The sequence below is a fragment of the Juglans regia genome, chromosome 6, assembly GCF_001411555.2.
Source record: "Juglans regia cultivar Chandler chromosome 6, Walnut 2.0, whole genome shotgun sequence".
NCBI lineage: Eukaryota > Viridiplantae > Streptophyta > Magnoliopsida > Fagales > Juglandaceae > Juglans > Juglans regia.
This window is the reverse complement of record NC_049906.1, coordinates 38,097,842-38,209,659: the sequence shown is the minus strand read 5'-3', so window position 1 is coordinate 38,209,659 and position 111,818 is coordinate 38,097,842. Positions and strand designations below refer to the sequence as shown.

General features: G+C 35.4%; 13 protein-coding genes and 1 pseudogene across 17 annotated transcripts; 9 read left to right on the top strand and 5 right to left on the bottom strand.

Moving 5' to 3' along the window:
- The first annotated feature begins 10,020 nt into the window (after window positions 1-10,020).
- On the top strand, window positions 10,021-18,755 carry LOC108982137 (ubiquitin-like domain-containing protein CIP73). 2 transcript variants are annotated; one of them, XM_018953434.2, is made up of 16 exons: window positions 10,021-10,170; window positions 11,439-11,582; window positions 12,020-12,137; window positions 13,196-13,276; window positions 14,611-14,726; window positions 14,809-14,880; window positions 15,281-15,406; window positions 15,518-15,587; window positions 15,680-15,864; window positions 15,964-16,128; window positions 16,217-16,288; window positions 16,398-16,527; window positions 16,622-17,011; window positions 17,107-17,522; window positions 18,092-18,169; window positions 18,480-18,755. In XM_018953434.2, the coding sequence occupies exons 2-16, from the start codon at window positions 11,460-11,462 to the stop codon at window positions 18,486-18,488; spliced, it is 2,151 nt and encodes a 716-aa protein (XP_018808979.2). In that variant the 5' UTR covers window positions 10,021-10,170; window positions 11,439-11,459; the 3' UTR covers window positions 18,489-18,755. The 2 variants fall into 2 exon arrangements, with proteins under 2 accessions (XP_018808979.2, XP_018808980.2); XM_018953435.2 differs by having other exon boundaries at window positions 15,686-15,864; window positions 18,480-18,737.
- A 1,504-nt stretch (window positions 18,756-20,259) lies between these two features.
- On the top strand, window positions 20,260-22,882 carry LOC108982129 (40S ribosomal protein S11). Its single transcript, XM_018953423.2, has 6 exons — window positions 20,260-20,358; window positions 20,464-20,504; window positions 20,622-20,722; window positions 22,030-22,174; window positions 22,348-22,437; window positions 22,554-22,882. Exons 1-6 carry the CDS (start codon window positions 20,347-20,349, stop codon window positions 22,642-22,644), a joined length of 480 nt encoding a protein of 159 aa, XP_018808968.1. The 5' UTR covers window positions 20,260-20,346; the 3' UTR covers window positions 22,645-22,882.
- Window positions 22,883-25,752: 2,870 nt separating this feature from the next.
- Window positions 25,753-29,866, top strand: LOC108982116 (probable protein phosphatase 2C 27). The gene is made up of 4 exons (XM_018953407.2): window positions 25,753-26,111; window positions 27,435-27,632; window positions 28,352-28,563; window positions 28,961-29,866. Exons 1-4 carry the CDS (start codon window positions 25,968-25,970, stop codon window positions 29,520-29,522), a joined length of 1,116 nt encoding a protein of 371 aa, XP_018808952.1. The 5' UTR covers window positions 25,753-25,967; the 3' UTR covers window positions 29,523-29,866.
- Window positions 29,867-37,571: 7,705 nt separating this feature from the next.
- On the top strand, window positions 37,572-43,143 carry LOC109019821 (E3 ubiquitin ligase BIG BROTHER-related-like). Its single transcript, XM_019002197.2, has 6 exons — window positions 37,572-37,850; window positions 40,057-41,043; window positions 41,285-41,458; window positions 42,195-42,337; window positions 42,610-42,720; window positions 42,838-43,143. Exons 1-6 carry the CDS (start codon window positions 37,731-37,733, stop codon window positions 42,914-42,916), a joined length of 1,614 nt encoding a protein of 537 aa, XP_018857742.2. The 5' UTR covers window positions 37,572-37,730; the 3' UTR covers window positions 42,917-43,143.
- LOC109019822 lies at window positions 42,880-46,135 on the bottom strand. The gene is made up of 5 exons (XM_019002198.2): window positions 45,573-46,135; window positions 44,473-45,288; window positions 44,283-44,362; window positions 44,087-44,158; window positions 42,880-43,803 (listed from the first exon to the last, which is right to left on the bottom strand). The coding sequence occupies exons 1-5, from the start codon at window positions 45,900-45,902 to the stop codon at window positions 43,512-43,514; spliced, it is 1,590 nt and encodes a 529-aa protein (XP_018857743.2). The 5' UTR covers window positions 45,903-46,135; the 3' UTR covers window positions 42,880-43,511.
- Window positions 46,136-49,291: 3,156 nt separating this feature from the next.
- LOC109019824 (probable E3 ubiquitin-protein ligase RHY1A) lies at window positions 49,292-50,676 on the bottom strand. The gene is made up of 3 exons (XM_019002199.2): window positions 50,092-50,676; window positions 49,872-49,987; window positions 49,292-49,735 (listed from the first exon to the last, which is right to left on the bottom strand). The coding sequence occupies exons 1-3, from the start codon at window positions 50,260-50,262 to the stop codon at window positions 49,447-49,449; spliced, it is 576 nt and encodes a 191-aa protein (XP_018857744.1). The 5' UTR covers window positions 50,263-50,676; the 3' UTR covers window positions 49,292-49,446.
- Window positions 50,677-53,180: 2,504 nt separating this feature from the next.
- On the bottom strand, window positions 53,181-54,324 carry LOC109019825. Of its 2 annotated transcripts, none has more exons than XM_035690966.1 (3): window positions 53,940-54,324; window positions 53,710-53,822; window positions 53,181-53,609 (listed from the first exon to the last, which is right to left on the bottom strand). In XM_035690966.1, the coding sequence occupies exons 1-3, from the start codon at window positions 54,066-54,068 to the stop codon at window positions 53,438-53,440; spliced, it is 414 nt and encodes a 137-aa protein (XP_035546859.1). In that variant the 5' UTR covers window positions 54,069-54,324; the 3' UTR covers window positions 53,181-53,437. The 2 variants fall into 2 exon arrangements, with proteins under 2 accessions (XP_035546859.1, XP_035546858.1); XM_035690965.1 differs by having other exon boundaries at window positions 53,710-53,825; window positions 53,940-54,323.
- A 2,819-nt stretch (window positions 54,325-57,143) lies between these two features.
- Window positions 57,144-58,574, top strand: LOC109005535. 2 transcript variants are annotated; one of them, XM_035690963.1, is made up of 3 exons: window positions 57,144-57,531; window positions 57,648-57,760; window positions 57,861-58,574. In XM_035690963.1, the coding sequence occupies exons 1-3, from the start codon at window positions 57,403-57,405 to the stop codon at window positions 58,030-58,032; spliced, it is 414 nt and encodes a 137-aa protein (XP_035546856.1). In that variant the 5' UTR covers window positions 57,144-57,402; the 3' UTR covers window positions 58,033-58,574. The 2 variants fall into 2 exon arrangements, with proteins under 2 accessions (XP_035546856.1, XP_035546855.1); XM_035690962.1 differs by having other exon boundaries at window positions 57,147-57,531; window positions 57,645-57,760.
- Window positions 58,575-60,675: 2,101 nt separating this feature from the next.
- On the top strand, window positions 60,676-64,775 carry LOC108989309. Its single transcript, XM_035690940.1, has 8 exons — window positions 60,676-61,373; window positions 61,512-61,661; window positions 61,881-62,039; window positions 62,132-62,221; window positions 62,951-63,061; window positions 63,193-63,453; window positions 63,571-63,914; window positions 64,009-64,775. Exons 1-8 carry the CDS (start codon window positions 60,737-60,739, stop codon window positions 64,615-64,617), a joined length of 2,361 nt encoding a protein of 786 aa, XP_035546833.1. The 5' UTR covers window positions 60,676-60,736; the 3' UTR covers window positions 64,618-64,775.
- A 3,325-nt stretch (window positions 64,776-68,100) lies between these two features.
- On the top strand, window positions 68,101-68,568 carry LOC109008192. The gene has a single exon (XM_018988206.1). The coding sequence runs from the start codon at window positions 68,101-68,103 to the stop codon at window positions 68,566-68,568; it is 468 nt and encodes a 155-aa protein (XP_018843751.1).
- A 2,410-nt stretch (window positions 68,569-70,978) lies between these two features.
- LOC109011688 lies at window positions 70,979-74,861 on the bottom strand. The gene is made up of 8 exons (XM_035690942.1): window positions 74,236-74,861; window positions 73,957-74,106; window positions 73,559-73,717; window positions 73,371-73,457; window positions 72,531-72,641; window positions 72,145-72,405; window positions 71,684-72,027; window positions 70,979-71,589 (listed from the first exon to the last, which is right to left on the bottom strand). Exons 1-8 carry the CDS (start codon window positions 74,822-74,824, stop codon window positions 70,981-70,983), a joined length of 2,310 nt encoding a protein of 769 aa, XP_035546835.1. The 5' UTR covers window positions 74,825-74,861; the 3' UTR covers window positions 70,979-70,980.
- Window positions 74,862-84,196: 9,335 nt separating this feature from the next.
- LOC109014949 lies at window positions 84,197-102,796 on the top strand. Its single transcript, XM_035690961.1, has 2 exons — window positions 84,197-84,215; window positions 102,206-102,796. The coding sequence occupies exon 2, from the start codon at window positions 102,233-102,235 to the stop codon at window positions 102,659-102,661; it is 429 nt and encodes a 142-aa protein (XP_035546854.1). The 5' UTR covers window positions 84,197-84,215; window positions 102,206-102,232; the 3' UTR covers window positions 102,662-102,796.
- LOC108989308 lies at window positions 90,504-100,616 on the top strand (annotated as a pseudogene).
- Window positions 102,797-103,875: 1,079 nt separating the features above from the next.
- On the bottom strand, window positions 103,876-108,112 carry LOC109015466 (homeobox protein knotted-1-like 3). 2 transcript variants are annotated; one of them, XM_018997705.2, is made up of 6 exons: window positions 107,422-108,112; window positions 105,317-105,437; window positions 104,941-105,134; window positions 104,723-104,854; window positions 104,468-104,604; window positions 103,876-104,380 (listed from the first exon to the last, which is right to left on the bottom strand). In XM_018997705.2, exons 1-6 carry the CDS (start codon window positions 107,917-107,919, stop codon window positions 104,347-104,349), a joined length of 1,116 nt encoding a protein of 371 aa, XP_018853250.1. In that variant the 5' UTR covers window positions 107,920-108,112; the 3' UTR covers window positions 103,876-104,346. The 2 variants fall into 2 exon arrangements, with proteins under 2 accessions (XP_018853250.1, XP_018853485.1); XM_018997940.2 differs by having other exon boundaries at window positions 103,876-104,372.
- Window positions 108,113-111,818: the final 3,706 nt, after the last annotated feature.

Genomic DNA, 111,818 nt, shown 5'->3' with positions numbered 1-111,818 from the left:
ATGCATGTAATCTTCGAGTGCGCTCGAGTTGTCCAATCCTTACTATCTAGATATGATTTTTCTTTCCATAACAGAGAATGTAAAGAAGGAAGTGAAAAATTCATCACACAAACCAGAACAGCCAATTGCAGTAGTGCGTATCTCAAGGCTGTGGTCTCAAACCGCACCACCAAAGTCCACCAAGGCTGCGGTTCCATTAATCTTGTCTCAACCAAGTAATATGAATCCAGGCCACTTTATTAGTTCTGTTGCTATTCTTTTTTCATATTCGGCTCGCTTTTCTAATGAAAAATATATTAAACCACCACTCTTTTTTTGGTATTTTTCAATGCAATCCTCCTCTGGCGGCATTAGAAACCAGAAAAGATCTGGTAGTATTCAATGAAGTAGCTGTGGTGCATTATGTTACCTGGACCCTTGTGTCTTTCTTTACCAGTTCAATGGACCCCCCAGGGATTTTGGACTTGGCCCACCATGTTTCAAGTATTGATTGCATTATTTGCATGTTTTGAATGCTCACTGTTCATGTGGGTTTTCAATGTTTTCTGTTGGGTCATGTATGTTGTAGCCGAGATTGCGGTCGAACCTCAGAAAGGAGCGCCTCACAGTGTGTGGTGGATTGAGAGAACGAGAATCATAAGCGTAATGGTGTAGAAGGCTACAATTTATACATCCAATGATCCCTACAATTCTTGAATCATTAGTGATCTTCAAGTCTAGTGATATTCCTTCTTTTTGTAAGGAACAGCTGTAGGATTTAATTAATCAAAAGTGTATGATTTACAAGATAAATGGTTCCCTATCCTTTTCAAAGAAATGAAAAGAAACAAAAAAAGCTTCTAGCTAGCCAGTATCTATACGAAAAACTGAACCAAATGAGAGGAATATGATGAGGCAAATGTTGTTTTGGCATTCTGTTCAACAGCTATGGATATTTGGACCAGACCCACTCCAACAGCAAAAGTAAAGTTGACAACTTGCCAACACATGAAGGAGAAGCCTAACCACCACATAATAAGGCCGTTACTTTTAGATGCTGAAATGATTTCAAATGATCTGTAAATAATACTGAAAAAATAATAAATAATAATAAATAATTTATAAATAATAATGAAATAATTCTAGACTTTTTCGCTTACCAAAGATATTAAGGAGATGTTTAGATTCGAAGATGACTTGAGATGACTTGAGATCAGCTGAGATGAGTTGAGATGGATTATGAATAGTAATGAGATGAGTTGTGAATAGTAATGAGATTTGTGAGTTAAAGTTACTGAATAATAATAAATAGTAGTGAGATGAGTTAAGATGAACTACTTACGAATCCAAACAAGCCCTAAAACAGCCCCAGCAATGGTGCTTCAAAGTGTTCAATTTTCAAGACTTTACAAAAAGTCTTGCGGACTGAGTACACGACAAGCTCAAAAGTCAATATGCTGGGCCTCTATTAGGACAATACAAGCAACTCTGTACAACAAAGTTCTGGTCAGGTGCTATTTTGAAATTCCCACTTATATACTGTTGTGTAGCAGCAGTCCTTTCCATCCAATTTGGAGCGTATATACATATATATACACTAGAAAGCAAGTCAAGACGATTGTTAATTGCATCGAAATTAACAAATACTTGAGATGAAGAAACAGCCTACCATCCTGCTCCAGAAAAAATGCATTAGAAAGTTAAAGAAATAATGCAGTACTACTCAGTACTCACCCCAGAAATAAGCGTACAGTGTAGACTCAAGTGGTTGAGAGTACTAGGCTTGACTATGCAGAGGTATCTCATGAAGTATCTCAACATGTAATAATTAAGTCAGAATCCCACGTAGGAAATAAAATGATTGGGAGAAACTGTATCTCATGAAGATCAAATTGATGCAGTAGAGGTATGTTTGTACTAGAACACCACAGAAAAGGAAGCATCCATTTCAGCTTTACCAAACTTTAAGATCGAGGAAAGATAATTAACTACTAAACATTCTATGCCTATATTCAAAAGCTAATATTCCAATGGCAACCAACACTCGCAAGTTAGATTACCTTGTTAGGTTTGTGAAGCCTCTTTTGTTCTTGTGGTTCGATTTAATGATTCAACCCGATAATGATTTGTTACAATTTTTTTTAGTGGAGTTTCAATGAGACTTGGGTCCAAGCTAACTTGAAAAATGCAGATATAAAATTTGCTCAATGTTCACATGATAGGTTGCTCGAGTGAAATTCGGACAAAGAATTCGTTTGACACTCGCTCGACATATCCTTCAAATTAAATGAACATCAAATAAAGAGTTTGATCGAGACTCGTTGGAGTAAATAACCCAAAAATTGAGAAATTAAGATTTTGTCATACAACCTTATAAATATATAAGTAATGAACAATATGACCGGTTTGAAACAGTGTATTTCATCCCAAATTATATTTTATCATTTGTCAAAAAATAAAATTATCTACAATTTTGTAGACATAAACATTACGTTGCCAAGGCAAGTAAATTTTTGTATTGATTGATTTTTTTTTTTTTTTTTGTTCTGCTTTACTTTTCTACGGTCGTTTTTCAAAACAAAGACAGTAGTTGAACTTAGAGCCACAAAAGAAGCCAACTTAATTGTCATTTCAAATACTACGTACCATCCTTGACCCCAATAATTCCAAAACCATATAGGCATGCACGATGACCCGTCAATGAGCTTGACATGCCAATATCTCCAAATTAAGGTCTCGGTTATATAAATGAGATGAGAAATATATGAATAGTAATCAGATCATTTGTAAATAGTATTGAAATGAATTGAGTAAAGATGTTTTATGGAGTTTTGAAAAATGAGAAAAAAAAATAGAATAAAAATATTATAAAATTAAAATATTGTTAGAATATAATTTTTTAATATAATTTTTATTTTGAGATTTAAAAAAATTAATTTTTTTTTTTTTTTGTTTTGTTAAAAGTTTGTAAAAGTTGTAATGATTTGGTAACGATTAGATAAAAAAAAATTTAAAAGTTAAAAATTTAAAATTTAAAAATATTTATGTTTGAATGATATTTGGATGTTGAGATGAAATAACATGGTTTGTGATAAATAGAGCCTAAATTTTAGATATCACAAATATTATATTAGAAAGAACTAGCAAATGATCAAGGTTAGAAGGGAAAAAAATCAACATACATTTTAGTAACAATCAATTAAAGATTCAACTATTGATCCAAAAGTTTTAATTCTATTGAATGCTAATTTAGTTAAATTTTTAATCCTCAAAATCATAATAGAAGGCTAAGAACGTAGGAAAAATGTTCTCATGAGTATGGCTATAAATGAACCAATCTATTCGATAGCACGCTCGATATTTGTCCGATTAAACTCGAATCGAACTCGATTCATGAAAAAAAAACTCGCCCGTGAAAGCAGATACCTGCTCAATTAGTAAATGAAACATACTTGACAAAATTCGACTAGACTAAGGCTCATTAAGGCCCGCTCGTTTATGCTCGAGTCGACTTGTTAGCTCGACTTGATTAAGCTCATTCATATATTGATAAATATATATACACCTATGTATATATACATATATATATATATGTATTAACTAATGATATAAGCATAACATTTTTATAATCAAATATATAATACATAACTTAATTACTTATGTCTATATATTGAATATACTTCATAACTATATTTTATACTTTAAGAAATGATTTTCATGACCTTTGGGATTTTAGTTCCGGTTGGCTTATTTTGTGGACTATAGGAAATAATCTTTATAAGATTTAAGATCTAAAATTTTGAAAGTGTACATAAGCTTAATCGAAAGCCAGGTTTGACGTTATGCAGACATTAGGATATGAAGTTTTGGATTTTGGCGGACTTAGGAAATAATTTCAGATTTGATGTTTAGAAATCTGCGAATGGAAGAGCCGATCCATCTAATATTTGAGGTCTTAGAATCTATATGTATTAAGGATTTTGTTTAATGAAATTTGAGGTTTTAGATTCGGGCGATGTTAAGATTGAAGTCATGACGTTTGAGGTTTAGATTCTAAAGATGTACATAAGTTAAAGCAATGTTAGTTTACGACTATAGATGGTAAGAAGGGCTTTACGAGTTGATTAAGATATGGTTAAGAATGGGTAAAACAAGAAAATCTTGAACTATTTTAAATATTTATCTAGTCTATATATTTTTGTTTATACATATTTTTTGTTTTCTTTCACTAGAACGTTTAACCAAGTTTAAGCTTATAGGATGACACCTCGTCGTCGAGTTCTAAATCCTGAGGATTTGAACGAAACCAACAATGAACGAGATTGCACATTCGAGTAATTTAATAGTACTCATCCTTCCATATTTGATGGAAGAGGTGATTCAAACGCAGTGGAGGATTGGATTCAAGACATAGAAGAGATATTTAGTGTCCTGGAGTGCATAAATCAGCAGAAAGTACTATTAGCAGCCTATAAATTGACTGGAAAAGCTAAGAAGTGGTGGAATTTTAAGAAAGTCATCAGGGAAGCTGAGAGGACATGAGTAGTTAGCTGGCCTCACTTTAAGCAAAATTCTTTCGACCGTTTCTTCCATAAAGCGGACAGTGAAGCTAAAGTTCGAGAGTTCACCAGCTTGGTGCAATGGATTATGACTGTGCACTAGTATGCTGCAAGATTTACAGAATTATCATGCTTTGCATCAAACCTTATTCCTGATGAGGAGAAGAAGACAAGAAAGTTTGAGGAGGGTTTGAATCACAAGATATATGAATAGGTAATGGTCCTACAGATTCAGAGTTTTTCAGAGTTAATGCATAAGGCGATGTTGGTTGAGTAGAATTTAAGAGAGGTGCTGAGTTGCAAAAATAGAGGAAGAGAGGTACTCCACAAGAATCCCTCTAGTATGGATCAAGGGCCATGGAAGAAGAGAAACGAGGGAAACAGCTCAAGTCAGAGACAAATGCAGGGAAATTAACCGAATAACCACTGTAAGTATTGTAATCGCACACGCATTGGAGAGTGCAGAAGGGAAATGTGGGCATGTTTTCGATGTGGTAAGACTAGTCATTTCATCAAAGAGTGTCCATTACTGTTGGAAGACAACAACAAGCTCAACCCACCTCCAGGTCCCCGACATACGACACAAGGAAACAATTAGCGTAGAATGGAACTGGCTCGAGTGTTTGCACTGACACTTGGAGATGCTGAGGACGACAATGATGCAACCACATGTACTCTACTCATTTTCTCCTTGAAAAACAAAAAAACAAAAAGTCGGATTATTATTAGGCTTTAATTGTTAGAGTTCATATTTTCAAACGTGAAATAGGTCTCGAGGTGTATGACGATAACATAAATGTGTAAATGTGTATGCCAAAAGGGTTAGAGATATTCAAGGCACTGGGCGTAGAACATGGGAAAGTAGGATATTGGAATAGAGAAATTCTATTTGCAGTCCCCACTTGGGGACTGCATGTGCGGGCCCTTTATTAAATGAGAAAAAGCATCATTTCAGGAGGGATAGTTTTGTAATTTTTAAAAAAATTAAAGATAAAATTGCCTAGGCTTGCATTGCAGTCCTCAAATGGGGACTGTATCTAGCATTGCTCATTGGAATATTAGGTTCAATATTATGATCGATGATTGGGATAGGCATGGAATGGTGGGGGCGGATAAGTTTTTAGGCCTTGCTTGTGGTATTAGCAAATTTCGAAGATGGAATTTTTTTTTTTTTTGAGGATGTAACACCCAGGCCCAGCACCAAGTCAACCCAAGTCCAGGCCAATATATATATATATATATATATATTAGGTTATTATTTATGGGAAGCCCATTTGATATTTATTGGGTAATTTTTTAATTGGTCACGAGCTCAAAAATATTATTACGACGGGATATAAATTTTATTGGATTTGATAATTAGGTTAAAGCTCATTTACTATTTATGGACCAAGTGAACCCTAAATAATTAAATATTGACCCAATAAATTCTTCTAAAGTCCCCTTCTCATTAAAATTCTCAAATCAACTGATATATATTTTCAGTCCATGCATCGTGGGTGGATCTTATTGTTTTTCAAAATCTAGTTTACTTTCTGGCTAGTTCGCCCATGTTCACCACACATGTACGTTCCTTTCTCCACTATATTCACGGCACCACACAAAATTCTACCTTTTTTTTTTTCTAGGGCTTCAACATAGCTATATATATACACACACACACACACATATAGATACTCACCATGCATGGCTCCATTCCCTAGGGTTTCCAGCGGCTATACTTACTGTGTTGCAAGTCCCTCTACCCCTGCAACCTCCTTCCTCTGCTCAGCCACCCTATACTGCGAACCACTTGGAGCCCTTTTGTCCAGCCATCGCCCATAACTTATAGGCCCAGTTGCACTGCTACCCTCCTCCATTGTAAACAACCACCACCACCAAAGGGTAGCCCCACTGCAAGTTTTTTTTGTTCACGCCGCAACCCCACACGACAAGCCCCTCCCCTACAAGGTAGGACCTCCATGTTGCGGTAAGCCTCCTTTGAACATGTTCTGAATCTATTTTTCAAGATGTGAAATAATTTGAATTTGTTCAATACTCTGTTTTGATGTGTTGTGGCATCTAAAAATCTTGGCATGATTTTTTGCAGCTATATTTTGATTAAAGTTTGATTATGATGTTTATGTTTTGTTTCGATACGGCCTAGCCACGGATGATAATAGTGGCATATGACCTAGTCACGAGTGATAATAGTGGCATATGGTCCAGTCACGAGTGATAATAAAAACATATGACCTAGTTACGAGTGATAATAGTGGCATACGGCAAATCCACGTGTTAAAATTGTGGTTTATAACCCTACCACAAGGTTAAACATTATATACAGTCCAACCACGGTTTGAGCCCTTCCACGAGTTATAATTGTGGTTTATAACCATACCACGGGGGTTAAACATGATATATGTTTCGATGTGATGCTCTGATATGATGAAGATGAGATTTCAGATTTTAATATGCCAAATGATTTTATTTTTTAATATGAAGGTTTATGAAGTTTTCGCTTTGATATTTTTGACAACATGTTTTGATTATGCATTCTAAAGCAAATATTCTGATTCTGCAGTCTGAAAGTAAATGTTTTGTTTTGCATTCTGAAAGTAAATGTTTTGTTCTACATTTTGAATTCTGTAAATACTTATATTTATATACAATTATATGTTCTTTGTTTACTGAGTTGTTGATAATTCACCTCTTATCTCCACAATATTTATCAGATAATTTTAATACCTCAGCTGAAAGTCAAGAGTAAGAAGTGTTTACAATGTTTGATGGTTGTAGATGAATAAGTACTAAAAGATACAAATAATTATTAGAGAGTTTTATTTATTAGATTTATTATTTTATGTTATTTGGTATTACGAGTCATGAATATTTTCAAGTCTTTGTAGAGATTTTAATTTATTTCATTGAAGTATTTCTTTAGTATCATAGTGGGAAACATATATTTTTTAGTTTTAAATAAATAAGTTTATATTTTATGAGAAATTTAGAATATATAAATATGTTACTAGAAATGATTTTAAATTATAAAAGCTAACTTTCTGAACCACCAAAAAAGGGGCGTTACACTAACTTAGGCTAATTATTTCTCAGTAAAGCTATCACATATCCTATAAATGTCATCCTATACACAAAAACCATCAATTGGCACGAGAATCCTCCTGCAAGCTTATCTTAAAGATTTATTATAAAGCACAACCGACAAGTGCAAGATATGATTTTGGGATCCTCGTGGACCTGAAAACAGCAGAGAGAAATATTCTATGACTACATAAAATCAATTTCACAATCAAATATTATTTCATATCATTAAATTATTAAATTGTAAAATTATTTTTATTATAAAATAAATTTAATAAATCAGATCTAATTATAATAATTAATTTGTGATATTATTTTTTTGTGGATGTAACACTCCACTTTTCCATAAAAATGGCTTCAACTCTTCTTCGGGGCTACTTGTTAGTTAATCATATATAGACATATTTTAGTTAATAAACCAAATAATCTACCCAAACCTCCAAGATATTATCACAATGAGAATTGAACCAAAAGCTAGAAAGATTCAAAATTATCTTCATTCATCATCCCTTAAAGATATAAAGTTATATAAAACATTTCTCAGTAGAATAGTAGTAGTGCCCCTTAACTTATAAGTCAAAGTTAAGTGTCTAGATAATAACCCATGCTGCATTTTATGACCAAGGTTTTCCTTTTTCTTTTCTTTTTTCTTTATTATATATGACCAAATTATTTTATGGCTTCATTTTCTCTGTTCTAAGGAAGAATTTTTATTTTTAAAGTTCTAGTTGAGCCTACACAAGTTTTTCCACATAAATGGAACCAAAATTGAAACTTGAAGATACGCTTCAAAATGTAGAAATAAAAGGAAAGCAAGATTAGTGTAGAAAGAGCAAGATTGTGTCGACGACGGACTCAACAACAACCTAAGATGGATCCAGCGTGTCGATGGACTCCCTGATCACTTAAGCGCAGATTACTACAAACCAAATCTTACATCAACATCCAAACAAAAACATTACGTGTTAACAAAAAAATTGTAGCATGGGGCAAAATCCAATGATGCCACCAAAAATAAAAAAGATCATCGAGCACGAAAATATGCGCACTTTACTAATTATAAACAGTAACATTCAATCATCAGTACACTCAATTATCATGCAAATGTTCTTACAAATAAACGTCAAAGAAGCCTATCCTCGAAGGCTTTTTCTACAAAGTTCACAAATTCTTCTTGAGGACCGCTCATGGAGATCTCTATTGCATTACATAACAGTGACAAACTATGGATCAATTCCCATAAATATTTTTTTTGAAGTTTTTTACAGGTTACCTCTATCATGATTAACTTGAAAATTCTCAAGGCCTTCTTGATAAACAAGTCGACCTTAAGAATCACGAGTATCTGTTAGATATTAAATTGATTGTGTTCAACCCTTTGAAAACCTATCACTAATAATAAAGGAATATATACAGCCAAAAGATAAGACGGGGAAGAGATAAGACAATGAATAGATAAACCAAAAGAAGTTGGCTCATACTCTTATAAGAAAAAGATTTCACAAGACAAGTTGGACTCAATCACTTCAAGGAAGAAAATAGATCTCTATAAAATGAGGAGTTCCCTACAAATGAAGGGGACTATCTACAAGCTCTCTACGTACAAACTCTACGGCACAAAGGCTCCATCGGATCTCTCTTAAGGGAGGCACCATCTTCAACCTCCTAAAACCCTATATTTCTCCATTGTATTGAGCGATATGTGAGGTCACGAGAGATTGTAAACTCATCTATCATATTGGATTTTGCTTCCAAACAACTTGTAGATCTAGGCTCTTATGCTGAACCGTAAAATCTCTATTTATTTTTATTTTATTATTTATTATTAGTTTATGGATGAACGTAAAGAATACTCTATCGACATCCAAATCACTATTGTGAGTCAAGTATAATTCATTCCTCCATTCCAACTTGGCATGCAAATTTAAGCATTATCAGTCGTATTTGTTGGATCACAGTATCACTCATGTTTTTCAAATGATTCGGTCGTAAAAGGATCTTATAAAAATAAATTTATAAATTAATGTTTCTTGATGTGATACATGTTAAATTAAATAAATATATCCTATTATATTATAAAATTATATTAATTTATGAATTTATTTTTATAATATTTTTGTATAGCGGTGAGACTTTTCTTCTATGTCTAAATAATAAAATAAAAATAAAAATAGAAATAAATGGATAAAGTTAGAGAAAGGAGTGGTAGTAAAAAGGTAAGAAGACGAGTCGTGGGTGGGACTATGGAGGAGATATATGCAATGTATTTATAAGGATCCAGTAGTGGAAGGAGCACACGTGGCTGCATGTAAATTTCACCGCGAGACAGACACACAGTGAAAACATTTCCGTCTCATTGGGTAAAAATTTATAAAGAGGTGTCCGATGTGTTACACCACCCTTTTCCCTCCCCCCTGAGCAAATCCTCCTTCCTTGTGCCACCGATTTCTCTCACAGAGAGAGAGAGAGAGAGAGAGAGGGATTGAAAGCAGACTATTTTGGCTAAATAGCTTCCCCCACTTCTCTCTCCCTCTCCGGTGAAGCTTCTCGGGTAACTATGAATTTCGGCTTTTTTCCCCTTTTTGTTTTGTTTTAGTTTTAGTTTTTGTAATTCTTTGACCATTTAAGACCCATATGTTCTGTGGGTTCTCTTAATGGTTGTGTTTGCCCTTTGTTTTCTGTGCTATTTCTTATTTTCTTGGGTTTGGGAATTTAAAGGCTTGGCTTTTGTTGTTCATCTCTGATGTCAGAAGCCCTAAAATTCTGGGTAAACAGTTTGGTATTCTCTCTTGTTTGTCTTTTTGATTGGGTTTCTGGTAAATAGTATTAGCTAATGTATGCAATCGTTTCAGTTTAAATTTTGTTGGGTTTTGATTTTACTCTGAAGCTAAAGCTGAAAATATTGTGAATTTGGTTTCTCCAATTTTTCTTGATCGTGAAGTCTTGGTTTACTTCGGATTTGTGTTTGTTTGATTGAGATTGAATTTGGGTATTGGAAGTTTTGACTCTTTGAACTGAGAAGTCTGTTGATAACTGACGGGGGTTGTTCTGCCAGCTGATTTGACATGTGGGCTAGCCGTGATAATGGATCAGATCATGGGTGCTGTTTCAAAATGGAAAATCCTTGTCATTATTTTCTTCTCGGTTCTTGATATGTAATCTTTCTAGCATAGATAATGTTTCTGAAATCATTTATTTTTTGTGCGCGCATAACTCCAGCGTTTTCTTTTTGTGGAAATGTGTGTTTTAGTAGGGTTTTGGTTTCTTTCATGTTTGAAACAGCTATAAACGACCGTGTATTGGCTTTCTCTTTGCTAGTTCATTTAGTAGTGTTGGATTTCTGTAGTTTTTGTATTTTTGGACTGAAATTGAATTTTGGGTTTGGAAACTTCCAATCTTTGTACTTGAAGTTTGTTGATTTTGAGTGGAGGGGTTCTAAACTTAGCAAAGAAGATTTTAATTTTTGCTGTACAGAAATCAATGGAAACTATTTTGCCAGCGAAAGCAAGATTGATGAGTACTTACAAAAGTTTGAGTAATTGATGGATAGCAATCATGTGGCCCTAATGCCTACTTGCTATGATAGGCTTATGATTCATTCTTATAGACTCTTGCCTTTGGTTTGGGAATAAGAAGGATATTGTTGTGGTTTCACTTTGAACTTTGTCTAGTATTCAAGTTTTATATAGTAGGTAAGTTTTTCAGTTCTTTCTGAAAATGAGGCTTCTTTGAACTTCTTAAACTCATGATTATTCAATGCTAGGCCCCTATACATGTGTGAATGGTTTTGGAATGATTCCGAGTATTCTTTTGGTACAGTTGTCAACTAATCTCAGAAGAATGGGAAGTAATGGTGCAGATGCAATTCCTAGGATTGATGAGGCTGGAGGTTCTGAACCTACAATTGAAATAAAAATAAAAACATTGGATTCTCAAACATATACTCTGAGAGTTGATAAACAGGTGATTTCTGTTTTTTTTTTTCATTGCATTATTACCAAGTCACAGCATTAACTATTTCTTGTGGATGATATGTCTGAAGTATGTACTTATTAAAAAAAAAAGATATGTCTGAAGTATATATTGAGAATGCAGTTGTGGGCCTTGTGACTTCAAGTTTCCTTTAATATCTGGCTAAAACTTGAGTAACACTAAGATTCTTTGGGTATAATCCTTCTTTAACTGCATTAGGACTGCCCGAATACAACTTTAGCGTATCTGCATGGTTATGCTTCAGTGTTTGAGATTGTTTTATAACATTAATGCGGCTTAAGGAAAACCTAGAAAACTAGCGTATATGCAAATAGTTTTTAAACATCATCATGTTATGGTGTGTAAGATATTTTCAGATGGACCTCAGGTTTCACCATATTATTTCATGTTTCTCTAATATCCTGCAGGTGCCAGTTCCTGCTTTAAAAGAGCAGATTGCTTCCATCACTGGTGTGTTGTCAGAGCAGCAACGCCTAATATGCCGAGGAAAGGTTCTAAAGGATGATCAACTCCTCTCTGCCTATCGTATCCTTCTTTTTTATCTTTTGCTTGTGGAAGTTTTTTTGGCTTTAAGATCTAGTGGCATTTTTTTTGGTATCTTAAGATGCTCTTATGACTTTCCTTCTGCAGTGCAAAATGCACTGTATATTTGTTCCTATTCTCTGAGCGAAGGATATAAAGTATTAAATAGATTGTGAGTGAATTTATAGTTAGCCTTATCCTTTTTCCAAAAAAGTTTGAAAGTTAATGCTCAATCATTTTAGTTTAGCTTGGTTAACACCTATAACCTATCGCAAATGCATATTTAATATCTCCTTCCTTGCAGCCGCATCTTTTTTTTTTTTTTTTTTTGATAAGTAAGAGATAAATATTATTGATAGGAATGAAGTAGGCATAGCCTGTGTACATAGAAAGTATACTGAAAACACCTAAATACATTCTAAGTGCGATAAATTAAAGGCAAGAAATCATGAACATTGTCCCCATTTAGTACAATAGCAGAAAACCAAAGCAGTAAAGTGTGGAGGAAAAAGTTCTTCAGCTTTGCCATTGTGCATTCCTTATCTTCAAAGCAACGCGCATTCCTTTTCGACCAAATACACCACATGATGCACAACGGGATCATCTTCTACACGGTTGCCACTTGATGACAACCTTGCATCTTCCTCCAACAACCCAACAAGTCCACCACCCTCAAAGGCATAACCCAAGCAATATCAACCTTTTGAAAGATCTCATCCCACAACACCTTTGTTACCTCACAATGCAGTAAGAGGTGATCCATAGATTCTCCATTCTTATTACACATATAACATCAATCCATCACGCATCTACATTTCATGTTTTTTTTTTTGAAGCGTGTTCTATTTAAGTAGTAATGAATTTTGTTAAAATGCGGGTGTTATGTGTATATTGTGGATTCTCCTTTAAATTACACTTTAAAACTCAAAGATCAAGAAAGTGTAAAAAAGAGAAAACATACAAAGATAAATATATATATATATATATGTGGCTACTCACTTGTATCACTACTGTTTCATTTTCACCATTGGAAATGAGTTTTGTACCTTGACACTAATTAGATGTTGAAGATGGTCATACCTTACATCTTGTTGTTCGACAGCCCTTTCCACCATCATCTGAGGGTTTATCCAATCATGCAGGTATGTTTTTCTTGATATAATACAATCTGTTTCTACTTAGTACCTGATCTAGATATTATGATACTTTTCTTTTATATGCCGTATAAGGTAGGCTTCTTTCTTTTGTAAGTAGAGTTTTCTTTAAGTGTGAAGTATTTCTGGTGGTTGCTCCTCTTGACGATCAACGTAGATTTACCAAGAGTATAAATTATACCATGCATTTATGGGTATCTCCTGTCTTCTGATGAAATCTTGGATTTAGTTGTGCAACGAAAAGTGTGCCATCCCCTCAAATAAAAAATTCACAATCTGCTCTCCTTTGCAATTTTCGTCCTTTAAAAACAGCTTGAATCTCATGTGCAAACTCAGAAATGAATGATCAGCTAGTCCTGTGTTCAAAACCCAGTTCTGCCATCTATCTTATGTTTGCTGTCTGTATACCTCCTTTGTACTTGGGCTATGCCTATTTACTACTATCAATAAAATGTTATTTTACCCCACCTTTTTCTCCTGCCAATTATGCTCCAAAACCCTTCAGATGGTGCTGCTTATCAATTTTCTGGTCATAGGGCAAAGAATCCCACCCAACTTACACTGATCTAGTTGCTTTAAACATCTCCCTGGAGTGAATGCATTCAGAAAATTTAGTTGAAAATGTTATAAGCAGACTCTACAAATGCAGTTAGTGATACTGAACAAGCCCATCTCTGTTCCAAAATCCTTAGTTTGTAACTTCTTTTTTATATCTACCCGGAGGATAAAGGTATGCCTAGTTTATTGTGTAGAGGTCAACATATAAAAAAAAAATTGCGTGTAGATCACCTTTTTATATGTAGCTTTTGCTTGAGTTAGGAGTTTCTTCCTACCAGCTAAGCACCTCTAAATCCAAATTGATCATCCAATTTTCTCTTTTGGTTGATCAGTTTTCTAGTTTAGTTTTTCTTTTATCTTTTCTTGGAGAAGCATGTGTTGTGTCACTTTGGTGCTTTTTTTTTTTTGGATGAGTACTTTGGTGCTTTTTCTATGAACTTATCGTTCATAAGAAAATACCCAATGCAAACTGGTTGTGTTTCTCTCAATATAACAATGCTTCCCTTACAAATTGAGTCTCTAATTTTTGGAGAAACAGAAATTTAGTTAATAGATTTGATCATTTGGAAAACATGATAGTTTTGTTGACTAGAGATCTGTTAAATCTTTTGCTGAGGATCTTCTGACATTTCCATAACAGTTTATTTGATCTTTATCTTGTTTCCCATCCTCTCTATTTTCTATGCTTTTTTTAATACATTGATGTGCATATCATTCATTTCTCAAAATTAGATCACTTAGAATTAGTAAAATTACTTTTGCAGCAACTGATCCTGCTTCAACTACAAGCCATGGCCACAGTAATCAGGTACCTCCTGGTTTTGTTATTGAAACTTTCATGCCTGTTCAGGGTGAAGGAGTTCCTCCAGAAATCAATCGGGTGAGTCTACAACTCCAGGATGATTGTAGCACTTTTACGGTATACTATTGGATTATCCTTTCTTATCTTTATTTTTTAGCAGATTATCTCTGCAGTTCTGGGCTCTATTGGATTTTCAAACATTGTAAGTGGCAGTGAAGGGGCTGATGCCAGGGTAAATCTTACTGTCTATTTCTGGAAACTGTTGACTTTGCTTATTTGCTTAATTTCATTATGAAAATATAAACGTAGGCAGGATATAGAATGAAATCTCTCTGTCTCTCTGTGTCTGACAAGTAAGTAAAAGGTATACCCAGATGAAATTTCTAGAGCACGGCTTTAGAGCCTAAACCTTTTTTGATTTAGAAAATTAATAGCTAGGCAACTGTAAGGCTAGATACCTGTGAGGTGTGGTTTGACTAAGATTTATGGCACTTTCTTCAAGGTCTAAGAAAAATGATGTCATTTTCGGCCAAATGTATATTCTTTTTTATCAATCAACCTTTTAATTTATCTCTATCTCGATCTTACGTATATATAAATTATTGATTTGGGGTGGTTGGTGGATGCTGAAGGAGCATGACACACAAAATCCTTCCCAGTTTCAACTCGAAGAGGCTGGCGTGAGGGGTCCATCAGATAGATCTCACAGTGCTTACGGAATTCCATCAGCAGTTTCTTTGGGGCATCTGCAGGCCCCTGTAAGTTTAAAATCCCTTATTTTCTTCATTAATATGGAATTTTCACCATTGATTTAGTTTACTTTCCCATATACCAAATGAACCTAATGCCTATGTTCCTGGTATTTGTAGGTGATTCCCGGTTCTTTGACTACGCTATCCCAAAATCTAAGTCATTTGAGGCATGAATTTGATGCCATTGGTCAGTTAATTTTACATATTTATTTTTTACATTACAGCATATATGTTCCGCCTGCAAAGCTGGTTCATTGAGACAGTGATGCCACATTGTAGTGGCAGGCAGAGGCGGTGGAGACAATGCTCAGGCAACTGCCACCCATGAGATTGGAGAGAGAGGTACTAATTCCACACTGCACACTGGCACTGTACAAGAAGGATTTCCAACACCAGCATCCTTGGCAGAAATCATGCTCTCTACCAGGCAAATGCTCATTGAACATGCAGGAGAATGCCTACTCGTGAGCTTTCAAGTCACTTTATATGACGTATAAAATATTTATGACTTCTCCCAGTCTGATCTTGCTATGCTAATCGCTTAATATCTTGTATGCTGGCAGCAACTTGCTGGGCAACTAGAGGATCAAGTGAATGTGACTGATCCCTCTGTGCGATTAAGCACTCAATCTAGTGCAATGAGAACTGGCATTCTATTTCATAATCTAGGTGCATTTCTACTAGAACTTGGTCGTACAACCATGACACTGCGTCTGGGTGAAACACCGGTAGGATTTTCCCCTTTCATGTTCATGTCATCTTTTCAATGGTAACATAAACTGTGATGTGTTTTGCTTTGATCAATGTCTTATGCAGTCAGAAGCCATTGTTAATGCTGGACCTGCAGTTTTCATAAACCCATCTGGTCCTAATCCTATCATGGTTCAGGTCATTGTGTTCACCATATTAATATTTGTTTTTGCTTTTGAATTATTAAAAAAAATCTGTTTACTTTTGAAAATAGTTATATTTCTCCTGATTAACCTTACTTGCCCAGCCTCTTCCTTTTCAACCGGGGACAAGCATGGGTGCCATTCCTATGGGAGCTGTGCAGCCAGGTTCTGGTTTGGTTAATGGACTTGGTACTGGCTTTGTTCCAAGGCGTATTGATATACAAATACGCAGAGGTACCGTGTTAAATTATGAGTGGCCTATTTACAATCCACGTGTTGTTTCTAGTGAACTATATCCCTTATAGACTAGTGTTCCTTTTACCATAAGGTTCTTCAATAAGCACGCCAAATAGTAATCAAGAGTTGCGTAGTGATACTCAGCAGCCCTCTGGGCACAGAAACTCAGAAACAAGTTCTGGTGTTGAAAACCTTACTACTACGAGGACTTCAAGGGTCTCAGAGGGTTCATCTTTTGCTGGAGAGGCTGGAGTACGGATGGTACCAGTTAGGACCATGGTTGCAGCTGTCCCTGGTCCGTTCAGTCACCTACCTGCAGATTCGTCCGGTAATTCGATAGGTTTGTACTATCCAGTTCTTGGAAGATTTCAACATGTGGCGTCTGGACATGCGAATGGTGAACAAGGATCTCAAGCATCTGGTGAGCGGCCGACTGATTCAGTAGTACAACAGCATAACATAGATGGTCCTGCAAGAGATGGTAATCCAAACATTTCATCTTTCAATGTAATAGATGTCTCTCTGAACATTTGACTCTGTAGTCATGAACTTCTCTGTTGGGGGCATATCTTGCAGGATCATTGCCAACACCCAATCTAAGACAACAGGAGCCATCTAATGCACGCAGTGTAAGTATCAACATTCTGTCAGCTGGTGGAACCCACAACAACCAGGATTCTGATAGACAGCTCCCGAGCAGTGTTATGCAGTTTTTAAGGAACCTCTTTCCTGGTGGGGAAATTCATGTTGAGGAAGCCAGTCCACCGGGAACAATTCGAGATCCTGTCCCAGAGAATGAGGGGACATCTAACGGTGTTGCAACGGCAACTGAAGCAGAACCAAGAGTGAGCGATGAAGGAATATTTTTGTCTAATTTGCTTCATCAGATCATGCCCTTGATATCTCAACAAGCAAGTGTAGAACCAGATACAAGACTTATGGAAGAAGCAAACTCTTCTGAGAGTATAATGCCTTGCGATTCTTTAACTCAGGTGAGCATGCTTCACCAACCTTTTCTGGAGTTGCCATCAGGCAAAATTATGATTTTCCACTAAATGAGAAAACAATTGTAGATTATGGAATGTGTTTAAGCCAAGCTCTGTTTGGACTTTGTGCTTGAAGTTGCTTCAATCATGGCTTGGGTTCAAGAGCTGGTGAGAGAGAGAAATGACAGTCTAAGGGCTTGTTTAGACGCTAGAATATCTCATAATTCTGTGAATAGTAGTAAAATAGTTTGTAAATAGTAGCGAAATTGTTTGAGTTAAGATGTTCTATTGGGTTTTGGAAAGGAGAGAGAAAAAGTTGAATAAAAATATGAGAAATGATTTGTACAAGTCTCAAATAGACAAGTTATGCCCAAGCCTTTGTAAAAAAGTGGACCCCACTTTAAAAAAGTGTAATTGAAAAGTGGTTTGTGTTTGAGTAAGGTTTGGGAAGGAAATTATGAGAAGTTTTGAGAATAGCTCATTATCCAAACAAGCCCCTAAAAAACATGAGGAATTCGTATAATAAAAATTATAAAATGTGTTTAAGAAGGAGGTACATAATGAGGTATTTTCAGGCTAACTCTGGTGTTGGGCCATCTCGGCGACCAAGTGATGATGGTGAAACAAGTCCTCCAGATTCAAAACGCCAAAAGGTAATGCCCTTGAACCTACGAAACATGCTGAATATATAATGATTCCTTGCTGAACTGGATTGTTTTGTTGAGTATAGAAGTAATGTATTTTGTTGAAGGCATAATATCAGAGTGGTCTATGGGGGGTTTTGAAAATCATATTTGAATCTTTGATAAATCAAAAGGTTGGAAGATCGTTGCTGTTGCTAATTTTGCTTACAGTAATAAGTTACAGTAATAAGTTGTGCATAAATGAACCTTACTTTTTATTCCCTAGACATCCTTAATATCGGTCAACTGTTGAAATAATATCATTTGTTTGTTGTTGCAGACACAGTGATTTTTAGTGAGATTGAGGATGCTACCTGTAGTTGTGAGTCCATGATCCATGAGACCAAAAAGAAAAAAGCAGCATCATCATATTGGTCACTGTAGTTTATTGGTTTTATTTTTGATTTTTTTTTCTTGTCAAAATTCATGTTAGTCAAGAGAGAGTTATAGGATAAACTGTTTTTCTTTTGCTGTATTACATTTTAGTGTTGTAAAACTTGCAAATTATAATTTTTATTTCCTATAGTGCTATCGGTCTTGAATTTCCTTTTTTCAATGCCTTGCTTTAGCCTCATTTGAATTCAAAATCCACATCAATTCATCTCATCTCATAATTACAATTTTTTCAAATTGTCACATAAAATATAATAAATAATTTAACTTTTTTAAATTTTAAAACAATAATAATATTAAAAAATAATATTTTAAAAATATTTTATTTTATTATTTACAAATCATTTTAACTCATCTCAATTCAAATGGGGTTTCAATCATACTTGGGAGAGTTTAAGGTTTTATCACACCTTCTTGGCCTTGCTTTGTTATATTTTCTGGGGCAAAAGACTACCAATTCATGTACATGTATGTTCTTCAAGTTCAAGGAATTGCAATTTGGACTGATCTTGTATTTGGTATTTGGGGTTTGCATATAATAAGGCTTCTTTGTGCAGCCGACAACCCATAAAGCTTAATATTTCGAGAATTTAAATGGTACAATGAATTAAATGAATAGTCATAATAGTGTTTAAATAAATGTTGACTTGATAATTTTTTTATGCTCTTAATCAATGATTTAAATCTCGTTTTGATGATTATTCCAGTTTAAGACTAGAATGAAATATTTTGATACTGGTATGTTTTGGTGTACTGATTCGGGAGTGACTATATATTATATATATATATATAATATACGTATATATAAGCTGATATTTATAGAATAAATGTAAGTGTGTATTATGTATGTGTAATGTGTATTAAAAAAAAAGAGATTTTTTAGTATTAAAAGATAATATTAAAAAAATTACAAGACACAAAAAACAAAGAAAACATAAAAGAGTGGAGAAGTTATTAAAAATAATAATATTTAAAAAATGGGAGAATGAGGAGATATATTTTAAGTTACAAAAAATTAAATTTGTATAACTACATTAGAGATTTTAGAATTACATAAAAACCATCTAGGTTTAAAATTTACGAAAATGCTATTCAAATTCAAAAAAATTATAAAACTTCCTGTCGAAGTAGGAACAAAGTAGGGTTCAAAATGCAAATTCCTGCCAGAATGGCAATAATTGATCAGAATGGATTAGAATTTGGAATGAAACCAAACGATGAGATATAATGTAACGAATACTAGACCGAGATGGAAAATTCCTACCAAAATAGTGAAATACCCAAAATGAAATGGAATTCAAAACTATGCTCTTAATTAAAAAACAATGGTTAAGACTTAGAGAAATACATTCAATAAAATATCTCGAGAATGGTTTTGATAAGTAATCGAATATTCTGTTCAAATAACAATTAAAATAAGGTGTAGCATTGTAGTTGAAGTATTCATGATGTAGACCAATTTTCCATACAATGAGATATAATAATGAAAAATCTTAAGAATTTAACCCTAAAGGTATGTTAAAAATTAAAGAGGTAATCTGTTGGGCTTAGGTCATTTAGTTGGGCCGACTACTATAGTCTATTCTTCTTAAAATTGGGCTCAAATAACCCGACTTGGTCCGGCCCAAAAAAACGATATAAATGTCCAATTTTCTCCGCCAAATCCTTCGTCCTGAAACTAGGGTTAGGGTTTTTTTGGCTGCAGATACTCATCGTACTTGACTGGTCATTACAGCTTGAGAGCTCCCCTAATCATGGCTGAGCAGGTCTGTCTAGGATCCATATTCTTTATTAATCCCTATACTCTTTTATTTTTTTTTCGCGACTTGGTTTGGCAATTGTTATGAATATGAACATTGTTTTTGTTGCAGACCGAGAAGGCATTTCTTAAGCAACCGAAAGTGTTTTTATGGTAGGAAAATTTCAGCCTTTTGTTTCCTGGGTTTGACATCTTGTGGTTTCTGAGATTTCCATTTTTTGGTGATTTATTGTCCTGTTTATTCTCTGTTATTTAAAACAAAATTTACAGCTCGAAGAAGTCTGGGAAGGGGAAGAGACCTGGTAAGGGCGGGAACCGTTTCTGGAAGAGCGTTGGTCTCGGTTTCAAGACTCCCAGAGAAGCTATTGAAGGTGTCTCTCTCTCGCTCTGTGTTTATTTTTATTATAACATTTTGGACTGAACTGGGATAATTTTGAGGCTTAGTTGATTCTGGGAATGTTTGTTGCTTTGCATATATTAGTAACTGAATCAAGAACGGGGTACCTTGTTGAATTTTTTAACTGTTTGTGTAATGAACGTGACTATTGCTTATTTTGGCTTGTCTCTGCACATTTTGGTCGATTACCTCAGCATTGTTAGTATGGCACTTCAATTTGCTTTTTTGGTGATTTCCCTTTCGGAACATTAGTTGGTATTTGCACATTAATGCCAAATCTGCTTTCCACCTGGAGTTTTGACCATTGCGATGTTTCCCTATCCTTATGGCAACAGAAAATGTACAAAATACGGGGTTCAATCCTAAAAAGAAAGGCTAAATTCCATCAATAATGTGTGAGGCCTAGCTGATAACGGAGATGTTTCATAAAATATGGATAATCCTTATTGATACCTTGTATTAATGCTTGATATATCGTATGTATATGCATCTGCATGTCATTATGTTGGTAGCCTCCCTTTGATCCTCAGCCCCTACTAATAAACAAAAATGCATATCATTATTTAATGTATCTGAATATCATTACATGCTTGGGTAGGTTTTTTTAATTCTAAAACTTGTCTCTTCCCTGTATGAATTTGACCTTTTTTTGCTTGTTGATCTGACATGTATTTCAAAACTTGAGCATGCATGGGTTGTATAGATGGAGAGCAATGCTATAATGAAAGATTGTAGCTTTGAACCATGATTCAACTTGATTGGTTGATGTGAGCATTTGAAATGTTGGTCAAAGTAATATTGCAATATTTTGTGGAAAGTTAGCTGCAGTCGTTTGTTCAGGTGAAACTAAGATGCTGCACCATCATGCAGTGTATTTTCTGATCCATTCATGATGAACATATTTTGTGCGGAGAATTCTATCAAGATGCAAGTCTTTCGTCATTAGTTTGTTAAGAATGTATACAGGACATTAATAATAATGAAGTTCTTTGTAAGGCCCATTTATAGATCACATCTCGTGCTTCTTTTTGGAAAATGTGGTACTATGTGGTACTATGGAAGGGTCCTGAGTCTGGGGGATGGTATGTTGATCTCGTGAGGAGCTTGCGCCCTAATCTCAATCCCAAATGCTTGGAATTATATTTGCTTAGGCAGACTCATATGTATGCTGCAATTACTCATAGTACTGAATGACATGACGAGGGATGTTTCTCTAGTAATTATTTAGCGCTCAAAAGTACAAGTGTTTGCTGATTAGAGCCCTCTCTCTGCTTGATACAGGAACCTACATTGATAAGAAATGCCCCTTCACTGGCAATGTTTCTATCAGAGGTCGTATCTTAGCTGGCACTTGTCATAGTGCCAAGATGATGAGGACAATTATTGTTCGGAGGAATTATCTTCATTTTGTCAAGAAGTACCAAAGGTATGATCCTTAGTTACTTGTCAAAAAAGTACCAAAGGTATGATCCTTAGTTAGTTCTGATGAAAATCTGTGTTTAAGTGGATCTCAATTTTTTTAACATTTTTCTCACTCTAGAAGTGTAACCTTTCTGCCAATTTTCTTCTGTGCACCCCTTTTCCTCCCTTTGTGAACAGATATGAAAAGAGGCACTCAAACATTGCTGCGCACATATCCCCGTGCTTCCGTGTGAAGGAAGGAGATTATGTCACTATTGGCCAGTGCAGGTAAAGTTATTCTTGATGAAAGAGCCTCTTGTTTTATCATTTGTCTATATGTTGTTTTGATAGATTAGCATCCAATGTTTCTGGTTTTGACTGGCTATTTTTCCCCCATGTTTCAGGCCATTGTCAAAGACAGTGAGATTCAATGTTTTAAAAGTCATTCCAGCTGGATCTTCTGGTGGTGGGAAGAAGGCTTTTACTGGAATTTGATGTTGTTTTCCGTCTTAAATTGCTCATCATGGTTTTGATGGAGCTAGTCATCCACTAGAAGACTTTTGAAGTTTAGAAAAGCATCTTGATGGGGTGAACCTGGACTTCTAAATGCTTTGTGCCTTTTGTTTTTCAACATGATTTTGACCTCTTTTTTAGTACTGTTTTAGTTGTGGTATTCTAAATACACTATGGTTCTTCGAGTGGAATCCACCTTTTAGATCTTAGTTGCCATGTATTTCTTGCATTAGACCATTGATGCCTTGGTCAGACCTTGGTCATACTCATAGACTTGGAATATTGGAAACTTGGACTTGCTTTCCACAAACCCGGATGGTGACCCTTTTAATATGTCCGTCAAGTGATCTAGATCAGAGTCTTAGCCAATGGTAGAAACCTTAATACTCATTGTTCCTCCTCTAATACACTTTAATACAGTCAAAAACCGAAGCACTCAATGCAAAAAAGGAGCATGACTATTGCTATATGAATAATACAGCAATAGCACCAACCTTTAATTGGGTGGCATTTTGACACATCAGGGTCCACTAATTTATGGCTCTTTTGTATATCACATAATCAGGCAACGGGAGAGATTCCTTTGCACTTGCAACATGGAGCTGGACTTTTGTTTTTTGTTTTTTGTTTTTTGGTTTCTTTTTGGTCTTTTGGATCGACTTGACCTTAGAATCTGATATAAGAAAATCAAGGTAGGTTTGATACTCATGTTTTTCAACTCATTTATTTGATGTTTTTTTTAAGCAAATCCTGGACGTTGTATGATTTTATTAGGAGAAAAATAAATACAACATACAGGTCTTAAAACATTTAGTTCTCGAAAATCTTTTAAATGTTTTGGTTATTGCATTTTCTAAATGATTTGGTTGTGAAGCAACTAGGATTGGATGCCAAAATCATACAATTTTTACAAATTTTCATATAAAATACAATAAACAGTTTAATTTTTTCAAATCTCAAAATAATAATAATATTAAAAAAATATATTCTAACAATATTTTATTCAACTTTTATATAAAATAATCTTATCTCATCTCACTATCTAAATCCCACAAATAAATATTGTATTAAATGTTGTAGGATTCATGCGATATTTACAAATGGTAGGAGATGTCATTCAATCTATTATGCAAAGACATAGAGATGGTAATCTTTGTTTTTTCAATATACTTTGGAAATTCATGGGGTCACTTTGAAAGGAATACAATGGAGAATAAAATCAGGAGCACGTTCAGGATGGTGGTGGCTAAATGATAGCAAAACGAAAGGTTTCTTTTTCTTCTTTCTGGCATTTGGACCATCAAGTCAAAAGAAATTTTATTGTCTGTCTTGAGTGGAGATCGCGTAAACAGTCTTATTAATGAACGAGAGTAAAAGGAAAAAAATTATTATTTTAAAAATGATATTATTGTAATTTTAATTTTTTTTAAAATTGTATGAAATTACATGAACAGTCTCTATTATCCAAATGAGGACTGTATGTAGACTAACTCGCAAGACAATATTATTGATGCTATGACATATTTTTCAAAGCGATCAATTCGGTGCCTTTCTTCGCATAAAGCAAAAAGAGAGACATGAAATGTTGCTATCCCACGTAAGGTTCCCCATTGAACAATGCCCTTTCAGTCGGTGTGAACAATGAACATATCAAAATGCCTTAAAAGTCTCTCTTTTAAATCATTTGGCACCATTCTTTGTAGTTGTAACTATAAATAAAATGACCTTCCTCCTACTAGTTGAAAACATCACTTATTGTGACACCATACCAATTTCAGGACTTGATGTTGGAGAGGTGCTGTTGGTTTTGGTAAAAAAAAAAAAAGAATTGGTAATATTTTAAGAACTCTACGGGATTCTCTTAGATAGTGAGATGAGATGAGATGGTTTTAGATAAAATTATTAAAATATTATTTTTTAATATTATTATTATATTGAGATTTAAAAAAATTGATTTATTTATTATATTTTATCTAAAAATTTAAAAAAATTATAATAATAAGATGAGATAAGATGAAATGGTACATTTTCTATATCCAAACATGTTCTAAAGATGTATTGTGTTTAATGAATGCAATCAAAATCAGCTATATAAATTCCTTTCCCAACTTAGAAGAAATGACAACCCTCTTTTTATTGGTTTTTGTTCCAAAAGAAGCCAACTAATAATGCGTAGGCACCCTGAAATAATGCCATCCGTCCAATTATGTACACATCTTGTGACTGATTATGTAGCAATGATTGAGGTCTAGCTTAACACGTTTTCCATCCTCCAAAATGTCTACCTACTTTCTCAAGAGAAACTATATGGTTGCTGTTTGAATGGTAAGATTTTTAAACGGGTTTAAAAGATTTATATAAAAAATAAATAAATAATTTTTTACAATTATAAAATAAGATGTGGTAAAGGATTAGGTAAGTAATTAAATGGTATAATCAAAGATGGGGTGGTTGGGATACTTTGAATTTAAAAAGTATGAGATTTATTGGGGCAGGCCAATCCCCAATTTTACATTGTTTTTTTTTTTAAGAATTTAGGATTAATATTATATAAAATTAATCAAATTTCAACTAAGCATGGTACTTAAAATAAAAATTAAATCTAGGATTTGGATGGATAGATCCAAATGAAACAATTTGAAAACTTTTTTTTTTTCTTTTAAGAATATTATGTCAAGATCTATATAAAGAACGGTTGAAAGAACATATCAAGTTTTGAAGGTCGGTTGTATGAGATCGAGATTTACTCTACATGATTGGATTCATAGGACCCTACTTTGAAGAAGTTCTCCGACATATAAAAAAAAAAAAAAAAAGTTTTGAAGGTCCACTTTAAAGTATTTTTAATCATTAAGAAATCCCAAAAGAAATCTCAAAAAATGTTAAAATCACCGAGGATTTAAAACCATTTGCCCTATAAATATCAGAAAATATTTTCATAACTAAAAAAGCCCCCACTCAAAAAAATAAAATAAAAATAAATAAATAAATCAAAGATGGACATCAAGAGGACGACATTTCCTTCTTGCAAGCCGCATAGAGCTCATGATAATTACTAACAAGTAACAACTAACAGACTGATTTTCAGCCACGCTTTCATAAAAAAAATCTATAATTTGACGGCTCTCCCTCTCTCTCTCTCTCTCTCTCTCTGAGTAAGATCCTCCCAACATATTCCTAAGAATCTTTTCCCACGTAAACATATTTCTCTTATTCCATCTGTGCGGCGTGTTACTTTTTATAAGCGTAGCACTCTTGTTGTAAGAAGCTGAACCACAACCACCGCCACTACCATCTTTATCATCATGTGTGTGAAGGATGCAGAGAAAGTTGACCAGGAGATTGAGAGTCTGGACAACAATAACAAGCGGCCGGGGCCTTTGCATTGTGAAGTGTTGCATACCCAGATGGAGAAGTGGGATAAGGAGTCTTCTGAAAGATCATCTCCTGTAAGAAATCCAATTCCTTTATCGTTTACTTGTTCTGGGTTTCGTCTCAATTTTGTTTTAATGGAAGATCCGTTTAATTGAAATTGGGTTCTGAGCATTTGTTTCTCCATGTGATTAATGATTGATAATGATTTTCCTTTTGCGTCTTTTTTCCCCCTTAATTTTCTCGTTTCCAAATGGGATTTTGTTCATGGGATTATTCCTACTGGATTTTTTTGTCTGGTTATTCGTCGTCTTTGAAAGGTGACTTACTGGACATCTATTTGAAAGTAATTGGGACTGTGCGAGTATAAATTCATGTTTATGGCTCAGCACTATAAAACTTAGCTGGTTTCATTAATTTCAGTTCAATGGATATTATACCACCTAAAATTTTTACAGAATTTTACTGGTTGGTACTCTGCTATTTTTCTAGTTTGGCTTCATTCAATGAATCTGAGTTTGTCAAAGCGCTCTATTTCAGTCAATGATTTGGATAGTCTCATCGACACTGTAGTCGCTTAGAATTTTGATGTTCTGACCAATGAATTCTTTTTATTATGAGAGTGTGGAATTTAAAGAAAGATACCATAAAAGAATTTAGAGAACCTAAATAAAAATTTTGTTAGTAAACCTGTATTTCATTTTTTGTTTAAATATTTTTAATCAGTTAGGGAATACCTACAACAGAACTTATTTTAGTTTATTAACCTGTAGTAAGGATAGTATGACAATTACAAAAGAAAGAAATTATTTTCCTGAGGGAGGTCTCTGCGTGCTTTTGAATTAATTGAGTGTTGATGTATAATTCCACACCAACGAAGGTTAGTATAAAGAACTCTGACACAATGCAATGGAAACTGTTCTGCTTCTTCCAAAGGTTCAATTATCTAAATTTTTTTTCCAAATGGTTATCAGTGCTACGAGTTTAAAAGAGCATATGCTTCACAATTATATGGACCAGATGCTTTTATCTCATTACACATACCTTCTCTGGAAAAGAGTAATACTGATCACTAAAATCTACATTTTTTATAATCAAGATAATTTTTTTGAAGACGAAAATAGGGTATTAACCTCAGTATACAGGAAGTAACAAGAGATCCATGATCCACCTACCTAGCGAAAGGAAAAAGTGCTAGAAATTCTTCGAACTTGGAATCACTAAAATCTACATGGAGACCTTATACAAGAAGTCTCTTTCTTGAGCTCCCAAGAAGTCTCTTTTTTACCTTTGAAAGAAGCAGAACACTTTCCAAGAAGTCTCTTTTTTCCCTTTTTGTTTTATGCTTATTGTTCATCCCATCCTCTTATCTTACTTTCATGTTTATGAGGTTCATTCAGCTGGAAAGCATTTGTGAGGATGCTGTAGCTGTGGACAGAAAACAGAACCTGTTAGACTTTATCCCTGCCCTTCGGTCTGGAGTGTGGTCTCATATAGGGGGTCGCGACCATATGGAGGATACTCACATCTGCATTGGTGATTTAGCTAAGAAATTTGGTTCTAGTTTACTCTCTGATGAAGTTGTCTCCTTCTATGGTGTAAGTTATCTAACCTACTTAATTCTTTGCTGTCTGTATCCAAAAACAATTTACATTTGAATCTTTTGCAAGAATCACATCCTTAAAATAAGGGTGGTTGCGAGAGTTTGAGGAAACATTCAACTGTCCAGGCTCTGTGTGTGTGTGTGTGTGTGTGGATAGAGAGAGAGAGAGCTTCGGTTTTGGTTACTTTGTTAATTTGATGAATAACCTGAGCATTTCTTGAAAATACAGATTATATCGCATTATTGTGAATGATTTCAGTATTATATATATATGAACCTTCTTTTAGCCGTTATTTGCAACTTGAAAAGGCTAACGTACTTCCAGTTGTGAAGAGTGATCTTGTCACAGATTTGTGGGATCACTTTTTGAATTCTAATGTATCCATCATCTACCATCTAAGAAAACTCATAAGCTTGAAAAATTCTCGTGATAAATAACCATAATATGGCCACTTGAATAGAAGTTGGTGACAATTAAATAAATGTTATGCGGGATGGCTATCTTATCCAAGGTCAAATTGGGACTTTTATATTAAATTATATGCAATTGAATATTAGAGGATGCCTTGATGGAACTTTTGGATGTGGATCTAATTGTGGGCACCCTCCTTTTTACGAGTAGTTGTTTATTAAAGTTCTGAGAAACACAGAAAAACAACAAACGATTCAAAATTTCGTTTTTTATTGATGTATAGCAATTGGTTTGAATAATAGGTATTTGATGGGCATGGAGGAAAGGGTGCAGCACAATTTGTTCGCGAACATTTGCCAAGAGTAATTGTCGAGGATGCTCATTTCCCTTTAGAACTCGAGAAGGTGGTTACAAGGTCATTTATAGAAACTGATGCTGCATTTGCAAAGAGATGCTCTCTTGAGTCTTCCCTGTCTTCTGGCACAACTGCTCTGACTGCAATGATATATGGGAGGTGAGTCCCACCTTGATCAGTCATCTTTCCGTGCAGTTTGTTACTTGGGTTCAGTGTGTTGCATAGCCACGATTCTTGCTATTTAATGAGCTGTTGGAACCGAAATGGACCGTAGAAGATGGAGGAAAAGTAAATAAATATAATTAAAATAAAGACTGATACATGGATGCTGTTCAATATGGTTGCTGTATTGGTTATTACTGTATGTCGTACCAATAAAAGAGGCTCACGACAATGATGCTTAAATCTCCCCTTTCAAGGAATTGCTTATGTTGTCTTCTCTGCATCTTTACAAATTCTTATTCACAAATTATGAGATAATGTGCTATGCAAAGAGCATTTTGAATGACATTTTTAGGTGCACTTCCTTCTTAAAATGCAATACCATTTTGGACAGGTCTTTACTTGTGGCCAATGCTGGGGACTGTCGAGCAGTGTTGTCACGGCGTGGAATTGCTATAGAGGTGTCAAGAGATCATAGGCCTTGCTGCACAAAGGAAAGAGCAAGGGTCGAGTCCTTGGGTGGATACATTGATGATGGTTACCTTAATGGTCAGTTGGGTGTGACTCGAGCCTTAGGCAATTGGCACCTCGAAGGAATGAAAGGAACGGGTGAAAGGGTTGGGCCATTAAGTGCTGAACCTGAACTTGAATTGGTAACATTGACCAAGGAAGATGAGTTTTTGATAATTGGTAGTGATGGACTATGGGATGTGTTTTCCAGTCAAAATTCTGTAGATTTTGCTCGGAGACGGCTCCAAGAGCACAATGATGTGAAGTTATGCTGCAGGCAAATGGTAGAGGAAGCATTAAAGCGGGGAGCAATAGACAATCTGACAGCTGTGATGGTAAATTTTCATGTGGAGCCACCTCCACCTGCAGTGGTACAAAGGGCCAGGGTCAGGAGAAGCATATCTGCTGAAGGCCTACAGAGTCTCAAATGCCTGTTAGAAGATTAAGTTCTTTTTTAAATTGAAACATTTTTCCTGGGAGGAAAATATTATAACTAATCTTAAAAAATAATACTTAGTCGATCTCCCCAGTTTTGTATCTGTCTATGTATATATATACACACACATAAAGCATCATCCCAAACATGGGAACTGCCTTTTCCTTGCTCTGATGGATTGATGTCCTGTTTGGTTACTGAGAAGATGGAAGGAAAGATAAGAAGAAAGGGAATCATAATTTGTAATAATATTCTGAAATCGGGGAGGGGATTAATCCCAACTTGTAGACAGATTGATGATTTTAGCACTGTATCATTTTTAATTCAATGTATACAAACCAGTGCATACATTTATTTTGTTTTGGTGAAAGGAAAGACGTAACTTTCACGTTGAAATTTTCACATTCCCATTCGATTGTAGTAGAACCTTTATGTATATGTAACGTATGGTTGGTAGAGAGACTAGCGAGTAATTGAGTAAATATATGAAAGAATCCAAAGCTGTTAACTTTACTTCTTTTCTTCTATTTCTGCCTTTGGATAATAGCGGCCATTTTTAAGAAGAAAAGAGTTTCAATCCCAAAAACAGCTTGGAAGACATATGCATGCTGCTGTATATCAACCAAGTTTTTTCGCGTAATCTGTTCCTTTGTTGAGTGGAGGTTACTTTCAACTTTGCAGTCTCACCATTTTGGTGGTCGTTATTACTGAAAGAGATCACCCTATCAGGCTATTTCAAAGCAATCTTTTCCCAGCTGTGGAAGACTGAATCCGATTCCTCTTTTTCACCTTTTCTAAGCTGATATTTCTCACAACTTGAGTCCTGTATAGGCTAAGATAAAGCCAGATGTGTGGATGGGAGACCTTCCGACACTCATTCCACAAGCTGGTAATGGAAGTTGACCACTCACTTATTCCTAACTAAGATTTGATGGTTCGCATGCAACCCAATGTACAGTTTCAAACAAAATGTTCTGCTTTGAATGCGATTCTAAAACGGTCCATCAATACGACTCCACAACTACACTTTCAAAACTTTTGTTCTGCAAGAGTAATCAAATCTTAGTTACGAATGAGTGTGTAGTGTGGTAGAGGTTGTGTAGCAAAGTTCTTACTAAAATTTTTGGACATAAATTTCACATCCTGCACACCATTTAAAAATATATAATTTTATTTTTTTATTCTCATATTTCATATTGAATTGAAATATGAAATATAAGGATAAAAAAGTAAAATCACATATTTTTAAGTGGTGTGTAAGGGTGTGAGACTTATGTATAGCACAATTTGTAATATTACAGACACAAAAAGATTTTATAAAAATAAAATCACAAATTAAAATAATTTCACGTAATACGTTAGATCTATTTTATAATAAAAATAACTTTACAATCTAATATACCATATTAATTCACGTCAATTTATAAATTTATTTTTATAAAATATCTTTGTAGCTGGAATATTTTTCGCTCTGCAAACTCTTTTCAGAAAAAAATGGCAGATATTTCCTTATACATCTAAAATCTTTCTTTCTTTACCTTTCAAATTGATCCCTTATACTTTCACTTTCATTTACAACAAGAACGTAGTTTTAAGATTGACAAAATTTAGGATACCTCACAACTCTCGTCAAGAATAAAAATGTTTTAATAACAATATGAACGAGTGTTCCTGTTTAATGAGATTAGACCTTCTCATTTCCTCAAGAAAATGTCCATTCTGCAAAGCAAACGGACTTTGGAAAACATAAGAGAGCCAGGTCACATGCAAAACAGAGGATGCATAACACTTCCTCATATGAGAATGAAACCAACCCATTTAACCAATTCGTGCACTACAAAGGATTTGCTATGCATTAGATGAATTTTAGAGACGAAACAACAAGGCTTGTTTGGTTACACAAAATCAAACTATATCATCTCAGATTCTCATCACATCTCATTATTACAACTTTTTCAAATTCTCACACAAAATATAATAAATAATTCAACTTTTTCAAATTTCAAAATAAAAATAATATTAAAAAATAAAATTATATTTTATTAAACTTTTAACAAAACATCTCATCTCATCTGAATTGTATAACCAAACGAAGAGTGATGTGTTAATTAAATTGGGCATAACAAGAATGTAAATGGAAAAATTTCTACTAGGGGTGGGCAGTGGGGCCCCGCACCCCGCTACCTTGTCCCTGTCCACCCCACCCCCGCATGGCGATGCGGCCATCCCCGCTCTGCCCATGTGGGGGCGGGATGCCCGCTTACATTTATATATATTATATATATAAACATAAAAATATATATTTATATTTTACAAATTGTGTATATATAAATATATATTATAATTTGTTAGACTTGTTTATAAAATATGTACTAGTAAATTTAAAAATTAATACACTACAATTTACACAAAATATATACTAAGAAATTTAAAAATTACATAATTTTTAAATTATAATCATATTTACAAAATTTAAATTTATAATTTAGATCTAAAAATGAAGGACGGAGGGCGGGGGTACCCCTAGTTTCTACCTGATCTATCAAGTTAATTATGATATTGATAAGTAGCCTTTTCAAACTATAAAATCGGATGTATTGATTCCATCATATGCTTCACCACGGCGGATTACCAGTAGAATAACTATTTGTTAATTTGTCAGCAATTATTTTTACTCCGATTGTTAATTCTCGAATCTTCTTTTGCTATTACTTGCTCATAAATCAAAATTCATGCCCTTTTCCACAATGGAGGTGATTGTTCTGGTTTAAGGGCCAAAATCACATTCAAAGATTTTACCAATGCTAATATATATATATATATATATATATATATATATATATATGGAAATGAAGAAGCGTATTTGGAGCTTTTGCCTGAAAACCAGCATTTTGGCCGTGGATCTACTTTGTACCCAAAAAGGAGAGTCAGTTGCTGATACAAGGTTCGTGTACAGTGAAAGAAGAAGAAGAAGAAGAAGAAGAAGAAGAGCAGCAATCAACACAGAGGGTACTTGATTTATTGTAATAGATACCACAGCATAGCTAAAAACACCAAAATTACAGTCCAGTTGTTCACTTAATACACATAATTATGAAAAGATTAAGATCTTTATTTAGCCATAGCATCACAAGAACATCCTTGCTAGGTTTGGTAAACTATACTAGTTATTCCCATCATGACTAACAAGCTGAAATAACAAAGCATAGGCATAACATCTGGACTATAATCCTAGTCACACGATTTTACAAGGTTACATATAAACTTCTAGCCTTTTTAATTAGTGGTGGTGGTGATGATCATGAGGAGGGTGTGGTTTGTGCGGGTCATGAGGGCCTGGTGGAGGTGCGTGAGGACCAGGAGGAGGTGGTTCATGACGAGGCGGCCCCGGAGGTGGTGCAGGCTGATGCGGTGGCCCTTGGTGTGGTGGCCCTTGGTGTGGTGGCCCGGGGTGTGGCCCGGGGTGTGGGTGATGAGGGTCATGTGGTGGTGGAGGGTTGTGCATCTTCTTGCTGTCTCTTCTTCTTCTTCTTCTTCCCGGCTAGAATGCTTTTTTCTTGGTGCTCCAAAGTGTGTGAGAACTTGAGAAGGTGAGTGAGCTTATCTAACAAGGGTGCTACCTAACTTATCTTTATTTATTTTTTTTTAAAGGGTGCTACCTAACTGTCGGCACAATCTCTACATAATAGGCTGAGGAGTAATATCAAATTGTGTGGTGCTGAATATCCTATCCATTTGAATACGGTCTTGAAATCCTCAACGGATGCAGATGAAAAGATAAATGAGAGAGTGATGTTTTTGCAGAGTCCCATTCCTCATTGTCTTGGTGGGGAAGCTTTTTTCTCGGCTCTATTATTGCTTCCACGTTCCAAAGTGCTGCAGTCCTTTGGCTCTATACAGCACGCTGCATTACAGAGTTGAGCTCGAAGAAATTTACGAATCTAATTCGTATCATAAAATTAATTTTTTAAGAGAAAATTATTTATTTTTTATAAATATATTTAACATCTTATTAACAGGTAATGTCGAATTATTTTTCAACACCTTCCATCATATACAGGTTAGTATTTTTAATGATTCTTGTCATGAGATAAATAGTGTGGACTCTCATTTATCCTGTAGCAGAGTCTGATACTATAAAAAAATTTATAGAACTAACTCATCTTATAAAACCGATTCTACAAGAGATGATTGCTCATTCTTTATAAACATGTCTAAGATCTTGTTTACAGATAATGTGAGATTATTCTTCAACACCCTCCCTCACTTATAGACTAATATTTTTCTTGATTCTTGTCACGAGATAAGTAGTGTGACCCTCATTTATCTTGTGACAGACTCTGATACTATAAAGAAATTTACGGGCTTAACTTATCTCATTAAACCGATTCTCCAAAAGAGAATTGTTAATTTTTTATAAACATGTCTAAAATTTTATCTATAAATAATGTGAGATTATTTCTCAATAAAACTGTCCAAGAAGATGGAGTAGGATGGAGGAAGATGCTAACAAATTAATGGACCTCTTTTATTTTATCACACTCTGAGCTCAAGCCCAATGAGAAATACTTCTTGATTGCCCCCAAAGGGCCCAAGCTAAAGCTCTAAAGCCACTTTGGGAATACATTCTGATTCAAGTTTTGCCAATTTAAGATGTAAATGCGTTTAGCTTGGTATTTGCAAGTCACTAATGGAGCCATGCATCTAATGTGATGAACATATATATAAACAAGTAAAAACCCTTGCTTTTTTATTTGATCTTAACCACGCACGAAGAGAGAAGGACGCGGAGTCCTACGTAGCAGGATGACTTCCAACTTGAACAGGACTACTTCAACAATTGCAAGTTAGGTATGATACTTTAACAGATGCAGGAGAAGTAACTTGGGACTAAGCTTGCCCCCCCCGCACGAGGCAAATTCAGAGTGAAAGGAAGGACGATAAGTGGCTCGGCGTATAGAAATTAGAACATGAGATCAAGTCTAGTACAGTGATCAAGAATTGAATTGCATGTAGTTTGTGCATGCCTTGCCTTTGCAATCCCCCTTGAATTCTTGACAGCTATTCCTTTGCAAGTAGGATGATTTAAGTCTCATGCTTTCTAACTGGAAACTGGCTCTCATACATAGTCCTGGCCGTGAGTACATATGGATTTACACTCTAAAATGACCATTTAATGATATGATTAGAATAACCTGAAATGATTATAAAGGCCAAAACTTCTTGCTTGGGAATATATGTGATATTCAGTATGGGATATAAAGAGCAAATCAAACATCTGTTAGGAATACATGTAGTACTGTTGATCTTATTTCTCAGCGGTAAAGTTTGCTCTTAGACTTGGAGACTTTAGATTGAAGTAGCAAATAAGCAATAGGCCTCCAAGACTAAGGAACAACTTTTTTTTTTTTTCTTAAGCAAGCAAATTCATGGATAAACTAAGTGGTTACATGATACAAGATTCAATGGGGTGGAAGTCCCCAACAATCATTTCAAAACAAACAAATGCAACACCAGTGGAATAAAAAAAAAAAGAAGGATCTGGAGCCATTTCCCACTAAGAGGAAGCCGCTTGAAGCGGTTTTTGTATAGTCTAATAAATAGACTATTAGACTGCAACTAAAAGTTGCAGTGAAACGATGTGTGTTGCAGCTTGTTTGTTTGGACTGATTGTAGGAGTCTTCCATGACCACTTTATCTTGATCCTCATTAAAGAAAAGCAGGAACATAAGAACGTAGCAACCGGAAGATGCTCAATACACAGGCATATGATCTTCACAGACCAAGGAACAACTTACTGTAAAGTCTATTGATCAACTTTTGAATATAAATACACACATTCACCACAAAAGGTGAGGCACAAGCTTATTGTATAAAGGTACGTACAAAGTGCAAACTAGTAAAAGCCATAACTATAGCTTATACTCCTGGCTAGCTAGCTCGCTCGCTCTTACACCATACAATATCACACATGTATGCTTCCAGTCGACATGATCAAGGGTGATGGTGATGAGGTGGATCATGTGGTTTGTGTGGCTCAGGAGGTCCCGGGGGAGGCGCATGAGGACCTGGAGGAGGAGGATGACCATGTGGAGGAGGAGGTTCAGGATGTGGTGGTCCTGGGGGTGGTGCATCGGGTGGTGGTGGGTGGTGGGGGTGAGGGTCTGGTGGTGGAGGGTTATGCATGATGATCAGCTTATTTTGCTTCCTCTTGTGAAACTTGTAAATGTAAGTGTATCGAGATAGCTTGTGGAATTTATATAAAGTGAAGTGGCTTAATCTCACAACTGCAAGTCAGACCCATGTTTGGTTCTGGTAGGTGTACATCATCTGCCTAGCTACCATAAATCCATGGATTTCTCTAGATGATGCTATCACATTCACTAGAAATAAATTAATTACTGTCAATTCAACTTTTAATTATATATATATTTTTTGTTTTTATGAAAGGTGAATGGCTTGGACAGGTGTATATATATAGTTGATCAGTCTTAATCTGTATTTTAAAAGCGATTTAATAGGTGTATGACTTTTATTTGTCCACATAGTGACCACTAATTGCTTATGTTAAGTAATTTCAATGAGTATATAAATGCTGCAAGGCATTATCTCTGTAGCAACAAAACCGGCCATTATCTTTTTTTTTACAAAGATGTTTTAGGCCTGGTTTGTTACGCAGTTTAAATAAGATGCGATGAAATATTTTGTTAAAAATAAAATAAAATATTATTATAATATAATTATTTAATATTATTTTTATTTTAAAATTTTAAAAAAATTAAATTATTTATTATATTTTATATAGGAATTTAAAAAAATTGTAATGATTATATGAAATGAGATAAGATAGTTTGATTTTGTATAACTAAACCGGCCCTAGTTCTTATTTCATTCACCACAAACAATCATTAAAATGATCACTAGTGATTTTTGGTTTCTTGTATCACCATTTCTTCAAGTTATTTGTGGTGTGAATTGTGAAATCTCTGTTGTAATTGTTATAATGTTGCTGCAATATAAGCTTTAGACTTCGTTTGGAACCAAAAATCCTCTCAACTCATCTCAATTCATCATTACAACTTTTTCAAATTCCAATACAAAATATAATAAACAATTCAACTTTTTCAAATCCCAAAATAATAATAATAATAATAAATAATATTCTAACAATATTTTATTATCTCAACTCAATTCAATTCAACTCATTTCAACATCCAAACACAACCTTAGTCATTGCTTATTAAAAATGAAAAATAGATTGTAAGTGTATCATTACTTTTTACTCAATTTGAATAGAACTAATTTATCAACGAGACTTGATCTCTACTTGAAACATGACATGATAACATCTTATTCATTAAAACATTTTTGCATGAAGACCTACAAAAACAAGATTGATAAATAATGAGAGAGTATATAGAAGGTGAAATTCCAAAAAGCACAACGGATCTGGTCTTAGGATTTGTTATGCTAGTCTTCTATTCTTATGACATAGACTATTGAGTTCATTGTATAATAGAGTAATGATATATACACTTTTAAAATGTGCAAGTCCGGTATACTTTATTTAAAAAAAGTAAAGTTTACTATTAAAAAAAAAATCATGTGAATTTTAGATTTATTCATTTTTATAAAAAAAAAAATGCATGAAACTTACCAATTCTAACACTGTAATATCATTTTTCTATATGATAGACGATGTACATGAAATAGAGAATATTACTATGAGAAAAAATTATTAATTTATAAATTATTTATTGAAACATTAAATATATTATTAAATAAAAATGGGTGGTACGAAAATAATAAAAAAAATTATTTAATTTATTTAATAATTATAATGGAACTCATGATAAATATATAGAATAATTTATGGAGAAAATTCATGATTGACCATAAACCTGATGGAGGCGGTGGTGGTTATGAAACCTTGTATTGTATTGTATGGAAAATAACCAAGAGATGGAGATGAAAAAAAATAAAGAAAACAAAAAACAGGAAAAGTGAAAGGACAAAAAAGGAGGAGTGAGAAGCTTAGAAGACGCTGCCTGAACTCGCAAGTCGTGTCTTTATTTAATTAAAATAATTGAATTGGAATTTGAAAGCGAATCTCTTGTTGTGTCTGTCTGTGACTCTGTGCTTCCTTTTTCCATTATCATCGTCCTCAATCGTCTTCCCCACCTCTCTCTCTCTCTCTCTCTCTCTCTCTCTCTCCCAAATGGGTTCTAGCAGTAGTCGACTGGGCTCACGCCCTTCTCGGGCCCGAGTAAATCGCACCAACCGTTCCAGGGTCTTCTCTCTCATCTGCGGTGGCTCCACTTCTCGCGCTACCCATCAGGTACCATTCACTCATGACTCATCATTTTTAACAAAAGCTTTAATCTTCTACTTCTATTAACCAAACCCATTTCCTATTGATCCTTATTGGCGATCAATTTTGAACCTGAGAATTCAAGTTTATGACTCTTGTATGATTTGGGATTGAGTTCCGTTCCCGTCATCATCAATATCAAGGAAAGGTGTTTTTGTTTCCTGGAAACTGATAGGCATACTACGGTTTTTTCCTCTTTCTCCATTCGAACTGTGAATTTTGCAATCCTAAATGTTGACGTTTGGAGGATTTGGTCTTGACCCGTTGATGCGGAATATCGGTTCCTTTTCCTGTAATTATCGCCCGGGGTTCGGTTTTTTATTATTTCCTTATTAAAATGAAAATGGGGTTATCTTGGAGTTATGTTCTGATCTTTGTTTCTTATGTATTCATAAATGTGTTTTTTATTGGGTATGTGGTGATGGTTGTGATAGATGTGATAGATGTTAAATATGTGATGTTCTGATGATTATTCTTATAGTTGTTAATTATGTGATTTTGGGGTCTTAAGCAAGTGGAAAGTATTGGGTCATTCATTCGATGGCTTCTCTTGCATAAAGTTTGGTTCTTGCAATTTCTTAGTTTCACCATACGGTCATGCTATGTCCATATGAAGAAAAACGATTAAACGAAGGATTTAGGTTCTTGAATACAGAGTTGGTTTTACTGAATTGGACTAGATCACTTACTAAAAACAAGACCCAGCAGTTCAACATCATCGTCTTGGGAATTCAGCATTAGTACATGTTTTTTTTTAAACCACCCCAAAAATTAATCTCAGGATAGTTACTATTGAAAGCTACTTGGAGAAAGGTTGAAGTTTGGATGGTAATTGAGGCATGTAATTATTAGGAAGAAGATTTGTTTCCTTGTAACCCTTCTTCAATATGCTTCTGAAGACTGTTTTCTTATAATTCGGCCTCTTCTTTTTCTTTCTTCTATCGGGGAGGTGATGAAGCTTGTTAGTTGGATGTGGCCTTGAAGTAGTCAAGAGTGAGATGATTTACAGTGCATTAAGAGAGGAAATAAGTAAAAGAAAAAAAATCTCATTCTCTTATATTTGAGTCTTTGACCCAAAAAACCAATATTTTTAGAAGAAGTGAAGTATCATGAGAAAATAATAGGTACAAACCCAAGTTGTTGATTTAATTTTGGATTTGCTTTACCCGTTTTTTTTCTACTTTTTGTTTTGTTAAATTTCCTTATATGGTAACTGATTACAGAAATTTTTCGATGCCCTTGCATAGAAGGAACCTGATAGAGGACTTCTATAAAGTAAATGTGAGAGTCTATTTCTTAAGTAATAAGAAACTTTCTTGCATCAAGTTTCCATTTTTATCCTAATTTTCATTTACCTATTCAAACAAAAAAGCTTCCACTATTATCTATAAGGAGTTCCCTTTATCATCTCCAAATGCTGCTGGGATACGTATTTTCCATTTTATAGCAGAATAGTTTTGTATTTTGGAAGGAAACGTCTGCATGGGTAGAGCTTAAGTGCACCCATGAGGACGTAGTGGGGTGGCAGTGTTTTAGTACTTCAATGCAATATGCCATTTTGTCTAGATCACCCGCAATTTTCAGTATTTTAAACGTCTTCTTTTAGAGGCTCTGGCTGATATATTGTTCTTGGATGTGCTTATCTTGTTGGTAATTTACATGTTTACTTATAAAAAAAATTCTTGTTGGTAATTTTGTGTCCTCTTGCAGATTTATGTCCTGAAAATGTACCCATGGTTTTTTATTGAAGCTTTCCAACAGTTTTGCTTGTAGATGTAGTTTGGGACCATTGTCTCACCCTTTTAATATAAACGTGAAATGGTTTTTGGTCTAGTTAGTGTTGATTAAAGTGTGATTTTCATATTATATTAGTGCAACTGAACCTCACCAGTTTTTATATGTAAGAGAGCCTGAAGAAAAGTGAAAGCAAACAGTTATCCCAGTCTTTGAGTTATCGAGGAAGTGATATGACAAAATTTTATTTAGTCCCTGTCTCACAAGAAGAATCAAGTGATCAAGAATTATTCTAAATTCAAAAAAATATTCGATGTATTATACAATTATTTTAACATTCAAACTACGTTTATTCTATTCAATTTTCTTGTGAATGAGTTTTGCTCTTCAAAAATTAAGATAATGAAGCAACTAATAGACAAGCATTTTTCTACTGCAGATGGAAGATTGCGCAGTTGAATCTCATGTGAATTCTGCAGAACATTCAAATCCAGTCATCAATGTAGTTCAGAACATCATAGAGGAAACCTCTCTTGTTACTGGTGCAGGAAGGCTCTCCTACTCAATTACTGAAACTGGGGCCTTATCTGGAAGCAGCATTGAGAATCCTGCAGTTGAAGATGGTTCAATAAATGTTGAAACAAGTAACCATGGGAAGTGCTTGTCTGAAAGTAAGGAGCTAGTTCCTCCTCATCAGGTAAGTGCTGATCATAGTCATGATGAGTCTTGTAGGTATAGTAGTACTACAGCTAGTACGTCGTTTAAAGAACAACAATCTTCAGATCCAGTTTCTGTTAATGTTTCCACTAACAAGGATGTAGACAGTGGTATTGATAATTCAGTGGACAAGGGAGTACCTCAGATATGTCCCAAGGCTCATCCTAGCAGCTCAAGTCCTCAAGAACTAGGAGATTCAAGTTTCAATGGAGTGTCTGTTGATAATCACATTAGTGAAGTAACTGCCTTTGAAAACTCCGACCCTGATTCTGTTCCTCATGATTCCAATCCACCTATGACATTCGGATCGCTGGGAGATGAATCTTTTCAGGAGGCAATACCTTCAGGTTTAGGATTTCTTGTTTCCAATAGGGAACAAGGCTGGGGAGATGGAGGTGTACTTCAAGTTGATGTGGTGACTATCTCTTCTAGTGTTGTTTCAAGTAGCAATGCTGATGAAAGTAACCGAGAGGTCAGAAGGAATAGTAGAAGACTGTTTTGGGATGCTTTTTCAAGACGTAGTTCTAGAAGACATAGTGATTCTCCTTCTATTCTTCTTTCAACAGATGATTCTCATGATCTAGGATCTCATGATAGATGGCTCCTTGATTTGAGTAGTGACTTTTTTGATGGAGTTGGAGGTGATCGTGGACATCTGGGCAGTAGAATTCACAGCTTGAATGAACAGCGACGGCATTCAAGATCTGAGGTGATTCTCAGAATATCTTGATTATACTATACTTTGGTAACCTTTACATATCAAGCTGTATTTTTTACTTATATAAATAAAATCTCAACCTGCATTTGTGACTTTATTTGTGTCTTATCTCCATATCTTACAAAATCTGGCAAAGCCTTTGTCTATGTAGTGGTTGCATTGGGGTGACTGAAGTGATATATAGTACTTTTAAATTTTACCTTAAGCTCTATGGATAATCTTTATGCTACAGATCTGGGAAAGAGTTCGTGGCAGTCTTGATGACAATGGGAGGCAAAATACAGCTTGTCCATCAGGTCTCCACCCTGATGGTACATGCTCTTGTGAGTCATTTTTGATGAGCGAAGAATCTAGCACCCGTGCAAGTATATCACGCATAGTCATGCTTGCTGAGGCTTTATTTGAGGTAAATTTCTTTTCTGCTGCCATGTTTTGGTAGAGAGGGCTTTGGGATTTCTTGTGGGTGTCTTTCGTTCTTTATTCCAATATATAAACTGGGGAAAGTTAGGGGTTCTATATTTCACAATGCTTCATATAGCTTTGAAAATGCTTAAAAGGTAATGTTTGGAAAAACTTCCATCTTGATCCAATGTTTCTGTTGGGTAATGCTATGGCCATTATGTGGAGACATTGGAAGATCCATCAAGTTAAAGGTGAGGTTTGATTCATTGATGGTCCAACTTAACGTTAGGTTTGATTCTTCCCCATCTTATTAACTTCCTATTAGTTTTTCTATTGTTTTTCATTTGGTCCCATTGTCATTCTGTTTTTTGTTCAATTATGGGTGGCTATGCTCCTGTTTTAACCATAACTTATTTTTTGTTGGAATGCCAACCACAATTAACTTATATCTTGTGATCCACAATTATCTTTTTCTTGTTACATGGCTATTCAATTAAAATTATTTCTATGTACTTGCCAATGATCCATCTGGCCTTGTGCCAAACAGCATCTCTTTTCTCCATAATGGGTGAAGAGTGATGGCATGGGGATCAATCCTGTGTGGTGGGTGTGTGAGTTGTACGTACCCATAAAAAAATTATCTATTCGTTTTGCCATTGGAGCATTGGATGTTGATGACATCTGTAGAACTCTAGCAATTAACTCGGTAACTTAGTTTTATTTTAATTTATGATTTGCAGGTTTTGGATGAAATCCATCGCCAACCTGTGTCACTTTCCCTATCTATGGTCTCACTCCCGGCACCTGAATCAGTCGTCAACTCTTTCCCTCTCAAGAGTCACAAAAAGGTTGAAGCCTCTGGGGCCAGTGAAGATGTAGAACAGTATGTCTCTTATATCAGTTTGGTTAGATATAAATGCTTAAGTAGAGTACTTATCAAAATAACTTAATAAATGCTTATGTAGATAAATTAAATTAACTATCATGTGCATGCACGCGAGTGCTTGTTAGTGTCTTTGTGTGTACATATGTTTGTAATGATTCATATAAAGAGTTTACCCCTATTATAATGGTTTATCATAAGAGTGCTTATTTATTATTATACGTGTTTGTGGTTGATATTTCAGTTATTAATGATACTAATTAAATTGGCAGGTGTTACATTTGCCTTGCTGAGTACGAGGAAGGGGACAAAATCCGAGTTCTTCCCTGTCACCATGAGTATCATATGTCTTGTGTTGATAAATGGCTAAAAGAGATACACGGGTATTGTAATTGTAACCCCCGTCTTATTGTCCTTTATTCGTATAGTAATCTCCTCTCTCTCTCTGTTTTTTTTTCCTGATGCCCTTCTTCCACCCTCTCCTTATTGTTGTTTTGCAGGGTATGTCCACTGTGTAGAGGAGATGTTCGTGAGGTCGCAGAAGCATCTGTATCTCATTCAGAAATCCCTTCCCTTTGATAGAATTGTACATATCTTGTAAATAGTGATGAACACCCCACTCATGAAATATACATTCACTGTCCTCATAAAATTGACGTGTATCAGAATTTCCTGTTATTTTTCCTTTAGCATCTTGTCCTCATGATTTGGTTTCGTAAAACTTTATGATATCGGTTTAGAAATTGGAATTTTGTGGCTTTGCCCTGTTATAAATGTGATCAATGGAATCAATCCATTCTAAATCAGTCCCAAGCGTGATGTAACCAATTGAATGTTATATCTCTAGTTATATTACTTTCATTCCTCTGCCACAAAAGCTCAACAGCTTTGGAAATTGAACTTCATTAGCTAAGACTAGCTAGCTGTGGAGACCCCCACAGCCCACAGGGAAAAAGTGACCAAGTTGGTGACGTAACCGCTTTAAACAATATCCCAAAAGACTTTCGGCACAAAAAGCATTTTAATTTCCTTGAAATACTTTAATGGGGTTCATACACCAACAGATTCTTAGAAGACAAACATGCAAGTAACGACGGAAAAGGGTACAAGTCTCCCTATAGCACGATGGAAACAGTACTCTCAAGAAAGAGAGAACTAATGTAAAGCTTTTCATCTAACCCAGCAAAGAAGAGCCATGCCTTGGAGTCCAGAAGGGATTCTGGTCTTGAAACAAGAGATTGCTTTGGAGGCCCTGGCTACCATTTCTACTACTAGGGAATGAATTATCACGAGGACCAAAGAGATTTGGATGACAGTTCTCATCATCTTCAAATGTTGTCCATCGCATTGAGTTGCCATGTTTCTCTCTGGAGGCGTTTCTCATATTTTCCATCTCTCCAACATGATCTTTGAATTCTTTCTTCACCACATCCAACACTACATCACCGTAACGATCACACCACGGTCTTCAGCACAGACGAAACCATCCAAAACAGAAACAAGAAAGAATTTTAGAGGGTGAGATGGGGAGTATGTAACCCTATGATCTTATGTATGATAATTATCTGAGTTTGATTTAAGTCTTGCAGCTTCCACTTTTTATTAGAATAGGAAAATTAATACACTCTTTGTCCGATTAGTTAACTCTAGAGTTAGCTTTGTAAGCATCTTTGGTTAGCTGTCTTAACAACATGAATAAGAACATTTTTCAGAGTCACATGGATGATGAGAACAGAGAAGTTGACTTACTCAGGAAAGAAACTTTTCAGTTCGGACTTGTCCACAGGAAGCTTGGTCGAAATTGCTTCAATTTGATCATTCCTGATAAAGTCACAAGAGAAGAGAAAGTCAGCATATTTTTAAGACAAACTTTCATAAGTACCAACTTTGAAGTTATGACATGCAAACGCAAGCACACAGAAACGGCCCCAAAAGAAATGCTTACGAGAATTGGAGGTTGGGGTTTGTGGTGCAAAGCTCTGTCTGGATTCTTGTTAGCTCCTTCTTTATCTTGTCTCCTAAAACCTTTACATAACAAAATGAACCAAATACAATGTCCAGAAAAAAAAAAACTGTTAATTTAGTCCAACTACACAACACAAAAATGAATGGATCTTGAAACATTAACCCCTGACCTTATCTATGAAGAAATCAGACGGAGAACCATCCGAATGCAACTTCTGTTTTATCAGCTTGGTGTCCGGACCCTCCCCGATAGGGCTAGCGACAAGCCGGCCAGACTCCAAATAAGCCTCACTGTCTAATCTTCCATTGAGAGACAGAGGAGCTGTCTCTTCCTCTGAGTCACTTTTCTTCCATTTCTTGAACTTTTCAAACCCCCATTGTTTTTTTGCAGATTTTGTAGCTCTCTCCTCATAACCAGCATCATTATGATCACCACCACTCCCATGTCCTTCTCTCTGCTCTCTCTGAAACAGAGTCTTAAAAGGTTTCCTCTTCACGGACTCCACTGGCAAGCTTTCGGGCATTAGAATCGACCTTGTTTCGCTTTCTTTATGCTGAAAATGGCTATCCCAAAATGGGTTTTCTTTGGAATGCCGTATTTCATTCTTAGAAGAGGCAGGGGACGAGAATTTTGAGTCTGCCGAGCCTAAATGTGCTGCTGTCAAGTCAAATACGCTCTTCTCTTCTTTGCTCTTTCCGGTTTTATAAAAGCTGAACACTGAGGCAACTCCTTTGATCTGCTTCACTGTTGACCCGTGCTTCAATTTACTCTTAGAATTCGAATTCTCTTTGTTTAGCAAGCATTTCTCATCCTTTAAGTCAATAACAGACCAATTTTCTTCTGAGCTCTCTTTTGGGTCTGTCGGTCCCGCAGCAATTACATCTCTAGCCTCGATTTCAGCTCCTTGAACTGCCAGTCTCTGCAACAACGGCCTCTTTGAAGCGTGATATTCCTCTGAGGAAATGCACTTCCCATAAAGAAGTTCCTGGAAGAAAAAAAATAAAGGACAAAGAGAAGTTTATATCTTCAATTTACTCTAGGAAACAAAATTTCAAGGCTAAACAACCCCTTTGGTTTCTGGGAAAACCAATGAAAAGAAAAACTGCAACTTTTTGAAATCGTAGGCTGAATAGGAAGCCTGGTAGTTGAGTTAGGCCCAGAAAGAGTATAAATTTAAGCCAACTAAGCTCCTAAAACATGCAATTCGAGGAAAAAAAATATCGTTTTCCATTTATCTCAGTAACCGGAACGGATGGTTAACAAACTTACCTGCAAGAACAGCAGCTTATCTCTTAATACGACCGGCTGCTCATGTTCCACGGGAGAAGCGATGAGGGTCTCGAGCAAGTGCGTCCGAAAAGCGGAAACCTCAGTCTCAGCCAAAATCCCTTCTCTGTGAAGACCCATCAGATTCATCATCTGGTGGAAAGAATCTTGCTGCCATTTAAGATTATCCGACTGCAGCTTGGAGAGCTTGTGATCAGAAGCCGGCAAGCGCTGCAGCCGCTTCTTGAGTCCGAGTGGCAAGATGGTCTTGCACAGAGAGGTGATTGAGTCATGGAGAGTGGAGTAGTACGTCGGCGTGTAGGAGTAAACCATTTTTGTGCGTAAGCTTGTTACTGTGTCAAACAAAGACTGGAGATTTTTAGCTGGGAATTGAATTCCTTGTGATTTTCTTTTTTTCTTTTGGATTTTCTTTTTCCTGTGTGGATTTTGGGGTATTTGTATTTGGAAGGAGATGGAGGATTTTCTTCGTCTCTGTGTTGTTTAGTGTAGTGTGCTTGGGGGGGTTTCGGTTTCAGATTTTGAATTTGGGTTGGTCTTAACGGTCACAAGAAACTAGCCGTTGCGGGGGAGTATGAGCAAGCTGAACATGCTCAAACAAGGTGGGGGTGTGGTCACAATAGTTGCTGCATATGATACGGCGTCGTTTTACGCCCGTCCAATGAAATTGGGATTGCCACCCATATGTGGATTGAGAATTAGCTTCAGACTTTAGGCAAAGCCACTTTTAGCCTAACTTTTTTACACTTGGTTGTAAACATATCACTTTGCTACAGGATCCCTTACAATTATTAGAAGAGTAATACTACATACAGTAATAGAGTGTATAAATGTCATGCAATCGTGTTAAAAAAGAATGAGATCTACTATTAAAAAATTAATTTCTTTTAATGTGAATCTCGTATTTATTCATTTTTTTCAAAGTGATTGCATGGACTGCAACTATTATTTCTCTTATAATAAAGGTTAAAACATAGATAGATTTCACATCAGCGATGTGTTTAGTGTGTAAATAGGTTTTTTCTTTTTAAGATACCTTGGTACTAAACTTGTTTTTGTTACTGTAATTTTGCTGAAATTTTCTTGTACCCATCATGTTTGACAATCATACAATGTTTAATTAATTGTGGATGGTGGTATATATATATATAGACCCCATCCCATTCATGAATATTTCAGTACTCAATCTCCACCTTATATATATATTGATCAGTCCCATTTAACTTATCTACATATTGTTTAATTATATCCTCCCTTGAGAAATAATGGCAAATTATCAAAGATGGGCTTCAAACTTCCACTTCAATACCTACCTGGAGAGGACATTCCGACCGGTTAAGTCTTACATGGGCCTGGGCCCTTACTCGAGCCCGAAGCCTACCTCACTACTAGAACCTAGCTCAGTATCAAGAGGGTCCAGCCCATAGCCAGTACTAACTAGATAACTATCCAACGATGGCATGGAATCCAAACGGTTATCATTCAAATTTTCTAAGAGATGAACTCTAATGATCTCTAGGTTTGAATTTGAATAACATATATGTCTATTATCATTTAACAATAGAACGGTTCAAAAGCTCTATATAAGAGAAGAATCTATATATGTAATAGACATCTGATTTATTGATACTCAAGAACTATCTCAGTCACTGATTTAGGCATCAGAGGCGTTCCCTCGAACCCCCAAGCCATCTTACTCTTTGGTTGCAGGTGATTGTGAGGTGGTGGTGGTGGTGAAACACGCCCATAACACAACCTATACACAAAAGACAAAACAATATGCGTGGAGGTCAAGCAGATAACCAATAATATTATGCCTTTTTTTTCCCTCAACCTCTTATTTTTCTGTGCTTTCAAGGAAAAACACATAGATATTGGTAATCCCAGTTCCACTAATAATCATCTTTCCAATATTTATATAGGGTGGTTGTTCCAAGTTAATTATAAGTGCCAAAAAATGACATTCCACTATCACAAAAGTGATGTAGAATATTAATGCAGGTACTAAAAAAAAAGGGTATGTCTTTGTATCTGCACCAACCTTGCAGTTGGATGACACTATCACCCTCATGCAAATTGATTAATGACAAGTTAATTTCCTTGATTTCAACATGCCACCAGGATAGCTTTCAGAACCATCCTAGAAGTTTTCCTATGCTTATTGGCCCACTTTACAGGCAAAAGTGGTGCATTATTTGAACTGCAGTTTTCAAAGTGGGGGCAAAAGAATAATGGATACTGATAGCGATCTCTGGTTCAATCAGAATCACTTGCTTGCTTTTCTACAAGGAATGAATCAACTAATAATAGCCCTCCACAGCTATATGTTATCTCTTTTTCTCTTCTAATATGCATATATATTAATTGTCAGTTATCCAGCAATATTAATCAATGATACATAGGACAGTATTCATATAGCACTTTGAATTTCACATTATCAAATCTATAATTTATTTATAATAAAGGTAAAATGTTTTGTTGGAGAATGATCTGATCAATTTGATCATGAGTACGGCCACTCCAGGCTTTCATATTTAATGAATTGAGACCTTTATTTTGTCCCGGGATATATAAATAACATGAAGCTGCTGCATGCATGTGATCATGTCATTTTGGAGTCACTGCTTCTCAATTACTTGGCGCTGAATGTATATATATATATATATAGAGATCAATTACTTGGCGCTGAATGTATATATATATATATATATATATATAGAGAGAGAGAGAGAGAGAGAGAGAGAGATGTTACTCATCATCTCAATTCTCATCATTCTCTCATTATCCTATGATGTGGCATTAGATGATAGGTTCAGAAGTGAAATATAATAAATAGTCTTCAATCATCTAATGTCATATCATAGGATGATAAAAGCATGATGAGAAAATGAATGATGAAAAGATTTTTTCATATATATATATATATATATGATCGATGCAGACATATATATCTCGATGATCAGTCACATAAACTTACAAAAAAAGAAAAACAAAGCAAGGCCGTGCAATTTCTTGTGGTTAGCCTAATTCTGGTATTTTTGTTCTTCATTAATCTGCATCCCTGTCTAGTTATTGTTTCTATCACAATCTTAAGAGATAATAATGACAACTTCTGGCTTCCCTTTCCAAGGAAGAACCAAATTTGTATCATGACAAAAACAACTTTGGTTGTTTCGTCCAAATATTTCCAAGACTTTGTCGGTAAACAATTAACAAATTAGAGCCTAAAAAACCAGTAATTCAGGATAGTAGAAGACCTATTGGTTTTCTCATAAAAAAATGCCAAAAGCATGATTGATCTAATCAAACTGGTGCAAGAGAATGATCTTTAGGGATGTTGATGTTGAGGAATAATCTCACATTACCTGTGGACAAGGTTTTAGGCATGTTTATAAGAAATGAACAATCCTCTCTTGTAGAACCGGTTTTATGAGATGAGTTAGGTCCATGAATTTTTTCATAGTATCAGAACCTGCCATAAGACAAATGGGGCCCACACTACTTACCATGTGACAAAGACTAGGAAAAATACTAGCCTGCATGTAAGGGAGAGTATTGAGGAATAATCTTACATTGCCTGTGGACAAGGTCTTGGGCATATTTATAAGGAATGGACAATCCTCTCTTGTAGAACCAATTTTATGAGATGAGTTAGGCCCATAAATTTCTTCAATTGAAACTACTTTAACAAATCAAAATTCATCTATTCAAACCAAACTTTAGGGATGTTTTGAAGATCAATTAATAGATGAGACGCATCATGAATCTTTAGGATGCAATAATCACAAAATGTTCAGACTCATGGGTTACTACCAAATGCAAAAGGTACTAATATCTACAAGTTAAGGAAAATCAAAAGTTACTGAGAGGAGATTATCCCCATTCTGCAGCAAGGGCAATGAGCATTGTTCACTAGCCATGGCACCAAACATTTCTCATGAAACCGATGAGCACAAGGCAGGTGCACCAGGTTCTCAACGCCTTTCAACTCTTCTAGGCAAACAGCACACTCGTCTTGGTCTGAAACCTTCCACCTCAGCTTGGCCCAACTGAACCTTCTTGACCTACCCTTCTTGAACCCAAACATCTCTGTATTCAACTCCTCTAGTACTATAGATCTGCCCTCAACACAGCTTAAGCTCTGTGTGCTGTATCCCAAGATCGATCACAAAAAATAGAAAACGAAAATAAAACATTAACTTCGATGAATATTGGGGTTGAGGATTCTGGAATCAAGAGCTAATTAATTAGTTTACAGATAGATAGACCATAAATAAAAGCTACCTTTTGGTTTTTGATTTTCTTTGTGTTCTCAACCTTTCATCTAATCTTTCCTTTGCTTCTCTGGCTACTTCTCCTAGATTCTCATCCCGGTATACTTGGTTCAATAAACTTCTCTTCTGTTTTTTTTTTTTTTTAAATCCAAAACATGAGTAAATAAGAACTCTCACCTGAAAAAAAAAAAAAAATGAAAGATTTGAGAGAGAAAGAGTGCTTCATGTACCTGTGAAGAGGTGGAGGTATGCTGGGGTTCATGATTGCTTCTGTACAAGCAGAATGAGGACCTTCTTGTCCCGCCAAGTGCAGCCACAGTACTAGGTGAATCTGAGCAAGCACCACTCTGATGGAACCGTCTCCTTCGAGCACATTCAACTCCAGGAAGCATTCCAGCCATTGAGAACAACCCCAAAGAATTCAAAAGATCAGGAAAAAAGAAAGATGTTTTCCTAGTGAGAATTCATATGTTCTAATAATATTTGCCTGCTTCCACCCATATAAAAAGAAATCTTAAAGCACTTGTTTGATTGGAAACCGACTGTTAATTCGATTGTCCCGGTAATATATCTAGCTTGGCGGAGAAAATTATCAGTTACAGTGCAAAATCATTGAAAGATGGTGGGAGACAAAAACGGGTCCATGCCAATGATAGCTGCTACACGGTACATCAGTCTTTATCTCCTTCAATATCTCTCTCTCTAAAATTATATATAGTTTCATGGGTTGGGTTCAAAGTGGGAAAAGGAGTTAAAATAAAAGGAATAAGAAGGAGAGGGTTAAGAGGAAAGCTGTAAAAGCAATTTCACCAGTCTGCCACCAACCTCTCTATTATTCCCCGCATGACCACAGAACCTGCTAGCGCTTAGGAACAAGAATGAGCCACGTGACCTGACTAACCTGTAACCCCTCATCTTCATGCATACATGTTGTTGCCCCCTTTTTTTTTTTTTTTTGCTGGTTTTGCATACGAAAAAGGAAACGGCAAATGCTAAGAGCCGTGGCTAGAGATCGATTGATCATCTGCTTCTTATGATCCAAAAAATCAGATAGCTCAGTTTCTTTGGCATTGTGCTTTGCTACTCATCATTCCCACACACCACATTTTTTTTTTTAATTTTTTTTTTGGTTTTATTCTTTTTAAACATATTGAATTCTTCTACTCATCATTCATATACCACTCATTTGGTAAGATTAAAAAAAAATATATGGTGTATGGTGTGCAAAAATAATGAATAGAATTTTTCTAGCAGTAAATCGCATATAACAAGCAAATCAGTAATAGAACACACACTTATATTCCAAAGTTTTCACAAACGTACACATATATTCCGATGTTTTTTCATATACACAAAAGTAATATCATAAGTTGACGTGATTTAATGTGATTCATTAGATTGTAAAATTACTTTTATTGTAAAGTAAATCTAATAGATCAGATGAAGTCACGTCAACTTATGAGATTGTTTTTGTGTGATTCCTGCAGCAGTACCCTTTGAAAAATTGTTCAACAGCTTTGCTTGTCGTTAAAAAAGAGTACTTTTGATATGGTATATTTTTGTGGATTGTGTTGCTCGGTATTTACTTCTCTAGAACTTCTATTTGCGAAAAAAATAAAAATAAAAGCCTTAGAATACCAATTCATCCCTTGTAGGTGTTTTTTTTTGTTTTTTCAATTTAATTAGTTTTAGCTTCTGTGAAACATGTCATATCAGAAGAGCTTCAGTTACTGATCTCTATAGTAATATATTTGTATGTATATATATGTATGTATGTATGTATACAATAAATAATAAATAAATAATTTAATATAATACGAGAAAAAAATGAATAAAATGGTACAATTGGACCCCAAACCTATGAATTTAAAGTTCTAGATTAAAGTGTATCACAGTATATTATACATAACCTTAAGCTTTTAGCTTTTGGATTACAGACTATAATATGCAATATCATCTCAGCTGAACATGACACTACTGATTAATGCTATACTACCGACTTAATTAATAGAACAGTAGAGTCCTTTCATCCTTTCTCCGTTATGGTTCATATATGTCCAGAAGCCCCAGCATGATAGAAATGTTTTGTTTTATTGGGTTGTGTAAAGTACTGATGAGTAGGAAATCTCACAGCTCATTGCAGTATCTTACCTCATAAGAAGTGGACATTGAGGCTGAATTATGTGATGATCAGGTCGAGACAAAGGTTTTGGGAGGACTCCAATGGTTGTGTGCTGTGTATGATATCTATTTATTTATCGCTTTCTTTTCCTTGAGATTTACCGGCAAAACAATCTTTGTTTGGTAAAAGAGAAAGTGGACAAAACCTGCATTGCTGGAGCTCACGTCAGGTTTATGCAGGGTGGCTTGCTTAAGTTTGAATTTTGTGTCCCTCCCCACTGCTGGAGCTCACTTCACCATTGTGCAGAGAAGCTAGCTTTGCTCCATCACTGTTCACTGATTCAGAAAGTAACTGACAATATGTAATATAACTTGGGCGATCACCACCAACTTCTGCCACAATTTCTGAGACAAATCACGTTAATCTTTCATATGATACAACCCTTTTTTTTACCTCTTTCTTTCTAGTTTCTACACGTCCTGCTGCAAAGGACTGGGCAATTTGTATATAGAGCAAAACTTGATACCGCTTTAGCTGGAAGGGTTAATTCGTAGAGACTATAGTGCACTGCCAAATCATGCACAATCCCTTCTAGGCTCTTCAGAAACCTTTTAATTCTGAAATTGAATCTACCACAAGCTTGGTCTAGTTCAAGATCATTCCCAGAATTACTCTCTTCTAGATCATCAAATTAATGTTCAAGATTCCTAACCAACTTCACCCTCCGAAAAAGGGAATGTGTTGAAACTCATCAGCATGTTTCTAGCGAGTAGAATCAATTTTTTTTTTTTTTTCTCAAAGAAATGCTCGTGTGATTGATGATTATTGAAGATTGTGTGATTGATGTCTTGTACAGGTACTAGTTGCAGAACCAAATATGGAAAACTGTAGGATTTCATTTGATATTTTGAGCTTATTGACAGGATCCTAATTTGCACAAAATCAGCAAAGGCATCAACACCATGATTTTAGGAATTAGTCATTGATTTGTAAATATCAATTCTTTCCATACATTTATTTGTTTCCACACTTAGCTTAGCTCCATGTATCTATTTAAATGTCAATCCTTTCATTGTAAAAAGTAAGTTTTGAGAAATAAAAAGGCTTCAGTTTATAATCTTAACAGAGCTAAAGATCAGGGTTTCAAATTCCAATAAGATTCAACGATATATAGAATTAATTCATACAAGAATAACAGAAGCTAAAGACCAATTTTCCCATTTTCAACTTCAAGCCCAATAGAGCACTGTATTATATTGGATCTTCAACAAAAATAGTTGAATTTTCCGAGATCAAACATCACAACAAGTTGAGAGTACTAGTTCTCTGCTCTCTAGCCATATATACAAATTAAGAAATAACAAAGGATTAATATGAGACTATATCTATTTCAGTATTTCCATTCCTTAACAAGCCCAATGAGCATAGCTCTCTAGTCATGGCAAACAAGCATCTCACAGGCAAAATGCATTATTTTCTTGGTCCGAGGTCGAGGGTATCCAGCTCAGCTTGACCCAACTGAACCTCTCTGAGCCACTCTGTTTTGAACTCAACGCCTCTGTGTGCGACTTTCCAAGGAACATGGAGCTGGCCTCCACATACCTCGAGCAGTCTTTGGTGTTACTCCTACATCCAATTATGGGAAACCCACATAAATAATCAAGAGAATTGAATCTAAAACAGATAGGTACATGGAGACTGGAACCACAGAGAGGGATATCCTTACCTTTTGGTTTCTGAGTTTCTATTTCCTCTCAACCTCTCATCCAACCTCTCTTTGGCTTCTCTTGCTGCTCCTCCCAATTCCTCATCCTTGTATGCTGGGTCAAATACACTTCTCTGCTGTTTTTTTATTCAAATTTAAACAATTTCAGCTACATAAAGAAAGAAGTAGAAAGAAAAATGAATTTTCTGTGGAAGATTAAAGAGTGAAAGAGAGATCAGAAGGGTACCCACCAAAGAAGGTGTAGTATAGGTATGATGCTTTTCATGGCTGCTTGTGTATAAACAGAGAGGTGACCGCCTTGTGCCTCCATGGATCCGTCTCCTTCGGGCAGATTCCACTCCGGGAAGCATTCCGGCCATATTTCTGTGCCTCCAAACGAGAAAGATGATAACTTGGAAGGACAGTTTGGTTGAACACCAGCTATAGAAGAAGAAAAATTAAGAGATTGAACAATCTTTGAACTGTAGGTTTCTTAAGGTTTTTATTATATCACGTTTTCAAGGATCCAAAGTCAAAAGTCGGAAAAAATAAAAGAAGAAAAGAAGAGGAAGGAGGCAAGGAAGCTTCAATGAAACTCATCAACGGCCGACCAATATTCCAAGGATGGTTCTCCGTCCACCGCTCCCAATTACAACTACTGCTAAAGTTATAGTTAGTGTAATTATTATTTTCAATATTATTAAAAATATTTTTTTAATCTTTAAGTAAAAAAATAAAATAAAAAATTTCAACAGTAACATCGAACTGTAAGAATTAATAATGAGAATATCATTTTCTTGATTTCTGTTAGTTACTTTCATATGTTTTTTTTAATATATATTTTTTAACACTTTTAAATATATTTTTAAAAAAATTCATAATATTATTAAAAAATATTTTCTTAATTACAAAGTAAAAACAAAAACAAAAATATAAAACAAAAAAAAGTGCAAGCGGTAGCTCTCACTGGAGCTGGAAGCGGGATGATTAGCATTTTCCATATTCCAATTGACCAACACTTGTTATTAACAATATTCTTTCTTCTTAATTTTTCCTCTTTTAAAAGAGAACTACTTAATATAATAAATCTATAAATTGATATAATTTTATGAAATATATTAGATCTATTTTATAATAAAAAAAATATTATAATCTGACATATCACAGCAAGCCATATCAATTTATAGGTTTATTTTTATGTAATCTTTTTATGACTAAAATTAGAAGGAAATAAAAAGTTGTTTGAGAATCGAACTAAGTGATTGTTTGAACATTCAACTTGTCAATATCCATTAACACTTAATTTATATTATATAGAGAATTGCTACGTTAACAAATAAATTTTATAAAAATAAATTTATAAATTGATATGATTTTAACTGATATATTAATTTTATTTTATAATAAAAATAATTATTCAATCTGATATATCATATCAAAATAAATAAATTTATAAATTTAATTTTATGAAAACTCTTTATAACTAAAACGTTTCTCTATCTTAACACATGCTTTTGTCTATGGAATATAAGTATTAATAAATGTTTATTCTTCTTTTCCTCCTTGTCATATGAAACTTCTTTAAATCTTATTAGAAAGCTCACTAAATGGTTTGTCTTATTAAAGAGTTTTTCTACTTAGTAATCCTACACCACATACATATTAAAGAAAAAAATTAAATATTGTAGCTCATATTCATTTTCTCTAAGGAATAATTAATCTGATATGAGTAGGAATAAGAGAGTTTTTGTTAAATATTTAGCAAATTATATATTTAGCCCAACCCAAATGCCAATGAGATGAATATATTTGGATTTAGGAAAAAACTAGTTTGCCTCTTAATTATACCGCTCAATTTTATTTTATTTTTAACTTAGTGATTTTAAATGTATTGAGATTTTTTTTAATTTTTTTTAAATATTTAAATATATTAAAAAATGTGAAAAAAATTTAAAAAAATTCAAAAAATAACAAGCTATCAACTTAAGTGGACAGAGTGACAAAATAGCCCGACTCTTGGATTTAATAGGGTTTCATTAGTGGGAGAAGCGTATCCAGAACTTCTTTTGGATTTTGAAACGGTCACATTTAATTGGGCTGCTTTGGAATAAGAGGATGATCCATTTTTTATAATGGGCTGAGTCTTAGCTATTTTACTGTGATAAATGGGCCTCTTAGATCCCTTGTGTTCTAATGTCACAACCGTCTCTTCCTCTCCAAAGCTATCTCTTGCACCGTTGTTGATTTTCCTTACTTTTTCAGAGATTTTCTAATCAGTATGTATACATAGAATTTTGAGTTTTAATAAAAAAAAAAAAAAAAATTCAATTCAGCACTACACCACATATCCCTTTTTATTTTTTATCCTTTTAATTTTTTTCTTTAATATGTATGTGGTGTAGGATTACTAAGTAGAAAAACTCTTTAATAAGACAAGCCATTTAGTGAGCTTTCTAATAAGATTTAAAGAAGTTTCGTATGACAAGGAGGAAAAGAAGAATAAAAATTTATTAATACTTATATTCCATAGACAAAAGCATGTGTTAAGATAGAGAAACGTTTTAGTTATAAAGAGTTTTCATAAAATTAAATTTATAAATTAATTTATTTTGATATGATATATCAGATTGAATAATTATTTTTATTATAAAATAAAATTAATATATCAGTTAAAATCATATCAATTTATAAATTTATTTTTATAAAATTTATTTGTTAACGTAGCAATTCTCTATATAATATAAATTAAGTGTTAATGGATATTGACAAGTTGAATGTTCAAACAATCACTTAGTTCGATTCTCAAACAACTTTTTATTTCCTTCTTAAAAAATAAAATAAATATTTTATTTTTTAAAATAAAAATATTTTAGTCATAAAAAGATTACATAAAAATAAAACTATAAATTGATATGGCTTGCTATGATATGTCAGATTATAATATTTTTTTTATTATAAAATAGATCTAATATATTTCATAAAATTATATCAATTTATAGATTTATTATATTAAGTAGTTCTCTTTTAAAAGAGGAAAAATTAAGAAGAAAGAATATTGTTAATAACAAGTGTTGGTCAATTGGAATATGGAAAATGCTAATCATCCCGCTTCCAGCTCCAGTGAGAGCTACCGCTTGCACTTTTTTTTGTTTTTTGTTTTATATTTTTGTTTTTGTTTTTACTTTGTAATTAAGAAAATATTTTTTAATAATATTATGAATTTTTTTAAAAATATATTTAAAAGTGTTAAAAAATATATATTAAAAAAAACATATGAAAGTAACTAACAGAAATCAAGAAAATGATATTTTCATTATTAATTCTTACAGTTCGATGTTACTGTTGAAATTTTTTATTTTATTTTTTTACTTAAAGATTAAAAAAATATTTTTAATAATATTGAAAATAATAATTACACTAACTATAACTTTAGCAGTAGTTGTAATTGGGAGCGGTGGACGGAGAACCATCCTTGGAATATTGGTCGGCCGTTGATGAGTTTCATTGAAGCTTCCTTGCCTCCTTCCTCTTCTTTTCTTCTTTTATTTTTTCCGACTTTTGACTTTGGATCCTTGAAAACGTGATATAATAAAAACCTTAAGAAACCTACAGTTCAAAGATTGTTCAATCTCTTAATTTTTCTTCTTCTATAGCTGGTGTTCAACCAAACTGTCCTTCCAAGTTATCATCTTTCTCGTTTGGAGGCACAGAAATATGGCCGGAATGCTTCCCGGAGTGGAATCTGCCCGAAGGAGACGGATCCATGGAGGCACAAGGCGGTCACCTCTCTGTTTATACACAAGCAGCCATGAAAAGCATCATACCTATACTACCCCTTCTTTGGTGGGTACCCTTCTGATCTCTCTTTCACTCTTAAATCTTCCACAGAAAATTATTTTTCTTTCTACTTCTTTCTTTATGTAGCTGAAATTGTTTAAATTTGAATAAAAAAACAGCAGAGAAGTGTATTTGACCCAGCATACAAGGATGAGGAATTGGGAGGAGCAGCAAGAGAAGCCAAAGAGAGGTTGGATGAGAGGTTGAGAGGAAATAGAAACTCAGAAACCAAAAGGTAAGGATATCCCTCTCTGTGGTTCCAGTCTCCATGTACCTATCTGTTTTAGATTCAATTCTCTTGATTATTTATGTGGGTTTCCCATAATTGGATGTAGGAGTAACACCAAAGACTGCTCGAGGTATGTGGAGGCCAGCTCCATGTTCCTTGGAAAGTCGCACACAGAGGCGTTGAGTTCAAAACAGAGTGGCTCAGAGAGGTTCAGTTGGGTCAAGCTGAGCTGGATACCCTCGACCTCGGACCAAGAAAATAATGCATTTTGCCTGTGAGATGCTTGTTTGCCATGACTAGAGAGCTATGCTCATTGGGCTTGTTAAGGAATGGAAATACTGAAATAGATATAGTCTCATATTAATCCTTTGTTATTTCTTAATTTGTATATATGGCTAGAGAGCAGAGAGAATAGGAAAATAGATATAGTCTCACTGTGCCTGCCACCCTTGTCCTCTCCCCACGCCCTCTCTCCGTGCCAACCAAGGTGGTCAGGGACCACCTCAGGGTGGGCAAAAGACGCTAGCGGTCCGAGCAGCACCGCTGACGTGAAGCTCACGGTAGTGCAGTGCACATTGGTGCACATTTCGTACATTGTGTGTGTGGTCGACGGCCGCCGTTAGTTGGCCGTGGTGGTCAGGATTCACCTCTGAGCCGATAGAATGTTTTGGCGGTCCAAGTAGCAACCGCCAGAGGGGACAAGAAGAGCTTGTCGTGCATGTTGGTGCACGTTTCTTGCATGGCTTGCATGGTTGATAGCCGCTGTCCATTGGCTTTGGTGGTCGGGAACCATCCCGGGGGGACAGACAACGCTGGCAAGGAGGGAAAGGGGGAGGAGGGGAAATGGGGGAGGGAGAGAAGGGGAGAGAGAGAGAGAGAGAGAGAGAGAGAAGAAAAAAAAAAGAAGGGAAATGTGGCACATTGACAGTGTGCCACATCAGTGTATGTGATCCCTTTATGAGATTCATTTGTGTATCTAGCAGCCCTCATAAGATTAAGGTCTAAACTATGGCTCAAACTTGACTTGAGGGAGCGTCTATGACTTTCTGTTATCTAGGCCCCATCAAAGTCACAAGACCTCATGTTCGCTTGATAGAGTGTTACTATAATCATACCAACTAAGAAAGCCAACTCCAATTAACCACTCCTATCCTTTTATTTGGAAAAAAAAAAAATATATATATATATATATATATATATATATATGTGTGTGTGTGTGTGTGTGACAGATCATGGCAATATGGATTACCTTACAAACTTCTAGTTTTAAGTACATAACTATCACTACAAGAAAAATGCTTATATGTAGCTAGTTATTTATGTCGAAAATGACAAATTTCTATCAAAATCAGTACATTCTCATAATAAATAATCGTTTTCATTACAAATAACTCGTTACAAATAATTTTTTTTCTTATGGTGTATATATTAGCTGAGAACATAACAATATTACATTTTGGGGTTTTAACTGTTGGGTTTGTGGAGCCTAATTTATTCTTATGAAGGCCTGATTTGATGACTCGGCCTGACAAGGTTTCGTCACTATTTTTTGGTGGAGTTTCAATAAGGCTTGGGCCAATATGTGGGGGTCAGGGGGCAACAACCTCGAGAAAACTTTTTGACCTTAGTTGTGACTTGAGAAAAACTCAGGTAGAGAGTTTGCTTGAACGAACATCATACAAAGAGTTTGCTCAAACGAATAACCCAGTAGTTGTGAAATTAAAGTTTTTTGCTATCCAATCCTATGTATATGTTTGTTATGAACAATATGGTCGTCTCGAATAGTGTATTTCGTCTCAAAATGTATTTTATCATTCTTCAAGATAATAAAATCCTCTACAGCTTCATAGATATAGGCACATTATCAAATGTAACTTTTTATGTCGTGCGGTTGAGTTTCTTATTTTGTTTTATTTTTCTATCATTAATGTTTTTCACAACGTTAACTTGCATCATTATTTGTAGAGTAATGTTAGATACAATCACAAGTACATAAGTATTGTATAATCATTTTTAAAAAGAATAAAATATTTTATTAAATTTTTTTTTTTTTTTTTTTCATGTGGTCCTATATTATATATATATATATATATATTCCCGAGAGCATCTCTTTAATTACACTGTTTTTATTTTACTTTTGCTTTTATCTGATTAGCTCTATCTCACTTTTGCTTTACAGATTGCGTGTTACAATTAAAGAACAAGGTGCCGCTCGCAGCCGAACACTCTGAATTGGTTTTTTCAAAGTAGATCATATATAGCCTGCTGGCCGCCCAGAACCTATTATACCAATATTAATTCATACTTCTATCTTGTCAATGATCTACTTCAATATTAATTCTCTCGTTTTATTCAGATTTCCTAACCAATCTTATGCGTGACAGGTCATAATTATATATATATATATATATATTGTTTATCAGAATTAATAGATCAAGTACTACCAAATTCGTGTAGATTTCCTTCTCATGAGGAACATACCAGGAAAGAAACGATTATAAGGACCCACACCCCCCAAAAAAGAGGAGAACATGTAAAGTAGGTTAAAGAAAGAAAAAAATAACCACATGCAGTAGTAGTACTACCTTTGGCTTTAATGTTGTAGTCTTGTAGATCAGCTTTCTCTTTTAGAATATTTATTACATGATCTTCTTTGTTTCGACGTTCGATCCTAGCTTCTAAAGTACTGAGATCAACCACTTCTACTGTTAAAAGAATAAATTAAATCTTGAATATTGTTGTAAAAAGCAAGCATATTATATATAATATTATATGTGGGGTATGATTCATGCATACTGCAAGCTGTGACGACGTGCATGGAACATTCTTCGCTTGAGGTCCAAGCTGTGATCTTTTGGGGCCTATCCCAGATGATCATCGGGATGTGTATATATATATATATATGTATACATTTTATTATATATAGATTATAAGCGTTAATTGCACGTACGTAGTAGGAGGAGCTGACTATCTAGAAAATTAATGGATTCCAAAATAGTTGATCAGCATGAAACGAGTGATATTCATCCTCATGATCCTCCTCATCATGATCGTCTGGATCAAAAGAGTACTACTACTACTCCGGACGAATCACACAAATTATATGAGCATTTGGAGCAGATCAAGGGCGAGTTGTTCAGATTGGCGATGAAGGCCGAATGGAAAAAAGTTGTGGAGAAATATACGAAAGAATTAGAGTCTGTTTACAACCTCAAGATCACGAGGTCAGGGGACACAGCATTACACATAGCTGTCTCCGATGGCCAAGAAGAAACAGTCGCAGATCTTTTAAAGTTAATGCAGTCTAATCATGCCAAGGAGGCTGTTAGAACTAAAAACGAGCGAGATAATACCCCTCTCCATACTGCTGCAGCAATGGGGAACCTGCCCATGTGTAAGCTCATAGCACAAGTTGATCCATCATTGGTGGGTGAACGTAATTGTGAAGGAGAGACTCCTTTTTTCTTGGCTGCCGTCCACGGTAAAAAGGAAGCCTTCCTTTATCTCCACAAAATCTGCGTTGATCAGGATGGCAAGCCGGACGATATTGGCTACACATATGCCAAGAGGGAGGATGGTGATACCATTCTTCACTGTGCCATTAATGGCGAGTATTTTGGTGAGTGAATACTAATTAATTACTGATATATCTATTATATAGTAATTAACATGTATATATGTTTGATCATTTTGAACTACATGTGTGTGTGTATATATATATATATATATTATGTGATCATGTACGTACCGTGTACAGATTTGGCATTTCAAATAGTTCACTTGTATCCGGAGCTGGTTGACAGTGTGAATGAGCAAGGATTCTTCCCTCTCCATCTGCTAGCCACCAAGCCTTCTGCTTTCAGAAGCGGTAGCCACCTTGGACGATTCTACAAACTCATCTATCACTGTAAGTATCTTATGTCGATATATATCCATCCATCCATCATTATATATTATTAACGTTACTCTTCTGATATATAATAATTAGTAGATAATCTTTATCGGTAACCGTATGTATGTACTCTCTCTCTCTCTCTCTATATATATATAGATATATAGAGAGAGAGAGAGAGAGATCATAACAATTAACGTGCGTGTAATATTAATATTGTTGTTTAATTTGAAGCCATATTTATTGATGAGCTGAAGCCTGAACAAGAATACGATGATCAGAGTCCACCGGCAATAATAAAGAGTCGTAAAGAGGAAAAGAATCCGAATTATCCAGAGAACTACAGGACATGCGTCAACTTCTTTAGATTGTTCTGGAAAATGGCTCATGTTGGTATGGGAAACGAGTATTTTTATTTTTATTTTGCATTCAAACATCACAATATTTATATCATGTCTAAATGATTTCTCTCCCCCTCCCCCCAGTTGTTCCTAGAACAAAGGATAGATCAAAGCCATCAGATGCAGAGAAAGGAAAAAATGATCAGTTAATTATAGCCCGTGGTAGTAATGCAGGTAAGCAACATTGGATACGATCTATTAAATATACGTGTTTGAAAGCAATTTATAAGCTCATCAATTGACCAATAAAACATTTAAAGGACTCCTAGCTAGTACAATATAATAAAAGATTAGTAATGCTAGCAATCAGGTACAAATTCCAAATAGACAAATCTTATGCGAGTCCTTTGTAAAATAGGTCTCACTCTAAAAAGTAAATTTTTTTATACTTTTTTAAAGTTGGGTCTTCTTTATTATAAAAGCTTGCACGAAATTTGTTTATTTGAAACTTAGACAAATCATTTCTCATAAAAGATACCTCATATACATTAAGGTCTTGTTTGATTACACAATTCAGAAAAGATGAGATGAGATCGATGTTTTGTTGAAAAAATTGAATAAAAAATTGTTATAATATAAATTTTTAATATTATTTTTATTTTGATATTTAAAAAAGTTGAATTTTTTATTTTATTTTATATGAAAGTTTAAAAAAATTATAATAATTACATGAGATGAGATAGTTTGTTACACAACCAGTCCTAAGTTGTTATCTGACACAATTATTTATTATTCATTTAAAGATTTTCAAAATATTTATACAGGCAACAATAAATACTATTAGAGCTAGCTAAGTACTTGATATGCCTATTTTGTTCCCGGTTCGGAGACCATCTTGATCCCAAGCCCTAGTCTTATACATTCCTAAGTACTGGTGCATAAATATTAATGCTTAAGCTACAGATCATCATGGAACTCGGGATCAACGACATCGGTTATTTCCAACCAATTATGACACCTGCTTTGAATTTGTCAAGTTTGCATCCAAGGCGATGCTGATCATCCTTGGACTAGGTATGTATGCTAGCATGCAGCTGGTAGTTAATATATATATATATATATAAAATTTGTTTCTAATATATATATATATATATATATATTTATATATATGGCATTTGTTTATGTTGTATGTTAATGATAATTAGGATCTAGCTCGATAAGAAAGATACATGATAAGAAACAAAAGCACAAATGGGCCGTTCAAGTCATGAACGAACTTCTAAAACATACCAAAACGTACGAGGATTGTTACACAGCCGGCGGGGCGGACCCGAATTTATTTGCTGCAGCAACGCTACCGACAATATCCAAACACGAAGATGATGATCATCAACTGGATACAAAGCCTTATAATGTTGATCACGAAGCTGGCGGCCAAGTCGGCTTTGACAATATTGGTGGAGAAAGTATATATCTATAATCCCAGCTTATTGATCCTATTAATTCCTAGTTCTTACAGATTAATTACGTACATGCACTCATGATTTGGTATATACGTGCGTATGTTGGTGCATGGCATGCAGTGGACAAAAAAATTCATGAGCCGCCGAAGAAGGAGTCTCCCATATTAATTGCAGCTAAAAATGGTGTCACTGAAATCGTGGATAAAATCCTAGAACTCTTTCCAGTTGCCATACACGACATGAATGTGGACAAGAAGAATATAGTGCTGTTGGCAGTGGAGAACAGGCAACCACATGTGTATAGATACTTGCATAAAAGAAATATCCTGGTTGACAGCGTGTTCCGGAAAGTGGATAAAGACGGGAACAGTGCCTTGCATCTTGCGGCAAAGCTTGGAGACTATAAGCCTTGGCTCATTCCCGGGGCTGCCTTACAAATGCAATGGGAAATCAAGTGGTATGAGGTACGTACGAGAGAGATCATCATCATCAGCTGAAGAATTCTTTTTATATATATATTGATATGCGCTTATATACTGGATGCTTGGGTTGATGCAGTTTGTCAAGGATTCCATGCCAACCCATTTCTTCCCCCGTTGCAACAAGGCGGGCAAGACAGCAAAGGACGTGTTCACCGAAACCCATCAGGAACTAGTAAAAAACGGTGGTGAGTGGCTAACCAACACCTCTGAATCCTGCTCTGTCGTTGCTGCACTCATTGCCACTGTTGCCTTCGCGACGGCTTCCACAGTCCCCGGAGGTGTCAAGCAGGATACTGGCACCCCGACGCTTGAAAACCAACCGGCATTTGACGTATTCGCTATCTCATCACTTGTTGCGCTTTGCTTCTCGGTCACTTCGGTGATAATGTTCCTTTCCATTTTAACATCAAGGTACCAAGAGAAAGATTTTGGGACAGACTTGCCGAGGAAGCTCTTGGTGGGTTTAACATCTCTGTTCGTCTCCATAGCTTCAATGTTGGTTTCATTCTGCGCTGGACATTTCTTTGTGCTAAAGGATAAGTTAAAATATGCGGCATTTCCAGTGTATGCAGTCACATGCCTGCCTGTAACTTTTTTTGCCGTAGCACAGTTTCCACTCTATTTTGATCTTATATGGGCCACCTTTAAGAATGTGCCACAACGTAGCTACAAGGTGGTTCTCTAAATAATTATATATATCCACTTCTTCCATATTTTTCCTTTTTTCGATATCTTATAATCGAATTGAGGTATCCTTTGTTTGCATGACATATCATCCGTATGAAGGAATGATTAATTAATTAATGTTGTATTTTTCATGCAATGTATCCTAGACGGTTTTTTACCATTAATGATGAAAGATGGTGATCTATTATATTAGCCAGTTCTCATGATGATAATCATCAAGTTCCTATTCTTCTTGTATGTTTTTTTTTTTCCTTTTAATTAAGTAAATTCCATATCTTTGATTATCAGTTTTGGAAATTTCATGATCATTGGGCATCATGAAGAATAGGGTATCATTGGGCATCATGATCAATGTATCACATCAAATCACAACAGTTTATCATGAATTTATTTTAATGAGATCTTTTGTAGTTAAAATATTTCTCTAAATATTTGTGTGGGGTATGAATGCTATCCGAAAATCGTTTATATGGACAATGTGAAATAACCTAGGGTTCACATGATATCATGTTTATCTGATCTCTTCAAAACTATACAATCTAATTCGATCAAGCAATCGGAGATACTGTTGTGTAAGCTAATTAGCATGTATATATAGTACTTTGGAAAGGTTACCAAAGTTGGTGTTTTATCAATGCTATATATATAGCTCCATTTTTTCCCATCGTTGATTTCGAGGTAATTAAGATATATAGCTAGTAAGGCTTGAATATTTGTGTGTTATAGTATAAATTTTTTTTTTTTTTATTAAAACTCAAAATTCTATGTATACATACTGATTAGAAAATCTCTGAAAAAGTAAGGAAAATCAACAACGGTGCAAGAGATAGCTTTGGAGAGGAAGAGACGGTTGTGACATTAGAACACAAGGGATCTAAGAGGCCCATTTATCACAGTAAAATAGCTAAGACTCAGCCCATTATAAAAAATGGATCATCCTCTTATTCCAAAGCAGCCCAATTAAATGTGACCGTTTCAAAATCCAAAAGAAGTTTTGGATACGCTTCTCCCACTAATGAAACCCTATTAAATCCAAGAGTCGGGCTATTCTGCCCGCTCAAGTTGACAGCTTGTTATTTTTTAAATTTTTTTGATTTTTTTCACATTTTTTAATATATTTAAATATTTAAAAAAAAATTAAAAAAAAAATCTCAATACACTTATAATCACTAAGTTAAAAAAATAAAATAAAATTGAGCGGTATAATTAGGAGGCAAACTAGTTTTTTCCTAAATCCAAATATATTCATCTCATTGGCATTTGGGTTGGGCTAAATATATAATTTGCTAAATATTTAACTAAAACTCTCTTATTCCTACTCATATCAGATTAATTATTCCTTGGAGAATATGAGCTACAATATTTATTTCTCTAAATTTAGCAATGCATTATAGCTATAGCAAAATGACTCTCATTATTCTTGTTCTCTAATCTTGCTCAAAGAAAAACTCTACCTAATTCTATGTAAAGTATACTAAAGATCAAATAACATTTTAATAATTTTTTATTAAAAGAAAATAGCTAATTCAATGTGAGCTCATGCAAAATAAAAAGGTGAACTCTTTAACTAAAGTTAAGTTAGAGTAATGCCTAGATGCAATCTGTAAACTTCGGGCACATGATTTGCAATTGACATGGTAAGACTTGATTTGTTAAAAAAAAAACTAAAAATTAAAATCACTAGTAAATCAAGTCTTGCCATGTTAATTAAATGGTGTGTGTGCTTTGTGGAGAACTGTTCGAAAAAAGATAAATTTGGGATCCATACGAAAAAATTATTTTTTTTAATAGTGGACCCCACTTTTTTTCAAAGGGAGTATGCAGGGCTTGCACTTCCTATGACTGTATCTAGCATTACTCCTTTTATATAGGTCTCATACTTGTCCATTTTTTTCAAAGAGAAATGTTTTAGCCACAAAATATTCCACAAAAGTAAACACACAAACTGACATGGTTTGAAGTCATGTAAAGTCATGTCAGTTTGTGGGTTTACTTTCGTGAAATCTTTTTGTGATTGTAATACTTCTCTTTTTCAAAATAAGTGCGCAAACTTGCAGTCTTACCTAAGAGTCTAAGACTATTTGAATCATTCTCATACTAGTGCATATTTTCTTTGACATAGAGAAATGCCCTTTTTGGATCAAGCAACCTCCATGCCTAAGCAATATTTAATAGGACCTAAGTCCTTTAATTTGAAGTGTGTACTTAAAGAAGATGTAATATGCTGAACAACAAATACATCAATACTTCTAGACATCAATACTTGCTAGAAGTATATCATCTACATATACCAATAAGGCCACAAATTACTCATCCTTATTTCTTGTAAACAAATAGTAGTCTGATTTGGATTGAACACCAACTGTTGTAATTTTCTCCCGCAAGAAGATTAGAGACTAACATAGAACCAAGCGAATCTCTGTTTTGCAGGTGATACAGACTAGAATCTTCAACATTGAGTGAAACAGAGGTTGATGTAACCATTCTTGCAGTGGAAAAAAATGATTCTTGCAAGTGAACAACGATTCTTGTATTGGACAAAAGTGAAACCATAAGGTATCCGCTCTGATACCATGAAACAACTTTAGTCAATCTTAAACTAAAGAGAAGAGAAATATATTATTGGAAGAAAACCCTCTGTATATTCGACTTCAAAAATAACATAAGAGAGAGTGTTTTGTATTTATACATAAGAGTAAAGTGAACTATGTAGTAAAATGAAGGAATTAGAAACTTTAACTAACTAGTTACATTGACTATCTATTTATAGTAAGAGAAATGATATTTGCAGTCGTAGAGTGTGCAAGTGTTGTGTAATTATTTTGAAAAAAGTTAATAAATACATGACCCACATGAAAAAATTAATTTTTTAATCATAGACCCTACTCTTTTCAAAGCGATTGCGTACTTTACAACTATATATAACATTACTCTTATAGTAAAGAGCTAAACAATAATTTTATATTATAATTTTAAAATTATGTGTAATATCATATGAAATCTTATCAATTTATAAATTTTCAAAATCTTTTTGTAAAAGTAATACTTCTCTTTTTCAAACTAAGCATAGTCGTACTAGTCAAAGAGACTATTTGAATCATTTTCATATTAGTTAACCAATAATTTATTTCAAGTCAACGAGGAACTGAAGAAATTAAATTTTAAACAAACATTACTAGGATGTATAAAAGACGGAAATATCCCTAATTAGGATATGTTGTGATGGATTAAAAGATTATCTAAAATCCGAGAAGCATGAAAACACGCTCCCACACACGTCTCTCCTCGATCTCCACAATCCAAGTAACTGAAACAAACACAAACACGGCCTCCTCCCTCTCCGCTCCATCCGCGACTCCTTTTCTCTCTATCTCTCCCTAATTTCCTTCCTCTCTCTGTCTCTCTCTCTCTATATATACACATTCAAACCCAGCACAGACCTCCACAATACAAATTAATCAACATCGGCTAGCTACGGCCTATGGATCCTCCTCAGGACGATCACCACCAACACAACAATTCCTCACCCTCTTTCAAACAAAAGTTCAAGTCCTCCCTTTTCTGCTTCCCCAAAAGCCCCCACCACCATCGAGGCGACACCGTCACGAGCTCCGTCGAGAAGAAGCCGAGGCTCGTCCGGAGCAACTCATTGTGGACAAAGTCCAGGCCGGAGGCCGGATCTGATCATCATCACGACATACCCGAGCTCAAACACCGGTGCAAGAACTTCATATTTCGAATGGGCTCAGGTCGAAAACACGCCAGGCGCCACTCCGCCGACTTCAAGTACGACGCCCTCAGCTACGCCCTCAACTTCGAGGAAGAAGACTCCCGTTCCGAAGACTTCCCGTACAGAGACTTCACCGCCAGGTTGCCCCGCACTCCTCCTTCCACCGATGTATATAATATTGAATCTATTGATGATCAAGCTAGGACGGACGGCATGTAGTTAGTTAGTTAGTTAGTTAGTTAAAACTTAATAATAATTAGAAAAAAAAGGTCATTAGTTTCGTTATTTTGTTTAATTAATAAATTATAATTAATTTGGTTAATGCATGTATGCATGCATGGTGTTGGTTATATGAATCAATGCGGCGGCTAGGGTTAGTTTTGGAGTACTTGTGGAACACGGCGTATTGAGGGGGGGAGATCATTGTAACTGTACATACGTACGTGGGGGATTCATGAGAACATTATAATGATCATGTGTTAGTGTGCGTGGATTCAGATCAAGCCTACAACAACATTGTTTTTTAAGAAACTAAATATATATGGTTCATAATCATGTTGTAGGCTTGCAGTCCATAAATATGGTTCATATAGTTTCGTTTGTTTTCGCATATGAGATGAATTGAAATAAAAGTTTAATATTAAATAAAATATTATTAGAATATATATTTTTAATATTATTTTTATTTTAAAATTTGAAAATATTGAATTATTTAATTTATTTTGTGTTAAAATTTAAAAAATTTGTAATAATTAAATAAGATTATTTGAGAAAAATTGTGAAAATAAACGAGGCCAAGTATGCACAATTTTATGCATAATATTATAGGTATTGAGTGATAACTTCATTTCATTCAAATTTCAAATTTCAAAATCTTCACTATTTTCAATAGTTGACACATCAAGTTATATTTTCAATATAACTTGCAAGTATAAATAGTATTTTTCTAATATTAATGCATGCATATGGAATCATCATGGGATACCTTATGCATGCACGCTATATTTATATATATATATATATAGAGAGAGAGAGAGAGAGAGAGAGAGAGAGATGTTATGAGCTGCTTAATTTTGAAAAGACGAGAAGATATTGCGGGATGTCCCACATTCGATTCCATATTTTTGTCCTTTTGAGTTAATAAATTATCTAGGGGTGGGAAGCGAGGGTCCGCCCGCCCTCATCCGCCCCGCCCCTCATGAAGGACCCCTAGCGGGGGTGGGGGCAGACTGATCCCAACGGGGCCCTGTCCTGCACCCTGTTTCGCATTCTCCCATATTTATAATAAAAAATATTATTTTTTTTTATATTTATACAAATAATTTATATAAATATATTGTATATAGATATATACAATTTGTTAAAAACTTGAATTCAAGTTAATGGATTATCTTGGCCTCCTAAGCCAACCTTTATATAGGAGGCCAATGCAATACAATAGTCGTTCTTAAACAATGTATGACTTACTATTAACTCACACATTGTTACATTGTTTAAGAACGACTATTGTATTTTCTTGGACTCCTATATAAATATTGATTTAGGAGGTCAAGGCAATTCAAAATACAACTATAAAGAGTTTATATTTTTTTCGAATAAAATTTATAATTATATTATATTATAATTTGAGTCTAAAAAAAATTAGACAAAAAAAAAAAATTATAGACCCAATGAATCACTGGGTTGAGCGGGGGGCGGGGTGGGGTGCGATTTCAACGCCACCTCCATGCGCATGGTGTGGGGTAGGTGTGGGGTAGGGGGCGGGGAGGGGGTGCCCCCGGCCTGCACCACGCAAGTAGCACCCCTAAAATTATCCACTAAAGGAAGGGTAATTTGTAATTTATGTGGAGTTTAAAGTTATTTGCTATATGCTCGTTAGACTTTCAAATATTCAAGCCTTACTAGCTATATATCTTAATTACCTCGAAATCAAAGATGGGAAAAAATGGAGCTATATATATAGCATTGATAAAACACCAACTTTGGTAACCTTTCCAAAATACTCTATATACATGCGAATTAGCTTACACAACAGTATCTCCGATTGCTTGATTGAATTAGATTGTATAGTTTTGAAGAGATCAGATAAACATGATATCATGTGAACCCTAGGTTATTTCACATTGTCCATATAAACGATTTTCGGATAGCATTCATTCCCCACACAAATATTTAGAGAAATATTTTAGCTACAAAAGGTCTCATTAAAATAAATTCATGATAAACTGTTGTGATTTGATGTGATACATTGATCATGATGCCCAATGATACCCTATTCTTCATGATGCCCAATGATCATGAAATTTCCAAAACTGATAATCAAAGATATGGAATTTACTTAATTAAAAATGAAAAAAAAAACATACAAGAAGAATAGGAACTTGATGATTATCATCATGAGAACTGGCTAATATAATAGATCACCATCTTTCATCATTAATGGTAAAAAACCGTCTAGGATACATTGCATGAAAATACAACATTAATTAATTAATCATTCCTTCATACGGATGATATGACAAACAAAGGATAACTCAATTCGATTATAAGAAATCGAAAAAAGGAAAAATATGGAAGAAGTGGATATATATAAATATATATATATATATATATATATATATATATAATTATTTAGAGAACCACCTTGTAGCTACGTTGTGGCACATTCTTAAAGGTGGCCCATATAAGATCAAAATAGAGTGGAAACTGTGCTACGGCAAAAAAAGTTACAGGCAGGCATGTGACTGCATACACTGGAAATGCCGCATATTTTAACTTATCCTTTAGCACAAAGAAATGTCCAGCGCAGAATGAAACCAACATTGAAGCTATGGAGACGAACAGAGATGTTAAACCCACCAAGAGCTTCCTCGGCAAGTCTGTCCCAAAATCTTTCTCTTGGTACCTTGATGTTAAAATGGAAAGGAACATTATCACCGAAGTGACCGAGAAGCAAAGCGCAACAAGTGATGAGATAGCGAATACGTCAAATGGCGGTTGGTTTTCCAGCGTCGGGGTGCCACTATCCTGCTTGACGCCTCCGGGGACTGTGGAAGCCGTCGCGAAGGCAACAGTGGCAATGAGTGCAGCAACGACAGAGCAGGATTCAGAGGTGTTGGTTAGCCACTCACCACCGTTTTTTACTAGATCCTGATGGGTTTCGGTGAACACGTCCTTTGCTGTCCTGCCCGCCTTGTTGCAACGGGGGAAGAAATGGGTTGGCATGGAATCCTTGACAAACTGCATCAACCCAAGCATCCAGTATATAAGCGCATATCAATATATATCTAAAAAGAATTCTTCAGCTGATGATGATGATCTCTCTCGTACGTACCTCATACCACTTGATTTCCCATTGCATTTGTAAGGCAGCCCCGGGAATGAGCCAAGGCTTATAGTCTCCAAGCTTTGCCGCAAGATGCAAGGCACTGTTCCCGTCTTTATCCACTTTCCGGAACACGCTGTCAACCAGGATATTTCTTTTATGCAAGTATCTATACACATGTGGTTGCCTGTTCTCCACTGCCAACAGCACTATATTCTTCTTGTCCACATTCATGTCGTGTATGGCAACTGGAAAGAGTTCTAGGATTTTATCCACGATTTCAGTGACACCATTTTTAGCTGCAATTAATATGGGAGACTCATTCTTCGGCGGCTCATGAATTTTTTTGTCCACTGCATGCCATGCACCAACATACGCACGTATATACCAAATCATGAGTGCATGTACGTAATTAATCTGAAAGAACTAGGAATTAATAGGATCAATAAGCTGGGATTATAGATATATACTTTCTCCACCAATATTGTCAAAGCCGACTTGGCCGCCAGCTTCGTGATCAACATTATAAGGCTTTGTATCCAGTTGATGATCATCATCTTCGTGTTTGGATATTGTCGGTAGCGTTGCTGCAGCAAATAAATTCGGGTCCGCCCCGCCGGCTGTGTAACAATCCTCGTACGTTTTGGTATGTTTTAGAAGTTCGTTCATGACTTGAACGGCCCATTTGTGCTTTTGTTTCTTATCATGTATCTTTCTTATCGAGCTAGATCCTAATTATCATTAACATACAACATAAACAAATGCCATATATATATATATATATGTATATATTAGAAACAAATTATATATATATATATATATATATTAACTACCAGCTGCATGCTAGCATACATACCTAGTCCAAGGATGATCAGCATCGCCTTGGATGCAAACTTGACAAATTCAAAGCAGGTGTCATAATTGGCTGGAAATAACCGATGTCGTTGATCCCGAGTTCCATGATGATCTGTAGCTTAAGCATTAATATTTATGCACCAGTGCTTAGGAATGTATAAGACTAGGGCTTGGGATCAAGATCATGGTCTCCGAACCGGGAACAAAATAGGCATATCAAGTACTTAGCTAGCTCTAATAGTATTTATTGTTGCCTGTATAAATATTTTGAAAATCTTTAAATGAATAATAAATAATTGTGTCAGATAACAACTTAGGACTGGTTTTGTAATCAAACTTACTTATTTCATTTAATCATTATAATTTTTTTAAACTTCCACGTGAAATAAAATAAACAATTCAAATTTTTCAAATTTTAAAATAAAAATAATATTAAAAATTTATATTATAACAATTTTTTATTCAATTTTCAACGAAACATCTCATTTCATTTTGTTTGAATTGTGTAATCAAATAAGGCCTTAATATATATGAGGTATCTTTTATGTGAAATGATTTGTCCAAATTTCAAATAAACAAATTTCGTGCAAGCTTTTATATTGAAAAAGACCCAACTTTAAAAAAGTGTAAAAAAATTACTTTTTAGAGTGAGACTTATTTTACAAAAGACTTGCACAAGACTTGTCTATTTAGAGTTTGTATTTAGTTGCTAGTATTACTAATCTAGTTTTATTATATTGTACTAGCTAGGAGTCCTTTAAATTTTTTATTGGTCAATTGATCAGCTTATAAATTGCTTTGAAACACATATATTTAATAGATCGTATCCAATGTTGCTTACCTGCATTACTACCACGGGCTATAATTAACTGATTTTTTCCTTTCTCTGCATCTGGTGGCTTTGATCTATCCTTTGTTCTAGGAACAACTGGGGGAAGGGGGAGAGAAATCATTTAGACATGATATTCTTGTCACAAATATTGTGATGTTTGAATGCAAAATAAAAATAAAAATACTCGTTTCACATACCAACATGAGCCATTTTCCAGAACAATCGAAAGAAGTTGACGCATGTCCTGTAGTTCTCTGGATAATTCGGATTCTTTTCCTCTTTACGACTCTTTATTATTGCCGGTGGCCTCTGATCATCGTATTCATGTTCAGGCTTCAGCTCATCAATAAATATGGCTTCAAATTAAACAACAATATTAATATTACACGCACGTTAATTGTTATGATCTCTCTCTCTCTCTCTCTCTCTCTCTCTCTCTCTCTCTCTCTCTCTCTATATATATATATATATATATATAGAGTACATACATACGGTTACCGATAAAGATTATCTACTAATTATTATATATCAGAAGAGTAACGTTAATAATATATAATGATGGAAGGATGGATATATATGGACATAAGATACTTACAGTGATAGATGAGTTTGTAGAATCGTCCAAGGTGGCTACCGCTTCTGAAAGCAGAAGGCTTGGTGGCTAGCAGATGGAGAGGGAAGAATCCTTGCTCATTCACACTGTCAACCAGCTCCGGATACAAGTGAACTATTTGAAATGCCAAATCTGTACACGGTACGTACATGATCACATAATATATATATATATATATATACATGTAGTTCAAAACGATCAAACATATATACATGTTAATTACTATATAATAGATATAGTAATTAATTAGTATTCACTCACCAAAACACTCGCCATTAATGGCACAGTGAAGAATGGTGTCACCATCCTCCCTCTTGGCATATGTGTAGCCAATATCGTCCGGCTTGCCATCCTGATCAACGCAGATTTTGTGGAGATAAAGGAAGGCTTCCTTTTTACCGTGGACGGCAGCCAAGAAAAAAGGAGTCTCTCCTTCACAATTACGTTCACCCACCAATGATGGATCAACTTGTGCTATGAGCTTACACATGGGCAGGTTCCCCATTGCTGCAGCAGTATGGAGAGGGGTATTATCTCGCTCGTTTTTAGTTCTAACAGCCTCCTTGGCATGATTAGACTGCATTAACTTTAAAAGATCTGCGACTGTTTCTTCTTGGCCATCGGAGACAGCTATGTGTAATGCTGTGTCCCCTGACCTCGTGATCTTGAGGTTGTAAGCAGACTCTAATTCTTTCGTATATTTCTCCACAACTTTTTTCCATTCGGCCTTCATCGCCAATCTGAACAACTCACCCTTGATCTGCTCCAAATGCTCATGATGATGAGGATCATGAGGATGAATATCACTCGTTTCATGCTGATCATGATGATCAACTATTTTGGAATCCATTAATTTTCTAGATAGTCAGCTCCTCCTACTACGTACGTGCAATTAACGCTTATAATCTATATATAATAAAATGTATACATATATATATATATATACACATCCTGATGATCATCTGGGATAGGCCCCAAAAGATCACAGCTTGGACCTCAAGCGAAGAATGTTCCATGCACGTCGTCACAGCTTGCAGTATGCATGAATCATACCCCACATATAATATTATATATAATATGCTTGCTTTTTACAACAATATTCAAGATTTAATTTATTCTTTTAACAGTAGAAGTGGTTGATCTCAGTACTTTAGAAGCTAGGATCGAACGTCGAAACAAAGAAGATCATGTAATAAATATTCTAAAAGAGAAAGCTGATCTACAAGACTACAACATTAAAGCCAAAGGTAGTACTACTACTGCATGTACTGCATGTGGTTATTTTTTTCTTTCTTTAACCTACTTTACATGTTCTCCACTTTTTTGGGGGGTGTGGGTCCTTATAATCGTTTCTTTCCTGGTATGTTCCTCATGAAAAGGAAATCTACACGAATTTGGTAGTACTTGATCTATTAATTCTGATAAACAATATATATATATATATATATATAATTATGACCTGTCACGCATAGATTGGTTAGGAAATCTGAATAAAACGAGAGAATTAATATTGAAGTAGATCATTGACAAGATAGAAGTCTGAATATTGGTATAATAGGTTCTGGGCGGCCAGCAGGCTATATATGATCTACTTTGAAAAAACCAATTCAAAGTGTTCGGCTGCGAGCGGCACCTTGTTCTTTAATTGTAACACGCAATCTGTAAAGCAAAAGTGAGATAGAGCTAATCAGATAAAAGCAAAAGTAAAATAAAAACAGTGTAATTAAAGAGATGCTCTCGGCAATATATATATATATATATATATATATATATATATATATAAAATATGGGACCACGTGAAAAAAAAAAAAAAAAGTTAATAGAAGATCTCACTCTTTTTAAAAATTATTGTACAGTACTTACGTATTCCGTGACTGCATGTAATATTACTCTACAAATAATGATGCAAGTTAACGTTGTGAAAAACATTAATGATAGAAAAATAAAACAAAATAAGAAACTCAACCGCACGACATAAAAAGTTACATTTGATAATGTGCCTATATCTATGAAGCTGTAGAGGATTTTATTATCTTGAAGAATGACAAAATACACTTTGAGACGAAATATACTATTCCAAACGACCATACTGTTCATAACAAACATATACATAGGATTGGACGGCAAAAAACTTTAATTTCACAACTACTGAGTTATTCATTTGAGCAAACTCTTTGTATGATGTTCGCTCAAGCAAACTCTCTGCCTGAATTTTTCTTAAGTCACAAATAAGGTCAAAAAGTTTTCTCGAGGTTGTTGCCCCCTGACACTCATATATTAGCCCAAGCCTTATTGAAACTCCACCAAAAAATAGTGATGAAACCTTGTCTGCCGAGTCATCAAATCAGGCCGTCATAAGAATAAATTAGGCTCCACAAACCCAACAGTTAAAAATTCCAAAATGTAATATTGTTATGTTCTCAGCTAATATATACACCATAAGAAAAAAAAATTATTTGTAACGAGTTATTTGTAATGAAAATGATTATTTATTATGAGAATGTACTGATTTTGATAGAAATTTGTCATTTTCGACATAAATAACTAGCTACATATAAGCATTTCTCTTGTAGTGATAGTTATGTACTTAAAACTAAAGGTTTGTAAGGTAATCCATATTGCCATGATCTGTCACACACACACACACACACACACACATATATATATATATATATAAATTTTCCAAATAAAAGGATAGGAGTGGTTAATTGGAGTTGGCTTTCTTAGTTGGGTATGATTATAGTAACACTCTATCAAGCGAACATGAGGTCTTGTGACTTTAATGGGGCCTAGATAGCAGAAAGTCGTAGACGCTCCCTCAAGTCAAGTTTGAGCCATAGTTTAGACTTTAATCTTATGAGGGCTGCTAGAGACACAAATGAATCTCATAAAGGGATCACATACACTGATGTGGCACACTGTCAATGTGCCACATTTCCCTTTTTTTTTTCTTCTCTCTCTCTCTCTCTCCCATTAACCCTCCTCCCCCTTTCCCTCATTGCCAGCGTTGTCTGCCCCCCCGGGATGGTTCCCGACCACCAAAGCCAATGGACAGCGGCCGTCAACCATGCAAGCCATGCACGAAACGTGCACCAACATGCACGACAAGCTCTTCTTGTCCCCTCTGGCGGTCGCTACTTGGACCGCCAAAAAATTCTATCGGCTCAGAGGTAAATCCCGACCACCACGGCCAACTAACGGCGGCCGTCGACCACACACACAGTGTACGAAATGTGCACTGCACTACCGTGAGCTCCACGTCAGCGGTGCTGCTCGGATCGCTAGCGTCTTTTGCCCACCCTGAGGTGGTCCCCAACCACCTTGGTTGTCACGGAGAGAGGGCATGGGGAGGGGACAAGGGTGGCAGGCACGGTAAGAGGGGGGAAAAAGAAAAAGAAAAAAATAAGGAGGAGACATGGCACACTAACACTTTGTGTGGGATCTCTTTGTGTCTATAGTATTTTTCTAATCTTATTAGAAATTTCAATAAATCTTTAGGTAGTTAAAATCAATTATCTAAGATAAATCTATATTCAAATTCAAATCTAAAACTTAGTAAAAATCACTTCAAAGACTTAATTCAACAAACATTAAAGGACCAATACAGGTCCATGGGTTGGTGATATGTCACATGAAATCTAGGAAGCCTAACGTCTGTTTGTCAGTTTGATTCATATTGGTTCAAGGCCTATTTGCACTAACATAAGTCTATTTTGTGTGTTGAGCTCATCTCAACTTATCTCAAACCAATAACTCATTACTTTTTTAATTTTTTATAAAAAGTTAAAACATATCTCAACATACTTTATATATTCAAACACATCTCATTAGATCCACATAACTTACTCAAATATCTTAACTCACTGCTATTTAGAGATTAACTTAAATCATATAAAATCATCTCAGCACCCAATTAAACATAACCAATATTATTACGTCTATTTCGTTTGTAGTGCCAATATTATTACGTTGAAGACTTGCAATCCATTGTTGAAAAGTTTGATGTATAAGCAGTTTTTTCTTTCCACCTCGATCTTGGAGGTACGTCATCCAAGATAATAATTGGATCCTTTCTCTCATTTCTCATGCATCCACAATTCTACTACAAGTTCCCGGCGTTGGGTACCTGTTGTGGAATCAACTGACGTGGTTAAAAAAAACAAAAAACCAAAACGAATTCATTTCCCCAGACTTCCATTCCTTTGTCTTCCCTACAAGCACGTCAGTAACCTTGTGCTTGAGATTTTCTCTCTGTAAACCCAGCTTGTACGCTTTGTCTCCTACCCACGATGACGATCACATACCTCTCTCTTCCTTCCTTTTCGCCGCTGCTTCCTTTCTTCTCTATATGTTTCTCAGTTTCCAAACGGCTTCCTCAATTGTATAAACTTTCATGTTTTCTTCACTTAAAGCGTTGAGGTTTTTAATTCTTCAAATCCATTTATAATTTTTATTTTCAAGGATATGATCTAATTGTTAAAGTCGCGTCTTTTTGGTTTTCAGATACAAATAGAGCTCGAAAGAGTGAAGCACGAAAAAGAGAAATGGCCGAAGAGCATAGATGTTAGGCTTTGACTTCTAAGGGCCACCGACTAATGAACCTCTACTCTAAATGCCAGGCTTTCAACCAATCGTTGGTTGAAGAAACACTACCAATGAGGCACGGCTTGGTTAGAAAATAGCGAAGACGAAGAATATGAGAATCAGTACCCAAGAAGAACTTGTCTTTGTGTTTCGTCTTCGTGATCTTTTGTGGGGAAGCTTGCTCCTGAAGCTGAAGTGCTGTGTTCCGTGAAAAGAAAATGCAAAGAAGATGCAAAGAAGAAGATGAGAGGAAACACACTGTTTTATTTTTACACGTGGTTAGACGTGTACGCGGGTTTCCCCTCCCGAGTACAAATAACTTTTTTCCTGCACCCATCATGTCTCACATGTAACAACTGTTATATACCGTCTTGTGGGCAATTCTCGTGTATTTTCTTCAATAAAAAGTGAGAGAGATTATTTAAAAAATATTTTTTTTTTTATATAAATTTGAAATTTACCTATGAGTATACAAATATTGTATATTTTAAAACTGTAAATATTATTTTTTATTGAGTTAATAGGTCAATGGCAGATCTAGAAAGCCGTTAATAAAAAGAAACAGAAAAAAAAAAAAATGATAGCATGGCCGCCGGCCCAAAATGATAGAGACGGCCTATACATGAGAGAGTCCAAGAGCCGAGTTCTCTTGATGAGTTTACTCATAAAGATGAAAGGCAAGAGCCGAGACCTGCACATGCAGTACTAAACTCGTAAGTGAGACAAAATTTAAAATGTAATGATATATTAACTTGATATAGATATATATATATATTAGATGAAAGTAACGTGGAATAATGCACGTTTGTTTAGTTTATATTTAATTCTTTTTGTTAAGAATTAATTTTAAATTAATAAAGATGTAATATTTTTGGTTAATTAAATAACGATGTAATATTTATATTATTTATAAATAATTACACGCTGTGTTATATTTATTATTTTATTTTATTAATTTTTAGTTATAGTGTTTCTATTTGCCTTTTTTCTATTTTTTTATCTTTTTATTTTATTAAGCTTGTATTTTTCGGATAGGACTTACTTTTAGTGGATTTTCTCCGTTTCTTCTCCTACACGTTTTACTTTTTTCACATCTTTAACCATAGCAAAGTTAATGTGGGTTTGGACTTTGCATCCTTTTGATGTTTATTTCCCACCGCAGATCAGATCATGAGTTAGTATCCTACTTGGTACTTGGGTTTTTTTCCTCTTTTATTTTCCTTGGACGAAAAAGTTAATGAATGCCGTGAATATTTAATATGAAGCGAACCATGAATATTTTTGGGTTTCTTTTCCTTCTCATTTAAGCCTAGAAACTTCCCCTCCAATTAAATACCACACCACTATCATATTTTCATCCCACTATGTAAGATATGATATATTTATCACTATTAGATGATAAATAATTATTTAATAAATGATCATTCAATGATAATAAATATATTACATTATATATAATGGGATGAAAATAAGATGATGGTGTAGTTTATAAAATTTTCTGACTTAAAACAAACTCATCTGTGGATGCATATAATGAAATATCCAATATAAATCACTTCGTTGATATCATGACTTCAAATAATGTAATAAATGGTACATACAGGGAACAAACTGACAAAAGAGCCAATTATGACCTTTCGTTTTACATATTTATTATCCAGTGCCTAAAGATCAAGATAGACCATATACCCAGTATTCTTGTATTAATCACTATAAGAAAATTGCTTATTTACTATAAATTAATTTAACAAAATGACTATTTGTAATTAAAATTAGTTATAAATAGTCTTTTAATTGTAATAAATTAATCATAAAAACTTATTTTTCTTATAGTGAATATAGGCCGGCCAGTCTCATGCATGCCAATAAAGTCATGAAAATTTTTCAAAATTTGGAATAGAACAAACAGAGAACGACTCATCTCATACGATGTACAATGTACATGCTAACTCCTACAAATATTTAAGGTAAACAAAGGAGGAGTACCTCAAGAGATCAGAACCATTTGATAAACGCATTATACGAAATGTAAAACAGCATGCAATTAGTATATGGTCAAAAAAGGTGGCCAAAATAATAAATATATTGATCATACCGTTTCTTTTCTTCTTTTGCAAGACAAAAATGTATAGAACTGTTATTTCATGCCGGAAATCAGCGAGAAACGTGCTCAAAGATCAAAACTCTAAGAAGCTGTGTATAAATCTTCTTTACAAACAACAATATTTAATGAAGTTTAATTCAAATATGATGGTTTAACTTCCATACGTATTTAATGAAATTTAATTCAAATATGATGGTCTAACTTTCATATGTCCATTACATTCACAGTACACTGACAGATTTAGATGAACGGCGTTAACTTTAATGAAAAAATAACAAAAACCTTTAAAACAAGATTTGACGTTAGATAACCACATTATATATATATATATATATATAAAGAGATATATTTATATATTAGAGAAATCGATCGTACCGTACATTAGTGCCTCCAACTATATGTACGTACGTGTTCTCACCGATATATATATATATATATATATATATATTAAATATTGGAGAATTAATTACGTTTTTATCCATAAATTATCACTTGCCTCTTATAATTTACATCTTAAAACTAAAAACAAATTTGAACTTGCACCATTAAATATTTAATAGAGATTGAAAATTGAAAATTGAGAAATTTAAGGTATGGTATATACGTACGTAAGAATATTAATTTCTTTTATAATTTAAGGTGCAAAATAATATATATATATATGTGTGTGTGTGTGTTGATGTTGTAAAAATCGCACAATAGGTCTGAAGGGAAGAAAAAATCATTCTCAGCCCACTGGGACAACTTGGGTCTCAATTGGTGTTGTTAGGAGTCCCTGGCAGTGTGCCGATGCGGCTGTACGGTGTCGGTGTGTACGTCCATGGTAGTGAAATGCGTAGAGAAAATAATAGAAAATGGGCATATGAGTTTACATGGTTTGGCATAATACTTACATCCACGGACGTTTGGGGAAGAGAAACTCACTATAATATTCTTGTTTACAGTCTCTCATAATCTATCATTCCTCACTGTACAATGGTGGCTTCAGATACATTTACTGGATAAAAATCATTCGTTGGAGCTCCCTGTTCTCAGGTTGAAGAAGAGGTTAAAGAGGAAGAAGAAGCATTGAAGAAGAAGAAGATCCTCCCACTGGTGCTCTCCTTTCACAAGAAGAAGAAGAAGGAGAAAAATACGAAGTCAAGAGAGTTTTTGGTCATCTAGCTGAAATTTTTATCTACCTCCCGATTGCTTGTCTCAGTCTGCAGTGATGGGATCGGTCCCATTTGCAACCTTTTTTTCCCCATACTTCCCTTTGACTTGCTCTGATGGCCCTGCCATTGCCTGCTACACGTTCCCCTTTGTTTCATATCCTTTTGTCCTTTTTCTTATTTCTTAATGTGGCCCGGTGGTTGAGACTTATAGGGCTTTAACATTTTACCCGCTCACAATATATATATATATATATAAATATATATGGCAGTTTGCATATGATCTGTATGTGAGAAGCGAAACTCTATACCCAACATTGATAAGATTGCGATTCTTGCTGACATCGTGAAACACATCCATATAGATCGAGCTCATGATTATATATACAACACAAAAGTTGATGCATACTAATTGTTGTGGAAATGGAATAGTCCCACATGTAGGGGTGGGCAGCAGGGGCGGGGCCCCGCCCACTTTCGCCTCGCCTCCATATGGGCAGGCGGGCTACCTTGCTCCGCTCATGCCGGGGTGGGGTCCCTCGCCTCGCATAGAGAGGGCCTAGCGGGGGCGAGGGGCAGGATGACCCCAGCGGGGTCACGCCCTGCCCCCCGTCCCCTGCCCCCACTCCACATATAAATTTTTTTTATTTTTATATATATAAATAAATATATTGTATATAGATATATACAATTTATTAAAGACTTAAAATTATATTCAAGTCATTTGATTGCTTTGGCCTCCTAGGCCAACCTTTATATAAGAGGCCAATGCAATACAATAGTCATCCTTAAGCAATGTGAGACTTACTACTATGTCCCACATTGCTTAATGATGACTATTGTATTTCCTTGGCCTCCTATATAAAGGTTGGCCTAGGAGGCCAAATCAATCCAAAATCTAACTCTAATGAGTTTAAGTTTTTTTTTTTATTTTTTTTTTATTTTTTTTATATTTATATTTATGAATTTTAATTTATTATTTAAATTATATTATAATTTGGATCTAAAAAAATATTTTTAGACCAAAATAATTTTTTTAAACACAATGTGGTGCCTAGGCAGGGGGCGGGGCGGATTGAAAATTTCCCCCCTCCCCCGCCTCCCGGGGGCGGGGGGAGGGGGGAAAACCCCCAAACCCCGCATGGTGCGGGGGAGGACACCCCCCGCCCCACACCATGTGGGTATCACCCCTACCCACATGCATGTTTTTGAACGCCATAGCCGGCCAACGTGAGACTAGGGTTAATTGGGCAGCGGGGCACCGCCACCTGACATCTAGTTCTGCCCAAACTCATATATATATATATTAAAAAAATAATTTTTTTTTGTTTTAAAATAAAATGACGCCGTTTCTTACTAGGTTTTGTTTAAAACTGTAGATGCAAAAGTTTGGGTATGATTGGATGACTAAGTTGATAAGTTTGGATATGATTAAGTGAATAAGATGATAGAGTTTATCTTATCTTTGGTTTTGTAATTTGGATGAATGTAAAACAATTTGACTTTATCTATGACTATTTTGATTTTATCTAGAGGTTGTTAGGAAGTGTTTTAGATAAGTCAAAAGTGTAGAAGTCAAGTTCTAAGAGATAGATCTTATCTAGGGAAGAGTTTGATTATGAAACTGCCAATGCTGAGAAGATAAGTATCAGGCGCCAGCAAAATCTGTCAGCAGAGTTTCACTGTGACTCAAACTCTTATTAGATTTATTCTGTCAGCAGAGTTCTACTGCAATTCAAATTCTTATTAGATTATTTATTTAAGAGATTCTACTAGTTAGGATCAGTAGAGATTTCGGCCTTGTAGATTTTAGAGTCTTTTCTAGTGCTTATGTGTGAGAAAATTCTTAAGAGAATTTTTTAGTTATTTTTCTCTCATTGAGTGCATGCTTATTCTATGTTGGAGTTTGATTGATTGAGTTCAGTCACTAGAGTTCTAGGAGAGAAGTCAATAGTTTGAAAATCGCCAGAAGTTCTGGTTACTACTATGGTAGAGGCAAATAGATAGTTTTTCGGATCAAGAGAGTCAATTAGTAAAGATTTTGTAATTGAAAATTAATTGCAACTGATTTTCAAATAATAAAAGTGATTTTTTTGGGTTTGACTGCCCCGTAGAGTTTTACCTTTGAAGAGTTCTTTAAAAAGTTTCTTTATAATCAAATTTGGTGTTACGTACTTTATTTACTTTATGAATATGATTGACTATCGAATTATCGCATGATTGATCACTAATCAAGTTGTTGAGTGATTAGATAGATTGTTGCATTACAATACAGATGTACGTGGGTAATTTCAAAAACCTCTCCCCCCGCACCGTTCCCTCTCTGTCACCATTGTCATTGCTGGTCTCTCACCTCATCGCTAGTCTCTCAGACTCTCTCTCTCTCTCTCTCTCTCTCTCTTACCGTCGCAACTTTCCTCTACACAATCCAGATATATCTCTATTTCTCAATGAGTCAGTGTGTTGGTGGGCCCCTAGACGTGGCTATGTGGGTGGTAGGCTAATGAACTTGGGGTCCAATCCACCCCCGTGGGGCGAGGCCATGCCCGAAGGCCAAACTTTCCCATGGGCGGGGGCGACTGGTGGGCATCTGAGGGTAGACAAGTCCTCAAAGAATCGTCTCATCGGGAGGATGTTTATGCCACAGCTAGCAAGCCATGACCAGAATGCATGCATACATGCAAAGTGGGCGGAGATCACTAGGGCCGACCACTCCATCTGGTGGCTGGGGCCGGTAGCCCATGATATGATGCATGTGAATTGTTATCGTAAAAAAATTAGAGACTTTTCATTTTTCTACGTACACATGAATATCAGATTGTATAGTCAACAAGAAAGGACTATACTGTTAACTGATAAGGTTACTTTCCAACAGGTACCATGGCGGATTTTGTCAACCCACTTTAGAATTCCATGGAAAGAAACAAAATTTTAGTGCTCTCATCCCATGTGAGTAGGGTCTTGAGTTGGCCATTCATGGCAATAAAAGTTTCCTATAAAAGTTTCCTTACTTTCCAATGGTCGCTGTCTTTAATTTTTAATTTTTATTTTTTTAATTATTCTATTGTCAAAACGGTGTATAAAAACATAATTCATATTGCTTAAATAAGAAAATTTGATTTATAAGATTTAAATTTTAAAATTTATTTTTCAAATTAAAGTATACCATATAAGCACTTTGGGCAACACTACACTGATCACCAAGGATTCCTAATCCTCCCGAGATGTGCATTTTTCGTGCATTTTTTTTAATCTTCTTAAATATATTTTTTTTTAAAAAGTCACAATATTATTAAAAAATATTTTCTTAATTATTAAGTAAAAAGAATAGTCGAGATTATTCGGAACCCATTGTTAGGACCTATAACATTTTCCTAAGCACTTTATTAGGTGTGCAATCTACACATCTACATGAGAATATATATATATATATATATTTATTTATTTTAATGACTCCATATATATGCATTTAAAGGTTCTGCATGTTATATATGCGCGCATTAACCGTTGATGATCAGGAAATTCAAAACTTTCATGTAGTACTTCGAAAAAAATCCCAAGAAAAACTTTCTTATATTTATTTAATTAGTATTTTAGATATATGAAAAATCCTAAAGATCAAAACATAACAAATTCTTTATCTAAATTTAAATTTAGTTAAGCCTCAAAATCAGGCTTTTGATATCATGACCATCATTTTCATATATAAAATGAACAGTGCAAAATGCATGAGTACTTGAGTACGTACGTACGTGAGTGCATTTGGTTGAAACTTCAAAGACGCATATTGCAATTGCTTTTTTGCAATATGATCAGGAGAATTCAATATTAAATAGACACATAAAAAGTAGTTATGTCGTATGGCCCTAAATCTGTATCCCAAACTGAATAGACAGCATGAACGTGTGGTAGGGTTTCACATCAATTGCTAGCTTAATGTAGGAAACCGAAACATGTATAGCATACCCCACAATTTACTTTAGAGCTAGCATTATCTACCCGTCAATTTTCAGGTTGTTGGCTCCACGCTTTTCTTCTTACTAATTCCATTTTTTTATTATAATGTCGGTAGGAAACATATTTTATTTTATGAGTAATGTTATTAAAGTTATAGAGTTTGTAAATATCGTATTTATTTATTTTTTTTAAAATAATTATACGATATTTACAAACTCACTATTACAACTATCATTTTTCTTATTTTATTAACATGACAAGACTTAATTTATTTAAAAAATTTTAAATTTAAATTTCTTATAAATCAAGTGTTGGCATATCAATAAATTAATGGAAGGTGTGCATTACACACTGACTTTCAAGTAGAAGAACTCTTTTTATTATATATATTTTTGGTTATATTATAAGCCAATTTGGTATTTTGACAAACATAAAGGTACACTTGTTAATAATGATGGGTAGCATTATTCATATTTAAAAACACAATAAATTTATATGTATCTAAACTAGTAGTTTTAATGTGGATGTGTGGGTTGTTACGCGACGGAAAATACTAAGAATTTTACATATAATACAAAGATTGAAAATCAATTCTTGGCATATAAGAGGATCTTTTAGAATCATATACCAAATTCTAAAATGATATTCAAAGTGGCCCCAATATATGGTGCATGGCATGTATGCACGCAATATTAAGATATTTAATGTTGGTCGGAACTTGGGGGCGGGGGTGGGTAATTTATTTTGGAATAAAAATAGATTGGGTTAGATGTTTTTGGAGGGCCACCCTTAGAAAAAACGAAAATAAATACTATTGTTTTCTAAAGTTTTGTTTAGATGTATGGTAAGTACGGCCATGCCCTTTGAATCTTGAAGATTCGTCTCTTGTAAGATTGAAAATGATTGGACATGGAATGGAGTCGCCTGAAATGTATTGATGAAGTTGCTCTATTGGGTTGGACAGATAGCGGTTTCGTGTTTTGATTATTATTATTGTCGTCACGTGATAAGCCCATGTTAATGGGATAACTTCATTGATACACTTCAGATGATAGAATAGTTAGGTCTCGTTTGGATAATGAAATAAGATGATATAATCTGTGGAGAGTAGTAAAATAATTTGTGAATAATATTGAAATGTGTAAGGAAATTTTTCTCTCGTATTGACCCGTATAGCAAGCTCATGAGGGATCTCTGAGGGAATAAGTTAGAGAGTCCGATCAAGCTTAACAACCCTTCTCTAAAAGGGGTCAACGGACCTATATGGAGTACTCAATCTATGGGCAAAATATGCTCATGAAGCAACCCACACGTGAGAAAAATGGACGATAGGGGCATATGAGACCTGCCACCCTGACACCCCCAATGACACCTAGCCCTTGAGAACCTGTACGAGCAAGTGGGCGAGAGATACATGGAACCCTCGATTTTCCGATAACAAGCATGAATGGAATTAACAAGGGACGTTCGCAAGGTAAAGTGAGTCAGGGAGCCACACTGTATTCATGACACCACTCCCCTAACTCTACGCCGCATTAAAGGATTCTGACTAAGTGAACAGTTGAAGTGACATGAACTCCCTAAGGCCAGGTATGGACTATCCCTATCCAAAAATCTAGTATAAAAGCCGACCTCCAGTTATAAAAAATTCTATCTAATTCTTCTAAGCTCTTGCACAAATTATTAAGGAGATATACTGACTTAAGAATTGGAGACTCCCTGACCACCATTTAGGCCCCTTCGCCTTCTGTGTTTTCTTAAGTGTGCAGGTGGAAGACCCAATACCCGAGTTGTTAGAACCTAGCTCAAAGGCGTACGAAACATGACGTTAACAAAATAGATTGAGTTAAAATCTTTTATGGAATTTTGGGAATGGAGAGAGACAAAATTGAATAAAAAAAATTATAAAATTATAAAATTATAAAATTAAAATATTATTAGAATATAATTTTTTATATTATATTTGTTTTAGAATTTGTAAAAATTGAATTGTTTGGAAAAGTTATAATAGTTAGATAATGATTAGAAGAAAAAGTTGAAAATTTAAAATTTAAAATTAAAAAATATTTATGTTTGAGTGGTATTTAAATATTAAAATGAGATAAAATATGACGATTTTAAAAATTTGTGAAACTAAACCGAGCCTAAAACTCTTTTTATTTTTTCATCATAGAAAGAAGGTATGCTATGCTGTATGTGCATAGTTGGGAAAATAAAAAATAAAACAAAAGTGGTTGTCTTATTCTAATAGCTAGGAACAGCATATCAGTAATAAATTATGTTTTACATAGTATTTTTTTAATGTTTTCATTGCTCGATGAATGTAAAAACTGCAATTTTCTCTGAACAAAAAGTCAAGACACATATCTCCCATTCAAATCAAAAGCACTTGCATGGAAGCTGAGAAAGCTGAGATTTTAAAGTGCTTTTGCTTTCATATACCTTTCATCTCTTTCATCCATCTTATTTTTATGTTTTTTTTTTTTTTTGTCCCTTTTGAACAGCTCAATCTAATCTCTTATCCGTTTGTTAGTCTAACGTATTCGAAAAGTTCAAACAACTTGCGTAAGCAACTGAAAACCTACAAACTCTACCAAAAGTAACTAAAACAAACCACCTCAAATTAATTAATTAATCTCACTGATACTCTATCTGCCTAAAAATATTACATATCTATGTGTGGGATTTGTTAGTATGCTTTTTAGAATTAATTAATGGAGTCATTTTTTTTTTATTTATTTATCCTAAACAGACTTCATTTCATTTAATAAAATTGAAATTACAGCTATGATTGATAAATACAGGAAAACATTCAAATTAAAAGCCAAACAACTCATCTTTTTTAGGCTTTCTCGCAAGCAAATATTTTTGTGACAGATATTGTCTTAACTTCTATAAGCTCTCTAATGACAAAACCTTATGAGATTTCAATCCTGATTTGTCTGAGAATAAAACACTCTGTAAGAATAGAGATAATCATCACCCAATCTTCAAATGAGGAGAGGGTATACAACCTCTATTCTTTAAAGGAGGAGAGGGAAAACCATCTACCATCTTTCAAAAGAGGAGCCAGACAACCAACCCTCATCCTTCAAAGGAGGAGGGGGATTCTCTTGCTATGGACAACAAGTCCAAACTTGGTAAATACAAGATTTTTTTTTTTTTTATTAAGAAGTTTAGAAATTACCAATTTCAATTCAATATAGCCAAGAAAAGAATATTCCAAACTTGGTAAAGAGAGAAGATAATTGTTTTTAAAGAAGAGAAATTATATTTACAGTTCTGAATAGATAATTGCGTGTGCATACTCATTAATGAATGTGGGTTAAAGGGAAAAAAAATCATTTTAAAAAAGATATTATTGTAATTTTAAATTTTTTTAAATATAATTGTATGGGCTTGCATGAGCAGTCTCTAAATAGCTAACTCTTTACAGAACAACATAATACTATAATTTTATTGATAACTCAGTTCGAAAAAAGGTAAATTATTCTTTTGAAGAGTTTTCAAATTGTAATTTTCCACAGAGAAAGAGATCCGGTTTCGAACAAAATTCAAAGATAATGTCGTTCCTCTCCTATTTGATCTACTTTTCTCCCATTTGTGATGCAAAACTAATGGGTTTTTGTTTGTCAAAGTGATTTGATTTATCAGGAGTTTCCTAAATTGATGGATTTTAGGTTGGTTGGGTCAAAAAGTCAAAAGTAAGCTCACAAGTTTGAGTGCATGAAGGCATCCACGTGCCTCTTCCCGCTTGTGTCTTGCAATTACTTAAAGCCTAAGTAGAAAGCCACGCCTTGCCTCTTAAAATTTGGCAGAGCCCCCCTGCTGCCTACAAATGCTTGCTTTCTGTCATTTTCCCTAGAAAATAAAAAAAAAATCAACCCAGACATATAATTTCGAGTATATATGTAATATTCACCGGCCTTGTGGAGACAAACTACGAAGAGATAGTGAGCGAGAGAGAGAGAGAGAGAGAGAGTTGAAAGGAAGAAAGAAGATTTATCAAAGCCCTGAATCGAGGAGCTTTTGGGAATGCACCGACACAGACTCTCTCTCTCTCTCTCTCTCTCTCTCTCTCTCAATTTCACATATCATATCACCGTTCAATCTAGTAATTCTCTTTTTAGTCTCTTTTTCTTTAACTATGTTTCTTGCTTAAAAACCCCTCATTTATTTCTCAATTTTTTGCCCAGTTTGTGTGGATTTTTCGTAGTTTTTAGGACTAGTTCATAACCGGATTGTAGGAAAGGAAAAAAATATATATATGTTGCAGAAATGGCATTTGATCGAACTCGGCTCCGAAGGATCTGCAACCATTAAACGTAGCTCGAACTATAGCCGAAGAGCCTTGCATTGTGTCAGCTGCTCCTACGGGTCTAAACATGGAAGGGTTTTACCCCAACCCGCCCTGGGAGGCCAGGAACCCTTTGTCGATACTGGTTTATTATCCTTCGGGAACAGTTTTGGATGCTGGGTTTGTTGGTTTGGGGTATGGAAATGGGGCAACGCCTGGTGTGGCAGTGTGGGGCCCTCGTATGCCTGTTCCTTTGGGGCATTCGGGTGTGAGCCCTGCTGCTAGTGTAGGCGTGGGGTTTGGTTATAATCACAATTTGGGCAATAGGGTTGGTGGAAACGCTACTGCTCTTGCTAGTACTGTTGTGGCAACTGGGACTGGCTATGGTGTGAATTTGGGAAATTGAGTTGGTGGCAATGCTCCCAATCTTCCTGGTATGGCAGTCGAGACTGTCTATAGTGTGAGTTTTGGCAACCGAGTTGGTGGCAATGCCTCTGATATTGCTAGTTGTGCTATGGCAACTAGGATTGGCTATCACCTGAATTTGGGTGATCAAGTTGGTGGTAATGCTACTGCTACTGATCATGGTGGCAATGGCGTGGATCAGGCTGGTAGTGATATGGCAATTGGGCTTGGGCTATAGTCCCAATTTGGGGAATAGGGTTAGTGGCAATGTCACTGATTAGGCAGGCAGTAATTTAGCTACTGGGTTCACTAATAGTCCCAACTCGGGCAATCGGGTTGTTGGCAGTGGCACTGATCAGGCGAGCGATGAGGGTGGGGATGATTCTGTGTCTGGGAAGAAAGTAAAGATTTTATGCAGTTTTTGGGGAAAGATTTTGCCAAGGCCAAGCGATGGGATGTTGAGATATGTTGGAGGGCAGACAAAGATCATTCGTGTCAAGAGAGATGTGAGCTTTAACGAACTGGCACAAAAGATGGTGGATACTTATGGGCAACTTGTGATTATCAAATATCAGCTCCCTGATGAGGATCTTGATGCATTGGTGTCGGTCTCATGTCCTGATGACCTTGATAACATGATGGATGAGTATGAAAAACTGGTTGAGAGGTCTTCAGATGGGTCGGCTAAGTTAAAGTTGTTTGTGTTTTTTGTTTCACAACTCGACCCTTTGGGTACAGTACAGTTTGGGGACTTACATAATAGTGGGCAGAGATATTTTGATGCGGTGAATGGGATCGTGGATGGAGTTGGTGGTGGAATCATGAGGAAGGGAAGTATGGCAAGTGCTTCTTCAACCCAAAATCCTGATTATAGTGGGAACGATGCTTTTGATAGCTTGGGTCCTGGTCAAGGGGATGTTAGTGGGCTCTCATCAGCCAGCATGTTATCACCCAGAGGAAATTCAGCTACTTCTAATGACACTGCTCCAAGATTGGTGTGTGTAGATCCCAGCCCTGCAACTTATGCTGATACCTCTGCAGTGCCACCAGACATTCTAATTATGAATTCTGTTCTTCTCCAAACATCTAAGCCTGAGGTTCAATTAGAAAGCATTGTGCCTATTACTATTACGCAACCACAATTGGGGTTGCAACAACGTAGAATGGACATTCCAATATCTTCACCTTATTTGCAGGCCTATGCTGATCCTCGCCAAGAAGTTATAAAGCATGCGGATTATCTACAGTTTCCTCCTCAAATGGGTTTCCCGAATCCTCATCTATTGGGGACAGCGGCGTCTGTGTTCACCCAGTAGCAGCTCCATGATAACTTTGTTGGCATCACTTCCCATCAGTTTATTCCTGCAGTGCACATGAAAATGACTCCTACATCTTCTCATTTTAGCATAAGACCGAATATGGTTCAGCCAGCTATGCAACCACAACAAACTCGGTTGGATCATTATGCTGATGAAAGCAAATTTGGACCAAGTGTTGTCCAACTTCCTGTTGATCAGATCTACAATTCATATCGGGTTCAAGTCCCTTCTTCGGTGGTAGGAGGTGGTTATGGCTGGCACCAGGTTCCAGCGCCCAAGCATGGATTGGTACCCCATCAATAGGTAAGGTTTCCTGAGAAAATACCAAGGTTGGATGATTGTTATATGTGTCAAAAAGCACTGCCTCATGCACATTCGGATACTTTGGTGCAAGATCAAAGAGACAGGAGTGCGAGCCTAATGTCTGATGTGAACTCAATTTGTTATAGTCTCCATGGGGAGGACAAGCTGAAAGGTCAGCCAATGAAAATCGTTATGGTAACTGGAGCTTTGGGGGAAGGCATTATTGAGCAGAAAGCCGTTCCTCAACTGAGGGTCCTTGGTCAGGTAGATACTCAAGTTTGGACACCACATATGGACATAACTAGGTTTACTCTGAGTCCAGAGACAGATTGAAAACGATAAGACTATACTCCAAAATGAAAATGATCTTGATAGGCTTCAAATTTCAGCCCCCCCGGGTGTTATCAGTAGGACAAGTGATCTACAGTCGTCTCATGCTGCATTCATGGCCATTGCACCTCATTCTTACCAAGATGATGCCGTCCAGCAACATTCAGTGCCATGTCAATACCAGGTAAAAAAGGATGCCTTAATGAATAATGGTGATGTATCTCCTGAAGGTGGTGTATCAACTCAAATTTCAGAATGTGTGGTTCACGAGTCTCCAAAAGAATATTCTAAAAAACTTCCCGGTAACCTTCCAAGAGAAGATACTGCAGACACTTTCTTTCCACATGAACAGCTGAGACCAGTTGATGGGAGGATGGATACCCTTGGGATGCCCTCCCATGAAACTTACAATATTGAGAATAGGAAGTCACATCTTGATAAAATTAGAAAGGAAGACAACTTTGATAAAAAAACCACAGCTAGTTGCTGGGAAGGAGGTGCTTCTAGACAACACATATGTCAAACCCAATGCTGTTTTTGACACAGTTTGCAATAAACCAATTGATGGTCTGCCTTGTCCCTCTACAGATGCTCCATATGTGAATAATTCTCGACCGTTGGAGTCGTATGAAATGTCAAAACCACTTATTTGGGTTAATCCTGTATCATATCCACAATCTAACATTGGATTCCGTAACTTGGATGCTGAGGAAACTTGTTTTGGCAGCCCTGCAGTACTTGGTGTTGAGTCCTCTCATCCAACTGAAAGAATTCCAGCTCCTGCTGAGTGGAAAGAGGACACGCTTCAGTTCCAGACTAAGATGTTCCCAGGTGATATGGAAGCTGTCCCTTCGAATAGTAATGTCCAAGATTCGTCGAACTCACTTTTCAGCAATCAGGATCCTTGGTCTCTATGGCACGATACTTATTTTCGACCTCCAAGACCAAACAAAGTTCTGCTTATGAAAGAAGCCCTTGCTACTAGGGATCCTTTAGGTGAGAGCCATTTGGGCAGTGGTGGGGAGCCAAATGCAGAAGTACAACTGGAGGCCAGAGTTCATCAGCCATTGGGCATTCCAAACTGGGATTTGCATTTGGAGCAGGTTAGGTCTGCTAAAGGTCAGTAATATGTCAATTGTTTTGTGCAATTACTCAATTACTTTTTTATGCATGTATGTTGGGGTGATTATTCATTTTATTTGGCTTCTCAAAGGCTCGACAGAGGAACAAATTAAGCAAAATCTCCAGACCATTGCCGAGGATGTAGCTGCTTCTGTTCTACATTCAGCTTCACCTTCCAATCCTGACTTGCTTGATAGAATTGAGTCTGCTTTTGAAACCTATCCTGATGGAGATATTCAAAACGGTTATGGTGACAAGCAGGATAAAGCTAAAGTTGAGGTCACTTATTTACTTACTCTTTTCTTTTCTTTCCTTTCCACAAAAGTGGAAATAGGGGTGGGGTGCGGGGTTTCTCTGATTTCAATTACTGGTTTATATATTTTTTCCCACTTGTTCATTTTAGGACAGCAAGAACAAGCTGTCAGATAAGACAAACCTTGGTTTTCCGGTATCCGATGGCATTGGCCACTTGCAGGTTTGGAAAATTCCACATTTTCCTCCCTGAAATCATGTGTTTTTGCTGCTAAGATGGCCTTAAAACCATGTTTGTGGCAGATTATACTGAATAGTGACCTTGAAGAGCTTAGAGAATTGGGTTTAGGCACCTTTGGCACTGTTTATCATGAAAAATGGAGGGGCATAGATGTTGCAATCAAACGGATTAATGATAGGTGTTTTGCTGGGAAGCCTTCAGAACAAGAGCGTATGGTTTGTGCCTTCCCATTATAAAAATTTTTGTTTTTTTTTTTTTTGTTTTTTCCCCATTTTTGCATGCTTCTTAGGACCCTACACTTTGCTATGTGCCCTCAATCAGAGAGATGATTTCTGGAATGAGGCAATCAAGCTTGCTGATTTGCACCATCCCAATGTATTAGCTTTCTAAGGTGTTGTGCTTGATGGCCCTGGAGGTTCTGTGGCAACAGTAACAGAGTATATGGTTAATGTTTCTTTAAGAAATGCTTTGCAGAAAAATGAGAAGTAATGTGTCCTTTCTCTTTTTCCTTAATGAAATTCACTTCTAAGCATGCCATTTTTAACGAAAACTGATAAGAGGTATTCATTTCAGGAGTCTTGACAAGCGAAAGTGTCTATTGATTGCAATGGATGTGTATCACAGATAATAAATAGTTGACATATTGCAACACGTGTAATAGTTTCATTTGATACATGTAATAGTTAGTTTGCTTTCTGTTAGTTAGTTTTACTTTCTGTTATTTCTATTTCCTTTCTCTATTGTTCTCTGGTTATAAATACAGAGGATGAATACTGTAAACTCAAGTCGAATGAATAAAGTTCAAGTTCCAGTTTACTTCTTTCACACTTCTCTCTATTATTTCTTTTACTCTGTATCATGGTATCAGCGTAGGAGGATCTATGTCCACTGATTCTGTTTCCGCTTCTATTACTAATTCTACGAATATGGAGAGCAATCCATATCACTTACAAAGTGGTGATTCACCAGGTGCAATCTTGGTGTCTAATATCCTCACTGGGGAAAATTACCATACATGGAGCAGGTCCATGATGATGGCCTTGAAGGCGAAAAACAAAATTGGTTTTGTAAACGGATTGATAGTTCGTCCAGCTTCAACAGATAATTCAAATGTCTTGTGGGAAAGATGCAACAATATGGTATCTTCTTGGATTATCAGTTCAGTGTCAAGGGAAATTGGGGCCAGTATCATTTGTGCACAAACTGCAAAGGATATGTGGCAAGATCTCAAGAATAGATTTACACAAGGAAATGGGCCAAGAATTTTTCAACTCCAGAAAGATTTATCAATGTTGATCCAAGAAAACATGTCGGTAAGGGATTACTATACAAAATTTAAGTCTTTATGGGATGAATTGGCTGATTACAATCAAATCCCTACTTGTTCTTGTGGGATTTTAAGAACCTGCACTTGTGATGCCATTCGGCAATTCTTGAAATATCAAGATAGACAACATGTCATTCAATTCTTAATGGGGTTGAATGAATATTTTTCTCATGTTAGAGGGCAGATTCTGATGATGGAACCTCTACCAGAAATAAACAAAGTATTTTCTTTAATAGTCCAAGAAGAAAAACAGAGAGAAATCAGCAGAACTAATGCAACTGAGACTGTTGCTTTCATGAGCAAAATACAAGAATCAATTCCATCAGGCCAAAGATTTGTTTCTGGAAACCAGCAGCAAAGAAGAGCCAAACTGTTCTGTACTCATTGTGGTATGTCTAATCACACGGTTGATAAGTGTTACAAAGTACATGGCTATCCTCCAGGATTCAAATCTACTAATTTTCGACAGAAAGGAAAGTCTGCATCAGCAAACCAAGTCACGAGCCAACCTTTTGCTACACCCTTTGAGACTTATAATAATCTGCCTTTCTTTCAAGAGGACTGTCAAAAATTGTTAGCTTTAATCCACTCACAATCTAATGAAACCATAACCCATCAAGCAGCCAATGTTGTTTCTAGCACTCCTCAAATAACCCAAGGTATGATATTTTCTAGTTTTTCCTCAAATTGTTCAACATCTTCATCAATAATTCAGAATAATTGGGTTGTAGACACTGGTGCTACAGACCATATTATTCATTCCATTGATATCTTTACTTCCATAACAAAGTCTTTAAACACTTTTGTTAAGCTTCCCAATGGCAATACTGTACCAGTCACCCATCTTGGCACAGTCAAATTGTCTGAAAACTTAATTCTCAAAGATGTGCTTTGTGTACCATCTTTTTCATATAATTTGCTTTCTGTTAGCAAACTCACTTCATCTCAGAAATGCACCTTCATATTTCTACCTGATCTTTGTTTTATTCAGGAATTTACCCCATGGAAGATGATTGGGATAGCTAGAAAGTCTGCTGGGCTATACATATTGCAACAATCAGGTGCTTATGCTGTTGAGTTTCAACCAAAAACAAACACTGTGAATTCCATTACAAATTCCAAAATCTGGCATAGTAGATTAGGACATCCTTCCATATCTCGATTATCTCTTCTTTCAAAGAATGTACCAGACATTAGTTTCTCAGACAAACTTGATAGTCATTGTACAGTTTGTCCTTTGGCCAAACAGAAAAGGCTTTCTTTTGAGACTCATTCATACAATAAAAGTTCTTCTTTCAATCTTGTTCATGCTGATATATGGGGTCCCTTTTCTGTTCCAACTCATAATGGTTCTAGATACTTTCTTACCTTGGTGGATGATCACACTAGATTTACTTGGACATACTTAATGAAAACAAAATCTGAAGTTCAAAATATTTTTATTGCATTTTACAATCTGGTTGAAACACAGTTTGAGACAAAAATAAAATGTGTGAGATCTGACAATGGGTTAGAGTTCAAAATGACAAATTTTTTTAATTCAAAAGGAATTTTGCATCAACTATCATGTGTAGAAACACCTCAACAAAACTCTATAGTTGAGAGAAAACATCAACATTTATTGAATGTAGCAAGAGCTTTAAAATTTCAATCAAACATACCTTTGATTTTCTAGGGAGAATGTATACTTGCTGCAACATATCTCATCAATAGAATTCCTTCATTAATTCTGAATAACAGATCTCCACATGAAGTTTTGTACAAATCAGTTCCAACATATCATCATTTAAAAATCTTTGGGTGTTTATGTTTTACATCAACACTTACACAAAATAGATCAAAATTTTCGCCAAGAACAAGAAAATGTGTCTTTGTAGGATATCCATTTGGTATAAAGGGCTACAAGCTTTATGATTTGGAACAGAAAATATTTCTTGTTTCCAGGGATGTAATATTCCATGAATCAATATTTCCTTTTTCATCTCACTTGAATACAAGTTCTATGACTGAAAATCCATATCAGTCAAATAAATTGTCAGAAAACTCCATTTCTGTTCTTCCAAAACCAGTTCCAGATTACAATGAAAATGTAATCTACTCTGAATCATTACAGACAGAAAACACCTCTCCTGCACCATTGCAATCAGAAATTTCTTCTCATGATTCAAGTACTCAAGTTAGTACAGACTTACCCATACATGATGCAAATCAATTTCCACCCTTAAGAAAATCAACTCGACAACAAAAGAGGCCTGGTTATTTGCAAAATTATCATTGTAATTTAGCTGCTCTTGCTTCTCAATCATCTACAAGGGATCCTGCTACTAATCCAGGTAATAAACATAGCATATCTGATGTTCTTTCTTACTCCAAATTATCTGCATCACATAAAGCCTTCTCGGTTGCTATTTCTTCAGAATCAGAACCTTCATTTTATCACCAAGCTGTCCAGCATGCTCATTGGAGAGCTGCTATGTCTACAGAATTATCTGCACTAGAAATGAATGACACTTGGGCCCTTACAACACTACCACCTAATAAAACTCCTATAGGTTGTAAGTGGGTATATAAAATAAAATACAATTCTGATGGTTCAATAGAGAGACATAAGGCAAGACTTGTTGCCAAAGGGTATACTCAAAAGGAAGGCTTAGATTTTTTTGAGACTTTCTCACCCGTTGCAAAGATGGTGACTGTGAGGTGTGTTTTATCACTTGCTGCAATACACAATTGGCAGATTGTTCATCTAGATGTTAATAATGCATTCCTATATGGGGAATTAGATGAAGAAGTTTTTATGAAGCCTCCTCCAGGTTATCTTAGAAAGGGGGACAAAAGAGTATGTAAATTGCAAAGGTCTCTATATGGCCTAAAACAGGCTTCAAGACAGTGGAATTCCAAGTTTACTTCTGTGCTATTTAACATGGGATTCTCACAATCAAAGGCTGACTATTCTTTGTTTACTAAGAAAGAAGGAAACTCATTTGTTGCCTTGTTATTGTATGTAGATGATATACTGCTGGCTAGTAGTGATATAGCTGCAATTGAGAGTGTTAAAAGATCTCTAAATGCTGAGTTCAAATTAAAAGATTTGGGACCTGCAAAATTCTTTCTTGGTATGGAAATATCTCGATCAAAAAAGGGTATTTCTTTGTCTCAAAGAAAGTACACTTTAGAGCTTATTTCAGATTCTGGTTTACTTGCTGCAAAGCCAGCTCTATTTCCTATGGACACTCATACAAAACTATCCAAAGATGATGGTGAATTAGTGAGTGATTTTTCAGCTTACAGAAGACTAATTGGCAGGTTATTGTATTTGACTCACACTAGACCCGATATTACATTTGCAGTACATCATCTTAGCCAATTCTTGGATAGCCCTCGAATGCCCCATTTACAAGCTGCTATGAGAATCTTGAGATATCTCAAGTCTGCTCTTGGACAAGGCTTATTTTTCTCAGCTTCATCAAAGGTTCATGTCAAAGCTTTTTCGGATTCAGACTGGGCTAGTTGCCCTGACACTCGCAGATCAATAAGTGGTTATTGCATCTTTATTGGGGATTCTCTTGTATCATGGAAATCTAAGAAACAACACACAATATCAAGATCTTCAGCTGAGGCTGAATATAGATCCATGGCATTTACAGTTTGTGAAATTGTTTGGATCAAAGCCTTATTGGCTGACTTGCATCAACAACACACTCAGCCAACTCTCTTATTTTGTGATAACCAAGCTGCTCTTCACATAGCAGCTAATCCAGTCTATCATGAACGTACTAAACACATAGAAATAGATTGTCATTTAGTGCGTGAGAAGTTACAAGAGGGTTTGATTACTACTTTGCATGTATCTTCTGCTCATCAGGTTGCAGATATAATGACCAAGCCTTTGGGTTCTAAGTCATTTGAAGTTCTTCTATCCAAGATGAATGTGCATAATATATACACATCATCTTGAGGGGGACTATCACAGATAATAAATAGTTGACATATTGCAACACGTGTAATAGTTTCATTTGATACATGTAATAGTTAGTTTGCTTTCTGTTAGTTAGTTTTACTTTCTGTTATTTCTATTTCCTTTCTCTATTGTTCTCTGGTTATAAATACAGAGGATGAATACTGTAAACTCAAGTCGAATGAATAAAGTTCAAGTTCCAGTTTACTTCTTTCACACTTCTCTCTATTATTTCTTTTACTCTGTATCAATGTGGCTTTTGGAATGGAGTACCTGCATGGAAAGAATATAGTGCATTTTGATTTGAAAAGTGACAATTTACTGGTCAATCTCCGAGATCCTCACCGCCCAATATGCAAGGTTAGAGATTTGGCCTAATGTTGTTTGCAACCTTGCTCTGTTACATTTCTTAGGTCAACATGGTGAGGTATTTGGTTTTGCCAAATTCAAATGACAAAACTTGTTCACTAATATCAGGTTATTGGCAGATAAAACACAGTCCGTAATAAGTTAGGATTATGTTTGCAAGGCACCACGTTGTTTGTTGAGTTGTCATCAAGTTTGTTGTTCTCTAGTTATTGGTTGTTCACAAGTGCTTTGTACTTCTCTGGTTACCCTTTTTGTAAAATGCACAAGCATATATCTTATCTTACATTGAGAGGTTGACTTCGAACTTACACTTCGGTACCAGGTGGGTGACTTGGGCCTGTCCAAGGTGAAATGTCAGACACTAATCTCAGGAGGTGTTCGGGGAACACTTCCTTGGATGGCACCAGAGCTTTTGAATGGTAGCAGTAACCTAGTTTCTGAGAAGGTTAATGCTCTATCCATCTCATTTAATCCTCTTATGAAATTAGCGCCCCAGCCCCACTCTCACTTGCACAATTTGAGATCTGTGAAATTCCTTGTATAGGTTGATGTATTTTCATTTGGAATCGTGATGTGGGAGCTCCTCACTGGAGAAGAGCCATATGCCAATTTGCACCAATGTTTATAATGTTTTTCCCTTTAGGTGACTCAAATTTGAGTTGCTGATAATCGGTACTTTCAATTGCAATTCAGGGGGTATTGTGAGTAACACGTTGCAGCCGCCTATACCGGAGTTCAGTGGCCCAGAATGGGGATCGCTGATGGAGAGATGCTGGTCATTAGAGCCATCTGAGAGACCAAGCTTCACTGAAATTGCTAAGGAGTTAATTGCTATGGCAGCAAAGCTTCCTCCCAAAGCACAGAACCAACCACAACAACTGCCCTCTACGCAACTCCAAGTTCAGAAATGATTTCAGGCAAGTTGCTTCCACTCAAGTGTCTATCCTCTTTGGCTAAAGGGCTTCGCTTACAGCTTGTTGGAAGACAGTTGATGTCTTGTGCTCAAATGTATGAGAAAAGATCTTCTCACTAGATAGAAAATTTAGTTTTTTTTTTTCAAGCATTTTACAGTTTTCTGAAATATGTGTGGCATTAATTACATATATAGTTCTCATTTTTGTGGTACCAATCCCTCAGATCGTTTGTAGGTTGACTCAGATTGGTGGCCCATGCCCTGATGCTACTACTAGTTTGAGCTGCCCTCAAGGGAGGGGAATACAAAGTTCTTTTTTACACATTTATTCCAGCTCAAAAGTAAATGAAACCAACACTGTGTGATCATCATGGTCTTGGTGGAAAGGGAATCAGCTTTTGGTTGGCAGTCAAATACGAGAAAAAAAAGCATAATGCCTGGAAGTTGGCGTCCATGCTAAATTTCGCTTATCACACAAGAAAATATGACTCGGTGGTTGCACATTTTGACGCGGCAGCCAGTCTCATTATATCCTATTTACTGTTCACTTTTTACAATATGTTCTTATGGCTTGGCTTAGCTCCAACACATATACACACATATTATATATATATATATGTATATTTTTTGTTGGAACACAACATGTTCCTATGGCTTGGCTTAGCTCGAACACATATACTGTTGGAATTGCCCCCATTGACTTGCCACCATCAGTTGGTGTCACGTAATTTATTAAAAAAAATATATCTCAAATAAAATGAAGTCTAAAAACACAAAAATAAAGACTGATCCTAAATTTTCTGTTTTTTTTATGTTTGTGTTTTAAACTTTTTTTTAATAAAGATACGTGGCACCACATGGTGATGACACGTCAATGGGGCAACTTCAGAGATATACTTCAGGCGGCACAGTAGCATTTCTTATATATAAATATAAATCTTAAGGGTTGGTCCAAGTGGTGAAAGATCTTAGTCTCAGGGTATCATCTTTAAGGTTTAAGGTTCAACAACTCTCGGTGAAAAGTCAGCGATTTAACAAGTTCTGTGTATAAAAATTTTTGAGGGTGTGGTGCACGGAATCGGAATTTATTCTGCAAAGTGGGTTCGAATGGCACTGTCTTGGAGAGGTTATGACATATTAAAAAAAAAAAAGCAATATATATATAACAGTGTAATCGTCAAATGACAATTTTTTTTTCAAAGAGGTAATTGATATGTAGAAAATAGGGTCATTAATGGATCCTTCTTCGTGGATGTAGTTTTAGAAAACGTGTGAGGAAGAAGACACCCGCGTAGCTAAGCTCGCTGAGCTGTTAATTCCCCCAGCCTGCAAAATAAGGTCAATTTTGGAGTCCTAGTGCACTACAACACGAAATTTCCCCCATTTTTTCTCATCAAAAAATGGTTCATATCAGCCAATTGCATAAAGCCACGTAAGTATGGAAAAAAACTCCTAACGAGAATCTTGCAACTAGCGCCTTTGCAATTTCTTGGAACATCATTAAGCAACCGCCTTCCGTTTCCTTCTCTACCGCTCTTCCTCCTTAAAAAGACCGACCCTTTAATTCCCACCTCCATCATTGCAATCTCTCTCTCTCTCTCTCTCTCTGCTGTGTGCGCTAGCAATATGGCTTCCATTGAAGAAAAACCATTGAAGGTGCATGAAGACCAAGGAGATCAAGATCATATGGACGAGCACGAAGAAGCCGTTTCGAGTGGTGGGTGTTGTTGCCTTGGGCTTATGGGCTTCAGATGGGGACAAAGCAATGAAAGGGAGAGCAAACATCTGCTGGGAGAACGCAGGGAAACATGGTGGATGAAGCAACTGATTAAGGTTAAGCAGGGTACAGAAGTAGTGGCAGGGCCCAAGTGGAAGACTTTCTTAAGAAAGATCAGCGCATTTGGTAATAACAAGAACAAGAAGAAGCACGGCACAGCTGGGTTCCAGTATGATCCTCAGGCTTATGCCCTCAACTTTGATAATGGTTTTGATGGGGATCAAGAAGATGGCTTTGTTCTTGATTTCAGGTCCAGATTTGCTGCTACTCCTACATGAAAAGTGGCATAGTGGATCGTGAAAAAGTCGTTGATGATGTTGATAACTTTTGTTGTATCATGTAGAAAGTTGCATTCATTTTGTACCATTTTTAATTACCTCCTTATTCATTGGTTATTACATTCTATTCATTCATATCAGTCTTGCTCTCTCTCTTTGTGGAATCTGGTGATGATCTTTTTGGCAGAGAATATTTATAATTTTGGTTTTTATTACAGTAAATATATTTATATACTGTCTAATTAAGTTGCTTAATGCGTTTCTTTTCTCTTAATCATGTGTTTCTTTAATGATAGATCGAGATGCCAAAAAAGTTTTAAAAAACTAGGCCATTTTCGTAACTCTGTAAAAAGTCCATCTCCAAAGGACTTGATCTGTAGAGGCGTATTGAATGCTATTACAACTTGCCAATACGTTACATAAGGCATATGTTAATTCGGCACTTTGTCGCTTTATAACTTGATCAAGGTCATAGAGTTTTAAAAGTCTTTAAAGACTGCTCTTTCGTGTTATCTGCAGCAATATCCCGACGCTAGCTTTTCTTCTTTCCAAGTTAATCCAATCTAATAGGCTCTCTATGATAATTGTGTTATATGGAAGCTTTAACTTGATGGGCCGCCCATCAACCTTGCTCTTGATTGGTCGGAAAGAAATGAGCAGTGTTTTGAAGATAGATGGCATATAATGGCGGAGTTGCAGAACTTTTTCGTACACATACACTTTAATATTGTGGTTTTCAGCCCTTGTACTTAATGGAAACATTAATGGTCATCACTTCTTGTCTTTAATCTCTTGATCTTAGAATGTATTTAGGTGTTCTTCTTTTGTATCATTCCTGTATACACGGGCTATGCAGGTATATAAGAGTATCAATAAAATTACTCTCATTTATCAAAAAAAAAAACCTTGCTCTTGTTGGAATTTCTTGTTTTCATGAATTCAAATTGTTGAAGTACTTGCTGTGCCTATTCTGAAAATTCTTGCTCAGATTGTCCTACCAAACACACAGGTTGCAATCTCTGTGCTAGCTGCAACATGATCATATAATATATTAATGTAGCAAGTTGGAAATTAGTTCCAACAATTTGACATAATAACCTCAGATATTCCTTCACAATATCCGTAACTTCTGATTGTCTTTTAGCTCAGTCATGCTTGCACCCATAACTCACAGCCATTATCATTTGCCGACGTATATGCATGATGCCAAAAGCAGAAATATTAAATATAGAGTACGTACGTTAATCTCAAGTGGTACAAAAAGATGCTATCTAGTTCCACAGGTTATCAAGAAGATTTCTCCTATCTTATATATGTATAATATATATGCTTCAAGTTTACACCTCATAGATGAGATTTATGGTACAGATATCAAGTGTATGGGAGTTCTCTAAGGCAATATACCGTCAACTGGAACTGTTCAGCAGTGTTAATTGGCTTGAAGACGCATACATGATAGGTCTCAGGCGGCATGTTCAGTTTCAAGACTTGAATCCATACATATGAGTAGAATATAGATCTGCAAATAGTCTTCATGTAATCTTCATGACTTTCAGGCAGTAGTTCTCCGTCACAATGATGTGTTCCGACTATATATAATAAACTTTCAAAAGATTTGGACACAAGCTAGCTGCTAGGAATATATATAACAAGTTTCTTTTTTCCTCTTCGAGACTGTCCAATTACTAGAAGGGCTGCTTGCTGGCTTCACCTGCATTACTTCAATTTCCGAATTACAATAGGCTGAAAGTTCTTAAGTGAATCTTGAACTTGGGCAATAGAAGAATACGTAAATCATCATCCTACCTTTTGCGTTTGCTCTTCACAACAGTGGGAGATGAAGGGTTACTGTGCCAATTTCGTTTCCTTTGATTTATGAACCAGTTATTTATTTGCTTTAATTGCAAGCCTGTTTCCTGAACCAACCTTGCTTTGTCTTCCTCCTGATCAGAGCAATGTTTACAAGCCAATTAATAACTAGGGGTATATAGTAGTAGAGACGCCATTTGTAAAACCTGTTGCCAAACTGATCATTGGAAGGAGAGACTATGTCAAACCTACCGTTGGGTATGGCCACTTTGAATGTGATTGCCACCAAGCTTTTAAGAGGGAGGTGGTGTCACCTGGAAGCTTTCCTGCTCTTCTCTTTCGTAGAATCTCCTCTCTAACGTCTACAATCTTCTCCTTGTAACCCTGAAAAACAAAAATGGTTATGAGCTCCGTATCTGCTCAACAGATCGAAGAATAACAATGTTGCCAACGCGCGCATTCTTAATTACCTGTTTGAGCTCATGCTTCAGTTCTTGTCTTACACGCTCCATCAAGGACCTCTCACTTTCAGTTGGGATGAGAGGGCCAAATCCCATGCTGTCATGCCCATCCATATTTCCATCATACAAGTTGGTGTCACTATCTGCTTGGTCATCTTCATCATCAGACATTGTAGCACCTGTACTGTCAACTGGAGATACACCTGTTCACGCATGATTAATGTGCAAGTTAAAAAGCCACTTCAACAGAAGAAAATATTGATATTATAAAGAAGTACATGCAAATACAATCTAATTCCATTGCTCTTTCTATTGTCTAAGACAGCATTAAGACATATCGGATGAAGGAGGGGGCGCCCGGTGGGAAGGGGCTTCAGTAATTTACCTGTTAAGCTTTGCAAAGACTGCTCCAGCTCCCAACAAGCCATTACTGCCTCCATGGCATGAACACGAACATGTTGTTGCAATTGTTCTTTAAAGGAACAGAGCAATAGAACATAATGTGTCTACATCAGAAGGAACAAACACAAAGAAAGAAGAGAAGAAAAAAGGAATATTCAGATAAAAAGATACACCATATTTATAACATCAAGAATATTTGGATCCGTTAAGAAGTTCGATAAAATCTGATCAGAAAGTAAAAGATTAATTAGCTACTCAGATAGCAGTGGATCGATGATATCATCATACATATATAATGACTTTCCACATTTCTGTACATCCTAGAACTCTACTTTTGCATCTGTCACAATATTCATGTGGTGTCAGCAACTAATACCCATTTAATAATGGGTAATTATTTCAAGTAGTTATTGGATATTTTATATCAAAATATCAACTTATTTCACTTGAGTAATGACTGATCAAAACATGGTTTCAACCCTGTGTTTTACATCTAAGTGGGGGGGCAATATATACAACAGAAAACTTGATTTATTTGAGACCAGTGAGAATTGGCTCCGTTTGGATTTAGAGATGAGTTAAGATGGTTTTAGATGAGTTGAATAAAATCTTGTTAGAATATTATTTTTTAATATTATTATTGCTTTAAAATTTGAAAAAGTTGAATTGTTTATTATATGTTGTGTGAGAATTTAGGAAAATTGTAATAATGAGATGAGATGAGTTTATATGAGTTTCTAATCCAAACCGGGGCTGAATTATTAGATGACAATTTATCGACTGTAATTTTTAATTTCATTTAGCTTGGAAGAGAGAATTTTTATTTAATGTAAAACATGTAGTGTCTTGCTGGTTTCATTTGTGCAAAACATTTGATAATTGGTTAGTTAGGTCGGGTTTCCATTTCTAGAGTCGAGATGTCTTGAAGTAGTATCATGCTCCATATTAGAATGACTGAAATATGAACCTAATACAGTATTTTCAATACTAAATATAGTAGTTTTGACTGATCAAGCCGAATCATTTCATCACATATCATAGCACTTTCGTCATGGTTGTCTCTTTGGTTTTGTGTGTGATCACTTTAAATTAAGCAATAATTAGCAGACAAGGCTAGAGCCACCATTACTGTATCCACTGATTCCACTCTTACTAAGGATACCTCGCACATAGACCCGTGACTTTCCAAGTTAGCTAGATTCAATGAACGTTTACACCTCCAAGCATCAATTCCTAGAAAAATATCGTAAACTTTTATGATTCTCTTATTACATGATGAGAATAATCAAACTTAAAAAGTGCCAATAATTTAAATTAATCCAACCCGATGCCATGCAAAGTAATTCTATCACCAGCTCAAGTCACAGCTACCCCTTTGCTTAATGGCGGATCATATTTTGAAAAGATAGCAAGAACTGGGTCAAACAAACAAGTGGAAATTAAGAGATTCTCAAAAGCACTCCCAAGTTTCGGTTATTAGTGTACTCTGAACAGCATGATTCGTCTCAATTAGGATGCCACACAATACATGTACATTACGATTCACATAAAGATTATGACTTTCCGGAAGCGTAGCAGCTCCCTTTTTGTGTTTTTTAGGTCTCTTTCTCCCATAATCTTATATATGTACAAAATGAAGACAATGTTTTCGGTTGAAACCACCAAATTGGACTCCTATTTACACAACACATAGGAAACAGAAAAATTACTGGGAAAAAAAACAAGAAAATCAACATGGATTACAACACCAAAATGAATTCCCAAAAAAAAAAAAAAACACAATCAAATGGGAAAAAAAAAACATTTTTTTCCTTCATCAAGTCAACCTCGAACTACAAAAATAAACAAACTCGCAGGCATATATAGCCATTTCAATTATTCAAACCAGACAATTTTTACGTAAGATATGGGATCCTATGTCGACGTACGATCGAGTAATAGGAACGAATTCTTGGGTCCAGTATTGTTATGAACAAATTCATAGAACCATCGGCTTAAGTTCTTTATAATCTTTTTCTTATGCTTGCAGAGAGAACAAAAACCCAAGCTTTGAAAAAAAAAATAGAGAAAGTAACGAACTAAACTAACCATAAACTGATCGAGCTCCTTGTCGTCCACCGAGCCGTTTCCGAGCACTGAGTACTTGGCCACCACGCGCTGGGACTGAGCAAGCTGAGCGTCGATCCTCGGCAACTGGTCCACTGGCGTAGCGATCCTGAGACAAGCCACATGTGCCGACAGCAACTGCTCGTAAAGCGGGTGGGCCGCTATGTCCGCCTTCTGCTTGGCGCTCTCCCACTCCCAGGTCGCTTCGCATTCGCTCTCCGTCCGGTTTCGATCCCCGCTCTCGCCGGAATTCATAATCGCGGAGACCTCGTCTTGTCGACCGCGAAGATGGACGGAATCCTGACGCCGGAGAATAGCATCGCTGAGCCAAGTGGGAGCTCCGGATCCACCGGCCTCGGAGACGGTAACTGAGAGCGGAGTCTTCCCGGTGGTGTCGAGCATGAGGCGTTGGTGCACAGCCTCTCTGTCATCGTGGTCGCCGAAAGAGTCGAAAGTCATATCGTGATCGTGAAACGCCATTTATACAGATAAAGCAGTTTTACCTACATATACGTAGTCAGGGTTCAAAAGATGGGATTTTGAGGAGCCGGGTTGATGAGGTTGAAGGTCTTCATGAAGGTAATGGAGTCATCAGGTCGATGGAGAGAACTATATGAGAAGGTGTGAGGAAAAGAGATCAAAAAGCTCCGTCCGGCAAAAGCCGATTCTCTTTATTTATTTATTTATTGAATTAATTTTAGGTGCATGACCGGTGACCCCTTGAATTTCTAATATTTTATTTATAATCATATTTATTTCAGCCGATCCAACGGTGAGAACGGTGATAACGTGTCCTAGAGATGCTATCGGGGATTACTATGTATTAAGACAAAGATTGATGATTGATATTGTAATGTTTGGAGTTTGGAAGCAACCTCTTGTTATTTGACGTGAAGTTCACTCCCCCATTTTTTTTTTTTTACTCTCCTTTTCAAGTCTCTATCCTATTTATAAAATATTTTACTATTTTACCATTTTACCATTTACTTCATTTAATAATATGTCACTATAATTGAAGATAATAAAAAAAAATAACATTTTTCTTTAATTTTTAATTAATTTAAGAACTATTTTGTGTCAACCAAACATTCATAATAAATTTTCTTTTATTTTTGTTTGAATTAAAAGATTTAATTATAGAACTTTAATACAAATTAAATATTTTATATGATCTGTTAAATCTATTTTATAATAAAAATTTATTTATAATCTAAAATATCACATCAAATCATTCTAATTTTTTTTATAAGTTTAAATACTTTTATAAACTAAAACATTTTTTAAAGGAAGTATATTAGATATGTCCCTTGGTATGGAATATTATTAACAATTGGACAGAAATATATATATATATATAATTTGGCACTTGGCACTTGGCACTTGGCAGAAACGGAAAAAGAGTTTAAAAAAAGAAAAAAAAAAAAAAGTGACGTAGACGTAGACTTATTAAGGGTTAATTTTTAATATAATTTATTATTTTATTATTATTTTTTATATATTTATTATTTATTATTATTTTATTAATATTATTTGCAGATATATGAGATCAATACTCAAACACAATTTAAGAGAACATAGTTGGTGTTTATAGATTCTTTGTTTTGTTGGAGGATACTGTAGAAATTGCAAATGACGTAGCCAATGTTCAGGGACCACTAACGGAAAGTTGCCGTACGAAGAACACGTGTCGGATCTAGGTTTCATGGGACCACTTGGGATTCCGGGTCAAGACCTGCATATCAGGTCCGTACACCTGTGAACAAAAGTAGCAGGCAAGGGGGGGGGGGGGGACCGCCTTCGCCAAGCTGCTAACCGGCGGCGACTGCGAGAAATCTGAGAGAGAGAAAGAGGGAAGGGTTCACGCGCGCCACTGTAGGTGTAGGTACTAGGTGGTCCCCCATGCAGCTTTAAAGCCAGAACGTGTAGTTCGGGGTCTTCGGTGCTTTCACCGGACCCCACTCTTCTACTGTTCTTATCACTGTTTTTGGTACCAACACGTGGTGCTTCATCTACGTTACTCCCTCTAATTCCTGCATCAAAATTACCAATAATAAAACTATTATATCTATATTAATGTGTATTATAATTTATAAGAATAATGCTATATACTCTCAAAGTAACTTGCTCTTGTTGTTTAATTGATTAGAGATCTTGATTGTATATTTATTTTTAAAAAAATTCTTCTCATCAGTTATTATTTATCACTCTACACTCTATAAAAACATCATCACACTTTATATAAAAATTATAAATATAGAGTATGAAAATAAATAGTAACTGATGCATAACATTAATCTTATCTTTCACTCCTATAATTTTTTCATTAAAGATCATTTGTCGGGGAGAATTTTACAAGTTCCCTATTTAGTGTCATGCATAGTTCTTTAGTAACTTCTAGTTTAATCAAGGAAACTACTGAAAATGAATCTGCTAATGAAAGTTACAAATTCGTAGCTGCTCATGGTTATTTTGGTCGATTGATCTTTCAATATGCTAAGTCTAGTGTATTATTTGTTTTAAAAATGACATTTGTCATTAAAAAAATAATTTTTTATATAATTTATATATATTTTTTTATTTTTTTCAAAAGAAATGCAAAAGCTTGAACACCCTAGTATTACAAATATAATTTTTCTTTTCAATTATTTAGTGAATTAAGATTATTTTTAATTAATTATTTAGTGAATCTTATAATAAATATTATTATTTAATTAGATTATTAGATTTACTGATAATAATTGTTGAATGGATCATTTTATTAATTACATAGACACCCAAAATATCCCTCCGGAGTAAACAAGGGAAAAAAGGGAAAATTTCACTGTTCTCGTTGTCCTCTTTGCCTCAAAACTATCTTTTTGTCTGGTTTGCTGTCGATTCTACAAGCTTTATAATGAATATAATTTGTTTATATATATATACACACACATAGACAGTCGGTTTGAACCGAGTCTTTCGGCTTCAATATGAAAGAAGTAATTAAATATCCTTTAGGGATTAAATTGATTGGGTCTAACTCTTTGAAAACTTATCACTAATAATAAGAAAAGAAACTAAGCCAAGAGATAAGATATAGTAGAGATAAGGCAAGAAAGAAATAAAACAAAAAAGTTAGCTCAGATTTCTAAAAGGAAAATGCATTATAAGATAAGTTGGACTCTATCACTTAAAAGAAGAAAATAGACCTCTATAAAAAGGAGGAGATCACTACAAATGAAGGACGCATTTTCCACAGGCTCATGGTGACTTCTCTACGCCTAGACTAAATTCATTCATTGTACTGAGCGATATGTGAGGCCATGAAAGATTGTAAAATCACTAATCATAGTGGATTTTACCCCAAACAACCCGTGAACGTAAGATTTTATGCCGAACCACGTAAATCTATGTGTTTCTATTTATTTATTTCTATTTACTTATTTATTATTATTTTATGGATGATCGTGAAAGAGCACCCTATCTAGGCCTAAATCACCATCGTGGTCGGGGGTAATTCTTTACTCCCTTCCGATCTATTGTGCAAATTAAGGCATTAATAGTTGGTGTCGTTTGTGGGATTGACATATTATCTGCACCAGAAATAAGAGAAAGATGATTCTTCGTCCTGTGGGATCGTCTACATATTATCAAATAAGATATTTCAATTTGTTATTTTGCTTTTTTATTTCATTAACCATGTGTAAAATAAAATTTAAAAAAAAAGTGGGTGGAGTGGGTGGTACGTGCTGTGCACATGACTACATGAGTTTACATGCCAAGCGCAGTCAACGTAAGGGGTGCACACCGATGTGCACCTCGTCGTTTTATATACAAGGCCTAGAGCTCGCTCTCATTGTGCCTAAGGGCTAGGTATGGCCGCCCTTACAAAGATCCTGACAGAGCTGACAGACGGTTTGTCGCCATTGAGAGCCCAAAAGCTGGTGGGAGATTGACCGACAGACGGTATCGCGGGAATCACATGTCCTTATTGTTGCCAAAATATGGTTGTTAATGGGCATCACCTATGTGTCACTAGCCTTCACCACACCTAAGCAAGATATCTCAGGTTTGCAAATCTCAAAATTGTGATTTGAATTATTTAATATAGCCTGTTTGGTTTTTATTTTGGTATAAGGGGAGCTTTAGCTCCTGCCACAGAGTGTGACCGCATTTTGTCTCCTACTACAACGAAGCAGTTGAGCTCAACTTTAACACCAACGAGTTCGATGCATCTTTCCGCTACATTCCTATCGCCGATGTTACACGGTCGTGACATCCTTCCGCTACACTCCTATCGTCGAGGTTACGCGGTCGAGGCATCTTCCGGCTACACTCCTCTCACTGAGGTTATGCGGTCAAGACATCCTCCCGCTATACTCATCGCTAGAGTTACGCGATCA

What these genes read in the sequence shown, in the direction of transcription:
- LOC108982137 (XM_018953434.2), top strand. Translation starts at nt 11,460, where the DNA reads ATGGGAAGTAATGGTGCAGATGCAATTCCTAGGATTGATGAGGCTGGA. An exon ending in GGGTTTATCCAATCATGCAG is followed by an intron (nt 13,277 to 14,610) that starts GTATGTTTTTCT and finishes TTACTTTTGCAG; the next exon opens with CAACTGATCCTGCTTCAACT. An exon ending in CTTGCGATTCTTTAACTCAG is followed by an intron (nt 17,523 to 18,091) that starts GTGAGCATGCTT and finishes AGGTATTTTCAG; the next exon opens with GCTAACTCTGGTGTTGGGCC.
- LOC108982129 (XM_018953423.2), top strand. An exon ending in CAACCGAAAGTGTTTTTATG is followed by an intron (nt 20,505 to 20,621) that starts GTAGGAAAATTT and finishes CAAAATTTACAG; the next exon opens with CTCGAAGAAGTCTGGGAAGG. An exon ending in TTTGTCAAGAAGTACCAAAG is followed by an intron (nt 22,175 to 22,347) that starts GTATGATCCTTA and finishes CTTTGTGAACAG; the next exon opens with ATATGAAAAGAGGCACTCAA.
- LOC108982116 (XM_018953407.2), top strand. Translation starts at nt 25,968, where the DNA reads ATGTGTGTGAAGGATGCAGAGAAAGTTGACCAGGAGATTGAGAGTCTG. An exon ending in CTTCTGAAAGATCATCTCCT is followed by an intron (nt 26,112 to 27,434) that starts GTAAGAAATCCA and finishes AGGTTCATTCAG; the next exon opens with CTGGAAAGCATTTGTGAGGA. An exon ending in AAGTTGTCTCCTTCTATGGT is followed by an intron (nt 27,633 to 28,351) that starts GTAAGTTATCTA and finishes TTTGAATAATAG; the next exon opens with GTATTTGATGGGCATGGAGG.
- LOC109019821 (XM_019002197.2), top strand. Translation starts at nt 37,731, where the DNA reads ATGGGTTCTAGCAGTAGTCGACTGGGCTCACGCCCTTCTCGGGCCCGA. An exon ending in GACGGCATTCAAGATCTGAG is followed by an intron (nt 41,044 to 41,284) that starts GTGATTCTCAGA and finishes TTTATGCTACAG; the next exon opens with ATCTGGGAAAGAGTTCGTGG. An exon ending in TGGCTAAAAGAGATACACGG is followed by an intron (nt 42,721 to 42,837) that starts GTATTGTAATTG and finishes GTTGTTTTGCAG; the next exon opens with GGTATGTCCACTGTGTAGAG.
- LOC109019822 (XM_019002198.2), bottom strand. Translation starts at nt 45,902, where the DNA reads ATGGTTTACTCCTACACGCCGACGTACTACTCCACTCTCCATGACTCA. An exon ending in ATAAGCTGCTGTTCTTGCAG is followed by an intron (nt 45,289 to 45,572) that starts GTAAGTTTGTTA and finishes TTTTTCTTCCAG; the next exon opens with GAACTTCTTTATGGGAAGTG. An exon ending in CTGATTTCTTCATAGATAAG is followed by an intron (nt 44,363 to 44,472) that starts GTCAGGGGTTAA and finishes TGTTATGTAAAG; the next exon opens with GTTTTAGGAGACAAGATAAA.
- LOC109019824 (XM_019002199.2), bottom strand. Translation starts at nt 50,262, where the DNA reads ATGGCTGGAATGCTTCCTGGAGTTGAATGTGCTCGAAGGAGACGGTTC. An exon ending in ATACCTCCACCTCTTCACAG is followed by an intron (nt 49,988 to 50,091) that starts GTACATGAAGCA and finishes AAAAAAAAACAG; the next exon opens with AAGAGAAGTTTATTGAACCA. An exon ending in AGAAAATCAAAAACCAAAAG is followed by an intron (nt 49,736 to 49,871) that starts GTAGCTTTTATT and finishes CTTGGGATACAG; the next exon opens with CACACAGAGCTTAAGCTGTG.
- LOC109019825 (XM_035690965.1), bottom strand. Translation starts at nt 54,068, where the DNA reads ATGGCCGGAATGCTTCCCGGAGTGGAATCTGCCCGAAGGAGACGGATC. An exon ending in CCTATACTACACCTTCTTTG is followed by an intron (nt 53,826 to 53,939) that starts GTGGGTACCCTT and finishes ATAAAAAAACAG; the next exon opens with CAGAGAAGTGTATTTGACCC. An exon ending in AGAAACTCAGAAACCAAAAG is followed by an intron (nt 53,610 to 53,709) that starts GTAAGGATATCC and finishes AATTGGATGTAG; the next exon opens with GAGTAACACCAAAGACTGCT.
- LOC109005535 (XM_035690962.1), top strand. Translation starts at nt 57,403, where the DNA reads ATGGCCGGAATGCTTCCCGGAGTGGAATCTGCCCGAAGGAGACGGATC. An exon ending in CCTATACTACCCCTTCTTTG is followed by an intron (nt 57,532 to 57,644) that starts GTGGGTACCCTT and finishes ATAAAAAAACAG; the next exon opens with CAGAGAAGTGTATTTGACCC. An exon ending in AGAAACTCAGAAACCAAAAG is followed by an intron (nt 57,761 to 57,860) that starts GTAAGGATATCC and finishes AATTGGATGTAG; the next exon opens with GAGTAACACCAAAGACTGCT.
- LOC108989309 (XM_035690940.1), top strand. Translation starts at nt 60,737, where the DNA reads ATGGATTCCAAAATAGTTGATCAGCATGAAACGAGTGATATTCATCCT. An exon ending in AGCCCGTGGTAGTAATGCAG is followed by an intron (nt 62,222 to 62,950) that starts GTAAGCAACATT and finishes CTTAAGCTACAG; the next exon opens with ATCATCATGGAACTCGGGAT. An exon ending in TGACAATATTGGTGGAGAAA is followed by an intron (nt 63,454 to 63,570) that starts GTATATATCTAT and finishes CATGGCATGCAG; the next exon opens with TGGACAAAAAAATTCATGAG.
- LOC109008192 (XM_018988206.1), top strand. Translation starts at nt 68,101, where the DNA reads ATGGATCCTCCTCAGGACGATCACCACCAACACAACAATTCCTCACCC.
- LOC109011688 (XM_035690942.1), bottom strand. Translation starts at nt 74,824, where the DNA reads ATGGATTCCAAAATAGTTGATCATCATGATCAGCATGAAACGAGTGAT. An exon ending in CTACAAACTCATCTATCACT is followed by an intron (nt 73,718 to 73,956) that starts GTAAGTATCTTA and finishes TTTAATTTGAAG; the next exon opens with CCATATTTATTGATGAGCTG. An exon ending in TGACAATATTGGTGGAGAAA is followed by an intron (nt 72,028 to 72,144) that starts GTATATATCTAT and finishes CATGGCATGCAG; the next exon opens with TGGACAAAAAAATTCATGAG.
- LOC109014949 (XM_035690961.1), top strand. Translation starts at nt 102,233, where the DNA reads ATGGCTTCCATTGAAGAAAAACCATTGAAGGTGCATGAAGACCAAGGA.
- LOC109015466 (XM_018997705.2), bottom strand. Translation starts at nt 107,919, where the DNA reads ATGGCGTTTCACGATCACGATATGACTTTCGACTCTTTCGGCGACCAC. An exon ending in AGGAGCTCGATCAGTTTATG is followed by an intron (nt 105,438 to 107,421) that starts GTTAGTTTAGTT and finishes CTTCTGATGTAG; the next exon opens with ACACATTATGTTCTATTGCT. An exon ending in GTGAAGAGCAAACGCAAAAG is followed by an intron (nt 104,381 to 104,467) that starts GTAGGATGATGA and finishes CGGAAATTGAAG; the next exon opens with TAATGCAGGTGAAGCCAGCA.